General features: G+C 40.1%; 1 protein-coding gene across 1 annotated transcript; it reads right to left on the bottom strand.

Moving 5' to 3' along the window:
* Positions 1 to 9,643: 9,643 nt before the first annotated feature.
* On the bottom strand, positions 9,644 to 99,724 carry LOC124619514 (probable ATP-dependent RNA helicase DDX28). Its single transcript, XM_047145964.1, has 12 exons — positions 99,454 to 99,724; positions 93,164 to 93,250; positions 87,864 to 88,010; positions 69,292 to 69,411; positions 55,004 to 55,213; positions 53,100 to 53,250; positions 52,863 to 52,969; positions 40,918 to 41,028; positions 38,694 to 38,851; positions 38,355 to 38,538; positions 19,567 to 19,719; positions 9,644 to 9,810 (listed from the first exon to the last, which is right to left on the bottom strand). Exons 1-12 carry the CDS (start codon positions 99,589 to 99,591, stop codon positions 9,715 to 9,717), a joined length of 1,662 nt encoding a protein of 553 aa, XP_047001920.1. The 5' UTR covers positions 99,592 to 99,724; the 3' UTR covers positions 9,644 to 9,714.
* Between the last annotated feature and the right edge of the window lie 25,439 nt (positions 99,725 to 125,163).

Genomic DNA, 125,163 nt, shown 5'->3' with positions numbered 1-125,163 from the left:
CCCTTCAATCTTTGGATTATGAACTGACTCAACTAAGCCACAAATGAAAATGGTAAAAATAAATCACATTTTATTTAGTGAAATTGTATTTTGTGTGTGATGTAATAATCTTCATGTGCTAGAGGTCTGTGCAAGTTACAAAATGGCTGTGCAGAGAGGGGTGGAAAATTCTCTGTGACGTTGCCAGATTGTGATCTCTGTCTCTGTGCCACACCACACACTGCACCTGTACTCTCCCCTGGCAACTGGGTTGCTCTACATGGGGGCAGTTGTTTCTACTTCTGAGAATCTTTCTTAAAATTTGTACACTTACTAAACTATAGTTTTGCTCGTTAACATTTGCTTTACATCACCCAGCATGAACCTACAATGTATTACATTCGCCACACTGCATGAAGACAAAAATCTATTCTTAATGTTTCTCATGCATACCAAAGCACACACTACAAACAAATGTGGCAGAATGACACACAATGTGGTACAGTGTCCCAGTACCTGGATTCTTATCTGCACATTATTCTGTGTAAAGTGGGATTTTCTGTATAAACACAAACATCATTTCCATTATAATGACTACTTCTCTTCGTGTCCTCTTCCCAGTTCTTCTTTAATTTCATCAATTTTTCTATTGTTGTGTCTATCTTCTCCCTACAAGACTGAGACAAAGCACTTTTTTTTACCACATTCTTCACTATGAGGAAGTTAGTACCTTGTACAATAAGCAGTATGTCATTGCTGTCCTCATAATATTAAGATATTTAAGACAATTATTTAGTGTCTACTTACCCAAAATGACACCTGGTTCTGTCTGTGCCTTCACCCCTCCTAATTTACAAAAAATGGTTCAAATAGCTCTGAGCACCGTGGGACTTAACATCTGATGTCATCAGTCCCCTAGAACTTAGAACTACTTAAACCTAACTAATCTAATACATCACACACATCCATACCCGAGGCAGGATTCTAACCTGCGACCATAGCAGTCGGGCAGTTCCAGACTGAAGCGCCTAGAACTGCTCGGCCACCACGGCCAGCCCTAATTTACACTGATCAACAAGAACATAAGACAACCTACCTAATAGCCGTTATGTCCAGCTTCGGCACCACATCTGTGCGCACAAGTCACCTAATTTCCATAAATTCCAGGGAGGAGGGCAATGAGCTCTGACACCACATTCAGTCACATCCCAGATGTGTTCATTTAGGTTCAGATCTGGTGAGGGGGGACCGGCACATCAATTGGTATTTGCCACCCCTGTGTTCCTTGAACCACTCCATCACGGTGCCTTGCACGAGCTCCACTGGACCCATGGATGCCCACGTAGATGATCACCAGGGCATAATGGAGCCACCACCAGCTTGTCTCCGTCCCGCAGTCCAGGTGTCGAGGAGCTGTTCCCCTGGAGGACAATGGATTCACACCCTCCCATTGGCATGAACAAATTATAGGGATTTACCAGTCCATGAAATGCTCTGCCAACGTCCAGATGGTCATGTGCTCGTTTCAGTTGTAGTTGCCGATGTTGTGGTGTTAACAATGGCACATACATTGGTTGTCAGCTGAGGAGGCCCATTGTTAGGAGTGTTAAGTACCCTGTGTGTTCACACACACTTGCACTTTGCCCAGTATTAAATTGTGATGTTAATTCCATTACAGTTTGCTGCCTGTCCTGTTTTACCAGTCCGCCCAGCTTATGACATCCAACATCTGTAATGAGGGTCGGCCATCCAACCTCATGACATCTGGAAATGGTTTCACCTTGGTTTCATCACATGTTGAATACACTCTCCACAACATTCCTCAAACACCCGACAAGTCATGCAGTTTCCGAAATGCTTGTGTAGGGCCTCCGGGCCATCACAATGTGCCCTCAGTCAAAACCAAATAGATCACGCACCTTCCCCATTCTACATACAAACAACACACTCACTGATACTACAAGCACCATGCATTTGTGTGGCTAGCAGTCACTCTTTGCCAAGTGATGCTTCTATTGCCAGGACGGGTTTATATTGAAGTAGGTCGGTGGCCATAATGATCTGTCTGATCAATGTATACAGATAAAAGATGTGAAGATCAATAGATGTCCGGCAAACGGAATAATATGTTAAAACTTGTGTATTTCATTTACATCTACAGATATGTTTCAGTGTTGTATGATTACGAGGGGCAGTCAATAAATAATGCTCTGTGGCACTCATTATGAAGAATGTCTGCACAACTGAATTTTTGGTTGTGGAAAAATAAATTGTGGTGAACATCCATAAACATTTCTGTGCAGTGTATAGTAATCACGCAACTGATAGGAGTACTGATGGGCAATGTATAAACAGCGTTAATGTGTAAGTAAGTGCAGAAACTGAACTCCAGAACTGGCCATATTCAGGATATTCTGTTACAGACACTCCTCCAAGCATGATGAATTGCACAAATGCCATTATTCTTCAGACCAGCACATCACAATTAGACAGTTGGCTCCACAGCTGTCAGTGAGGGTTAGAGGCCCGTGCGCACAGATTTGACACTCTTGGATGTTCAAAGGTGTGTCCAAGATGGGTTCTATGAAAGCTCAGAACAGAGCATGAGATTCTAATAAAAGCCATATAGTCAGATCTGTTAGAGCAGTGTGAGGCCAATGGAGGGGCCTTTGTCTTTGGTGTTAGTTTAGCTTCAAATTGCAATTATGATACAACTACTGCTAGGTTGCAGCGGTAATAGGAAAAACAAGGCAGTCAATGCAAATTGTTCCAGACCAAGCCAATACATGATGGAGTGGCCCAGTCACCACCTTTTCTTGTGCCACTTATAACTCAATCTCATCTTTTTGTATGTATTTCTGATGTACTGTATTCAGCAACAATATCAAACATCAACCTTTTGTATTCAAACACTCACTCTTGAAGAATACGCTTGGTCATAATCGAGGAAACGTCACCCAATTCCAGCCAGAGGACTCTTATTGGTTGGTGACTTGTCAAGTCACCCAACAGCCTGTGCAGCCACCACACCACACTAACACACGCAAAATGAGGTCGCCTACTGAATGTGTGGGGAGAGTGGCCCCTCAGCAACAGGAGTGCAGGTAGGGGTGAAAGCCATTTGTGAAGTGATGAAAAATATACTTTTTGTGCAGATGATGTGCTATGACAGAGATGTCACATGGAAATAGAACAAGGGTTTTGTGATAGCACATTTTAAAGACTTTAGTGTTCAAATCTAACATGATAAAGTTGCAACAACTACATACACTACTTATATGTATACTTTGCACTGCACAAACCACACACTGCAGATCGTAAGGATTGGCAGCAGTGATAGAGGGCATGAAGCAAAACTGTAGTGCTTGAGCTTTCTTTCAAATTTGCATTTTACACAGCGTACAGAAAGTAACTAAGCCAACTTCTAATAAGCTTATAATATCAACTGTGGAAGAATCTCATTTTTTCACATCTGTTTCTCTCATCAAACCTAAAATAACACTTTAATGGTGGTAAGCATCTGAAGTGTGTCTCGTAAGAAAAGCATTAAACAGTAACAGCAATGGTGACAAAGTGTCATTATGCAGAAGTCCGCATTTATTCATGTGGTTTTAGCACTTAGCTGTTGTGATGTTTTTGGTTTAATTTAACATGTTCATCAATTTTTGCTTTTTTTCTGTGTGAGCACAAAGGATGAACTCTCAAAAAAAACTTTTGTGTAAATGTAGTATTGTATATTTAATTTCCTTCACATAGACAGATTTTATTCAAAGTATTTGAGAGGACTGCGATTTTTAATCGTATATGCCAATTACGTGTTTTTGCTCATATTTTGTGGGGTTTGAACATTTTCCTCAGTGTTGTGTTTTTTAAGTCCAGGCTGCATGAAAAAGGAAAATAGGGTTTCACTGTACTACTAAAAAGGCCCTATTCATTTTTTCTCTAGCACTAATAGTTTCCTTGTTGCAGGGGATGGAAAAATCGCAGATTATTAAGAATATGGTTTAAATGTTACAGTGTACTGTTAAATGAAGTGGGTTAAGAACAACTATTAAATATGATTGCTGCATATTAAACACAATAGAACCATAATAGGGGATAAATTGTGTTCTGGGGGTGTAATCACAGAGTACAGAAGTAAGTAGAGGGGCCTTTCCTGTTTCAAAGGATGGTGGAAGGCTTGTGTCCAGACTCCCACCCCCACCCCTTTGGTACCTAGAGCACCTAGTGCAGCACTAGTCACACTGCTGTTTTCTCTCTGTGTATGTGTTTACTCACTTTTTCATTTCACCTTTCTACTGAGTTTGCTTTAGGTTTGTTAGTTTTCAAGTTAATTATAACTTGTTCATTTTACAATTGCTGATGGCAGAATGTGGAACTAAACTTTGTTTACATACACATGGGACCAAAGGCATCTGACAATACTCAGAAGTACACAACTGGTGCATGCACCTCGGTATTATACAGTCATTTTATAGTCATACTGCATTACTACTTCTGCGTATTCTTGGCATCTGCTGAAATGGATAGTCATCGCACAAATATGCATTATCTAAGAGTTCGCTCAGGTGGAAAAGTGTTGGTAAATAATGTAGTTCAGTTCTGTCAAGAAGAAAAACCTAAAGGTCTGCAAAATTTTAAAGAATTAAAAGTACGATATTTCTTAGAACAATAAGAGAAAATAGGGTGCGAAAAAACCTAAAACTGTGATCTGAGCCCCAATTCCATTTGTTAGATCATAAAACAACAGTTTTATCTTAATTTCAATGCTTCTTTTAGAAGAATGTAATAGCAGTTGCTTTAGTTATTAGACAGTAACACCAGCTATATTTTATTTATTTTTTCATTTCCTATACTTTCTGTAGAATATATTAAAAAAGAAAGTACTGTTGTCTCATACACGCACAGCTGCATTGTTCAACCATAAAACAAGTTTTATTTTCCTATCATCCATTTCAATTGTTGTTCTGCAAATGTGTTAACAGAATGTACTGTTTGCTGCACTTATGCCAAGTACAGCTCTGGAACCATGTTGCATTTTGACTGAGTGTAGTTATATCCCTTATGTGTCATTCGAAACAACCAATAGCAGACCATGTCAACATTTCACAACATGCTTTGCAGTTGCATTGTTAACAGGTAATACATAAACAAGCGAATAAATTCAATAATATAGGAAGTACTGTTTCCTGAAACTGGGCAGCATAGACTGAAAAAACATACAATCGGCATCATGAGCTGATGACTTCTGGTGTCTTTTCATTTCATTAAGGTTTTCTTTCACTTCCAGCTTCGTTTTGTATTGGCATCATACAAGAAAGAAGAACCTGAGGTAGATCCGCATTTCACACAGCAGGAGACAATAGCTGCGTGTTTGGGACATAACTGCCAACCTCATTGCAGAGAATCTTCAACATATCTCATATTTTCACAAGAACAGAAAGAGGTTTCATTCTCCTCCCACCATTAAAAACAATTTTGATATGTTAGCTACATTTTGTATGCAGCAGCCTATGTCTTAAAACTCACCAAACATAAACTGCCCAGGGACTACATTTTTCATTTCAAACTTTTCAAAATATGTGCGGTGCTGTACTTTGAAGTATCACAATAACTAAGGGGTATAATGAAAGAAAACAACCTCATTATCAAGCTGAAATGTGTGTGACTACAAGATGTGGAAAAAATATATTTTCTTCCCACATAGTTTCCCCAAAATCGAATGAGAAAGGCTGCAAAGCGGAGAACACATGCGTATCCCAAACAGTGGCCTTTTTTTTGGGGGGGGGGGGGGGGGGGGGGCACATAGGATGACCTGTGATTTCACTTCCCCATGCATCGTGCGATACATGTTGCTTGGAGCGACCGGCACCTCAGTTGTTGTGGGTGCCCACTGGCCTCTTTATTTGCTTCTATGCTATGTGGATGTAATAGTGGAGAAGGGAAAGAGGCAAGGAAGATCGGTAGATTGTGGTCATGCAATTCCCTATTTCATAGTTCTGCAAACTGAAGATGAGCAGGTGATTCCCCACTCTATCAATTCCACTCTGTCACAAGAAGCAACTACAGGATGTTTCACAAAGTTATACCGATCCGCCACAGCATGGCTTATGAAACACTGGAGACCCACAGAAATGCCGGGGGGGGGGGGGGGGGTTTATTTTCCACAAAGATGTGAGTTACTAATAATACTAACACAAGAAAAACATGTAGACAGAATATACATAAATCTCTGCACACTTTTCTACCATGCAAGAGAGGAAATTGATTCTAAGTTATCCTGTACGGCAGCTTCCTGCCCAGTCAACTTACGTGAGTGGACAAAATAAGTTCAATGAGCAGCATTTGTTTACACAGTGGAGTTATTTTCAACCTACTAAATGAATACTTACTTGCAAGTCTTAAGAGAACTTTCATATAAAATATGTTTATACACAATGGCTGAGAAATGTAAAATTTGTAAATGTGATGATGATGTCAGTGATCTATGTGGTGTCGGTGGGAAAGGGATTGGATTGGTAAATGTAGCACCTTGCTGCTGTCTTATCATTGACAGCGAATTGTAAATCTGTGTAATTGTGTTGCACTCACTTCATGGTAAATTAATGAGTGACCAGAAAGTTACTGCATTTTATCTTGCCATTGTGTTACTGCAGGAATTGCTGGCATTTGTTGAGTGGGCTTCACTAATGAGCCACTTACTACACATCCACTTTATATCTTTCCAAGATGAGTGTAAATATATCTGGGACTGACCATGTGCAAATTTGGAACAGTAATCTGCTGTAATGCATTGCTTAGTTTATGGTGAAATGTCTTAAGTTCTATAACGTCTAGATGACCTATTTCTGTTGCAACAGGAGATAATTTAAGCCACTGGGCCTCTTCAAATGTGGGGAGAGCTAAGGTTGCAGTGATGTATTTGATACTCCTCACACTGTGAAAAGTATTCCAGCCAGTGAAATTGACAATGTCTAATAATATTGACAGCATGTTAACTCGGGGCAGGCTCTTCAGTGTGGTACACGGGTGACAGCTCCAGCTGTTGAGCTCCTTTATATAACAACTCGTCCAACATCTGCAAATACATACTCACTTAAGAAACTGAAAATAACTCTATGATTTAATTGCAAGCTCAAGTTATTACCTACTCACATAAGTGAACTGGATAGGAAATGATACAGAGGTATAGTCCGTCTACAAAATGAAAACTGAACAGTTCTCTGGTGGAGGAAGTTGCCTTTCCTGGAAGAATGCTACAGCTGCAGTACACAATGACTAAGAATCAATTTGCCCTCTAGCAGTGTATCCCTATGCAATTTTTTGCATAAGTATGCACCATGTGCAAGTCTAGAACAGTAACTCAAACATGTATTTCATGTAGTGTTGATGTGCACTTTGTGAAAAATAATTTGTGCACTGTGTCACTAGTGATTCATACAGCATGCTGTGGAGGGTCAGTAGAACTTGTGAAACGTCATTTAGTTGCTTCTTGTGGCATACTGGTGTATATACAAGTGGTGAATCATCTGCTACAGTTTGCAGACCTACAAAGAAGGGAACTGCATGACCAGTACCTTCCCTCAGACGTCAACCTTCCACCTCCACGTCCATTGCCCTCTTACATCCCCCACAACACGATTTATGCCTTAATAAGCTCTATTGCACTTATATGTGGTACACACATTTAATACAAGTTCTTGACCCACTTCATTTAACAAACTGTAACTTTTTATAATTAAAACACTATTTTTAATAATTTGTGATCACCCCTTGAAAGAAACCATTAACACTAGAGGAAAAAATGAATATGATCTTTTTGGGGGAAATTATTGTATTTTAATTTTGTACTGGGAAACATTTTTGGTAGAACCCACAGTTTTAGATTATTCAAGGAAAACATCAAACATTAACTTTAAACATCCCTATTTCACCTTTTTCGGTCTTCATTGACTGGGCTACGTGTTACATATACGCAGATGTGCAACTGAAATAGAGATGGCTGCCATGTGGGAGAAAGAGTGCTCCTACTGTGTTAGTATGGAATAGCTCATTATAGGATGTGACCACAATTTCACTCATCTTTGACTAATCCATCTTATTAGTACAGAGAATCAAAGACCAAATCTTGATCTTGTGGCAGAACATATGAGAATTGTCTATCATGAACAACTCAGTTCAGGCACTAAACAATAAAAAGTCCAGGTTGGAATTCAAAAATATTATGAAATAGATTGCTATTCACCATAAAGTTGACATGTTGAGTTTCATACAAGCATGACACAAAGTTTCCAGCCAAAGCCTTCTTCAGAAAAAGAAAAAAAAAAAAGAAAAAAAAAGCAAGCAAGCACACCATACGCGTATGTGACCACTATCTCTGGCCAGCTGACTGGAGCAGCCGGAGAGAGTGGTTTTCTTTCTTTCCTTTGTGTGTGTGTGTGTGTGTGTGTGTGTGTGTTGGTCGTTTGTTCGTTTATTTGTTTCCTTTTTCTGAAGAAGGCTTTGGCCAAAAGCTCAATGTATGACAGTCATTCCATTGTGTCTGTCTATAACTCAGTGCATCATCTTTATGGTGACTATTAATCTATTCTTTTCATAACATTATCAGTTCAGGACCTGTGGCTCTGTACACAAACCTTGAGGGTGTGGAGCTAGATGGCACAATTGTTTTCATATTGGAAGGAAGGAGGGCAAGTTACTCAGGTGCAATGTTGAGAAAGGCCCACCTGTGTGTGAATGGGAAAAGAGAGCACATGACTCTGAGAACTTTGGTTGTATTTCTCACAAAGCATGCCTCATGAAACTGCCAACATTGTCAATGCTCTCCTCACATCATCGTTCTGTGAGAGTTATATGGAGGTTGGCCCTCTCTTCACTTTGAATTGCATGCTAGCAATCTGTTAGGCCTGTAATGTCAAACAAAACATGAGGGAAATTCAACCATTTTATTCATTTGGCACAAGTAGAAGAGGATTTTAGTGAATGCAATACTTGCATATATTCATGGCATTAAAGAGTGAATCATAGGCTCAAGAATATTTCAGGAAAATACCACAAGATAAAAATGTGAATGTTTTCTCTGTAGTAACCTTATGTAATTACTTCCTTACCTATGTATTTCAGTTTTGGAATTGTTTAGGAAACAAAGCCTTTCCCACTTACCTCCTCATCTTTACTTTGTCTGTCCTATCACCTCAGACTGGCGGCGGAGCAGTTCTACTGTATTTGACCTCCTAGTCTTTCTGATGTATCATCTTGTCCTCGCAACCTATCCTCTTTTTTTTCTTCCTGAAAAAAGAACTAACACATCTGGAAACTACTTTCATGTACTTCTGTCAGCAAAACCCAGCCCTGAGAGCACAAAGGTGGTGGGGGCTGATTCAATGTTCTTCCTTGGATTTAAGCTTTTGGACAACCTTGTTTATGTGCCTTTCTAAACTTCTGAATGCTTCAGCTATATAGTGAGTGGTTACCTTTACTCCTTCCATATTTACAAAAATTCAGGTCCTGGCTGGGAAAGGAAAGGGGTTAAAACACACACAGGCTGACTTTATCCTTCACCAGCATAAATTTGGCAGTGTAGATGCTTTTTGAAGTGTTTGTCAAAGAAAAATTCATATTTTCTTGTTTCTGAAATTTATTTTATTCAAACATAACTTAAAAAGAAAAAAAAATACACATTTGAGAAACTATCACAGCATTATAAAGTAGTGGAATTTGCTTTCATACAATATATCAACTCTCTCCCAGACCTTTCATCAGTCTGTATGATATGATTTTCTTTATATTAGCATTCACATTTGGTAGGGCAATCATCTTGCGGACAGAATGCTGAAAGAGAAACAACAATTACATTATATTTCTAAATAAGTTGCAGACTGCATAAAGCACAAAAGTGTGTGCGTGCAGGGGCGGCGGCAGAGTTTAACTGTGTTTGCTCTTTTCTTTATATTAGGAATGTAATTTTACCTGCATGCATAATGTCAAAGTAAAATTTTCATATCAAAAGAGAGAATATTTTCTTACACTATATGTTACAAGGTCATGCCGAACAGTAATGCCTCCAAATTTTTTACTTGAAAACTCTTAAAGCTTTTCCAATAAAAATGTTTGTAATATTCTATTTCTTTATTTTTCATGTCTACATATTTGTAGCCCTGTCGCTTGAGAGCTCTGAATTGTTGCATTTAACATGGCAGTTAGTAACATAACTGCTGCTGTGTGTGAGAAAGAATGCGCTGTAATTGAGTTTTGAATCCAAAAAGTTTGCTTACACATGTAGCAACCTCTCCTTCAGCAGGATAATGCAAGACCAGTCATGAGTACTGCAGCAATCCAGCGTCTTTGCCATCAGTCATCCTCTGTACAGTCCTGATTTGGCCCCATTCGATTTTCACCTGTTTCTAAGGATTTCACTTTGATAGTTATGAAGTGGCGCAAGCACAGATGAGAGAGTGACACCATCAATAAAACCAAAATTATACAGCGACAGCACTGGCAAACTGATCTCTCATTGGGACAAGTTTAGAATGTTAGCCATGTGGGGTTGTTAGATCCACAATTGGGCGACTCCTCAAGTGGCAGATAGTGGCAAGGTTCCCAGATATGGGTGGTATTGGGGAAATGAAATACCCAGGGTGGACCAAATACTGCCTTGGTCCTAAACCCATTTTTGACAATTTTCTGGCATGCTGCGGCTAGCAGTCAGCATCTCTTCACCAAGTTGATGCAGCTGCTACAAATAAGCCTTGAGCCTCAACAAACAAGTTTTTAACACTTGTGGTCTCCAACAACATCAACTTGAAAAAAATCTTGATGGGACAACAGGAAAAAATCCACTACCCCAGGTCCCAGTACGTATACTGGACTTTCCTGGTCATCCGATTCTTTGGGATTGGGAACATCATGAGAAGGAGAAGAGTTGGAGCTTCTCAACACCTCTTAGCAATCATTATACTGTCACACACAAATATGTTGGTCAAGGGCAAACTCTAATATGTTACAACTGTTCTGGAAAAACTTCTGCACCCCACCCTACACCCACCCTCCTACCACTACCTACACCAGCCCTGTAACTGTCAAAACATATACTATCAACGGGAGAGCCACCAGTGTCATATTCCAGCTGTTAAGTAAACACTGTTCAGCCTTTTATGTCAGTGTGACTACCACCAAGATATCAGTTAGGATGAATGAGCATAAGCAGAGGGTGTATACTGGCAACACACAATGCCCTATTGCAGAGCATGCTCTACAGCATGACAATCGTGAGCTCGGTGCCTGTTTTACCACATGCACCATCTGGATTCTTCCCCTTTCTCACAACTCTTCAGGAGGGAACTAGCAGTACACGTACTTGGCCTCGATTTACTTTAATTTCTTCCGTCTCAGCATTTCTTCGCAGTAACTATTACTTTCTTCACTCTGTTCTAGTTTTCTATATCTTTCATTGTCTATTTTTCGCTGCCTGCCGCCGCCACTCCCCCCCCCCCCCATCTCTGTTATGTACAATAAACTTTTGTTCACTCTATTAACTTGTACATGATGTTTTAACAGTAACCTCTGTCTTGCATATTACTCTGTCTTCCACCTTTTTCAAATCTCATCCATTGCAGTCCCCAACAATCAGTCTTTCCTTCTCATCCTGTGCGGTAAGTCTCCCCTAACCAGTGGTTCTGGATGACTTTTCCAAAATCTCCTCCTTCAACCCTTCTGCCTGAAAAAGGAGCCACTGGCTGGGAAAGCTTGCCTAATTATAACATTCTTTTATGTATGTGTTATGCCACCACTTGGTGAGTAGATTTTTTTTATCTATCCTATTACACTATACTTGTATCACCAAAAATTTATTGTTACCTTTATTATATTAATATCTTCACAATACAAGAGACACGTTTCACAGATGAAAACCACTCCAACACAGAAAACTACAGGATATACAAAGGAAAACCTGCAGTCAGAAGAGGAACACCAACAATCTTTGGCATATGATTTGCAGTTCAGAAATCAATCAAAGACAAAAGCCTACATTTCAATTCAGTATCAAAGAATTTCTGCAATCATCAATTCACATGCGCCGACAAATGATCAAAATACACTCCTGGAAATGGAAAAAAGAACACATTGACACCGGTGTGTCAGACCCACCATACTTGCTCCGGACACTGCGAGAGGGCTGTACAAGCAATGATCACACGCACGGCACAGCGGACACACCAGGAACCGCGGTGTTGGCCGTCGAATGGCGCCAGCTGCGCAGCATTTGTGCACCGCCGCCGTCAGTGTCAGCCAGTTTGCCGTGGCATACGGAGCTCCATCACAGTCTTTAACACTGGTAGCATGCCGCGACAGCGTGGACGTGAACCGTATGTGCAGTTGACGGACTTTGAGCGAGGGCGTATAGTGGGCATGCGGGAGGCCGGGTGGACGTACCGCTGAATTGCTCAACACGTGGGGCGTGAGGTCTCCACAGTACATCGATGTTGTCGCTAGTGGTCGGCGGAAGGTGCACGTGCCTGTCGACCTGGGACCGGACCGCAGCGACGCACGGATGCACGCCAAGACCGTAGGATCCTACGCAGTGCCGTAGGGGACCGCACCGCCACTTCCCAGCAAATTAGGGACACTGTTGCTCCTGGGGTATCAGCGAGGACCATTCGCAACCGTCTCCATGAAGCTGGGCTACGGTCCCGCACACCGTTAGGCCGTCTTCCGCTCACGCCCCAACATCGTGCAGCCCGCCTCCAGTGGTGTCGCGACAGGCGTGAATGGAGGGACGAATGGAGACGTGTCGTCTTCAGCGATGAGAGTCGCTTCTGCCTTGGTGCCAATGATGGTCGTATGCGTGTTTGGCGCCGTGCAGGTGAGCGCCACAATCAGGACTGCATACGACCGAGGCACACAGGGCCAACACCCGGCATCATGGTGTGGGGAGCGATCTCCTACACTGGCCGTACACCACTGGTGATCGTCGAGGGGACACTGAATAGTGCACGGTACATCCAAACCGTCATCGAACCCATCGTTCTACCATTCCTAGACCGGCAACGGAACTTGCTGTTCCAACAGGACAATGCACGTCCGCATGTATGCCGTGCCACCCAACGTGCTCTAGAAGGTGTAAGTCAACTACCCTGGCCAGCAAGATCTCCGGATCTGTCCCCCATTGAGCATGTTTGGGACTGGATGAAGCGTCGTCTCACGCGGTCTGCACGTCCAGCACGAACGCTGGTCCAACTGAGGCGCCAGGTGGAAATGGCATGGCAAGCCGTTCCACAGGACTACATCCAGCATCTCTACGATCGTCTCCATGGGAGAATAGCAGCCTGCATTGCTGCGAAAGGTGGATATACACTGTACTAGTGCCGACATTGTGCATGCTCTGTTGCCTGTGTCTATGTGCCTGTGGTTCTGTCAGTGTGATCATGTGATGTATCTGACCCCAGGAATGTGTCAATAAAGTTTCCCCTTCCTGGGACAATGAATTCACGGTGTTCTTATTTCAATTTCCAGGAGTGTAGGAAGAAACTACAAGAAGTCGAAGATTTTTGGGAAGACAGAAGAATTGACAAAAAACAGAAAGACATGTTAAAATTGTTATGGGAGACTTCAATGCACAACTAAGCAAAGAGTTGAAGTATAACCAAATCACAGGCCCATAAACAGCAAACAAACACATCAACAAGAATGGGGAACATTCATACCTTACCATCAAAATTATAACTAAACAAAAATCATGTAAATGCAATTTCAAAAGCCAATATGGAAAACGCCCAAAAACATATGGGGAGAATTTCAAATAGACCATGTAGCCAAAACAGACAAAAATACAAGCTAAATTCCCAATGCAAGAATACACAAAGAATTCTTTGAGTCTGGCCATCACTTACTCCAAATACAAATCAGGTCAATCCCAAGAAACAGAAGAAGACAAACACAGAAAAAATTATAAGATCAGACCCAGAATATCTGAAGATAAACAAAGACAAAATTATTGAAGAAATTGATCAATTCAACAGAAAATTGAACAGACCTCACGAACACAATTCAGAATGCAATGTGTTGGGGTCAACCTCCAAGGAAACGAAAACATGGATGGTGGGACGAAACTTGTGATCAGCCCTGGAAGAAGTTTGCAGCAGCAGCAGAACAAAAGATATGTGGCAGGATTTCCACAAAGTCCAGAAACAATCCCTTAAAGATATTAGAAGAGTCAAAAGCACAAAATAGACTAAATGAAATTGAGGAAGACTTCAAGAGAAATAACACAAGAAATTTCTACACAAACACCCATGCCAGAGGGAGGACTCGAACCTCCGCCAGGTGGGGCCATGAAATCCATGACATGCCACCTCAACCCATGTGGCCACTCCGCACAGCACTTGTGAGAAGCCCAAAGAAAAATTACACTTCATGAAAACAGTACCAAACCCAGATTCAAAACCAACTTCAATAACAAAGGAAGATGAGATTATAAAACAACTAAGAAACAACACAGTCTCAGGAGAAGACAGCATTACCTCCAAGATCTGTAAACTCAAAAACTAAACCATCACAAATATGGAATACAGAGAAAATTCCACAGGAATGGAAATGTGCATTGATTCACCCACTCCACGAAAAGAGTGACAAGAGAGACCCTAACAACTACAGAGATATCTCACTGTTACCAGTCTCCACCAAAGTTCTCTCCATGGCATTACTCAACAGACTACAACCACAGGCTGCAGAAAAGGGAGATCCTGTACTGAACAGATTTGGAATCTGTAGGCACTTCTGAAGGTCAGACAGACGACCAACACTGTATTCACGTTCATGGACTTTAAGAAGGCCTATGACACCGTGACACTTTATCCTTGCCACACTAGAAGAACTAGGACACTCCTACAAGACACCACATCCAAAATAAAATTTATGGGAAAAATCTCAGACCCATTCAAGATACATACAGGGGTCATATAAGGAGATGGTCTTACCGCTTTTACTCAATGTGGTCTTGGACAAAATCATCAAAGGATGAGGGGGAAAGGTAAAAGGAATTCACTTAGGAAGAATGTGTGCAAACAAGATGATCTTAACATACCTGGCATTTGCAGATGACTTGGCAATACTTAGTAACAATAGACAAAAGCACTGGAATACTTACATGAAGTCTCTGCCAAAAAAGGTTACACATATCATATAAGAAAACGCAATGTATGCTAAGAAAGAACAACAATCACCAAGCCATGTACACAAAATACAGAAAGGTTAACAGAATGGAAAAATTCAAATATCTTGGAGAATATATACAAATATGACGATCAAACAAGGCAACCAACATAGAGCAGAAAAACTTCAGAAAGTACACAGACTGACATGTTGTTGTTGTTGTTGTTGTTGTTGTGGTCTTCAGTCCTGAGACTGGTTTGATGCAGCTCTCCATGCTACTCTATCCTGTGCAAGCTGCTTCATCTCCCAGTACCTACTGCAACCTACATCCTTCTGAATCTGCTTAGTGTATTCATCTCTTGGTCTCCCCCTACGATTTTTACCCTCCACGCTGCCCTCCAATACTAAATTGGTGATCCCTTGATGCCTCAGAACATGTCCTACCAACCGATCCCTTCTTCTGGTCAAGTTGTGCCACAAACTTCTCTTCTCCCCAATCCTATTCAATACTTCCTCATTAGTTATGTGATCTACTCATCTAATCTTCAGCATTCTTCTGTAGCACCACATTTCGAAAGCTTCTATTCTCTTCTTGTCCAAACTATTTATCCTCCATGTTTCACTTCCATACATGGCTACACTCCATACAAATACTTTCAGAAATGACTTCCTGACACTTAAATCTATACTCGATGTTAACAAATTTCTCTTCTTTAGAAACACTTTCCTTGCCATTGCCAGTCTACATTTTATATCCTTTCTACTTCGACCATCATCAGTTATTTTGCTCCCCAAATAGCAAAATTCATCTACTACTTTAAGTGTCTCATTTCCTAATCTAATACCCTCAACATCACCCGACTTATTTCGACTACATTCCATTATCCTCGTTTTGCTTTTGTTGATGTTCATCTTATTTCCTCCCTTCAAGACACCATCCATTCCGTTCAACTGCTCTCCCAAGTCCTTTGCTGTCTCTTGACAGAATTACAATGTCATCAGCGAACATCAAAGTTTTAATTTCTTCTCCATGGATTTTAATACCTACTCCAAATTTTTCTTTTGTTTCCTTTACTGCTTGCTCAATATACAGATTGAATAACATCGGGGAGAGGCTACAACCCTGTCTTACTCCCTTCCCAACCACTGCTTCCCTTTCATGTCCCTCGACTCTTATAACTGCCATCTGGTTTCTGTACAAATTGTAAATAGCCTTTCGCTCCCTGTATTTTACCCCTGCCACCTTTAGAATTTGAAAGAGAGTATTCCAGTCAACATTGTCAAAAGCTTTCTCTAAGTCTACAAATGCTAGAAACGTAGGTTTGCCTTTCCTTAATCTTTCTTCTAAGATAAGTCGTAAGGTCAGTATTGCCTCACGTGTTCCAGTATTTCTACGGAATGCAAACTGATCTTCCCCGAGGTCGGCTTCTACTAGTTTTTCCATTCGTCTGTAAAGAATTCATGTTAGTATTTTGCAGCTGTGGCTTATTAAACTGATTGTTCGGTAATTTTCACATCTGTCAACACCTGCTTTCTTAGGGATTATTATATTCTTCTTGACGTCTGAGGGTATTTCGCCTGTCTCATACATCTTGCTCACCAGATGGTAGAGTTTTGTCAGGACTGGCTCTCCCGAAGCCGTCAGTAGTTCCAATGGAATGTTGTCTACTCCCGGGGCCTTGTTTCGACTCAGGTCTTTCAGTGCTCTGTCAAACACTTCGCACAATATCATATCTCCCATTTCATCTTCGTCTACCTCCTCTTCCATTTCCATAATACTGTCAAGTACATCGCCCTTGTATAGACCCTCTATATACTCCTTCCACCTTTCTGCTTTCCTTTCTTTGGTTAGAACTGGGTTTCCATCTGAACTCTTGATATTCATACAAGTGGTTCTCTTTCCTCCAAAGGTCTCTTTAATTTTCCTGTAGGCAGTATCTGTGTTACCCCTAGTGAGATAAGCCTCTACATCCTTACATTTGTCCTCTAGCCATCCCTGCTTAGCCATTTTGCACTTCCTGTCGATCTCATTTTTGAGACGTTTGTATTCCTTTTTGCCTGCTTCATTTACTGCATTTTTATATTTTCTCCTTTCATCAATTAAATTCAATATTTCTTCTGTTACCCAAGGATTTCTACTAGCCCTCGTCTTTCTACCTATTTGATCCTCTGCTGCCTTCACTACTTCATCCCTCAAAGCTACCCATTCTTCTTCTACTGTATTTCTGTACCCCATTCCTGTCAATTGTTCCCTTATGCTCTCCCTGAAACTCTGTACAACCTCTGGTACTTTCAGTTTATCTAGGTCCCATCTCCTTAAATTCCCACCTTTTTGCAGTTTCTTCAGTTTTAATCTACAGTTCATAACCAATAGATTGTGGTCAGAGTCCACATCTGCCCCTGGAAATGTCTTACAATTTAAAACCTGGTTCCTAAATCTCTGTCTTACCATTATATAATCTATCTGATACCTTTTAATATCTCCAGGGTTCTTCCATGTATACAACCTTCTATCATGATTCTTAAACCAAGTGTTAGCTATGATTAAGTTGTGCTCTGTGCAAAATTCTACCAGGCGGCTTCCTCTTTCATTTCTTAGCCCCAATCCATATTCACCTACTACGTTTCCTTCTCTCCCTTTTCCTACACTCTAATTCCAGTCACCCATGACTATTAAATTTTCGTCTCCCCTCACTATCTGAATAATTTCTTTTATTTCATCATACACTTCTTCAATTTCTTCATCATCTGCAGAGCTAGTTGGCATATAAACTTGTACTACTGTAGTAGGTGTGGGCTTCTTATCTATCTTGGCCACAATAATGCGTTCACTATGCTGTTTGTAGTAGCTTACCTGCATTCCTATTTTCCTATTCATTATTAAACTTACTCCTGCATTACCCCTATTTGACTTTGTGTTTATAACCCTGTAGTCACCTGACCAGAAGTCTTGTTCCTCCTGCCAGCGAACTTCACTAATTCCTACTACGTCTAACTTTAATTTATACATTTCCATTTTTAAGTTTTCTAACCTACCTGCTCGATTAAAGGATCTGACATTCCACGCTTCAATCAGTATAACGCCAGTTTTCTTTCTCCTGATAACGACGTCCTCCTGAGTAGTCCCCGCCCGGAGATCTGAATGGGGGACTATTTTACCTCCGGAATATTTTACCCAAGAGGACGCCATCATCATTTAATCATACAGTAAAGCTGTATGCCCTCGGGAAAAGTTACGGCCGTAGTTTCCCCTTGCTTTCAGCCGTTCGCAGTACCAGCACAGCAAGGCCGTTTTGGTTATTGTTACAAGGCCAGATCAGTCAATCATCCAGACTGTTGCCCTTGCAACTACTGAAAAGGCTGCTGCCCCTCTTCAGGAACCACACGTTTGTCTGGCCTCTCAACAGATACCCCTCCGTTGTGGTTGTACCTACGGTACGGCTATCTGTATCGCTGAGGCACGCAAGCCTCCCCACCAACGGCAAAGTCCATGGTTCATTGGGGGGAGGCAGACTGACATATACACACTAAAATAAATGAAATATTTCAAGACAGGCTGAACAAAGGCACTACAGTACAGTTGTACTACCAGACACACTCTATGCATCAGAAACAACCACAACCGGAGCATCAGGCCTCATAGGGACAGAAAAAATAGAATGTAAAATGCTCAGAAAAAATTTTTGGCATAGTACATAGAGACCGACCAAAGAATTATATGGACACGCACATAGAATGAACAACAACAGAAACACAAAGAGGATCTTTGATGTAGTAAACAGTTCAATCAAAAAAAATCAATTGGTTTCAAGAAATAAAAAAAGACCTAAAACAAGCAGGGATCAGTATTGAAATCATAAATGAAAGAGAAATTCAGAAACAAATATTGAACACAAAATCTGAAGTGAAAGAAAGGAAACGAATAATGATAATGATCATGATCATCATCATGTAAAATGTCGCTAACCTTTGTTTTATTTAAATAGCTTTAAGAGTTTTCACATAAAAATTGAAAGCATTACTTTTCAGTATGCCGTTGTAGGTTTTGATATTTTTTTTAAAGACCTAATATATTATTTAATCAGCTGATGCAAGATACAAAAAAAAAAGATAGATACTGATTAACATTTGCACTGATACAAAAATTACAGATGCAAAAGAGCAATAATAGGCAGTAAAGACACTAAAATTCTGCAGTTAAAAATAAGTATACATTTTAAAATTGACAATTATAAGACTGAACAATGAAAACTCCATGTAGGAATATCAACACTGTAGGAAAAGACAGATTGCTACTTACCATAAAGGTGACACATTACTTATGTTACACACAGGCACAATTAAAGGACACTTTCACAAGTTGTGTAAGTGTCTTAATTGTCCCTGTCTGCAATTTAATGTGATAATTGTTGATTTATAAGACTGAAGATATTATACCTCTATATCCTGACAGAGCTTGATTTCACGTGGTCCCTCCACAAAATTGGTTATGTGACAACCACTAGAGCTGCCAACACGACCTGTACGACCACATCGGTGGATGTAATCTGCCATGTATACCGGGAAGTCATAGTTCAGAACATGTTTCACCTGGAAAAGAAATTATAATGCTTAGACACAAAATTATTATGTGACAGTACTAGACAGGGAGTTGGTGGTCAGCACATTTCAAATACTTCTGTGAGTATTGAATAAACAGAAACTGACTTAGATTTACAGAACTGGTAAACTGAATTCAGCAATACAGTTACTTGGTCCCATAGTAAACAAACTAAGTGACTTCTTTCTATGCTGTGTCACTTCGAGTTCCCTTCTGTCTCTATTGAGCTAGTGCTTGTGGAACATTAAACTCTGTTTTTGTTTTCAAAGCCCTGTCTGGTCACCCTGATATAAGTTGTCATGGTTTCCCTAAATCGGTTAAGGATTCTTTGAAAAGGACATAGCTGATCTCCCTCTGCACACTTGCCCTAGCTGAGCTCATGTTCCATCTGTAATGATCTTGATGGCAAAGGGAGATTAAATCCCAATATTGTTTCCTTCCTTATTTACTGTAGCTTTGATTCTGTAGCAGCTATGTTTAACAGTGTCAAGCCAGATCAAAATTGCAAAAATGGAATAACTTATAGTTCTATGTGGATAACTTATTACAAATGATGTGTTTCTTTAAGTTCGCCAGTGGGTAAAATATTCAGTCATCTATTTGATTGGGCTGTCCCAGATAAACACATAAAAATGATTTTCTTCACTGACAATAGCACATATTTTAGTTAACTTCACAATTAGAAGTAACATATCCTTACACTATATAAGATCTGAACACAGAACTGGTTCACTGTATATACACCACCCAGACAAAGATGGCATGCAACAATGTCCATGACGTTTGTCTGTAAAACATGATGACAAATACATATGAGGCGCATCTAGAAAGTAAGTTTCCTAATGATGATGCCCATCAGAATTCATTGTCAGGTCTATGGGTAGAACATCATGAGCAAACAGATGGTGCATCGCTGGCGTAGGCTGTTTTCCAAAGGTAATCAAAGTGTCCATGATGAAGAGTGCAGTGTGTGACTGCCCCTCATCAATGATCACCTGACTGAATTGGTGTGGCAGCGCATCCTGGAGAACCACTGCTTCAAGATTATGGAGCTCAGCAACCGGTCAGCATTTTCACAATGACGAAGAGCTGAAGATGACTGTCACATGCAGTTCCATTCACTGGCAGCAGACATGACACAGTAATACAAAAGTTGATCCCACAATATTACAAGTGTGTCAATTCTTTAGGTGACTATGTTGAAAAATAGCTCAACATTGCTGTACATGTTGCCAATAAAGTTTTCCATGTAACTGTTATCTTTGTTTTTAAAAAATAGTGAAACTTACTTTCTTGTATACCATGATAAACTTTATTGATTGCTAGCTGACGAATGGGGCATTGCCCAGGTATTCATTTTGCCAATTTTCTGTAAGCAACAAAAACCTAAGTCAAACACACACAATAAGTGGAAAATGTGGGTTCAAGTCCCTGTCTGGCACAAATGTTCATGTGTCATGAACAGATAGCATATTTACACCTAATACAGCTGACATTAAACAATTCGCAATTAGTGAATAAATAACAAACATTGTCAGATTAAATAAGGAAATCATGAAAACTCTCTTTGTTGGCAGAACAATGCCCAAAAAATGCAAGTCTCCCAAACAACTTGGCTTCCAGCAGATATGATACACTTATACAACCCATTAGGTTTAACACACTAAGAATGAGCCTGTAAGTAGCAGAGAGAGAGAGAGAGAGAGAGAGAGAGAGAGAGAGAGAGAGAGAGGAGGGCGGGGGGGGGGGGGCTGCAAAGGGAAGTAAATTATTTATTGGGGGACAGGGGGCAGGCAAGAAGTAGCAAGTCACATGGAGACTTATGTAATACACTACTTAAGTCACCAAATGTTGTAGGAATCCAGCACAATACCCCTTCACACATTTCTTGTGGAGATAGTGGAGACACCCGCACAATGTGCCAGACCATTGTCATTTCAATGATCACACTACACTAATGTCTTGAGAACCTACCACTGTACTTTGTCTGTAGATTCTGAGTCTGCTACATCTATAATCTGCAAGCCACCTTACAGTGTGTGGTGGAGCATACTCTGGGAATCATTGTCTGTTTCCCACTTTTCTGTTCTAGTCACAAATTGTGCACAGGAAGCATGATGATTTCTAGGTCTCCATAAGAGCTCAAATCTCTCTAGTTGTACCTTCATGGCCTTTTCGCAAGATATATGTAGGAGAAAGCAATATGTTGGTGATTCTTCTAGAAATCTACACTCGCAGAATTTGTGGTGCAAACCACAGTGATGCAAATGCCTCTCTTATAGCAGCCACTACTACAGTTAGATAAACATCTCTATAAAATTATCACACTCACTCAGTAAACAAACCCTTGATTAAACACACTGTTCTTCCTTGGATCTTCTATATCTATCTCAGTTTGGATACTTGCTCATATGAATGCAATGAAATCACAACACTACAAAAACAAATCAATTTTGAGCCTGGTCTGCCAGTTTTGCAATTCATATTCTTTTGGTACACTCTCATTAACAGAGACATGTCATTTGTGTAATATATGGTAATCAGTTAAAAACATTATGGCCACATTCTTAATAGTTTCTTAGCCCACACTGGACTACTAGCTTCAACTTGAAATGACACAGATTCTACAAGTGCTCTGTATCTGACAAAGAAACAGAGGATGCAGGACCTTCAGCTATTATCAAGATGGCTCCACCATCTCTTTCCTAAGAAGGAAGAAATACTGTCTCTATGACTGCTCACCTACTATTTCTGCAACCTGACATACATTCACAACCAGCAGATAACCAGGTTCCAGTCATATGCTGGAACCATCCTACATGGTGACAAGTCAGTACAAGCCAGCGCAAGCACCAGGTGTGAGTAAAGTTTGAGGACAATGAACAAAACATGCTGGCTCATTGTACATGGTGTCTCCTGTGGCAGCCATATATAGTGCCATTCCCACCGCCAGCAGATCTCACCTCAGTGACCGTGGCACTGCAATCGAGTCCCATGCTCCACATGGAATTCCTTTCACCCATCTATTTGAAACCTCACTCAACAACTAGTAGCAGCATTTGCAGGCACTCCAAGCTTTATGCCAGCCGCATCCAGTGGCCCATCCTTCAGAGCAACAGCACTTGCTCAGCGTCCACTCCGGGCTCCATGGCGGCTGCGCCCAGTGGCTCATTAGTCACAGCACATATTCTTCTTTTAAGCTTTCACTCAGCATACACTCCAGATTTTATGCTGGCTGTGTCCACTGGCTCATCTTGTGAAGCACACAATGACCCTCTTCTGTTAGCCATTCCACAGCAAACTGTGTACCAGCCCGGACTTGCAGATTTCAACAGTGTTACTTGTCAAGTTTTCTCTCTCTTTGTGAGTCACTAAAGACCGTGCTTACTTGCCAGGTGTTATCTCTAACTGTGAAGTGTTATTGTTTAGCAAACGTCAGACAGTAGCCCAATTATGACGTCAGACAGTAGCCTAATTATGCTACTCGAAGAGGTACTCTCAATAAAGAATATGTTGTTCTTTGTCTGCTTGAGATCCCATACTTCTTCACGCACCATTCACCATCCACAACAGAATGTTCGCACTCAAAGGAGGTTCCACTTCCCGATTAGGACTGGAGTTATGTCACTTTTGTTGTAATTTCTGGGTACATGGTTATTTGTAGTAAGACTATAGAAACTACAGAGCAACTGATATTCATAAACACACTCTACAATTCTTGAAAGTTTGAAGTCTTTGTTGAAAAGTACAGGATGGAATGTAACAATATTATGAAAAGGAAAGTTGCTACTAACCATATAGTGGAGATGCTGAGTTGCAGATAGGCACTACGAAAAGGCTGTCACAAATAAAGCTTTCAGCCCATAAGGCCTTCGTCAAAAATAGACAACACACACACACTTACTTTTGTATGTATGTGTGTGTGTGTGTGTGTGTGTGTGTGTGTGTGTGTGACAGAGAGAGAGAGAGAGAGAGAGAGAGAGAGAGAGAGAGAGAGATCTATTTTTGACGAAAGCCTTACCGGCCGAGAAAGCTTTATTTGTGACAGTCTTTTTGTCGTACCTATCTGCGATTCAGCATATCCGCTATATAGTGAGTAGCAACTTTCTCTTTCACAATATTGAAAAGTACTGACATATTTCTAGCCATCATACTATAACAATCTGCGCCATAGTCAAAAGGAATGACAAAAGAAGGAAGTAAGATGACACAACAAGATCATTAGAGAGGCAGCACAATCTCAGAAGAGAGAAGGATGGAGAAGGAAATCAGCCATGCCCTTTCAAAGAAACTATCCCAGCATTTACTTTACGTGATTTAGGGAAACCATGGAAAACTTAAATCTTGCTGGCTCAATGAGGATCATGATAAATGAAATTTTCAATGCCATTTACAGTTGAATAGTTTTCTGTACATAACTCAGAAAAAAACAGTTTTGTACAAAGAAGATGTGTCATCACCAGTAACAAGAATGCACAGTAGAAAGAATATCTACAATGTGGGAAAAGATAGATTGCTACTTACCATACAGAAGAAATGTCAAGTTACAGACAGGCACAATTAAAAACACTCACATGTAGCTTTCGGCCACAACCTTCGTCAGTAAACAGGTGGAATATACAGGGACTAAACTCCAATAGGCACAGCGTCCTGGGACCTCTGCTGTTCCTGATCTATATAAATGACCTGGGTGACAATCTGAGCAGTTCTCTTAGGTTGTTCGCAGAAAATATTAGATACAGGCTCCCAGGTAGATGCTATTTTTCTTGACTTCCGGAAGGCGTTCGATACAGTTCCGCACTGTCGCCTGATAAACAAAGTAAGAGCCTACGGAATATCAGACCAGCTGTGTGGCTGGATTGAAGAGTTTTTAGCAAACAGAACACAGCATGTTGTTATCAATGGAGAGACGTCTACAGACGTTAAAGTAACCTCTGGCGTGCCACAGGGGAGTGTTATGGGACCATTGCTTGTCACAATATATATAAATGACTTAGTAGATAGTGTCGGAAGTTCCATGCGGCTTTTCGCGGATGATGCTGTAGTATACAGAGAAGTTGCAGCATTAGAAAATTGTAGCGAAATGCAGGAAGATCTGCAGCGGATAGGCACTTGGTGCAGGGAGTGGCAACTGACCCTTAACATAGACAAATGTAATGTATTGCGAATACATAGAAAGAAGGATCCTTTATTGTATGATTATATGATAGCGGAACAAACACTGGTAGCAGTTACTTCTGTAAAATATCTGGGAGTATGCGTGCGGAACGATTTGAAGTGGAATGATCATATAAAATTAATTGTTGGTAAGGCGGGTACCAGGTTGAGATTCATTGGGAGAGTGCTTAGAAAATGTAGTCCATCAACAAAGGAGGTGGCTTACAAAACACTCGTTCGACCTATACTTGAGTATTGCTCATCAGTGTGGGATCCGTACCAGGTGGGGTTGACGGAAGAGATTGAGAAGATCCAAAGAAGAGCGGCGCGTTTCGTTACCGGGTTATTTGGTAACCGTGATAGCGTTACGGAGATGTTTAATAAACTCAAGTGGCAGACTCTGCAAGAGAGGCGCTCTGCATCGCGGTGTAACTTGCTCGCCAGGTTCCGAGAGGGTGCGTTTCTGGATGAGGTATCGAATATATTGCTTCCCCCTACTTATACCTCCCGAGGAGATCACGAATGTAAAATTAGAGAGATTAGAGCGCACACGGAGGCTTTCAGACAGTCGTTCTTCCCGCGAACCATACGCGATTGGAACAGGAAAGGGAGGTAATGACAGTGGCACGTAAAGTGCCCTCCGCCACACACCGTTGGGTGGCTTGCGGAGTATCAATGTAGATGTAGATGTAGATGATGCTGTAATTTACCGTCTAGTAAGGTCATCCGAAGACCAGTATCAGTTGCAAGGAGATTTAGAAAAGATTTCTGTATGTTGTGGCAGGTGGCAGTTGACGCTAAATAACGAAAAGTGTGAGGTGATCCACATGAGTTCCAAAAGAAATCCGTTGGAATTTGATTACTCGATAAATAGTACAATTTTCAAGGCTGTCAATTCAACTAAGTACCTGGGTGTAAAAATTATGAACAACTTCAGTTGGAAAGACCACATAGATATATTGTGGGGAAGGCGAGCCAAAGGTTGCATTTCATTGGCAGAACACTTAGAAGATGCAACAAGTCCATTAAAGAGACAGCTTACACTACACTCATTCGTCCTCTGTTACAATATTGCTGTGCGGTGTGGGATCCTTACCAGGTGGGATTGACGGAGGACATTGAAAGGGTGCAAAAAAGGGCAGCTCATTTTGTATTATCACGTAATAGGGGAGAGAGTGTAGCAGATATGATATGCGAGTTGGGATGGAAGTCATTAAAGCAAAGACGTTTTTCATCGCGGCGAGATCTATTTATGAAATTTCAGTCACCAGCTTTCTCTTCCGAATGTGAAAATATTTTGTTGAGCCCAACCTACATAGAAAGGAATGATCATCAAATTAAATAAGAGAAATCAGAGCTCGAACAGAAAGGTTTAGGTGTTCATTTTTCCCGCGCGCTGTTCGGGAGGGGAATGGTAGGGAGATAGTATGATTGTGGTTTGATGAACCCTCTGCCAAGCACTTAAATGTGAATTGCAGAGTAATCATGTAGATGTAGGTAGATGTAGATGTCAGGAGGTTGTGGGGCAGGGAGGTGGGGAAAAATGGAACAAAACAAGAGAAGGGAAGGACGGGTGGATGCGTTGGCAGAAGGCTGCAAATAAACGGGGGGGGGGGGGGGGCAGATATGAGAATAGGGAGGAGATGACAGAACATACGGGGTGGAAACTGTTGGGTGAAGGGTATGGAGACAGTATGTTACTGTACGTTGAGGCCAGCATAATTATGGGAGGGGAAAATGTGTTGTAAGGATAACTCCCAGTTCAGAAAAGCTGGTGGTGGAGGGAAGGGCCAGATGGCACAAGTAGCTAAGCAGCCATTGAAAACAAGTGTTTTACCTTCAGCTGCATGTTGTGCCATAGGGTGGTCTACTTTGCTCTTGGCTACAGTTTGGTGTGGCCATTCATCCTGGTGGACAGCTGGTTGGTAGTCATACCAATACAAAAAGCTGTGCAATGATTGCAGCAGAGCTAGTAAATGACATGGCTGCTTTCACAGGTGGACCAGCCCCTGATGGGGTAGGATAAAACTGTGGCAGGAATGGAATACAAATTGCTGGGTGGGTGGATTGGGCAGGTTTTGCACCTGGATCTTCCACAGAGATATGATCCTTGTGGCAAGGCGTTGGTATTGGAAGTGACATAGTGATAGGCTAGAATGATGTGGGCATTGGGTAGATGACGGAACACCACTTGAGAAGGGGTTGGAAGTATCTCGGGTAGGATGTCTCTCATTTCAGGGAACCATAATAGGTAATCAAAGCCCTGGTGAAGGATATAGTTCAGTTGTTCCAATTCGGAGTGGTACTGGGTGACAAAGGTGACACTCCTTTGTGGCTGGCTTTTGGGGCTGGGGGGATTGTTTGAAGGCCTTGGTGAGACCCTCAGCATATTGAGCAAGGGAGTTTTTGTCACTGCAGATACATTAACACTGGGCAGCCAGTCTATATGGGAGGGATTTTTTGGTGTGAGAGGGACGATAGTTGTCAAAATGCATGCACTATTGGTGGTTAGTTGGTTTAACGTGGACAGAGGTTCAGATGGAGACATCAGAGACAAGGTGGTCAACATCTAGGAAGGTGGCACACTTTGTTGAGGAGGACCACGTGAAGCAGATGGGAGAGAAGGTGTTGAGATTGCAAAGGAAGGAAGATAGCTTGTCTTGGACCTGGATCCAGGTCATGAAGATACTATCAATGAACCTGAACCATACCATGGATTCGGTATTTTGGGAGGCCAGAAAGGTCTCCTCCAGTTGGTCCACAAGTAGGTTGGCATAGGCGCATGCCATGTGGGTGCCCATGGTTATGCCAAGGGTTTGCTTATATACCTTCTCTTCAAATGAGTAGTAGTTGTGGTTTACAATAAAGTTAGTAAGGTGTATGAGGTAGTGGGTTTGGAGTCTGAAGGATGTTGAGGAAGGTAGTGTTCAATAGCGGTAAGACCATGGGCATGAAGGATGTTGGTGCATAGGGAGGTGGTGATGAGTAGGGATCCAGGTGGTAAACGGGTGGGGACAGTAGAGAGTCAGTGAGAGAAGTGGATGCTGTCTTTGATGTGGGAGGCTAGAATACGGGCAGTTGGTTGGAGGTGTTGGTCAATGAGTGCCAAAAATCTTTCAGTTGGGGCACAATAACCAGCCACAATAAGGCATCCAGGATTGTTGGGTTTGTAGATTTTGGGAAGCATGTAGAAGGTGGGTGTGCAGGATGTCATAGAGATTAGGAGGGAAATGGATTCACGTAAGTCTTTAAGCAGGGATTAAATTTTGTGTTGGACTTCTGGGATGGGATCACTATGGCAAAGTTTACAGAAGGAGAAGTCAGACAACTGGTGAAAGCCTTTGCCTGGCACCCACAGCAATTCATCACAACAGTGGTGGGGCCTTTGTCTGCTGGTAGGACGATTAGATCAGGATTTGTTTCGAGGTTATGTATGGCTGTTCTTTCTTCCACTGAAAGGTTGGTGTTCTGAGGAAGGGACCTGGGGAAGGATGGTGAGGCTATGTTGGAGGTAAGGAATTCCTGGAAGGTGAGCAGCAGGTGGTTAGGTGGGAGGGATGGGGGGGGGGGGGGGGGGAGGGGGGGGGGCAGGATCATGGTTGGATGGTTGTACAAACTGGAAGAGTCAGGGCTCAGTGTTGGAATTATGATGGTTTTATAAAAACACGGGAGAACTGCCGGATATCAGTAACGTCCTGCCACGATATTTCGGCGCAGAGTCTTCTGGCCATCTTCAGGTGAGTGCCACTGTGGTGTGGAGGCTAGACTCTGCCACTTTTAAACCGACAGTATTTTGGCAGTACGTTGATGACACTTTTATAGTGTGGCCTCATGGTCTGGACCATCTCCAAGAATTTTTACGTCACATGAACTCCATACATGAAAACATAAAGTTTACTATGGAGATAGAGAAAGATGGTTGTCTGCCATTTTTAGACGTCTTGGTGCAACAGAAGAGTGATGGCACACTTGGTCACTCGGTGTACAGAAAGCCCACTCATACAGACCTGTATCTACAAGCTACTAGTTGCCACCATCTAGCACAAACAATGGGCGTTCTCAAAACCTTGATCCACCATGCCCATACTATCTCTGACGCCGACAGTCTTCAAATGGAACTGGAACACAAGCAAAAAGTATTTTTGAAGAACGGCTTTTCACCTAGGCAAGTGAACAGAGTGATGAAGACCTACAAACGACGGAACAAGGAAGAGGAAGAGGCCTTCAGGTCGACTGTTTATCTACCATTTATTCTTACTATTATTCTTCACAGATAGGCAGAATATTGAGAAAGAATCAAGTGAGAGTCATCTTTCGTCCTCCTTCCAAAATTTCATCACTGGTGGGATCAGTTAAAGACGACCTGGGCCTGCGTAAACCAGGTGTTTACAAAATTCCGTGTGAATGTGGCAAATCATATATAGGGCAAACAACATGAACTGTGCAGGAACGCATTGTGAAACACCAACGGCATACTCGCCTTCTCCAACCCACCAAGTCCGCAATCGCCAAACATTGTATTTCTACAGACCATTCCATGAATTACAACGACACAAAAAGTTTGGTCCATACATCAAACTTTTGGAGTTCGATTATCAATGAATCTGTGGAAATAAGATTGTCTGACAACGAGACTCTCATCAATCGAGATAGCGGTTATCAGCTAAACTCTGCTTGGAATCCTGTTATAGAGAAACTTCGTAGTCGACGTAGTTATCTGCATAAAGATGGAAATTGACCTGATACCGATACGCCAGGCTTTCACAGTGGAGGGCGCGAGGCGCAGCGCACGGAGCCATTATGAACGCGCACGGAGCCATTATGAACGCGCACGCTGAGCAGTGCATGTGCAATGTCACCTCAGTAAGGCTTTAAATAGCGGAGCTCAGCGTGTACTCGCCAGTACTACTACAGTGGCACTCACCTCTGTGCCGAAATATCGTGGCAGGACGTTACCGATATCCGACAGTTCTCCCGTGTTTTTATGGAACAATCAGTACGCCAGGAAAGCTTTAAACATCACATGGTGGTTTTGCTTGGAGGGATTGGCAGAAAAAAATGTGCTTCCATTACAGGGATTGGGAGAAGGAGAGCAGATGTATATCTCGTATCTCTGTGTATCTGTGTGTGTTTCCACATGTCTTTACATATTCTTTACGCATCTTTACACATATTTTCAGGTATCCAGCTCTTCTCACACCCATCAATACCTATTTTGCTCAGTTCTGCGCCATTCCCATTTCCTTTGCACCATTCCTGCCACAACAGATATTGCTCCAACTTTCTGCACCAGTTTACAAAAGTATCCCTTTCCCTGGTTAAAACCCAGTCTCTCATCCTGTTTCTCAAATTATGTCTAAACCATGGAATCCCCCAAATGGCCTAACTTTCCTAAGATTCCTTTCTCTGGATCCAACCCCCTCCTTTCACAATGGCCTACACCTTTTCAGATTCCACCAATCCCTAGCCCTCACAAACCTAGTACTGCAAAAACATACCTCTATGGCACAGGAATCCTAGAACTACCACTGCTCCAGGTCACCTCCATAAATTATTCAACCTGCTGACATCCTGCTGCTGCCTCGGGGCACTACTATCCAACCCCTATTGTGCCCACAGTGTTCCTCCTCATCCACCCCTCACAGCAGCAAACCCTGCCTGCATGAGCATCTATAGAAAGGTCCCAGAAATCCTCTCATTAATAAACGGTCACAGTGCTCACATAGTACTAAGGACGAAAAGCTGGCTGAAACCAGATGTAAACTGTAATGAAATTCTAAACTCAGATTGGAATGTATACCGCACAGACAGGCTGGACAGTGAAGGGGGAGGCGTGTTTATAGCGATAAAAAGTGCAATAGTATCAAAGGAAATTGACGGAGATCCAAAATGTGAAATAATTTGGGTGAAGGTCACAGTTAAAGCAGGCTCAAACGTGGTAATTGGATGTCTCTATACGTCCCCTGGCTCAGCAGCTGTTGTGGCAGAACACCTGAAGGAAAATTTGGAAAATATTTTGAGTAGATTTTTCCGACCATGTTATAGTTTTGGGTGGAGATTTTAATTTACCAGATATAGACTGGGAGACTCAAACATTTATAGCGGGTGGCAGGGACAAAAAACCCAGTGAAAATTTTTTAAGTGCATTATCTGAAAACTACCTTGAGCAGTTAAACAGAGAACTGATTCGTGGTGATAACATATGAGACCTTCTGGTGACAAACAGACCTGAACTATTTGAAACAGTTAACGCAGAACAGGGAATCAGCGATCATAAAGTAGTTACAGTATCGGTGATTTCAGCCGTAAATAGAAATATTAAATAAGGTAGGAAGATTTTTCTGTTATAAGCAAAAGTGACAAAAAGCAGATTTCAGAGTTCTTGACAGCTCAACATGAAAGTTTTATCTCAAATACAGATAGTGTTGAGGATCAGTGGTTAAAGTTCAAAACCATCGTACAATATGCATTAGATGAGTATGTGCCAAGCAAGATTGTAAGACGTGAGAAAGAACCACCGTGTTACAACAACCGAGTTAGAAAACTGCTTCGGAAGCAAAGAAAACTTCACAGCAAACGTAAACATAGCCAAAGCCCTGCAGACAAACAAAAATTACACAAAGCGAAATGTAGTGTGAGGAGGGCTATGCGAGAGGCGTTCAACGAATTCGAAAATAAAGTTCTATGTACTGACTTGGCAGAAAATCCTAAGAAATTTTGGTCTGATGTCAAAGCGGCAGGTGGATCAAAACAAAATGTCCAGACACACAATGACCAAAATGGTACTGAAACAGAGGATGACAGACGAAAGTCCGAAATACTAAATGTCTTTTTCCAAAGCTGTTTCACAGAGGAAGACTGCACTGTAGTTCCTTCTATAGATTGTCGCACAGATGTCAAAATGATAGATATTGAAATAGATGACAGAGGGATAGAAAAACAATCAAAATCGCTCAAAAGAGGAAAGGCCGCTGAACCTGATGGGATACCAGTTTGATTTTACACAGAGTACGCGAAGGAACTTGCCCCCCTTTTTGCAGCGGTGTACCGTAGGTCTCTAGAAGAGCACAGCGTTCCAAAAGATTGGAAAAGAGCACAGGTCATCCCCATTTTCAAGAAGGGACGTCGAGCAGATGTGCAGAACTATAGACCTATATCTCTAATGTCAATCAGTTGTAGAATTTTGGAACACGTATTATGTTCGAGTATAGTGACTTTTCTGGAGACCAGAAATCTACTCTGTAGGAATCAACATGGCTTTTGAAAAAGACTATCATGTGAAACCCAGCTCAAGCTATTCGTCCATGAAACTCAGAGGGCCATAGACACGGGTTCCCAGGTATATGCCATGTTTCTTGACTTCCACAAGGCGTTTATTACAGTTCCCCACAGTCGTTTAATGAACGAAGTAAGAGCTTATGGACTATCAGACCAATTGTGTGATTGGATTGAAGAGTTCCTAGATAACAAAACGCAACATGTCATTCTCAATGGAGAGAAGTCTTCCGAAGTAAGAGTGATTTCAGGCATGCCGCAGGGGAGTGTCATAGGACTGTTGCTATTCACAATGTATATAAATGGCCTTGTGGATAACATTGGAAGTCCACTGAGGCTATTTGCGGATGATGCTGTAGTATATCGAGAGGTTGTAACAATGGAAAACTGTACTGAAATGCAGGAGAATCTGCAACGAATTGAGGGATGGTACAGGGAACGGCAACTGAATCTCAATGTAGACAAGTGTAATGTGCTACGAATACAAAGAAAGAAAGAAAGATCCTTTATCATTTAGCTACAATATAGCAGGTCAGGAACTGGAAGCAGTTAATCCCATAAATTATCTGGGAGTAGGCATTAGGAGTGTTTTAAAATGGAATGACCATATAAAATTAATAGTCAGTAAAGCAGATACCAGACTGAGATTCATTGGAAGAATCCTAAGGAAATACAGTCCAAAAACAAAGGAAGTAGGTTACAGTACACTTGTTTGCCCACTGCTTGAATACTGCTCACCAGTGTGGGATCCGTACCAGATAGGGTTGATAGAAGAGATAGGGAAGATCCAACGGAGAGCAGTGCACTTCATTACAGGATCATTTAGTAATCACAAAAGCATTATGGAGATGATAGATAAACTCCAGTGGAAGACTCTGCAAAAGAGACGCTCAGTAGCTTGGTATGGGCTTTTGTTGAAGTTTCGAGAACATACCTTCACCGAGGAGTCAAGCAGTATATTGCTACCTCCTACATATATCTCGCGAAGAGACGAAGAGGATAAAATCAGAGAGATTAGAGCCCACAGAAAGGCATACTGACAATCTTTCTTTCCACGAATAATACGAGACTGGAATAGAAGGGAGAACCAATAGAGGTACTCAGGGTACCCTCCACCACACACCGTCAGGTGGCATGCGGAGTATGGATGTAGATGTAGATGCCTAGCAATAGCAAACCCTGCCTAGCTGACTTTTCCAACTTGCCACATCCTCCAAAACTTCCTACCAACCTCCCACCAGATCCAGAGCCAGAATATTCCCATAACACTGTTGTTAACCTTTCCACCAAAACCCTCAGCTCCACATAAGTTTCTATCCAATACAAAGGCCTCACCTTTAGTCCGACATCCAAATTTAACCACGCTGGACTTGTCAACGACCTACTCTCCTTCTGCCAATCCCGGCAATGGAAGCACTTCCTTGCTGCCAATTCCTCCAACCAAAACCATCCTAATTCCAACACTGAACCCTGCCTCTTCCAGTTAATACCACCATATAACCGTGGCCCTTCCCACTCCCACCTAACCACCCCCTGGTAACCTTCCAGGAATTCCTCACCTCCAACTTATCCTCACCATCTTTCCCCAGGTCCCTTCCTCAGAACACCAACCTTTCAGTACAAGAAATAACAGCCATACAGAACCTCAAAACAAATCCTGACCAAATCATCCTACCTGCAGACAAAGATTCCACAACTGTTGTGATGAATCACAGTGATTACCTGGCAGAAGGCCTCCGCCAATGGTCCGCCTCCTCCACCTTTAAACTTTGCTAGAGTGATCCCATCCCAGAAGTCCACCACAAATTCTAATCCGTACTTAAAGCCTTAGGCCCTTCCCAGACATCTTCCCTGAATCCATTTCCCTCCTCACACTTATGACACCCCGCACACCCACCTTCTACATGCTTCCCAAAATCCACAAACCTAACAATCCTGGATGCCCCACTATGGCTGGTTATTGTGCCACCATCGAAAGAATTTTGGCACTATTTACCAACACCTCCAACTAACTGCCTGTGATCTAGCTTCCCACATCAAAGGTATCAACCACTTGCCTCACTGACTCTCCACCATCCCCACCCCTTTACCTCCTGGATCCCTACTTGTCACTGTTGACAACACCTCCCTGTACGCTAACATCCTTCATGCCCATGGTCTTACTGCTACTGAACACTACCTTCCTCGTCGTCCTTCAGACTCCAAACCCACTACCTCTTTCCTCATACACCTCACTAACTTTATCCTAACCCACAAGTACTTCTCATTTGAAGGAAAGGTATACAAACAAATCCATGGCATGGTCATGGGCACCCACTTTGCACCCTTCTATGCCAACCTATTTATGGACCATCTAGAGGAGACCTTCCTAGCCTCCCAAAACATCAAGCTGATGGTCTGCTTCAGGTTCACTGATAATATCTTCAATAAGACACCCTATCTTCCCTCTATCTGACAGTTCCAACCCCCTATGTCCTGTCATCTCCTCCCCATACTGGTCTCACACTCTGAGTATTTGCAGTACTCTGTAAATGCAACCACCTGTCTTTCCCCGCTCCTCTCCTTTTTCATTCCTTTTTCCCCCCTCCCTGCCCCACAAACTCCAGACACTGCACCTATTGGAGTCTAGTCCCTGCACACTCCACCAGACAGCGTTCATCTCTCTCACCACCCATACCCTTCCATCCCTTCCCCTTCCCCACCCGCTCCAATTGCTGCTTGCATCCCATGTGGTGTAGCATTCCGGCTCGAGATGCTGGAATTGGTGGTCGTGTGTGTGTGTGTGTGAGACTTGCTTGCTTCTTTGTGTGTGTGTATGTGTGTGTGTGTGTGTGTGTGTGTTTACTGATGAATGTTGATACTGATGAATGTTGTGTGCATGTGAGAGGTGAGTGTCTTTTAATCATGCCTGTCTGCAACTTGACGTTTTTTCTTTACGGTAAGTAGCAATCTATCTTTTCCTACATTGTTGATATTCCTACTTGGAGTTTCCATTGTTTGGTCATGGTAGAAAGAAAATATATGAAATCGAATACTCAAAAGTCATAGGTATGCATACAGATTAGAATTTTAATTGGACTTTGCTTTTTTAGACCTTGCCAAATGTTTGTTTTCTTTGCAAGTGATTGTTGATTTTGGAGGCAATATCATAAAAATGTTACGATACTTTGCATATTCCCATACATTAATGGCATACAGAGTCTAGTCCTTTTCTGGGAAAAAGAATATCTTGTGCCAAAATAAGCTTGAGGATAATATATTGTGTACATCCTCAAACCTCAAGTATGAAACTTTTTTAAAAAGTAGGCATTCTAACAATAACTTCACCCCACAATTTCCTTGTTGTGAAGCTTATAGTTGCAGCTGGTCGTAATGGTACATCCTGTCACTAAATTTAAATGTAGATGCTTCTATAGACCACCTGCATCAGCAACCGTAGTAGTTGAGCGCCTCAGAGAGAACCTGCAGAACGTCGTGAAGAAGTTTCGTGATCATACTATTGTAATAGGGGGAGACTTCAATCTACCAGGTATAGAATGGGATAGTCACACAATCAGAACTGGAGCCAGGGACAGAGACTCTTGTGACATTATCCTGACTGCCTTGTCCGAGAATTACTTCGAGCAGATAGTTAGAGAACCAACTCGTGAAGCTAATGTTTTAGACCTCATAGCAACAAATAGACCGGAACTTTTCGACTCCGTGAATGTAGAAGAGGGTATCAGTGATCATAAGTCAGTGGTTGCATCAATGACTACAAGTGTAATAAGAAATGCCAAGAAAGGAAGGAAAATATATTTGCTTAACAAGAGTGATAGGGCACAAATCGCAGAATATCTGAGTGACCACCATCAAACGTTCATTTCTGAGGAAGAGGATGTGGAACAAAAATGGAAAAAATTCAGAAACATCGTCCAGTACGCCTTAGATAAGTTCGTATCGACTAAGGTCCAAAGCGAGGGGAAAGATCCACCGTGGTATAACAATCATGTACGAAAGGTACTACGGAAACAAAGAAAGCTTCATCATAGGTTTAAGAGTAGTCGAATCATAGCTGATAAGGAAAAGCTGAACGAAGCGAAAAAGAGCGTAAAGAGAGCAATGAGAGAAGCATTCAACGAATTCGAACATAAAACATTGGCAAACAATCTAAACAAGAACCCTAAAAAGTTTTGGTCATATGTAAAATCGGTAAGCGGATCTAAATCCCCTATTCAGTCACTCGTTGACCACGATGGCACCGAAACAGAGGACGACCGAAGAAAGGCAGAAATACTGAATTCAGTGTTCCGAAACTGTTTCACTGCGGAAAATCGTAACACGGTCCCTGACTTCAGCCGTCGCACGGACGCCAAAATGGAAAATATTGAAATAAACGATATCGGAATTGAAAAACAACTGCTATCACTTAGTAGCGGAAAAGCATCCGGACCAGACGAGATACCCTTAAGATTCTACAGTGATTATGCTAAAGAACTTGCCCCCTTTCTATCAGCAATTTATCGTAGATCGCTGGAAGAACGTAAAGTACCTAGCGACTGGAAGAAAGCGCAGGTCGTTCCCATTTTCAAGAAGGGTCATAAATCAGATGCGAATAATTATAGGCCTATTTCGCTTACGTCAATCTGTTGTAGAATAATGGAACATGTTTTGTGTTCTCGTATTATGACGTTCTTAGATAATACAAATCTCCTTCATCATAACCAACATGGATTCCGCAAACAGAGATCATGTGAAACTCAGCTCGCCCTATTTGCCCAAGAAATTCACAGTGCCGTAGACACTGGCGAGCAGATTGATGCCGTATTCCTGGACTTCAGGAAGGCATTTGATACGGTTCCGCACTTACGTTTAGTGAAAAAAATACGAGCTTACGGAATATCGGACCAGGTTTGTGATTGGATTCAGGATTTCCTAGAAGAAAGAACACAACATGTCATTCTTAACGGTTCAAAATCTGCAGATGTAGAGGTAATTTCGGGAGTACCGCAGGGAAGCGTGATAGGACCTTTATTGTTTACAATATACATAAATGACTTAGTTGACAACATTGGTAGCTCCGTGAGGCTATTTGCAGATGACACGGTTGTCTACAAGAAAGTAGCAACATCAGAAGACTCGTACGTACTCCAGGAGGACCTGCAGAGGATTAATGCATGGTGTGACAGCTGGCAGCTTTCCCTAAACGTAGATAAATGTAATATAATGCGCATACATAAGGGCAGAAATCCATTCCAGTACGATTATGCCATAGGTGGTAAATCATTGGAAGCGGTAACGACTGTAAAATACTTAGGAGTTACTATCCGGAGCGATCTGAAGTGGAATGATCACATAAAGCAAATAGTGGGAAAAGCAGGCGCCAGGTTGAGATTCATAGGAATAATTCTAAGAAAATGTGACTCATCGACGAAAGAAGTAGCTTACAAAACGCTTGTTCGTCCGATTCTTGAGTATTGATCATCAGTATGGGACCCTTACCAGGTTGGATTAATAGAAGAGATAGACATGATCCAGCGAAAAGCAGCGCGATTCGTCATGGGGACATTTAGTCAGCGCGAGAGCGTTACGGAGATGCTGAACAAGCTCCAGTGGCGGACACTTCAAGAAAGGCGTTACGCAATACGGAGAGGTTTATTATCGAAATTACGAGAGAGCACATTCCGGGAAGAGATGGGCAACGTATTACTACCACCCACATATATCTCGCGTAATGATCACAACGAAAAGATCCGAGAAATTAGAGCAAATACGGAGACTTACAAGCAGTCGTTCTTCCCATGCACAATTCGTGAATGGAACAGGGAAGGGGGGATCAGATAGTGGTACAATAAGTACCCTCCGCCACACACCGTAAGGTGGCTCGCGGAGTATAGATGTAGATGTAGATGTAGATTAAGATTAATGTGAAAGCTAGCTAGTGCGAATAAACAAAACTATAATAGGTCTTAAAAACAAAAATAGAACTATGAAGAGTCTTTGAATCATAAAAAGACTTTTCTTACATCACTTTTGGTACCAGAAAAGTAAATGTTTGGCCTATTATAGAACAAAACTGAAGGTAATCAGATACATGCTTTTCTGTCCTATCCACACTTATGATCCATAACTGACTGAATGATAAACCCTAAGCTGTCTTCCATCTTTTGCTTATTGTAACACCAATCTAAAATGATATGTTAGAAATACAAACCCTCACTGTATCCAGTCCTCTTGATCCAATATCAGTGCAGGAAATTACATTTACTCTCTCTGACTGGAACTGTTTGAACTTCCCAGTTCGTATTGCCTCAGGCATTGCACCGTTGAGATTGATACAGCTAACACCATTCTCATTTAAGAAGAGGGATATCCAGTCACAAGTGGATGATTTATTGCTGTGAAATCATCAAGAAAACTTTAGGCGGAATTTTATACATTGTATGTAACTTTAACATGTTATGATTTTTTTCATTACTACTAAGTGTAAACACTTCATTACCGAAAAGGGAACCAAATGATTTTAGAAACTAGTTGAAAATAATAGTCTCACCTGAATATAAGAAGTGGAATGCCTGATTTTGAATCAGACTTTGCAATTCTAAGCAATTCCTCAGGTTTCTGAGACTTGCCCAAGCGAATAAATTTCTGTGGTATATGAGTCATCACTTGGTGCAGAGAGCCAGTTGTCACCTTCTTTAATGAGTCTACCTAGAATTAATGGCACAATGAAAATGTGCTACAAGCAATTAACCTTTCAACATATTACTATAATCACTTGTTGCTGTTTGTGCAGAAGTATACTATTTCATACCCTTCAAAATTTTTGTTTCACGGGATTTCTTACATTTTCTTGACATGATTGATTTATGGCATGCTTTCAGACATCCAACAGATATGATGATTCCTTTTTGCAAACAATATTTCAACGACTCAGCCACGAATTGCTAGCTGTTGTCTCATGTTGTGATGTAATTGGCCTGATCTGCTAGTTAATCTTATACAGTTAACCAATTATATTTTGTTCCCATACCTGATGTTGGTCCAAACAAATATGTACATTAATGTGGGTATATGATCATACTAAGTAAGCAAATCTCTTCATAAAATTATATTCACAACCATATATTACAATCACATTTTGTTTTTTGAAAATATGTTGTTTAAATGATTAAAAATTGCATATTTTGCATCTCAAAAATGAAATGTCTTGGGGAATAAATTTGTAGTGTTTCGTAATTTAACAGGTTTTGTGGATGACACATGACAGAAGCCAACATAGTTTCACACCTAATGAAGAACATAGCAGAGAACGAATATCAAGGATATCACTACATCAGAGGACTTCATCACTTGGTGCCAACATATTGAGGCAATGCACCTGAAAAAAAGAGTTTGCTAAAACAAGTTTGACAGACTTCTAAATGTTGTAGAGATGGCTGTCATGAAATACCACCAGGACTTCATATTTTTAATGTAGTAAATGGTAAGAGAAGAGATATGTGAGTTTGTGGACTCCGTTAACATCAATCCCAATAAGATGGCAAAACACATCAACATTAATTGTCAAATGCAGCCAGGAGCAAGAATTAGTATAATTAATTTCAGAAGAGGTTCATTAATCACTGGCACTATCTCTACACATCAAACCTACATATAGGAATGGAGTTGGAAACACCACCTTATGCTGCGACCATCAAATGATATCCAAGTTGCTGAAGACACTGGCCCTCCTCCTAATTTGATCAATGTGCAGATAAACAGACACTTGGAGAATACAGGACAACATGCCTGTATGGTTTGATTGTGGGTGCTACTGTAAAGAAGGAAGAAGAGTGTTATGTTACAAGACATTGACAACCAGGCAGTTCTATACACGTAACTGCAAAAGACTACAGCCAACCTGCACGATAGAGCCCATCATCATACCCTGGTCGACATTACTCTCCAGTACACTACATTAGTTCACTATAAAGAAGTTCCAGCAGGCTAAATTAGGCAAACTAAACAAAGCCACCGTCTATGGAGGTCAGCTGCCACAGACTAAAATTCTCAATGAACAACAGTACTCAAGATACTGGGAAATCACACTGGCATTATCACAGACAACCAACCTTTCCTAGAACCAGGAGATTCTGGGGTAACATTTTCAGTAATATTGGATGATTATTGCCATCAGCTGACAAAGATTAAGTTCTGAGATTCAAAGGCTCCTGCGCTGAAGACTGCACATGGGAAGCTTAGTGAGTAGACTTTTTTATGTATCACATACAGGGTGCTCAGAATTTTTTTATGTATCATATACAGGGTTCTCAGAAACAATCTGAAAAACTCATAAGAATATTGCAGGGTAGGTTGTCCTGAGAAATAACTTTTAAGAAAAATATGTTTCCAAGTTAATTAGTGTTGATGTCAGCCAATGACTGTTACACATGGACCTGTGTATAAACACACTTACACGTTTTCTACACAAGGTGGTGGTACACATAAGATTACAGTGTACTGCAAAGCAGAGTATCGAAAATGGTGTTAAATATTCCATATGTCTTGAATTCTGATGAAGACTATGTCATCAGATATTACTATCTATCTCCTCTTTCTCCTCCTCCATGCTCTAAACTTTCTACTTAAGTACGAAAGTACTGAGTCAATAAAAGAAGGAATTCATTTGCTAGTTATATAACACAGCACTGTTAGATGTTTTAAATTTGTTTCACATCAAAGCACTTTCTCAGGAGCCCATAAGCTAACAGACTTTATACTATAATACCACAAACCTCAATCAGCTGTCCTAAAATACTTGGCAGGCTTGTTGGCATTGTAGCACTCACTAATGTCAACTGAGTCCCTTGAGGAAGGTTTGTAGACATGTCTGCATGACCACAAAACTGAAACAATATCATAATTTCATTATTTATTTAGTACTTTGATCGTATGTAGTACACTGTACAAGATGATATTGGACTTAACTCTAGTCACTAAAAAGAACAATTATCACAAGATGTATGATGTAGTTCAACACATTACAAAATTAGAAATGTTGCAGATCTAGACATTTATTGTAATTCAAAAATTTGATTCCTGAATAGAAGCAGTGGTACTGTAGGTATTCTCTAACAGATCTCACGAAATCTTTAATATTTGGTGACATTTTATATCATTTGGGAACTTGCTGAATAGTTTTATTGCCATACAGCATGTACCTTTCCCATACAAACTTTTATTGGCTAGGAGTACACGCAAGTTACTTTTTTGTCTAGTATTGTGATTATGTAAATCAAAATCTTTTCTAATAGTATTATAGTTTCCAATTGCATTTTTTAAAATATACATTTCTGTGTCAAGAATAAACATGCATGGTAGTGGTAGCACTCTCAGTATTTTAAATTTCAGCTTATATGACTGTCTAGCCCTGCCCCTTATAATAATCTGAATGGCTCTTTCTTTGGATTCTGGAGGTTCCCAGAGCTGCTGGTGAATTCTGCTGTCACATGAATCCATATTTAAAATGGGCATTAAAATATGTGTAGTGGACACACATTAGTGTCTGTGGATTTATGCATTTTCCATAGCCCTTAAATGATAACAACCTATACACATTTGGCATTATTGATGTGTTCAATATACTTGTACCATTTTAGGTCACTTTGAATCCAAATCTCAAGAAATTTGTTGCCTCTTTTTTCACAGAGGGTTGCTGGTTGATGGTGATGTCAGGATAATGCAAGGTATTGTTTTGGCTGCTATTTTCATGTTATACTACTATTTTCATGTTATTTATTATAAGCAGATTTATTATTGAAACTTCCTGGCAGATTAAAACTGTGTACTAGACCGAGACTCGAACTTGGGACCTTTGCCTTTCATGGGCAAGTGCTCTACCATCTGAGCTACCAAAGCACGACTCATGCGCCATCCTCACAGCTTTACTTCTGCCAGTAAAGCCATATGATTTATTGTTGACCATTTACTTAGTTGTTTTGTAATGGAGTTTACTTTATGTCGGATGTCTTCATTTTTTGCTAATTTTACAAACACTGCTGTGTCATTAGCAAACAGAATTATTTTGTGTGAAGCAACATGCAAATCCAGATCACCATTCTTCTGACAGATATACTGATACTATATGTGCCTTTTCATGTACATGTCTGATGTATACTTCCTGTATGCTTTCATTGAGAAACGAACGAATCCTTTCATTTGACAGTCCCCTAATGCTGTAGTATTCAAGTGTTCCATGATGTACCACATCAAAAGCTTCAGTTAAGTTTAAAAATATACCTGCTGTTTACTGTTTCTCCATCAGTGGCTTTTAAAACTGTGGTTACACCTTCATAGACTGCTACCTCAGTTTATTTCTTACTTCAGAAACCATGTTGAGAATTGGCTAATACTCTATGTTTGTTCGTAAACTTTAATAATTTATTGTAAATTATTTTTTTCCAATACTTTTAAAAAACAGGATGTTATTGTAATGGATTGATGGTTTATCAATTTATCTTTGTTGCTGGCTTTTGATATAGCAGTAACTTTGTCTGATCAGGAATTATGCCTGATTAATAAGAAGTTACATATGTGAATGAGAGGGTCAATTATATTTTAGAGAAAGAGCTGTAAGATTCTGCTGGGTACACCATCAATTCCTGCTGAATATGTTGTTTTTAGGTCTGTAACAGCCTTGATTGTACCCTCCCTGCTAAAGTGATCCACAAGGATTGATAATTTACAGCTAATGATCTTGATTTCCACTTGCTGCTGATCTGCACTGACATTAGTTTTTATTAACCCTTTCTACTCCAATTTTTCTACTCACAGCATTCTTTGCAACTCTTATTTATTTTATGTGATTAAGGATGTGAGGCATTACAGATTATTACACTACTGTTAAAAAAATAAAAAGAAAATGCAATATGAGGTCACTTGACAACTTTATTATCTTTTACACTAGTTTTGAAACTGTTATGTATGAGGCGGAACTATGGGCCTCATGGAAAAAGAGTGACCCGGGTGAGTCACACAATTTTACACTTAGTCTGATCACGAGGTTTGGCCATTAATTTCATGCATTGATCATGTAGGTTGACGTGAGGATCAATGAACTATACTTGATGGGATGTATCCGGAACATCTTAGATTTTTAGAAAGTTAGTAGACAGGAATACAATTAAATACTTAGTTTTTAATTCAGCTTCAGCGGTGAACGTCGATCTTGACTTTGTACAATAATATTTACAAGTGCATTTTTAGACTGAACTGCGAATACTTCTTTGCAATTCTGATTGCTTCACACATATAGATCAATCGTCAATGCATAAACTGTACGTGGCACCTGGCTAGGACGTAGCTACTGACTTAGCTGAAGCCTATGCTAACTAGTGTCTCTGCAAATGAGATCTCTGAAGCTATAACCAGTGAACCATTCCTGTTAAAGTCAGCTGTAGAACTGGCCAGTGTGCTAGCTTGTCTTGGTCTGCTAGCGTCGACAGTGGCGACTCGCGGGTCCGATGTGTACTGACAGACCGTGGCTGATTTAAAGCCTACAACCTAGCAAGTGTGGTGCCTTGCGGTGACACCACAGAAACTACACTGGTCTTTGTTTATGGTTGTTTATAATTTTTTCTGTATGGTACTTTTTAAAACATTCTCCCGGTAAGTCCAGGCAACTATGTTTTGTAGTAGAAAATGTTTCCCTTCTTCCCCCTTTTCCCAAGCATTTGCTACAAATCTTCCCACTTAGTCTCCCCTCAGTGTCAGACGATAGTGGTCCTCCTCTTTTCTTTGAATTTTATTTCTCATCTGGCCAACTAGCTCTCTGATTAGATACTTTCGTGGGAAAGGTGAGTCTGCAGTTGTTCCCCACATTTGTTGTTGTCTATTGAGTAAAGAATGCAACTGTTCACTACAGTAACTTCAATCAGTTGGAAGAATACTTCTTCCAACCATTTGTAGGGGTGCCTTGTAAAATCACAACAACCATAGTCCTGTCCACTCCTCCTGTAAACTTTGAGTATTCCAAAATAACAGTAGATTTCATGAACTGCACAGGCTCTTTCTGCCTATACCCAGTGACAAACTGGATCTGAGGACAAAAGAATGTACTCAACAGAGTCATTGACCTCTTGTTATAGAATGAAAGACACCGTTTTCATCTCACTTTGATAGGCACACAACTCATATTCAGCAAGTTTTGTCTTCTCCAAATCACATGGAAAATAAGAAATAGATGAAATAAGAAATAGATGAAATTTTGTGCAATTCCCTAACAAAGGGAGGGCTTGGGTAGAACCTGTCAGTAAAAATGTGATAGCCTGAACCACCTGAACAAGCTAGCAATTGCTGTGCCAAATGAACCAAACATAACTGTTTTCTGATTCACACAGACAGAAAATTAGTAAACCACATTTCATAGGCTCCTTTAAACTGTAGCACTTGAACTGAATTCTTCTTTTGACTCCTACTGTGCACACATCTATAAACACATTTCTTTTTGGTGCATCTAGTTTTTTGCATTTACTGTCAATACACCCACTAAGAATCTTCACCTTGCTCCATCTCATACTTTGACACCCCTGAGCTGTGACAGGTGGAACTAAATGCACCATCCAATATATCTGAAAAAGAATAAAAAAGAAAAGGAGACAAGAAAATAATCCTTGAAAAATGGAGTTCATTCCAGTCAGTGTTCTGTAAAATAGTCAACTAATTCTGCCTTCAAATTCTCGGTCATGTTAAATATCACACCAAGAAAAGCTTTCAATTCTTCTAACAGAACATCTCCATGAGAGCCACAGGGGTATTTTGTAAGTGGAGTGATTATCTGTTTCTTGTCTTTAGCATACATATTTGTGGCATTCACAACTTCATTAATAAAATTGCCAGTGAAGAAGAGTTGGAAATATTCAAGTTTGGATATTAGTTGAACACCATGAGGAATGGTAAAACCTTGTTGCATGAAGAAAGAAGAAAGAAAGGACTTTACGAAATCACCATCACCATTATGATAAACTTTCCAGGTATCTGCTAGAAGTTTTATGTTTTCATCACTGTCCACTCCCATCATTAGGTTCAGATTCACAAGAACTTATATCACTGGACATGGCAGAAGTTTCTTTCCATCACTTTCATCACTGAACTCTCTTCCGTCCTCACTGTCTTCGAGAAGCCACCTGGCAATAACATCATCACTTACACATTTTGTAACAGCTTTGAGTAGTCAGATCTTCATACTAATTGCTGCCATGTGTCTAGAAAATCTAAAAATGGAGTGGACAGAAAGCACAATAATGGAAACATGTTGGACATCATCCAATATTGGAGATGTAGCAGAAAATAGTAGTGACGGACATAGTCCAACAGTGGATAGGAACTGGTTAAATTTTCAGCTATTCCATTGAATTAACAGTTGAATATATTTGCTGTTTCACTAGGCTCTGTAATAGTTTTATCATTTTGTGTATAGACAATATTCTCATTGGTTTCATATGTTTGCCCTTTTCCCTTTTTTTATAATTTTCCACATAGCTTTCACTTTACTTGTCCATTGTTATATACCTATCATCGTACATATTTTTGCTTGTTTTATAACATTACGCACAATTTTTATGTATGTTTTATACTGAGTACGCATATCTGCTGTAACATTATTTTCATTGCAGATCTGAAGCAGTTCCCTCATTTTTTGGCAATAAGCTCTAATTTGTTTAGAGATGCATCCATTGCTTTTGTATTACTTCTGATAATTACCACTGTCAAACAGAAGGATGTATCAGAATGTTGTGTTTCATAGACAGGAGACCAATCTTCACTGGAGACACTGGAAGTTTTCAGATAGACTATATAATGGTACGACAGAGATTTAGGGACCAGGTTTCAAAATGTACAACATTTCCAGGGGCAGATGAAGACTCGGAGCACAATTTATTGGTTATGAACTGTAGACTAAAACTGAAGAAACCAAAAATGTAGGAATTTAAGGAGATGGGACCTGGATAAAATGAGAAAAAAAACAGAGGTTATAGAGAGTTTCAGAGGGAGCATTAGGGAACGACTTATCATTTTCCCAATGATAAGGGAGGAAGAACAGATAGTGGGAAGATGGGCAGAGTATTTCAAAGATACACTAAGCACCAGCCTACAGGAGGGAAGAGTGGAGCTGGAAGTAGACAATGAAACAAATGAGGCAAGAAAGCCAACACTACAAGAGGTCTCCCAGGCTGTGCACAAGTCAAAAAACAATCGAGCCCCTGGGGAAGACAGCATAATTGCTGAATTAACCCTTTCAGTGCCAAATACGATCTGATCGTGATCCAGATTTTCGGCAAAAAATGCCAGTAATGATCTGATCGTGATGCATTTCTCATTCATTTTTTCCGCGCTTGAAGGCAAAGTTGTTAGTATTTCCTAGCAAATGAGAAAGGCATCACGATCAGATCGTTACTGGCATTTTTCGCCGAAAATCTGGATCACGATCAGATCGTATTTGGCACTAAAAGGGTTAATAAAAACTGGTGGTGAGGCTGTAATAAAGGAACTGCACACATTAATATCAGATATATGAGAAACAGCAACTATGCCAGATAATTGGAAAATTGGAATAATAGTCCCCATTTATAAGAAAGGGGACATAACAGCATGTGAAAACTATAGAAGTGTAACACTCGTAAGTACAGCTTATAAGATCTTCACAAGTATATTAAACGAAAGGATACGGAAGTGTGCAGAAGGCATACTAGGGGAATATCAGTGTGGCTTTCAACTGGGCAGAGGAACAACTGATCAAATATTTGTGATAAGGCAAATGATGGAAAAGTTCTATGAATATGATATAGATCTGCATTTCTTATTCATCGATTTCAAACTGTGCTAAATTAATAAGACTAATCAGAATGACAATGACAGAGACAAGAGCAAAAGTAAAGGTCCGTAGCAGAACAAGTGAAAGCTTTGACTTTAATAAAAGTGTGAAGCAAGGGGATAGTCTCTCCACTGTCCTATTCAACATAGCCCTGCATAGTGCAGTAAATAAAATCAACGAAAGAGGCACCATATTTATGAAAACTAGCCAGATATGTGCATACGCTGATGACATTGCTATAGTAGGAAGAAATAACAATACGCTCCTAGAAACATACCGGGCAATGGAAACAGAAGCCTTAAAAATTGGCCCTATAGTAAATGAAAACAAAACAAAATATATGGTAATGTCACAATCTGAGGCCAGAAGAACCCCTAAAAACCTAAACATCAATGGGAAATGCTTCAATGGAGTGTCCTCTTTTAACTACTTGGGAGCCCTAATAACAAATGATAACAGTATTGGAAAGGCTATAAGGGAAAGAATACAAACAGGAAACAGAGCTTACTTTGCAAATATGCAGCTTTTCAAAAGTAGCCTTGTTACAAGAAAAACTAAATTGCTAATATATAATTCCCTAGTCCGCCCAGTTATCACATATGGCTCAGAGGTATGGTCGTTGACAGAACACGATAAAAATGCTCTAAGAAGCATTGAGCGGAAAATACTACGCAAAATCTATGGGCCAATAAGGGAGGAAGAAGGCTGGAGAATACGCTACAATGCTGAATAACAAGAGCTAATACAAGGCAGGGACATAGTAAAATTTGTGAAATCACAGCGAATATGATGGCTAGGACACTTGGAGAGAATGGCAGAGGATAGAATTCCAAAGAAAATGATGAAAGGTATGATCCATTCGGTTAGGTGAAAAGGGAGACCTAGAAGAAGATGGATCGATGAGGTAATAATGGATATCAGCAATATGGGAGTCCGGGGGTGGAAAAGAGCAGCAAATAACCGAGAAGTGTGGAGGAAGATTGTTGAAGAAGCCAAGGCTCACCAAGGGCTGTAGAGCTACTGAAGAAGAAGAAGAAGATTAGGGAACGACTGACAAGAACAGGGGAAAGAGATAAAGTAGAAGAAGAATGGATACTGTTGAGAGATGAAATAGTGAAGACAGCAGAGCATCAAGTAGGTGAAAAGATGAGGGCTAGTAGAAATCCATGGGTAACAGAAGAGATACTGAATTTAACTGACAAAAGGAGAAAATATAAAAATGCAGCAAATGAACTGGACGAAAAGGAGTACAAACGTCTCAAAAATGAGATTGACAGGAGTTGCAAAATGGCTAAGCAAGGATAAGTAGATGACAAATGTAAGGATGTAGAAGCACCTCCGCTATATGGTGAGTAGCAACTTTCCTTCACAAGATGTAGAAGCATGTATCACTAGGGATAAGATAGATACTGCCTACAGAAAAATTAGAGAGATCTTTGGAGAAAAGAGAAGCAGCTGTATGAATATCAAGAGCTCAGATGGAACACCAGTCCTAAGCAAAGAAGGGAAAGCAGGAAGGTGGAAGGAGTATATAGAGGGTCTATACAAGGGCGATGTAGTTGAGGGCAATATTATGGAAATGGAAGAGGATGCAGATGAAGATGAAATTTGAGATATGATACTGTGTGAAGAATTTGACAGAGCACTGAAAGACCTAAGTCGAAACAAGGCCGTGGCCACAGATGAATGGAGAAACTGGTAGAAGCTGACTTCGGGGAAGAGCAGTTTGGACTTTGTACAAATGTTGGAACACATGAGGCAATACTGACTCTACGAGTTATCTTAGAAGATAGGTTAAGGAAAGGCAAATTATGTTTCTAGCATTTGTAGACTTTTGACAATACTGACTGGAATACTCTCTTTCGAATTCTGAAGGTGGCAGGGTTAAAACACATGGAGTGAAAGGCTATTTACAATTTGTACAGAAACCAGATGGAAGTTACAAGAATCAAGGGGGCATGAAAAGGAAGCAATGGTTGAGAAAGGAGTAAGACAGGGTTGTAGCCTATCTGCGATGTTATTCAATCTGCATATTGAACAAGCAGTAAAGGAAACAAAAGAAAAATTTTGGAGTAGGAATTACCATCCATGGAGAAGAAATAAAAACTTTGAGGTTTACCGACAACATTGTGATTCTGTCAGAGACGGCAAAGGACCTGGAAGAGCAGCTGAACGGAATGGACAGTGTCTTGAAAGGAGGATGTAAGATGAACATCAACAAAAGTAAAACAAGGATAATGGAATGTAGTCAAATTGAATCAAGCAATGCTGAGGGAATTAGATTAGGAGATGAGACACTTAAAAGTGGTAAATATGTTTTGTTATTTGGAAGCAAAATTAATGATGACTGTTGAACTAGGGAGGCTATAAAATGTAGACTGGCTATAGCAAGGAAAGTGTTTTCTGAAGAAGAGAAATTTGTTAACATCGGGTATAGATTTAAGTGACAGGAAGACGTTTCTGAGGGTATTTGTATGGAGTGTAGCCATGAGTGGAAGAGGAACGTGGACAACAACTAGTTTAGACAGGAAGAGAATAGAAGCATTCAAAACGTGATGCTACAAAAGAATGCTGAAGATTAGATGGATAGATCATGTAACTAATGCGGATGTACTGAATAGAATTGGGAAGAAGAGGAATTTGTGACACAGCTTAACTAGAAGAAGGGATCGGTTGGTAGGACACGTTCCAAGGCATCAAGGGATCACCAATTTAGTACTAAAGGGAACCGTGGAGGGTAAAAATCGTAGAGGGAGACCAAGAGATGAATACACTAAGCAGATTCAGAAGGATGTAGGTTCCAGTAGTTATTCGGAGATGAAGAGGCTTGCACAGAACAGAGTAACATAGAGACTACAAAGCTCACTTAAATTCTATATTCAGAGTACAGATTCCATCAGAACATGAGTCATGTGAGCTCTATGGGACAGAGAAAATTAGCTGTCAGTGAGCACCACCTCTAACATACTAATGAAACTAAATATGATGAGAGCAGTATTGTGAGGCAAATGTCAAGTTTCTAGGTCATCATAATTAAGCAGTCTTACGAAATAAAGATGTCAGAAAATCTGATAAACTGAGATGGAGGTTTCATTTTAAACAAGGCTTGGTGTCCAGCACTCAATTTATTATGATCTTGCTGGCTATCACATCCACCATAGTAGGGAAATGCTGAGAGAACATACATTTCACAGAGTATTAGTGCAACTTCCAAAAAACAAAAGGACATCAAAGTGCGTAGTGGGTGTAGAGTCAAACTCTCGCTATGAATAACAGCATGGGATTGAGGAGACAGTACACAACCTGACATATCTGCATTGAGGCACTTATCATACCGCAGCACAAGTTTTTCAATACCCTCAGTATACAACCTGACATATCCACACTGAGGCACTTATCATACTGTGGCACAAGTTTTTCAGTACCCTCAGTATACAACCTGACATATCCACATTGAGGCACTTATCATACTGTGGCACAAGTTTTTCAGTATCCTCAGTATACAACCTGACATATCCACATTGAGGCACTTATCATACTGTGGCGCAAGTTTTTCAATACCCTCTCTGTATAAATCTGCTGCCTGCAATTGTAACCAATGATTTACACTGGTGAGCAGTTCGGCGTCAGTATCAAAGCATTGTGTAGCCAGCTATGACTTCATTGCTGGGAAGAGAACGTAGTCACTCGGTGCCAAATCCAGGCAGTATGTTGGATGATCAAACCCCTGTAGGAGCTCTTGGGTACAATTGGTCGTGTGCAGATATGCATTATCATGAAAAAACAAAATCTTTGCAGTAAGTTTTCCACCATGCTTGTTTTGTATTGCCCACCTTAACTTTGTCAGACTGTGACAAATTTCAATTGGTTTGCAGTTTTTTGTCAACAAAAACCAAATCACAGACCTCACCTCACAAGTGGCAGGATTTTCTACTGCAGCACGTATTTCAGTATGTCACAGAAAGCAAAGTACCAGAGACACAGACCACATGTTACCACTGCTGGATGTGTACTTAGTGTCAGAATGTTATGGCAGCAAGATGGCGGCTGTTGCCCTGCCCACTGCCGCAACAGGTCAAAAGTCTGTTACTTTCTGCATAGCCCTCGTATGATGAGCACATCCTCGCCCTCTTTCCAGAACTTTCATTACTGAGATCATTTTACTCTTCTGTCCCTTTAATGTCTTTTACAACAAGAGAGGGATAGGTCATGTACACCAGCAGACTGTGAATTATGTAATTCCGATTGCATGTGTTTCAAAATTTAATTACCTGTGTACTGGGACTGTAAGTTAAAAGTGTGGAATGAATCTACGAGGGCCACACAGCAAGTAAAGAATGTTTTGGGATAACTGAATAAAAATGAGAGATATTGACACGAAACTTTATTTACAAAGTTATAGTATGTTACTATATTTTTCAATGTAATTGCCGTAACTGACATGGCACTTACATGGGACCTGTTTTTCAGTTCCCATATTGTACTCTTCTGCCACCAATGATGTGAGCTCAGGAGCCCACACACAACTAAACAAACAGACAATACTAATCTATATGTGCTTTATTATGAAAGGTCCTGTTGGAGGTGGTAGGCCATTGCCTTCCACCGACATCTGAACTGACTTACCAGGCCAGTTATAATGGGGTGTACAGTTAAACACGCATTCCAAACCATGGTACAACTCAGCATATTTCACATCAACAAACATTGTCACAGATGTTTCGTGCACTCACAAATTAACAGAAATCTTTTTTTATATAATTCTTTTCATTTTCCCTCCCCCTTCCCCCCTCCTCCTCCTCCACTTACTGCTGCTGTTGCTACCCACCCCCACCCCTTCCCTCTCTCTGCAAAAAGTGTGTGATTCATCACCTATGAAATGCAACACAGACATGTGTGTATTTGTTACCAGGCAGCTGGCCTACACCTATTCACTCTAGGAGAGTGCTTGTGTTTGGTTTGTTGGTCACGTGAATTTGAATACTGACCAAAACCTGTACACAATGTGACAACTGAGGAAAGGCTCTTTTTGATATGACTTCATCTAGATAACAGTGATGCAGACAAGGAGAAATTTCATGTCACATCAACGCCATGTACCGTATTTTACAGACTATAAGACGCACTTTTTTCTTCGAAAAACTGTCTCCACAATTCAGGTCATCTTATACTCGAGATATAAAAATGTCACATCAGAGCACTGCTGCTGCCAGTTGCATCCAATGTTGCCGCACAGAGATAGGCTTCCAGTGACACTGAACACTTCACAATTGCAACATCCTGATATCTCGATAAATAAAACATTCAAAGTGTATATGAGAGAGGAATGGAACAAATGGCTGATGGATGAAACTCAGCTTGAATTCACACCAAAGGGAGCTTCAAAATGATCTACAATAACAATCAAACAAGTGTGTCAGTGGATAAAGCAGTTGTGGTCTAGAGTGAGAGAAGACGTTATTGTTAAATCTTTCAAGAAGTGCGGCTAAGTAACACTCCAATGGCAGTGAAGACCATCTTACGTATGAAGAGGACAATGATGATGATGAAGAGGAAGAGGAGGAGGAGGAGGAGGAGGAGGAAGAAGAAGAAGAGAGTTCAGATGACAATTTTCAGAAATGTTAAAGGTAAAAATATTGCTTAAAATTACGGTGCGTCTTATAGTCTGTAGTGTCTTATACTCTGTAAAATGCAGTATATGAAGGAGAAGTATTGTTTTGAGTTTAATTTACCAAATTATTAACTGAGCGAGCATTTCACATCCCTAGAAATAAGCTTATATTAAGTTACCTCATATTAACTGGTGGATATCACATATTCTATGTATCACAAATACTTGTAATGGTTTTCAAGCATAAAAATTCTCACCTGAAAACGCTTCAGCAGATGGCACACCTTTTCATTGAAACTGTCATCCAGTAATGTGTCAGCCTCATCCAGAACAACGTGACAGACGTCATTCATCTTGTAAACACCTGTAAGAATTATCAAATTAAAAAATGTTTTATCTACTGTTTCCATACTGCAATTTCCATCATCACAATATGTAAGTCCAAGCAAGTAATAGTAAATCAATCATATGCATGAACAGTAATAACAGTTTACCTGTTGTTGTGAGTTTACTCAGTGCTCCAATGGTGGCAATCAGAAGGTCAACTTCACGAACATCTGGATTCAGCATTTGCTTTTTTGTTCTGCCACCTACAATTACTTTGGACAAAATTCCTAAGGGCTCTTTGAATTGATTCGCAACATCCTGGAATAAGAAGGAAGAGACATAATGAAGGCAAGAATAATTAAATAACTGAAAACAAAATGGTGCAGTCTACGACTCAATAATTTTTATACCTAAACTTTATACTCATCTGTTTGCATCTAAGTATTTTCACATTTATTTATTTTTTAGTCATATGCAAAATGATTTGCTTTTTAATGCTGTATCTAATTTCAGGAGCCATAAATGTTTAAATATCTTCAATGTTGTCTTTTGAAATGCGCTCCTCTTGTAATACTGCTTGACAATATCAGTTGGTACACAAACACTGGCTGACAAAAAAAAGTGATGCACTCAGAAGTGGAAGAGGAAGATGTATGAAAGTACAGGGGTTGCAATAGTATGTCATGTTATTTTAGTGATTACAAAAATAGAATCAAATTTATAATGAAGTTGTCAGTATGAGCCCACTATCTGTATAACATTGCACCCACTTTGGCCTGGATGCACACACTGATTCCATTGTGTAGGGTATCGTAAAGCCGTTGTATCCTCTCCTGAGGCAAGCTGGCCAGTAACTCAACTGTTTTAACTAGTCTGCAACATCCTGGACACTGGCACTAGGATGGAGTTGTCTGAACTGGTTCCACACATGTTCTATCACGAAGAGATCTGGGAACCTTTCTGGGCATGGGAGTACCTCAACATATGCAGACATTTCATAGAGATATATTCCACATGTGGACAAGTACTGTCCTATTGAAAAACTACATGACCATACTGTCAGACTGTAACACATGAGGATACAGGATGTCCATGATGTGTCATTGGGCCATCAGAGTTCCCTCAATCATTTCCATCCAGGGCTTGAAGTCATACCTGACGGCTCCTTGCAGCATGAACCCAGGAGTAACACTGCTGTGCCTCTCCAAAACATCAGAATAATGGGACCTCTTCTCAGTTGCCACCATACTCTCCAACGGTAGTCATCTGGGGCAGTGCAAAACTGTAATTCATCGCTGAACACAATGTGAAGCCATTCATTCATCAGCAGTCTGTGCTTCCTGGTCAACACCTCACTTCAAGCACAGTCTTTTGTGTTGTTGTGTTCATGGCAGTCTAGGTATGGGCAGTCTATGCATGGGTCTGTCTCTGACCAATGATGTGAAATGGCATAGAATATTGCAGGGAGTCCATTACTTGTTCTCCAATGCCAGACACAAATCTGAAGGGGTTACGATGTGCTGGTGCACAATATGGCAATTCTCACTTATGGTGGTCAGACCTGGCTGACTGGAATCTGCTCTCACTTCCCCATGCAGTTCAATATCGGGCCACTGTCACATCCGTATGCCCCACTAATCTGGACACTGTACAATAACCAGCCAGCCAAACGCAGACCCACAATGATGTCCCTTTCAGACTCACTCAGGTGCTGATTATGCTGTATCACATTAGTACAAGCATCTATATGTCCTGCAGAGTGATCACTAAACATCTGACAGTGTTCACATCCTTCATATACTCTACTAGGCCTGGTAACAACCACTAAACATGAACAGTACTAATGTACTCTGGTGGGTATTCTATCTGTCACAGAGAATTCCAATTCTAATTATTCGTACACACACCAATTGCATGTACAAAGTTACATTAACATCTAACATTTTCTTCTGGATGCTTCACTCTTTTGTCAGGCAGAGGTTGGCAACACAACCAACCCCCCCCCCCCTCCCCCCAAACTGCTGACATACCAAAGATAATTACTAGCCAAAACAAAATTGAAAAAACGTACACCAATCTGATGTGCAAGCTCTCTTCCAGGACAGATGACAAGTCCCAAAGGAGTGTTTAGACAACGTTGTACATCTAGACTGGCACTAAACTCTTTCCACAGTAGTATTTGCTGTAACAGTGGCAGCAGATATGCCAGTGTCTTGCCTCCACCTGTTTCACTTGAGAGTAGTGTATGATGTCCAGATAGTACCGCAGGGATGCCTTCTGCCTGCAACAATCATAATACTGCATCACAAATTTCAGTATAATATAAATTCAAAGTGCAACTTGTTTTCATCTCAGATTTCTTGTCAATTAAATAAAAATCAAAACTACACCACTGCAATAGCTCTATGTTGTATAAATTAGGAATTTTTCAGTATTCTTTCCTGAAATTACTCATTGACCACTATCTCATTGAAAAGTGATAGAGGAGGAAAATGTCTTATAAGTAAAACGTGGCATCAGAAACCGAACCTGACACTACACAATATTTCTATGAAAAATAACGGCAAAGAAAGATAATGGCACATATCGAAAAGAGGTGCTATATTACACACGACAATTTCAGAAACAAGGCACAGAAGAGGAAATGATACTAAGAGAAAAGTAATATTAGAACTGCCAGTAAACACCATGAGGCTATCAAGTGTTTGAATGCCAATGTAAAAGGATTTGTCAGCTTGAGACAATACACTTTGGTGTAGCATTCACAACTTATTACTGTTACCCAAGGAGCACTCAGTCTGACATGGCATCTTTGTGGAGAATCACTTCAGACTCATTTCTCAACTATTACCACACATAAGGCCTTTGAGTGAGTGTTACTAGGTATGCTGGAAACACTTATTGAGAAAACACTTCCAATAATGCAAGACAAGTCCAGGAAAAGCAGGACCTGCTGTGACCTTGTCTTGGCACTGACCATTTTTATAGCACTAACAACCCTCCCTGACTTCACACGGGAGCACCAAGTATGAGGTTCGTTCAATAAGTAATGCCCCACATCCCCCCCCCCTCCCCTTGGAACATGTTTACTGTTAAGAGTCAAAATTTGGTTACAATATGCATCAACATGTCTTGTCCATGTCCTATTTTTCTATGTAGTGTCCATCACGTTCTATAGCCATATGCCAACATTGTGGAAGAGCATGTATTCCCTGTTAGTAAAAGCTCTTGACCTGTAGGTGTAGCCATGTTTTCACTGTGTGACTGACACTGTCATCACCTTCAAAGTGTGTTCCCCGTAGAGAATCTTTAAGCAGCCCAAAGAGATGGAAGTTCGAGGGTGCTAGGTCTGAACTGTAGGGTAGATGAGGCTGCGACAGGACGTCCTGAGTGTGACTGATCATAGAGCTCTGGTTCTGCATTTCCTAAGGCTGTAATTTATTTACCCATCACCGAACTGTACTCCTATCAACTGCAGCATTGCCATACACTGCACACCAACATTTATGGTTGTTTACCACAGTTCCTTTTTCTGCACCCAAGAATTCAATAACAGCATGCTGCTTGTAACATGAGTCATATGTAGACGCCATTTTGATGTTGTACTATGGCTCTGCCATCTGCAAGAATAGTTATGAACATTGCGCACAGAACAAACATAAAATGTGAAGCACCAACAAGGATGTTTGTCTATGTATATTACTGGCTTTCTAAAAAAATGTGGGTCATCACTTATGGAATGATCCTCATATAAGTATCTATAGCCGGACAAATGGTTTATAATATGTAGAGATATATGGAAACTTTCCTCTTGAATCAGTCTCTCTATTAGTGAGAACCATTTCAAAATTTCTATAGTATTTACTGAGATTAGCATTAACAAAGAAAATACTGATACTGCAGGCGACTTTACGACTGATCTACTAGAGAGACTGACTACACTAAAATTGTCCATCCTATTCTGGAATATTGCTGCACAGAATAAGATCCCTACAACATAGGATTAACGGATGACATCGAAAAAGGTCAAAGAAGGGCAGCTCATTGCAAAATAGGGGAGACAGCATCACGGATGTGATAGGTAGAGGAGTTAGGGAGTCAATCATTAAAACAAAGGCATTTTCCATTGCACCAAGAACTTTTCATTAAAAATTTCAATCACCAACTTTCTCCTCCAAATGCAAAAATATTTTGTTGATGCACATCTACTTAGAGAGATAAGATCATCATAATAAAGTACAGGAAATCAGTGCTGTTATGGAAAGATTTAAGTGTTTGTTTTTCCCATGCAATGTTTGAGAGTTAAATAGTGGTAAAGCGGTTTAATGAACCCTCTGCCAGGCACTTAACTGTGAATTGCAGAATAGTCAATTAGATGTAGGTGTACATACATTGGACAAGCTTTGTAGCTGCCTGAAGTTGCAGCAGCTGTTTACTTTAATGAATTTCCCACCAGATACCACCTTCTCTCTAGATGACCAACCACGAGATGTCATTCCAGTGTCAAATATGGAATAGATGCCAGTACAAATTATATTGCACATTCAGCATTACTATAACCATTAAATTGTACAAACAAACATTCCACATGAATCTGTCTTCTCAATGATGCAGCCGAATAAGAGAGAAGCAACCCCCACCCCTTAGAATCAGTCACGTTTCAGTTTCAATTTACCTGGGAGTTAACGTAAAGAGTGAAGGCAACAGCTTACTATATAGCTGAGATGTCCAGAAGTCGACAGATCATAAACAAGACTAAAAAATTCCTGAGCTTTTGAATGACATTCTTCTTTAGAGCTCTAAAGGATGTCGTCTGAAAGCTTAGCTCCCCATCCCACCTCACCACTAAAGGACACTGAAAGCACTTGTCTCTGCCATTCTGTTAATCTCCCTAACCAAAAGATTTTGTGTAGAGCATCTTGTCACATTATGCCCAACAATGTGATATGAACTTCAAGATTAAATTCCTGACAGGGAACAAACTTCATAAATTAGTTTTTGGTGTAATGTAAAGAGATGTAAGGGCCCCTAGTAGCTTTCGGAGAGTTTGGGAGTGATTGCATGTGAGGCAAGAGAGAAAAAAAGGAAGAATTATTTTTTGTAAGAACCCCATGAACCATGGACCTTGCCGTTGGTGGGGAGGCTTGCGTGCCTCAGCGATACAGATAACCGTACCGTAGGTGCAACCACAACGGAGGGGTATCTGTTGAGAGGCCAGACAAACGTGTGGTTCCTGAAGAGGGGCAGCAGCCTTTTCAGTAGTTGCAAGGGCAACAGTCTGAATGATTGACTGATCTGGCCTTGTAACCATAACCAAAACGGCCTTGCTGTGCTGGTACTGTGAACGGCTGAAAGCAAGGGGAAACTACAGCCGTAATTTTTCCCGAGGGCATGCAGCTTTACTGTATGATTACATGATGATGGCGTCCTCTTGGGTAAAACATTCCGGAGGTAAAATAGTCCCCCATTCGGATCTCCGGGCGGGGACTACTCAAGAGGATGTCGTTATCAGGAGAAAGAAAACTGGCGTTCTACGGATCGGAGCGTGGAATGTCAGATCCCTTAATCGGGCAGGTAGGTTAGAAAATTTAAAAAGGGAAATGGATAGGTTGAAGTTAGATATAGTGGGAATTAGTGAAGTTCGATGGCAGGAGGAACAAGACTTCTGGTCAGGTGACTACAGGGTTATAAACACAAAATCAAATAGGGGTAATGCAGGAGTAGGTTTAATAATGAATAGGAAAATAGGAATGCGGGTAAGCTACTACAAACAGCATAGTGAACGCATTATTGTGGCCAAGATAGATACGAAGCCCACGCCTACTACAGTAGTACAAGTTTATATGCCAACTAGCTCTGCAGATGACGAAGAAATTGAAGAAATGTATGATGAAATAAAAGAAATTATTCAGATTGTGAAGGGAGACAAAAATTTAATAGTCATGGGTGACTGGAATTCGAGTGTAGGAAAAGGGAGAGAAGGAAACATAGTAGGTGAATATGGATTGGGGGACAGAAATGAAAGAGGAAGCCGCCTGGTCGAATTTTGCACAGAGCACAACATAATCATAACTAACACTTGGTTTAAGAATCATGAAAGAAGGTTGTATACATGGAAGAACCCTGGAGATACTAAAAGGTATCAGATAGATTATATAATGGTAAGACAGAGATTTAGGAACCAGGTTATAAATTGTAAGACATTTCCAGGGGACTCTGACCACAATCTATTGGTTATGACCTGTAGATTAAAACTGAAGAAACTGCAAAAAGGTGGGAATTTAAGGAGATGGGACGTGGATAAACTAAAAGAACCAGAGGTTGTACAGAGATTCAGGGAGAGCATAAGGGAGCAATTGACAGGAATGGGGGAAATAAATACAGTAGAAGAAGAATGGGTAGCTTTGAGGGATGAAGTAGTGAAGGCAGCAGAGGATCAAGTAGGTAAAAAGACGAGGGCTAGTAGAAATCCTTGGGTAACAGAAGAAATATTGAATTTAATTGATGAAAGGAGAAAATATAAAAATGCAGTAAGTGAAACAGGCAAAAAGGAATACAAACGTCTCAAAAATGAGATCGACAGGAAGTGCAAAATGGCTAAGCAGGGATGGCTAGAGGACAAATGTAAGGATGTAGAGGCCTATCTCACTAGGGGTAAGATAGATACCGCCTACAGGAAAATTAAAGAGACCTTTGGAGATAAGAGAACGACTTGTATGAATATCAAGAGCTCAGATGGAAACCCAGTTCTAAGCAAAGAAGGGAAAGCAGAAAGGTGGAAGGAGTATATAGAGGGTCTATACAAGGGCGATGTACTTGAAGACAATATTATGGAAATGGAAGAGGATGTAGATGAAGATGAAATGGGAGATATGATACTGCGTGAAGAGTTTGACAGAGCACTGAAAGACCTGAGTTGAAACAAGGCCCCCGGAGTAGACAATATTCCATTGGAACTACTGACGGCCTTGGGAGAGCCAGTCCTGACAAAACTCTACCATCTGGTGAGCAAGATGTATGAAACAGGCGAAATACCCTCAGACTTCAAGAAGAATATAATAATTCCAATCCCAAAGAAAGCAGGTGTTGACAGATGTGAAAATTACCGAACTATCAGCTTAATAAGTCACAGCTGCAAAATACTAACACGAATTCTTTACAGACGAATGGAAAAACTAGTAGAAGCCAACCTCGGGGAAGATCAGTTTGGATTCCGTAGAAACACTGGAACACGTGAGGCAATACTGACCTTACGACTTATCTTAGAAGAAAGATTAAGGAAAGGCAAACCTACGTTTCTAGCATTTGTAGACTTAGAGAAAGCTTTTGACAATGTTGACTGGAATACTCTCTTTCAAATTCTAAAGGTGGCAGGGGTAAAATACAGGGAGCGAAAGGCTATTTACAATTTGTACAGAAACCAGATGGCAGTTATAAGAGTCGAGGGACATGAAAGGGAAGCAGTGGTTGGGAAGGGAGTAAGACAGGGTTGTAGCCTCTCCCCGATGTTGTTCAATCTGTATATTGAGCAAGCAGTAAAGGAAACAAAAGAAAAATTCGGAGTAGGTATTAAAATTCATGGTGAAGAAGTAAAAACTTTGAGGTTCGCCGATGACATTGTAATTCTGTCAGAGACAGCAAAGGACTTGGAAGAGCAGTTGAATGGAATGGACAGTGTCTTGAAAGGAGGATATAAGATGAACATCAACAAAAGCAAAACAATGATAATGGAATGTAGTCTAATTAAGTCGGGTGATGCTGAGGGAATTAGATTAGTAAATGAGGCACTTAAAGTAGTAAAGGAGTTTTGCTATTTGGGGAGCAAAATAACTGATGATGGTCGAAGTAGAGAGGATATAAAATGTAGGCTGTCAATAGCAAGGAAAGCGTTTCTGAAGAAGAGAAATTTGTTAACATCCAGTATTGATTTAAGTGTCAGGAAGTCATTTCTGAAAGTATTCGTATGGAGTGTAGCCATGTATGGAAGTGAAACATGGACGATAAATAGTTTGGACAAGAAGAGAATAGAAGCTTTCGAAATGTGGTGCTACAGAAGAATGCTGAAGATTAGATGGGTAGATCACATAACTAATGAGGAAGTATTGAATAGGATTGGGGAGAAGAGAAGTTTGTGGCACAACTTGACCAGAAGAAGGGATCGGTTGGTAGGACATGTTCTGAGGCATCAAGGGATCACCAATTTAGTATTGGAGGGCAGCGTGGAGGGTAAAAATCGTAGAGGGAGACCAAGAGATGAATACACTAAGCAGATTCAGAAGGATGTAGGTTGCAGTAAGTACTGGGAGATGAAGAGGCTTGCACAGGATAGAGTAGCATGGAGAGCTGCATCAAACCAGTCTCAGGACTGAAGACCACAACAACAACAACAAGAACTGCTGGCAGCAGCTGGCACAAAAGAGTCACAAATAAAGAGGGGGTGGGGGTGATGATAAAAAGGAAGATTGTAGAAGAGAGTCAAGAAGTGGGAAGGGAGATACCCTACCGTCCATCACAAAGAGGTCAATAACTACAGTCAAAAATGCAACCAACAACCAGTTCCAATAAACAGAGTTTTGAAGCAATAGCAATGGATGGAGAGTTTGAAACAACCTCTGTGAAGAAATATGACAGCCAAGTGAAAAGTTTGCAGCCATGCCTGAAAAGCAATGGTTTTAAGGTTAAATATTCACTTTTTTATGTAGTCCACCTTTAGGTAAATGCAGTTTGTAACACCAAAAATGCTACCGATATATAACTTTTTTTAACTGTATGTAAATATTTGTAATTTAAATGCTTTCTTTTAATAAGTAAGGACATTGCGTCACTGTATGTGTACATTTAGGTAGAAGTCTGTTGACGTTTCATTGTATTTATCTGTATTTTACTGTGAAACTTATTAGCTCTGGGAAAAAAAGCCAAAGGAATTGTTATTTCTGTCGACTAGCAACAATTATAGCAGTGCCTGTGCATTGTAAAATCTTTGGGTAGGGATTTGTTGAGCAGAGTGCGCAGAGAGAGGAGAGACGGGTTCCAGTGCTTGTAGTGTGCGAAAGTGTGGTGTTAACGCTCTCGCAGTAGAGAGTACCATTTTCAGTGGCATCACGTACACGCGCTGGCCACATGTCTAGAGCACGAGTACGGGCAGTGGACGGGCGGAAGAGGCTGTATTAATTACGATTGCCCATTCCTATAATTAGCCTTGGCTCCACAATATGCTACCGTCTTCAACAACAGCAGCAGTTCCAGCAACACAGTTTCGTCGTCGGCTCCGAGTTCCATCATATGCACAGCACTGAAGTAAGACTGTCCATAGGTAGAAAGTATTAACGGCTAACCCAGCAGCACAACTGAATGTGATTTGACTGATAAGATTTATTTAAATAATAATCAGTTAAACTCAGGGCGATTGTGTCCTCATTGCCCCCCAGACATTGTAACAGCTGTTAAATCATCGCAGCAGGATCCTTGTTCCTTTTTTCCCTAATATGCTAACTGAGTGTCATAAGAAATAATTGAATAGTTACAGCCTGTTTATTAATGAATAATTTCTCTTTTAAGAATTTTAGCCTCAGTCTACTTTCAATTAACTGTTGTACAACAGAGGCTTCAATATATGACTAAAGTAAAGCAATTTCATTTTCCAAGTTTGAGAATCAATCACTGGAAAAAATCCAAATCTAAAGAAGTGCACAAATTAAGAGTGCAGAAGTTTTATTTATTTTACATATAGCTTGAAGCACATGGCGGTTTGGTTTGGTACATATTCTAGTATTTAATTCTGTTCAAGTCAGTAAAAAAGGCTCCATTGTTCAGACAATAATATGAAATCCAATTTGCAAAATGAGTAATGGCAAAGTAAAAAGTGCTTGCTTTTTTTCTAAATTTCTTTGATGACATAATGCTGAGGTCAGTGAAAGTCACTGTTCATGTAACCAAGTTCAGTACTAACATACAGTTTAATCGCATATTTTCAAATCATTACTCGATTACCTTTTTCAAAATTTAATGCCAAACATAGCGTAAGAGTGACTTCTCAGTTTTCTTTATCATTACACACTCACTTAAAATTAGTGTCAAACAAACAAAAACGTGGCAACCTTTAGTTGCCGTTTAAAAATACATGTTTTTCTTTCCCATCATCTTGTACAGGATTTAGGATGTAAATTGCCCTAGTGGACTGGCAACCATTAATTACTTCCTTTTCATTCATTAGTGTAACTTTTGAATTCATGATTAGTGGTACCCCTTTCCGTCCAGTGTTGTTCGTTGAGTGAATGCACAAAATAACTTTCATTTTCCAAATTATAGCCCTGTTCAGTTTAATTACTTTTATTTTTAGTAGACTTTCCATCAGAAGGGTCAGTTGTACACTTTCCTCCTACCTATCGGTATCATTTCTTCGGGAAAGATAGCCTTATACAATTAGAAAAAATCCATTAGGCATACACGTGATCCACGGTTATATTTTATATCACAAGCAGATGATGATGGTTAGTGTTTAACGTCCCGTCGACAACGAGGTCATTAGAGACGGAGCGCAAGCTCGGGTTAAGGATTCGGAAGGAAATCGGCCGTGCCCTTTCAAAGGAACCATCCCGGCATTTGCCTGAAGCGATTTAGGGAAATCACGGAAAACCTAGATCAGGATGGCTGGAGACGGGATTGAACCGTCGTCCTCCCGAATGCGAGTCCAGTGTGCTAACCACTGCGCCACCTCGCTCGGTATATCACAAGCAGGATAGGCCGATTAGTAAGAGGGAGGTTACAAGTTGTCCAACATTTTTCCACTGAATGTATTACAACACCCTTATACAACTCTGGGATGCTTCAAAAAATATCTCTTCATTGGACTGCAATGCCCTCAGACAACAAATTTCTTTAGGTGCTGCAATAGTCAAAGTCTGCCAAATCTGATGAGCTGGGTGGGCATCCCAGTTATTCTTATCTCAAATCCATTCATTTTTGCATTTGCAAAGCATCTTTGTGGACAGCCTCAGGTTCTGATTCTTTTCTTTTGTAATCCAGGGTAGTATCTGCAAGTCGTCATGTTACCCTTTGCAAGCTAATCAATAAGAAGAAGCCCTTTGCATCTGAAAAAAACACTGCACACAACCTTTCCAATTGACATAATTGGCTTTGGTTGCTCTTTGCTGATAGTCATATACCACTGTGTGTACTTTCTTGCTGTTATTGTTTGTAGTTGCAGTTTAGAAACATTCCTCTGGAAGAAGTAGGGCCATGTTTGAATCAGTTGCTCATTTCTTAACATTTGAAAATGAAGGATCAATCCTCATCCAAACAATCAATAACTTTCTATGACATTCTGTCAACCAAAACAAAGAATTTTACGTCAACACTAGCTGTACCTGGCCACACTTTGATGTATCTCCATATCCTCTGCCCCCCCCCCCCCCCCTCTGTCCATCACTTCCTGCCCCCTCTCTCTGTCCATCTCCTCCTCCCCATTTTCTATGACCATTTCCTCCCTCTTCTCTGTCCATCTCCTCTTCCCCCTTCCCCACATCTGCCCCTGGAAATGTCTTACAATTTAAAATCTGGTTCCTAAATCTCTGTCCAACTATCATATAAGCAACCTGAAACCTTCTGGTGTCTCCAGGTGTCTTCCAAATGTACAATCTTCTTTTATGATTCTCAAACCAAGTGTTAGTGATGATTAAATTATGCTCTGTGCAAAATTCTACCAGGTAGCTTGCTCTTTTATTCCTTTCCCCCAGTTCATATTCATCTATTTTTCCTTCTCTTCCTTTTCCTGCTATCAAATTCCAATCCCCCATCGCAATTAAATTTTCATCTCCTTCAACCATCTAAACTATTTCTTTTGTCTCATCATAAATGTCTTCAGTATCCTCAACATCTGCGAAGCTTGTTGGCATATAAACTTTTACTGCTGTGGTAAGTGAGAGCTTTGTGTCTATCTTGGCTATGATAATGCGTTCACTAGGCTATTCATAGTAGCTTACCCACATTCCCATTTTCTTACTCACTGTTAAACAGCTCCTGCATTACCCTTATTTAATTTTGAATTTATAACCCCATGTTCACCTAATCAGAAGTCCTGTTCCTCCTGTCTCCAAACTTCACTAATTCCCACTATATTTAACTTCAACCTACCAGTTTCCCTTTTTAAATTTTCTAAAGTAGCTGCCCATTTAATGGATCTAACATTCCACACTCCGATCCGTACAACACAAGTTTTATTTCTCCTTATGACATCCTCCCAAGTAGTCCCCGCTTGGAGATCCCAATGGGGAAATATTTTACCTCTGGAATATTATACCCAAGAGGACACCATCATCATTTAATCATACACTGCAGCTGCATGCCATTGGGAAAAATTATGGCTGTAGTTTCCCCTTGCTTTCAGCTGTTCACAGTACTCACACCATTGCCCCTGCAACTACTGAAAAGGCTGTGGCCCCTCTTCGGGAACCACGCATTTGTCTGGACTCCCAACAGATACCACTACATTCATGCTCATAAATTAAGGATAATGCTGATACATGGTGAAACAATGCTCTGGTGGGCAGTTTGTGGGTTTAAATCACCTCAGGGTATGACCAGGCGGTGCATTTGACCTGTGGTCATCACACAGTGGTGGTTCTGACAGCAGCAGTCCAATACGCAGAGGTGTGCTGGTGCATGTCAGAGAATGGTGCAGCAAGTAAGTGTGCAGACATTTTCAGACATGCTAATGGTGGCTGTGTGTTGAAAATGGCTCAAAGAACACATATTGAGGACATTATGAGGGGTAGAATACTAGGGCGACTGGAGACTGGTCAAACACAGCAGGTCGTAGCAAAGGCCCTCCATGTGCCGCAAAGTTTGATCTCAAGATTATGGCAACAATTCCAGCAGATAGGTAACGTGTGCAGGCGCTACAGTACGGGACGTCCACAGTGAACAACGCCACAAAAAGACTGATATCTCACCATCAGTGCCCGCAGACAGCCACAGAGTACTGCAGGTAGCCTTGCTCGGGACCTTACTGCAGCCACTAGAACAATTGTCTCCAGACACACAGTCTACAGGCGACTGAACAGACATGGTTTATTTGTCTGGAGACCTGCAAGGTGCATTCCACTGACCCCTGGTCACAGGAGAGCCCGTAAAGCCTGGTGTCAAGAACACAGTACATGGTCATTGGAACAGTGGTCCCAGGTTATATTCATGGACAAGTCCAGGTATAGTCTGAACAGTGATTCTCATCGGGTTTTCATCTGGTGTGAACCAGGAACCAGATAGCAACCCTTTAATGTCCTTGAAAGGGACCTGTATGGAGGTCGTGGTTTGATGGTGTGGGTTGGGATTATGATTGGTGCACGTACACCCCTGCATGTCTTTGGCAGAGGGACTGCAATAAGTCAGGTGTATTGGAATGCCATTTTGCACCAGTATGTCCACCTTTTCAGGGGTGCAGTGGGTCCCACATTCCTCCTGATGGATGATAATGCACGGGCCCACCGAGCTGCCATCGTGGAGGAGTATCGTGAAACAGAAGATATCAGGCGAATGGAGTGGCCTGCCTGTTCTCCAGACCTAAACCCCATCGAGCACATCTGGGATGCTCTTGGTCGATGTATCGCTGCACATCTTCAAACCCCTAGGACACTTCAGGAGATCCAACAGGCACTGGTGCAAGAATGGGAGGCTATACTGCAGCTGCTTGACCACCTGAACCAGAGTATGCCAACCCGTTGTGTGGCCTGTGTATGTGTGCATGGTGATCATATCCCATATTGATGTTGGGGTACATGCGCAGAAAACAGTGGCGTTTCATAGCATGTGTGTTTCGGGACGGTTTTCTCAACTTATCACCAATACTGTGGACTTACAGATCTGTGTTGTGTGTGTTCCCTATGTGCCTATGCTATTAACGCTAGTTTTGTGTAGTGCCTCGTTGTGTGGTACCACATTCTGCAATTTTCCTTAATTTATGAGCAAGAGTGTACATACAGTACGGCTATCCGTACCACAGAGGCATGCAACCAACCACACCAACAGCAAGGTCCATGGTTCATGTGGAGTTATTACAGTAACATGTAAAAATTTGAATTATATTGGAACCATACAATTTGGAATTTTTGGTAACAATGTTTTCCCTTTATATATTACATATATATTATATTATTAATATATTAAAAATTAGGCACTTAAAAACATGCCCACATTATAATTCAATGCTGTATCAAAATTTCAAAGCAATTGGTCAAGAACTTTTGGAGATTAACAATATTGAATGAACCAACATTTACATTTTTATAAGGGGTTCCCTTTTATTACATAGAAGGTGAGGCAAATAAAAATGGCCCAGAGAACAGAGTTCCAGGGTACAAAGAAACACAGAAGAGGAAAGGAAATACTGAAAGTGACCAAGTTGCTGAAGATGAATCAATGGTGGACTGATGGAACTGCTGCAGTCTCATTCGAAATGTTCTGCCGCAATTCTTGAAGACTGTGAGAGCTGTTATGATACACCTTAAGACTTGATGGCTCCCCACACAATGTAATCACACACTGGCAGGCCAGGTAGCCTGTGTGGCTAGCTAAGGCTGCGACCAGACTGACCTCTGCTACCAATTCTGTCATGCGTGAAGATAGTGTAAATGTGCTCCCAGCTTCAGCCAGCTGTATGGGCAGTTGGTCCATCCTTTTGGAAATAACTGTTAGTCTTTTCCTCCTCCATTAATGCTGCCACAAATGGTTTCAAAACGTTGGCAATGTAGTGTGCCAAAGTCAGTGTCTGACAAAGGAAGATAGGACCAATAATGCTGAGTGCAGACGCTGCACAGCAAACCCCAACCTACTGATCACGCAAAGGTATTTTGTGGAAGTTATACAGATTCTCTGCTGCCCAGAACCTGTGATTTTATAAGTTGACATAGCAACTCAGGTGAAACAGGCTCTATCAGACACAAAGAACAGATCTATGTCCAAGTCATTCATTGTCATATCACTGAAGAGCCACTCACAAAACTGGAGGCACTGAGGAGCATCTACTGGTTTTAATGTGTGAACAATAGGCACTTATTACGGATGCATGTGCAGGTCCTGTGGAGTATTCGTCCACACAATTGACGTGATATGCTGGTCTCTTGCGACAGGCATCGGGTTGATTTGGTATAACTCTAAGCATTTTCTGGTGCACTGCAGCTGCATTTTCTGGTATGGAGGCACATTTCAGAATGTTTTCTTTGATTTGTTGAAAACAGGTCCTGTCCAACGCCATTTTTGGACTAAGTGTTGCATGGCACTTTTGCCGGCACCTTGACACCATTAAACTTCTCAGCAAACAACTGGAAACACCATTTCCATGACTTTGTTGTCACATAACTTTCTACAATGAGCACCAATTGCTCCACTGTGAGAACCATTGTCCCCTTTGTACTGCTCCACTCACACTGACACAGCCCGCACTACCATCTCTGGACTGGTGTGGATCATGTGATGGGCATACATGTGGTGTGCATATCATGGGGTGTGGTCACATGCATACATTCACATACAATTGTATCCACTTTTTAGCCCCACACTGTATATAGTACATAGTTTATTTATTCATATAAAAATCCGTAATTTGTAACAAGTATAACATTATAGGAAAACAGTCTTAAGAACTGGCAGTCATTAAACATCTTTAGAATATTTTTGGATGTGAGGTCCACCAGTTATGCAAAACACCGTTTTTCTCAGTACCCAAATATGTTTCGGCGTTCCAGTAGGTATATAAAAACCTATGAATATTTGAATGCAATGTTGTATCCAAACTTCAAAGCAATCCATGAAGATTTTCAGAGATTTGAGATTCTGAAGAAACAAACATCTACATTTGTACTGCAAAAGAAACTGTAAATGTTCCTAATTGCAACCTCCAAAAGTTTTTGACTGAATGCTTTGAGATTTTGACACAATGTTGCAATGGAATACATGCTTGTTCTATAAATCTGTTTTTAATATATGTAATACATAACTTTTTTATAAATTTAATACTATGGAAATGTTGTTACAAAAAAATTCAAAAATTTATACATAGATATCTAAACACATGCCTGTATTAGAATGCAATGTTCAAAATTTCAAAGTAATTGGTCAAGAACTTTCGGAACTACTTATTTTCATGAAGCAAACATTTACATTTTTATTTATTCAGATGATATTCCAGTTTCTCATTTGAACAAATAGTCACTACACAAGTGCTTTAAAAAGTTGTATAAACAAAACTATTTTGCAGATTAATTTTATACCTGACAAATTTTTGCACAAAAAATACTGACACAGCAAAAATTTCAAGACCAATAAATTATTTCATTGCAATCATAATCTGGTAAGTTCTATACATACCTGAATCCTAGTTGGTGCAGTAATTCCCTGTTTTTCAAGGGCACTGCATATACTGGAATTTAGACCAAGATCATTGAATGTTACTGGTCCAGTGTCGGAGGAGTAAGCAGTTGCCGGATTCTAAAACAAAATTGTATAAAATGGCATTGCTTTCCTAGACACAAATGTGATGGAGAATAAATAGGCAACACAGTAATGGTCCAAAGCAGTTACCACACACTTTTAATTTTTACAAGTACAAAAATTACTGTTTTATTGAATACACAGTCTTCACTATTGGATAAACAAATAATGATAGTACTGAATGCCCCACTGCATTGCCACAAAGGCTTCAAATCGGCCATTTACATGAACAATGCAAAAAGAAAAAAAAAACAATCCAGTAGTGTACTTAATAGGTACTAAGAGTAAGCACTTAGTCCATAGTAAAGAGATACTGCAGGCAAAGTCACTTGTATACCCCAAAAGAATACCATGAAGTGAAGTGATCCACATGCCCTCCAGGTATTAATGTATCTATTGCGAGGGACATGGCCCAAGTGATATGGCATTGTTAAGATCATTGATAATGAAGTAAGTGTTGTGGTTATATCCTCATTCGCTGAGCAGTTTCCACAGGCATCTATGTTATCATCTAGTTCCAGAGAAATAGCATCCCTATGCATTGAAATTGGCATGTAAGGTCTATGTAACCCCAGTGTGTAGTAAGCATGGGAAGAAGGAATGGGGGACCACAAAGTCACCTAGCTGCTTTGGTATGGTATTACATTGCTACTGCACCACCAAAGTTGATATTGTCCTCAACATTCCTGTACAAACTGGTCGCTGTCAGTGGCACCTCAGACACCTCTATAGGTGTAAGTGGGTAACCCAACTGCAGAACCTGGCCAATTCCCTAGATAGCAGCATTGACAGGGATGGATCATTAAACATTCATTGATGGCGGCAAAGGTGCAGGCTTCAAGGGGTGGCACTGATGGTGCTCCATTGGTGCATAACAGTTGGCAGTAGTGAAGATGGTGGAAGCGATGTCAAATAATGCGACCACAGAGGTTTCAACTGGTTGCTGTGGCACCAAACACTACCCTTTCTGGTGGTCATGGTACACAGTAGGACACCATATGTGACCCCCATCAGCTATTGACTCAGAATCCCCTATAAAGGTCATAGCCCATACTGATGCACCTCATGGAAGTGACAGACACAGCAAAGGTGTTTATGTGATGTCTGTGGTACAAGTACACACTTTGCTGCCTGTGAAGGATGACTGTTTTACTTTTGCCATCTGTCAACACACTTCTGTATGTACTCAGTAATGTGATGAGAACTATCCCTAGAGATGATTTTGTGATAAATCTTGGATATTCAATACATAAATGTCCCAGCCTCAACGATGCTTTTTGGATGGGATGCGGATGACATCAGGCAGCCAATTCCATTTCGTTGAGAAAATATCCAGTGGAGGTAAACTGGGGTATATTATCTGATTATATTAGTTTGTGGTAAGTCTCCAATCATGAAGATTTTAGTTAAAGATTTCTACCTGCCTGCGTGGAAAAATTTCGCTACATGTTGGTGACGAAAAGGAATTGGCTAAAGCACTGACAATGGCTAGAAACACTGACTTTAAGAACAGGCCAACATAGTCAATGTGACTATTCACTTAGCTTGTGGACAGGATCCATGGGCTGAAATCTGAATGTGGCACTAAATGGTTTCTTGTGCAAAACTGGCAAGTGTGCTTCAACTTTACTATGTCATTAGGTGATCCAGGATAATATGAACAATCCTTTTTTGTCCGTTATATCCCCTAGTGCCCTTTGTTCAAGAAGAACAGAATCTAAGGCTGAAGAGTCTGAAGGATCACCAATAAGTTTTTAAATGACTACTTATGACAGCAACAAAAACTCTAAAGGTACCATCTTTCACTGGTATTCATATTGGCTTTGGTCCTGTGTTTGAGGTCAATCACTGCTTAAATTTTGAATAAAAATCATCAGCTTTGGCAGCCGAAAAGTTCTGGCATAAAAAGTCACCCTCATTCTACCAACAGCCTTGTCAAATGAGGGTGGAGGAGCAGACAGAGGGCAGGGCACTCTCTGGCTCTCAGGGTGGAAAACTACCCCAAAAGGCGAAAAAAAAATCCATTTGGATCTCTGGAAGGGACAACCAATGGGGAGGTGACTATGAAAAAAAGATTGAATAACCAATGAAAGAATAAAGCTCTAAAAGTTGGAGTGTGGAATGTCAGAAGTTTGAACATGGCAAGAGCTAGAAAATCTGAAAAGGGAAATGCTAATTCTCAATCTAGATGCAGAGAAGGTGGGGCGGAAAGGGGGGGGGGGCACAGTTTGTGTTACTGGAAACAGGTCAGTGATAGGGTTGGTCTCAGGAGAATTGACAGCGCACCAACACTGACAATTATAGTTCAGGTATACATGCCGATATCACAGGCTGAAGATGAAGATACAGGAAAAAGTATATGAGAATACTGAACAGGTAATTCATTGTGAAAAAGGAGATCGAAATCTAATGGAGGAATCGAATGCAGTTGTAGGGAAGGAATAGAAGAAAGGATTATGGGAGAATATGGGCTTGGTACTAGCAATGAGAGAAGAGAAAGACTAGCTGAGTCGTGCAATAAATTTCAGCTAGAATAGTGAAGACTCTGTTCAAGAACCACAAGAGGAGGAGGTATACTCGGAAAAGGCCAGGTGATAAGGGAAGTTTCCAGTTAGAATACATCGCGCTCTGGAAGAGATTCCGACATAATATTGGACTGTAAGATATACCCAGGAGCAGATATAGACTCACATCACAATTTAGTAGTGGTGAAGAGTACACTGAAGTTTAAGAGACTAGTCAGGAAGAATCAAAGCACGAAGAAGTCGGATATATAACTGCTAAGGAAAGAAGTCATAAGCTTTAAGTTCTCTGAGGCGATAGATACTGTGATAATGAATAGCTCAGTAGGCAGTTCAGTTGTAGAGGCATGGACATCTCTAAATATTTAGGGCAATCACAGAAGTTGGAAAGAAAAACATAGGTACAAAGAAGTTTACTGCGAAGAAACCATGGGTAACAGACAAAATACTTCAACTGATCAATGACAGAAGAAGTACAAAAATGTTCAAGGAAATTCAGGAACACAGAAATACAAGTTGCTCAGGAATGAAATAAACAGGACGTGCAGCTAGGCTACAGTGAAATGGCTCCTTGAAAAATGCGAAGAAACTGAAAAGAAATTACTGTCGCAAGGACACACTCAGCATAGAGAAAAGTCAAAACAACCTTTGGTGAAATTAAGAATGCAATGGGAATTCCACATCTGATGTGACAGCAGAAGAAACAGGAGCTGATAGTGAATAGGTATGGGATCCAGATTAGAATCTGAATTTAAAATAACTTTGGAAGGCTTAAGATCAAATAAGACAGCAGGGATAGATAACATTCCATCAGAATTTCTAAAATCATTGGGGAAAGTGGCAAGAAAACAACTATTCACATTTGTGTGTAGAATGTATGAGTCTGGCAACTAACCATCTGACTTTCGGAAAAATAGCATCCACACAACTCTGAAGACTTCAAGAGCTGACAAGTGTGAGAATTATCGCACAATCAGCTTAACAGCTTATACCTCCAAGTTCCTAACAAGAATACTGTACAGAAGAATGGAACCGAAAATTGAGAATGTGCTACATGGCGATCAGTTTGGCTTTAGAAAAGGTACAGGCACAACACAGGCAATTCTGACATGATAATGGAAGCAAGACTAAAGAAAAATTTGTCAACCTGGATAAAGCATTCAACAATGTAAAATGGTGCAAGGTGTTTGAAATTCTGGAAAAAACAAATAGGGGTAAGCTATAGGGAAAGACGGGTAATATACAATATGTACAAGAGCCAAGAGGGAATAATAAATGTGGACGGCTGAGAACGAAGTGCTTGGATTAAAAAGGGTGTAAGACAGGGATATAGTCTTTCGCCTCTACTGTTCACTCTGTACATTGAAGAAGCAATGATAGAAATAAAAGAAAGGTTCAGGAGTGGAATTAAAATTCAAGGTGAAAGAACATCAATGACACAATTCGCTGATGACATTACTATCCTGAGTGAAAGCAAAGAAGAATTACAGGATCTACTGAATGGAATGAACAATCTAATGAGTACACAATATGGATTGAGGGTAAATCGAAGAAAGATGAAAGTAATGAGAGTTAGAAGAAATGACAACAGGGAGAAACTTAACATCAGGCTTGGTGGTCATGAAGTAGATGAAGTCAAGGAATTCTGCTACCTATGCAGCGAAATAATCCATGACAGATGGAGCAAGGAGGACATCAAAAGCACACTAGCAATGGTGAAAAGTGCATTCCTGGCCAAGAAAAGTCTGCTAATGTCCAAGACAGGTCTTAATTTTGAGGAAGACATTTCTGAGAATGTAAGTTTGAAGCACAGCATTGTATGGTAGTGAAATATGGACCGTGGGAAAACTGCACCAGAAGAGAATCTAAGCATTTGAAATGTGGTGCTACAGACGAATGTTGAAAATTAGGTGGACTGATAAGGTAAGGAATGAAGAGGTTCTGTGCAGAATTAGAGAGGAAAGGAATATATGGAGAACACTGACAAGATAAAGGTTTAGATGATAGGACAATTATTAAGACATTGAGAGATAACTTACATGGTACTGGAGGGAGCTGTAGAGGGTAACAACTGTAGAGAAAGACAGAGATTGAAATAATTGAGGATATAGATTGCAAGAACTACTCTGAGATGAAAATGTATCCTCCTCCTTGCATCTCCCACTCTCGACTGTTGTTTGAGTTCAACACAACAGTAGCAGTCTGGCTAAAGTGGTCGGAGATAGCAGTTGTGTGCATCAAGTGTGCAACACAATGTGTCATCTGTACTGTGAGTAGCAATCTATCCTTTTCATAATTGTTTGTAATCAATCAATGACTCATATTTACAAGCAGGTTAAAGTATGTTGTAGTAACACCTATAAAGCTAGACATAAGCAAGCCACCCAAATCTACAGACCTGTGACACTTCTTACTAAATTTTGGCACAGCTAACAAGAAAAATTATCCTATTAGTATCTCCCGGCCGTATGTCAGTTTATGAGACCAGAGCCACAACTTCTCAGTCAAGTAGCTCCTCAATTTGCCTCACAAGGGCAGAGTGCAGCCTACTTGCCAACAGCCCTTGGCAGACTGGATGGTCACCCATCCTAGTGCTAGGCCAGCCCAACAGAGCTTAACTTCAGTGATCTGACAAACCAGTGTTACCACTGTGGCAAGGCTGTTGGCTCACCATCTTTAAGGTGAGTAGCAATCTATCCTTTTCATAGTATTGTTAAAATTCTACTTAAACTACAAAAAACCAGGACTATCCAGTAAGTATACTACACTTTCACCAGTAGCAATAATGGATGGGGCTAGCGTGGGCATAATGCTGTCTGAGCATTGGTTCATTCAGTCAGCATCCAGCCATGCCAGCATGAAGTTCGTGCCATTTCCTGTTATTTCACAGTAATAGTTTTCAGTGTGTTTCACAACCAAAAAACCCGCATATTGTGAAGTGCAGTCAGTAATAAGAAACCATACACCAACCGAAATTTATCTGCAACTGTGTGAAGTGTACGGAAACAATGTAATGACTGAAGGTGCATTAGGTTTTAAAGTGGTCAAACTAATGTTCACGATGAAGAGCAAGGTGGACAACCAAGCACTGTGACTGATGAACTGGTCACAAAAATCGGGCAGAAGATTCAAGAAAACTGCAGATTCACGAAGACTAAGCTCTCATTTAGTTTTCCACAAATTTCACACAGTTTCTTGCTTAAAATCACTTCATACACACTAGGCCATCACAAATGTTGTGCAAGATGGGTACCAAAATCTTGGCACAAAATCTCAAGAACCAGCGTACGGCTGCATTATTGATATTTATTGAGTCTTATGAAAAAGATGATGACTTGTTGCCTGGTCAAATTGTAACTGGAGGCAAGACTTGGGTCAAACGCATGAACCCCAAGACCAAATTGCAGTCTAAGGGATTGGCAGCACATAAATCCCCCCCCCCCCCCCCAAAAAAAAAAAAAAGAAAAAAACAAGCAAATGTTTGAAATTTTGTCTACAAGAAAAATTATGGTGACTGTTTTTTTAGGACAAGAATCATAAGCTTCTTGTCAATTTTCTTGAGTGTGGCACAACAATAAACTCTGCAAGGCATTGTCATTGGAAAACTTAAGAAGGGCAATTTAGAATAAGCACAGTGGGAAGCAAAGCTCAGAAATTTTGCTCTTGCGTGACAACACTAATGCTCCATCATACAAGGCAAATCACACTCGAGAAGTACTCAATGCCTTAAGTGGGAGGTGTTTCCCCATCCGCCATAAAGTCCACATCTTGCAGCCAGTGACTTCCATCCGTTTCCAGTGATAAGGACCTAGCTTGCATCATGGCATTTTGACAACACTATGAGACTGCAGGGGGCCTGATTAACCAGTTGAAGCCTAAGGCAGCAGAATTTTATGACAATGGAATTTCAAAGCTCATTTTTCGCAATGATATGTGTCTAAATTTATGTGGAGACCATGCTGGAAAATGTATTTAAGTGTCACTTTCAAATAGATGAAACATTTTTCTCTACACTGTTTTTTAATACCAAAACTTAAACTACTTTCTGGCTAGGCCTCATTGATTATCTTCCAGTGACTATAGAGAATGGTTCAAAACTTCTAATGCTGGCTGATGGCAAAAGTATACCAATCAAGGAACGAAACTCAACTATACCAGACATAATTCAGGTAATAGGAGAAGAGCACAACAAGAGATTCATAGCTAACAATTTAGGTCTGCCCACAGCCACAATGTCTGCCTGCACAGTGGACTGCAACACTTTGTCAGCCACCATGGCCAACCAGGAATTCTAGCTGTTTTGGGCCCATATCAAAGGCTTCACATCACAAGCATCTGCACTTCGCATGAAGCCAGTTGGTGTTCCCACACCGCCACACCTTCACCAATGAATCCGTGACCATCAATGTGCCAAAGATCGAGTCACTTTATGTTGGTACCACTGCAAATTTGGCAAGCAAGCTTCCTGTTGCCACCCAACGTGCGACTACCCCAATGCCAGTGGAATCTGCGAGTAAGTGTGCACAGGTGCTATGCTGCCTCACAGCACTTGTTTATATCAGGCAGAAGGTCCGTCCAGCATTTCCTAGTAGGCGCTGGGTCTGGCCTGTGGTGTCTACCTACATACAATGCTCCCTTGGTGTCAACCAACAACACCATTCTGCCAGTCAACTGCCAAAAATTCATCCAGCATAACCTAGAGCGTCCACCCAATGCAATAGGATCTGGGATTGCACATTGCCTTCAGCTGGCAATTCATCATCAGGAACATTACAGAGACAATTATTGGTGCCAATTTCTTAGCACATTTTCCACTCATTCCAAACACTGCTGGCTGCTGTCTCATTGACAAGGGCTCCAGTTGCACAACTGTTGAGTTCTACTGTGCTGCGCAAAACTGGAATATGTCACTCAGTTCAGCACAGACATTTGGCAGTCTCATGAATGGATGATGATGTTGCCAACAGTCTGTCACAAGCTACCAGTGTCACTAGTTCCATCAATTTAGCCACACTTCCTGAGGCCAGGATGTCATTACATTGCCGGGCTTCTATCGTCAAGGCCCAACAACTCGTTTCTGACTGGTCACATTCTGTGACACCTCCACAGGCAAGCCACAACCTTTCCTGCCACCTGCTTTCCATCATCAGGCCTCTGATAGCATCCACAATCTGTGCCATCCTGGTATTAAACCCACAACCAGGCTTGTTACCAATCACTACGTGTGGCCTGACAGCTGCTCAGAATGCCATAGCCGGACCTGCTGCTATGTCGCTTGTCAGCATACAAAGGTCGGTCACCATGTTGGTGATTTTCTTGAAGCTATAGTGAGTAAACCTCACGTCCACATTGATATTGTGAGAACCTTCTCCATCTCTGATGGCCAGTGGTATCTTTTAACCATCCTATCATCAACTGTTTCATTCCCTGGCCAGAGACGAAACAAATCCTGACAACTCAGTTGAATTGATGCAAAGCATTTGTGAGTACAAAGGTAGCTCATTTGGGTACACCCCCAACCCCTTAGCCGTATCACCATGAATTGCAGAAGATACTTTAAATTCCAGCTGTGCAATGAGCTTGCCCAATTCTGTGGGACTCATTGTAACTGCACCACTGCATATCATCCAGCCAGCAATGGTATGGTTGAGCGATAGCATTGCACTTTGAAGGCTGCTTTCCTTTGCCACAACACAACTTGGACTACTGCACTCCCCACTATCCTTCTTGGCCTCTGCACCAGTTTCAAGATGGACCTCTGTGCCTCATTGGCCAAGAAGGTTTACGGTGAACCCCTTCAGGTACCTGAGGAATTTGTCAAGCCCTCTGCTACCATTTCTGCCTCCAACATACTGGCCTTCCTGGATGGGCTGCATTCCCATACTGCAAGCATCTGTCCTCAACCTGGCTCTCGGCATGGCATCCTACATTCATCTATTCACACATATTTGGCCACTGCCACATGGGCTGAGAGGTCAGGTCTGGTCTCCAACCTCCACACTCCAGTCCTCAGAAGACTGGTAGATGAAGTCACCACTCACTGGAGGTTGCTATCATTGGGAACACCCAATGGTGTCTCTGGACTGTGTAAAGCCACCCTACACCTCTCCATCTGAACTTTCCTTATGCACTCCCTGACACCACTGCCGCCGCCGCCACCATCACTACTGCTGCTGCCACCACCGCCGCCGCCGCCACCACCACCACCACCACCACCACCACCACCACCACCATCACCACCTCCCTAGTCAGCGCAGCAACTGACTGAAGACCCTCAGTCCTACTCTGGGCAATGAATCCACTTGCCAGACAAATTTGCCTCCTTCTTCTGCCTCTCCTGGAAAACGGAGGGAGATGGGGTGGGGGTGAAGGCGGGAGCGGGGGTAGGGGGCGGAGGAGTGTCATGCTTCATGGTGTCTAACATCTAAAAATGTCAAGAACGTCCTGCCAAAGTACTGCCATCTTTTGGCCAAGCTATGAATTTACAGTGCAGATTGATAGATAGTGCTGCTAGTAAATTCAGCCAAGCTGCAAGCATACAGCATCAACCATGCCTTGGTGCTGCTAGTGTGCAGATGGGCCACCAGACATAAAAGCAGAAGTACAGGACCCTAATGACAGAGTCTGTGAATGTGGCACCCAATTCCTGTCAACTGTAGTTTCAGCCACTTGACGTAAAGGCTGAAGAACAGGACCCCAAGTTAGTTAGTTACATGTTACATTGATCAATCTCACAATAACCGTTATGATGCAGAACGTGTCAAGTGCATAAGAAATGCACACATAAATGAAGGCTTCTTAAAAAAACACTTACAATTTTTATTACCTACCCCATTCCTCTAAATGGCACAAAATTCATCTGTGGTATAGAAGGAGTTGTCAAGGAGATATGATTTCAAGTTATTTTTAAAACTGTTACTGCTGTCTGCCAGGCATTTTATTTCAGCTGGTAATTTATCAAAAAGTTTTACAGCAGCATATTTTACGCCATTCTGTGCCAAAGATAGGTTAAGCAGAGGATAGTGTAAGTCTTTCTTTCTTCTGGTGTTATAATAATGAATGTCACTGGTTTTTTTAACTGGTCCATGCTGTTGGGAAAGAATTTCATTATTGAGTAAATGTACTGTGAGGCTGTTGTAAGAATTCATAACCTTTTAAAGAGATGCCTACAAGATGTGCAACTATGAGCCCCACACATTATTCTAACCACTTTCTTTTGAGCAATGAATACTTTTTGTGTTGAGTTACCCCTAAATATTATTCCGTATGACATCAGCGAGTGGAAGTATGCAAAGTATGTTAGCTTGCTAATTTCCATATCCTCAAAAACAGAACTTATTCTGATTACAAAAATTGTTGAACCTAGTCGCTTTACGAGATCCAAAATATGAATTTTCCAATTAAGATACTCATCTATATGTACACCCAAAAACTTAGTATGCTCCACCCAGGCTACTGACATCTGTTGATGTGTTGTTGAAGGAACTGTACTCCTTGAAGTAGAAAATTTGATATATTTTGTGTTTTTTCAAAGTTCAGAACAAGCCCATTCACAGAAAACCAATCAATAACTTTTCCAAAGACATTATTTGTATCATTTTCTATTGGAGTTTCTTTCACTGAATTAATAATGATGCTTTTATCACCAGCAGACAGTATCAGTTTAGCTTCTTGTTTCAGATAAGAAGGGAGGTCATTCACATATATCAGGAACAGAGGGAGACCCATGATAAAACACTGTGGAACACCTAGCGTAATTTCACCCCAGTTACATACTCACTGGTCATACCGGACTCGAGAGTCCATTACCGTAGCAACGTATTTTCGCCATCTGTCCCTGTCTTGTGCTGTTTCCTTCTATTCCCCTTCAATACCTAGGCTCCTCAAATCAGCCTTCACATTGTCCTCCCATCTACAACTCGGTCTCCCCACAGGACGTTTTCCCTCTAGGCACCCTACCAGCACTCTGCAAGCTGCCCTGCCCTCATTCATTCAAGCTACATGGCTTGTGTCTGTGTATGTGCGGATGGATATGTGTGTGTGTGTGTGTGTGTGTGTGTGTGTGTGTGTGTGTGTGTGTGTGTGTGTGTGTGTGTGTGCGCGCGAGTGTATACCCGTCCTTTTTTCCCCCAAGGTAAGTCTTTCCGCTCTCGGGATTGGAATGACTCCTTACCCTCTCCCTTAAAACCCACATCCTTTCATCTTTCCCTCTCCTTCCCTCTATCCTGACAAAGCAACCGTTGGTTGCAAAAGCTTGAATTTTGTGTGTATGTTTGTGTTTGTTTGTGTGTCTATCGACCTGCCAGCACTTTCATTTGGTAAGTCACATCGTCTTTGTTTTTAGATATATTTTTCCCAAGTGGAATGTTTCCCTCTATTATAGTCTAATCTTTAAATTCCTAGACAATATCCGTGATGAAAGTAATCTTTCCAGTGAGAAGTAGCACGCATTTCCCGCCCGTAATCTCTTCTTCAGTTCGGATTCAATCTCATTTCTCGAAGTGATGTCCACGCCTAGATTTGTTCACTTTTTCAAACTGCATGTCTCCAACTCTTAACATTTCCTGATCTACTGCTGTTGGCATTCTAGTAGTAACCAGGTATTTAGTTTTGTCTTCACTTATCCTTAGACCTACATCTTCACTAGCCTTGATTAATGCATTCGCATTTGCTGTTACCGATTCTTTCTTATCGCTAATGATGTTTAGATCATCTGCATATCCTAATATCTTAATATTTCCATTTAACTCCACACCCTCTAAATTATCTGCTGCCATTCGTACAATATATTCTAGGACTACGTTAAAAAGTAGCGGAGACAGGGCATCTCCCTGCTTAAGTCCATTCTTTATTACAAATTCTTCTGACTCCAATTTTCCCACGTGTACTCTACCTTTTGTGTTTTTCAAACTCGCTTCAATAAGTCTAACAAACTTCTTTGGTATTCCAAGTTCCAAAAGAATTCTGTACAATTTTGATTGCAATACTGAATCATATGCTTTTGTAAAATCTATGAAAAGATTATGAACTGGTTTATTGTATTCCCATTTCTTTTCCAAAATTTGATGCAGGGTGAATATTTGGTCTATAGTTGATCTGTTCCTCCGAAAGCCGGCTTGGTAATCCCCCACAATTTCATCTACATATGGTGTAAGCCTGCTTAGCAGAATATTCAAGAAAAATTTGGAACATACTGGTAATAGCAATATCCCTCTATAATTACTACAATCCATTTTGTCGCCTTTCTTAAAAATTGGGATCAGAATCGACTCCTGCCTCTCTTCAGGTACTATCTCTGAGTTCCATACTTTAGTTATCACTTTGTGAACTACTTCCACCAATTTCTGTCCCCCATTTTTAACTAATTCTGCAGTTATGCAATCTGATCCTGGTGCTTTATGGTTTTTCAATTTGTTGATTGCATCTCTTACTTCCTTTAACGTTGGCTCAGGAATCTGGGGTTCTGCTGTATGTATGCCTGCTCATTTCCTGCTTCCTGGTGTACATTTAATAGATGCTCAAAACACGCCCTCCATTTACTTAATAATAGCACTGGAGTCTGTCAGTATTCCCCAGCATCCCCTCAAAGTGCATTTGTCCTAGCCTTGAAGCCCTTCCTATACCCATTTATGTCTAGGTAAAGTTCCCTAATGTTTTTTGTTTTACTGTTTGTTTCCATTTTTGTAATTTGATTGTTCAAATAATCCCTCTTCTTTGCCCATAGCCTACGACCAACTTCCCTTCTCAAGTTCAAGAACTCCTCTCATTCTATCCCAATCTAATCGCGCTTTTCTCCTTGCCTCTACCAATTTCTTGCATTCCTCATCAAACCACGGTTTCCTCCATTTCTTCTTAATTGTACCTATTGTGACCTTCGCTGCCTCTTTGATATTATTCCTCACAGTGATCCACTGTTTATTTACATCCTCGTCTTGTTCTTCGTGTGTGCTGAGAGCATCAAACCTATTTGAAATTTCTATCATGTACCTTCTTCTAAAGTTTTCATCATTTAGCTTGTCAGTGTCGAACCTAACAAGTTCTGAATTGTGAAACCTTGATGTTGCTGTAGATAGCCGTTGATGAACTTTGGCAACTACAAGAAAATGATCAGAATCGGAGTCTGTTCCCCTGAAAGTCCTAACATTTTCTATACTAGTGTGCCATCTCCGATCTACAAGAACATGATCAATTTGGTTTCGGGTGTGTCCATCCGGAGAGACCCTAGTTGCTTTATGAATGTCCTTCCTCTTGAAATATGTGCTCTCAACAATCATGTCTTTTGAAACAGCAAAATTAACCACCCTTATGCCATTATCATTCGAAATGTTATGCAAACTTTCTTTCCCAATTGTAGGCCGGAATGCTTCCTCCTTCCCTATCTTCGCATTAAAATCACCTATGATTAATTTTGTATCATACGAGGAGAACTTATCCCACAGTTGATCTAGTTCTTCATAAAAGCCGTCTTTAACAACCTCTTCAGTGTCCTCAGTTGATGCGTGTACATTAATTACTACGTCTATTCCACCTGCAGTTACATGAAGTGGAAAACTTCCTTAAATCACTTAAACCATATAAAGGAACTTTTGCTTCCTGTTCTGTAGGTACAACTTAAACCACTCATACAATGTTCCATTTATACCATAGAATTGTAATTTCTGTAACATAATGTCATGGTTCACACAATCAAATGCTTTGGATAAGAAAATTATTAGTGGTGACATTTTACTATTTAAAGACTCTATTATGTGGGCAGTGACATTGTATATTGCTGTCTCAGTGGAACAGCATTTTTGAAATCCAAACTGTGATTTACTAAGTATCCCATTACTGCTGAGATTGCTAACCACTCGAGTACATCACTTTCTTGACAATTTTTGAAAATGCTGTGAGCATGGATCCTGGTTGGTAATTATTGACATCTGTGGTGTCCCCTTTTTTGTAGAGAGGCTTGACAATGGCATATTTTAACTGGTCTGGGAAAATGCGTTGAGTTAGTGATGCATTACAGATGTGACTCAGAACATCAGCTGTAACTGCTCCACATTTTCTTAACACCTTGTTACAGATGTCATGTACTCCAACAGAACATTTATTTTTCAAAGATTTCATGATTTTCCTAATTTCACAAGAGGTTGTTGGATGAAAACAAACCTGACTAGGATTTCTAAAAACTGACTCTTCCATGTACTACCTGCCTTTTTCTTTTGAACTATTCTCACCAATTTTTTCACCTACACTTAAGAAATGGTTGTTAAATACATTAGTTACTTGTGTACTGTTGGTTTGGATGGTCTCCTTCTCTTGAATAGTGACACTACCTACCCCAGTGGTTACTTTCCTGACTCTCTACTAACAACATTCCATACTTATTTGATTTTATTGTCTAATTTGTTAATTTCATCTCTAACATACATATTTTTTTTAATTTTCTGACAACTTTTCTCGGTATGTTACAATAATTTTAATAGTGTAAAATTACTTCTGGGTCTTTAGTAATTCTTGCTGCCTTAAACAATTTTCTTTTCCTTTCTAAATTCACTTTAATACCTGCAGTGATCCAAGGTTTTCAAAGAAACAGTTTGGTGTTACACTTGGTCATTTTTGGGGGGCAACAGTGTTCAAAAAGAGATATAAATTTATCAAGAAATATGTTGCATTTATCATTGGCATTTGACTAATGATATACATCTCCCCAATTAACATTTCTTAAACTTTCTCTGAAGTGCTCTATAGATATCAGGTTGACCAGCCTTACACTTTTACTTAATGGTTTCTGAACTGTAAGCACTGCTAAGTTTGGTAAGTTAATCAGTTGTGCATCATGGTCTGATAATCCATTTATCACATGGAAGGCATGTGTTAGTTTTACATCCTCTTGCTGCACAGATACATTATCTGTTAGAGTGCTACTGTCTTGATCTATACATGTAGGGAAATTGATTACTGGTTCTAAGTTATATGTCATTAACAACACTTCTAGTTCACTTTTCCCATCAGAATTGCTTGCAAAGTTTACATTGAAATCACCGCGGATTAATAACTTCTTCTTTTCGTCTGACAGACTGCATAATATGGAGTCAAACTTTTTTATGACTAGCTCCCAATCTCCTAATGGGGACCTGTACACTGTTGCTAATATCAACACTGTATTATCTAGCTGTAGTTCACATGCACAAACTTCAAAGTGCTGATCGACACAAAATTTGCTTACTTCTACAGTTTTGTACTTATACCTTTGTTTTGTGTAAATGGCAACTCCTCCTTTATCCATGCTAGATCTGCAAGTGTAAGATGCTAAATTATACCCATTTATGCTGAAACTTTTCATCCTCAGAGTTGTGGTGTTTAGACAGACAAAATATAGAAAACTCATTCTTATTTTTGAAATCATCTAAACACACTAACAGCTCATCTACTTTTTTCTTTATTCCCCTGTTATTTTGATGAAGTAAAGTGATACTACCCTTAGCTTTATCCCTATTTACTGTACATGAAGCTTCTTTTATTATATTTTTCTTGATTATTTTCTGTCTGGACTTTGGCTTTAATCTAAAAAACCTGTCTGCCTGGTCCCATTAACCAGAGGGATCATCCCTTGTGTGACTGTGGCTCCCCTTACATTACCTGCTAATAGACAAGCTAACTTATCTTTCCCCTTCCTATTTAGGTGCAGGCCATGTGTAGTGTATCCCCACCTACCAATAGCATCAACTGGAACAACACTCATCTGAGACTTGTCAGAGTTTGCGAGTGCAGCGCCCAGTTCCTGCCGACTGTAGTTTCATCACACTGTTTGTCCAATCCTGGTAATCCAGCAGGATTTTGATGCAGAGGAATCGGATGTGTTCCCAACCATTGCAAATTCACTGAACCCGCATATAAAACAAACACACACACACACACACACACACACACACACACACACACACCCTGCTGCAAATATATATTGTGACAGTGGTGTGAATTTATATTGTGACAGAGCTATGATTTTGGAGATTGCCTGAGCAACAGGTTGGATAGTGTCATCAGAAGTCACATGTGCAACAGGATATGTTCTGTGCATACAGTGGTTGCCCGAGCAACAGACTGTACACATTGATGTCAATGGTTGCTCTCGCAATGGGCCATGTATATGTCCAGTGACTTCGGCGGTAGCCAAGTGAGAGACTATATACGGACTATGTACAGTGTTTTGAGTAGTCACATATATGACAGGTTATGATCAGTGCGTATAGTGGTCATCTGAGAGACAGATTGTGAGCAGTGATGTTAGTGGTAGCTCCCATGACAGACCATGTATAGTGTTTTAGATGTTGCCCCCGCAATGGATTGTGTTTTGTGACTTTGTGATCATTTTCTTGTAAACAAACAGTGCTTTTAATAAATATTAATGCTCTGAGAAATTTTTATACGCTATAACTAGTCTATTTTACTCCATAAGCAAAATACTCCAAAAGTGAAACTTCCTGGCACATCAAAACTGTGTGCCAGACCAAGAGTCAAACTTGGGACCTTTGCCTTTCATGGACGAGTGCTCTACTGAGCTACCCAAGCATGACTGATGACCCATCCCCACAACTCTAATTCTGCCAGTACCTCTTCTCCTACCTTCCAAACTTCACAGAAGCTCTCCTGCGAACCTTTCAGAACCAGTACTCCTGGAGGAAAGGATACTGCAGAGACATGGCTTAGCCATAGCCTGGCGGATGTTTCCAGAATGAATGTAGGAGACGAGGTACTGGCAGAATTAGAACTGTGAGGACAGGGGTCGTATGTCTTGCTCATGTAGCTCAGTCAGTAGAGCACTTGTCTGCGAAAGGCAAAGGTACCGTGTTTGAGTCTCGCTCCAGCACACGGTTCAGATCTGCAAGGAAGTTTCATATCAGTGCACACTCCGCTGCAGAGTTAAAATTTCATTCTGGAAATACTTAACACCACAAAGACTTATATTATGCCATTTCAAACCAGTGAAGGTGACCAGCTAGCACCAGGAGCAGACATAAACAGTCACATACTGATTGAAGCACAATATATAAAATTCCTTGCATTCTAGCTGGATGAGTTTAAATGGAGTCGACAAAAAGTAAAGAGTCATGACTGAGCCAATAACACTATTCACAACCAAAGTGGTTTATTATCTGATTCTACCATGAAGCTCAGAGCAGATGTCCTTTTAACCAGTACTTGTGCAAAAAGACAAATTAATCAAGACGCTCTGTTCAGCATGTTCTCTTCTTAGAACAATCTCTCACTGTGTTGACCTGAAGACAGCAGTGTTGGCCTATTCTGGACATTTGTATTCCTTGTTGTCTTGTGGAATTATCTTCTGGAGTAGTGCCACTACAGTAATTTAAGTGTTTATTCAGCACAAGAAAGCAGGTTGAATATTTTGACAAGGACATAACTACACTTCTCCCAGAAGCGTTTTTAAGTCTCTTGGAATTCTTAAATTCACTTCCCAATATGTTTACTCTTTAATGGTTTTTGTTGCAGACAAGAAGAACCAGTTTCAGCTGAACTGCGAACTGCAAAATGACAATACAAGGCACATTAAAATTGTGTTCATGTCATCTTGTCTAAGAGTCCAAACAGCAAAGGCATTCCTCAAGTTCCCATCTTGCATAAAGCATGAAATTGGAAATCCCAACCACTTCAAAATAAAATTAAAAATGTACTTCATTACTCACTCTTTCTACAAATTACCTGAATATCTACATTCAAAGATTTATAAGTTGTAGCAAGTAACAGTCTACACTGTAAACCTGCATGACAAGTAGTAACAATGTAAAAGGGCTTTGTAAATACAGACATATGCAACTGATTCCTTTGAGAAATATCAATGTAATCAAAGTAAGTATTAAGCTAGCACTATGAGATAAACAGCAATTATTTAATCCTCAATTGGGTGCACCTATGTATAAAGTGTGTCAACCACAAATAACATTGTCTTATACCATTCCGTTGCTGTTTTACAATTGTGAGTCCATAGCTATTCTTTCATTACTGCTTCAGCTATCACAGTTATAAATTGTGCTGTTGTATGTTCAAGTAAGCAGCAGTAACATAAAATAGACAGCAAGCTATGGTGAGAAAAAATTTACGATGTGTGCAAGAAAATTACCCAGATTCCCAGCTAGCAGCACAATCCCACACTGAGGCTGTTGTCTGCAAAATAATTAGCAAATGAATAAGCAGTTGGGTGGATCTGATGCAGCTGCACTGTTTAATGCTTTGAGTGGGTAATGACCCACTATGGGATAACACATGTTCGCAGCACCGGGGTGATAAAAAAATGGCTTTGAGCACTATGGGACTTAACATCTGAGGTCATCAGTCCCCTAGAACTTAGAACTACTTAAACCTAACTAACCGGAGGACATCACACACACCCATGCCTCAGGCGGGATTCGAACCTACGACCATAGCGGTCGCGCGGTTCCAGACTGAAAAAATTATCAATGATCATCATTTTATACTAGCACGCTAATTACTGATGTACTGGTGATCAGTCCATAGTGTTCCTCTATCATAATAAAGCAGTACTAATCCCATTACTCTTAACTACTATTAACTTTTGCTGTGTTCTAAGGTTATGCAAACGAATCATCATATGACCTGACAACAATCTGAATAAACTTTAACTCTTTAATTATTGTAGTCCTGAAATATCCCACAACCATAACCGGTTTATGAGGTAAATGGTGAGGTAAAATGGCCACCAAGATAAAAACTGATCAAAAACTAATAAAAAATTTCTTTCCTTTCATCAGCATCTGTTCACAACTTTCTGAGTACCCTTTAGCTCTTATAGAAATACAGATTTAAGGAGCAATTTAACATAACACTACCGAGTGCACGCAATGGAACAGTGTCATAATTCAGTTGTAACTCAGTGTACATATGTTAACTGAAAATTTCTCTCACCTCTGTAAAAGCATTGATGATAAAATAATCTCCTTTGGACCTTTTATGATACCATCCTTTTGATGCTAAAGGTACAACTTCAAATTTTCTGTAGGTCTGACTTTTGTAGTGATTAAATTCTTGTCGTTTGCAGGTAATAACAGCTTCCTGAAAAATTTTTAAATGAAAATGTTTTTATTTGGCTGTATGTATCATAGAATATGTCATACACACTCTATCAACCCATGAAGTAAAAATAAAAATTAAAAATAATTTTCAGACGTAGAGAGTAATGTGCTTAATAGACACTATTGGAAGGCATCAATATAAACATCACTCAAAGCCAGCAGACATTCTTGTTAGCTGACCTATAAATTCTTGTTAAAGTCAACAGTCTTTCATTATCTGGCCAGCCTGTTTTGTAAGAAGGATACCAAAAGTGGAGGAGTTTGTATTTTTCTTAAATCTAATGTTGAACACAAAAGAAAGTGTGAGGCAGAAGTGCTGAGTGTTGAATAGCATCTTGAAGCTTCTGGTGTTCAGTTGCATAGAGAGCTGTGTAACATAATAATTATAGCAGTATGTAGATCATCTTGTAATAAATTAAGAGTCTCTGCTGGACATTATGTTTACTAAAAAAGTCATTTTAATTGTCTTCAACAAGTTACCTCTTGTAAACAAGTAGAACAGGAAGTCCTATAGACAACACATTTTCAAATGTGAAACCTCAGACAGAAATTATTAACACTAATTTAGAACTGTCTGATCATAGTGCCATCATTCTCACAATTCCAGCTCTCCCTGTGAAAGGAAGAGATGTATTTCTTGCTTATAGAAGAAATTCTCTGCAGAAAGCTGCTAGTTTTGTAGGTAGTCTAATTAATGAATCCAGGTTAGAAGTGCTTCCACAGTCAGGTACTGACAATGCTTGTAATGTTCTCTCATAAGTGTTCATGATTAATTTTGAAACGTATTTTCCAAAGAAACTGACCAGAGCCCATTCAAATGGGATCATTAAATCTAGTACCTAGATTAAATCAGGCATTAAGATTTCCTGTAGGACTCTAAAAATACTCAGTAATCAAACGAGCAGTTGCACAGATTCACAATTTTTTACAACATATAAAGACTTACAACAAAATATATCGACAGATAATTGCACAGGCAAATTTGCTTAGAGATGATGGCATAGTAAGACAGTCAGACAACGAATCAAAATCTATGTGGGAAACCGTACAAAATAAGACAGGGAAGAGATATATCTAGCAGGAAATCACACTTACAAATGCTGACAACATCAATATTGGCAAAAAATACCAGTCAAATTACATAAATGATTACTTTATCAATACTTCCCAAACATTTATCAATGCTTCCCAAACATTAAATTTCACAAATCAGGATAAACTTATGAATTGTACATCAGCATACAGCATAACTTTAGCTCCAATTAGTGGACATGAAGTAGTAAGGGTGATTAAAAGTCTCAACTGTAAAATGTCAGCAGGTGTAGATGGAGTACCATTGTCACTCATAATTCTTTCTGCTTCACAAATTGCAAAGTCCTTCGTATACATTGCTAATTTATCACTCACTGAGAGTGTGTTCCCACACAGACTATAAATTTTGAAAGTGATACCTTTATTCAAGAATCAATAGGCATAAAGTTGAAAATTATTGACCTATATCTCACTGTTCAGCATTCTCTAAAGTATTTGAGAGGTTAATGGAATAACAAATCATCATGCACTTAAATTACCATGAAATCAACATAGCTTTCCAGCAGGTAGAAGTACAGAAACAGCTATAATGCATTACACTGTTGAAATAATTGGAAACCCAGATAACAACACTATTCTACGAGTTAATTTAGATCATTCTAAAGCTTGAAGTACTGTTAGTCATGAAACTCTTTTAGATAAGTTGGAAGCAATGGCAATAAGTGGAAAAATGAAAAATGGCTTCAATTTTATTTGCAAAATAGGTCACAGGTTGAGGAACTCATTTCAGCTCATCTTAATCATAAAGTCAGATTAGTATCTGGAGCAAAAAGAATTGAAATAGGTGTACCACAAGGTAGTGTGTTAGTCATGGCTCAGTATCAACAGGCTGACCCTTAGTGTGAACAAAACAAATTTTGTTCAGTCTGGGAAAATGAATCAAAAACAAGATTGTTAATTGGAATATCCTTGGCAGAAATGAATTAAAAAGGGTGCAGTGCACAAAAAAATTAGAAATGTATGTTGATAAAGACTTAAAACTGGAAAGACGATGTAGCAAAATTCTCCAAGAGACTCAGTTCTGCTTGTTTTGCTCTAAGAATCATTTCTTGAGTATACCCCTCAGAAGGCAATTGAATGGCTTACTCTGGTTACTTTAAGTACCTTGTAGATTAGGGAATTTTTTTTAGGGTAAAAGTAGTTGTCAGTTGAATAAAATTTTACATTACACAAAAGGACTATTCACATCCCATCACACAGATTTACAAAGGTGCACTGCAAATCCCTGTTTAAAAAGTTCTATTTGCTTATATAAACACAAATGTATATTTATGAGCTAATCTCAGAGACCTACAAACTACTAGCAATTATAGCTATAACACTCATAGCTGTGGATCCCTCGATGAAGAGCGAGCAAGAACAACTCACACTCAAAGACATAGAGCTGTTCTTCATAATGCACTGCCAACATATGTAAAGAGGGTGGAGAAGGAAACACCGATTAGAGTAGAGTTAAAATCATTTATTGTACACATGTGTTACTATAGTGTAAATGAATGTGTTGGCTTACAGAAACACAGGGTAATTCTAAAGATGGGCCTAATTTCAGCTGGCTATATTTCCTGGACTATATCCCGTATTCTGTCCATCACACCTGATTAACACACATGAAAATTTACAGATTTTCAATATGCCCTCCTCTGGCTGCAAGTGTAACATCTTGACACTAGCTGAATTTACACCACATGCAATAATGAACATCTTGAGTCACTGAGTTCATCACAGCTGTTGGAATTTAATTTTCACTACTACTGTCCCAGTTTCTTGTATAGAAAATTTAGTTCTGTCTAAATCAAATGACGGAAACTCCAAGTTGGAATATCCTTGGTTGACGGCAGGATAATTTTGATGAACAGAGAATGTGTTGTAAGGATAACTCCCATCTGCACAGTTTAGAAAAGATGGAGACAGAAATCTAGCCTCTCATGTCAAAGATAACAATCACTTGCTTGACCAACTCTCGACCACCCCCACCCCTTTACCATCTGGCTTCCAACATCCCTCATGTCCATTGCCTTGCTGCTATTGAACACTACCTCTCCCAAAGTCCTTTAGACTACAAACCCATTACCTCATTCCTCATACACCTTACTATCTTTATCCTAAAACACACTACTTCTCCTATGAAGAGACAATATACAAACGAATCTGTGGCACTGCAGCATGAGCAACTGCTTGGCACCCTCCTATGCCAACCAGTTTATTGGCCATCTAGAGGAAATCTTCCTAACCTCCCAAAATCCTAAACCCCTAGCCTGGTTCAGGTTCAATGATATCTTCATGATCTGGGCCAAGACACCCTATTCTCATTCCTTCACAAACTCAACATCTTCTCTTCCATTTGCTTCACAGGGTCCTCCTCAACTCGGGGTGCCATATTCCTGGACATTGACCAGCTCCTTTCTGAAGGCTCCACCCACACCTCTATCTTCATCAAATCAACCAACCACCAACAGTACCTGCATGTCAACAGCTGCCATCCCTTCCACACCAAAATATCCCTCCCATACAGACTGTCCAGCTGGGCTAGTATATCTGCACTGACAAGAACTTCCTTGCCCAGTATGCTGAAGGTCGCACAAAGAGTTTCACAGACAGACACTATCCACACACACACACACACACACACACACACACACACAAACTGAACTACATCCTTTATCAGGGCTTTGATTACCTATCGTAATGCCCTGAAATGAGGGACGTTGTACTCAAGATCCTTCCCACACCTCCTAAAGTGGTGCTCTGTCTTCCACCCAACCTCTACAACATCCTCGTCCAACCCCACGCCAGTACCAATCCCAGCCCCTTGCCACAGAGACCGTATGCATACACCTGTGGGAGACTTGGGTGCAAGACCTGGCCAATACACCCACCTAACACATCCTATTCAAGGCCTGTCACAGGCTTATCCTACCTGATCTGAGGCTGGGACACCTGTGAAAGCAACTATGTCATATAGGTATTAGCTCTGCTGTAATCATTGCACAGCTTTTTTTATATTGGTATGACTACCAACAATCTGCCTATCAGAATGAATAACCACTGCCAAACTGTGGCCAAGAGCAAAGTGTACCACTCTGTGGCACAACATGCAGCTGACCATAACATGCTATTTCACAACTTGGGCCATCTTGATCCTCATTCCATCAGCAGTTTCCTGAACTGTGCACATGTGACTTATCCTTACAATACATTCTTCATTCCCAAAATTATCCTGGCCTCAACCTATGATAACATAATGTCCCCACACCCTCCGCCCTACAGTTTCTACCCCTCCCGTCCTAACATCTCATCCCAATTCAGGCCCTATCACCCTCAATGTATGACACCCTCTGCTAATGCAGACACCCTTTTTTCGTCTTCCCTCTCCTCTCCTTTCCTGCTCCCCCCCCCCCCTCCTCCACCACCCTCTCCCACAGCCTTCCAATGCTCCGACAGGCAGCCTTGTAGCCCCTGGTCCCTCTCCGAGGCAGCACTCCTCTCTGCCCCCCACCCATATCCTGCATCCCTCCCCCCTACCTGTCCCAATCCCAATTGCTGCTATCATTCAAAGTAACAGTTGCAGTCTGGCATGCCAGAGATTAGCGGTCATGTGTTTTTGAGGTCGGTCTGCTTTTTTTTTGTGTGTGTGTGTGTGTGTGTGTGTGTGTGTGTGTGTGTTTTTTTCCTCTCTTTCCTGAAGAAGGCTTTTGCTGAAATCTCAGCATGTCACAATCTTTTTGTTTTGACTGTCTGCAACTCAATGTGTCTTTTTTAAAGTGAGTAGCAGTCTACCCTTTCCATAATTGTCAGTTCTGTCTAATGAATACGTACCATTGTTCAAAATCCATGTTCAACTGTAGGTCCACCTACTTCAGACCAAGGAGGTCAGTTCAGTGTTTGGAAGAAGGAAGGTCATACCACCTCTAACCAGGCCATCTCTAGCAGTGGTGTTCAAATCACCCTTCAGGCTGATGACAGCCTTTTCTTAACGAATGTCTTACTTTATTGATCACTAATAACATTGAAAATTTTCATATTTGCTTAAACATATACTACCTTTTCATATTTTGTTGGATATGATTCCAAATCCTGATGAAAAGCTTGCTTCTCCTTGGTTTTATAACGATGCCTTGCAGCAGCTGTCTGAAAAATAATCAGAATACAAAATCTATTTTAGAAGAAGTAACATTACAGGGGGGGAAAGTACAGATTTCCAAATTATTTTCAAACCATAAGCCACACAAATGATTAAGTCATTCTGGTATTAGATAAAACTATTACACTTATAAAATATGATTGTCAAACCACTGCACAATGTTACACTGGAAGTTACATCAAACCTAACGCCACAAAGTTTATACGAACATCCAGATGCGACGCAATCCTGCTTCCATCCAAACACCCCCAACAAACTGAAAGAATATTTGCATGACAAAACTTTTGAATCCGCAGAAATTTTGAATGTGCAGGTTGTCCATATACTTAAAGCTCAAGTTTCAAAACAGGTATAGAATGAGAACTACTTCTCAGAATGACATTAAATTTCAACAACATATTACTGACACGAGGGGAAAGAAATACACACCAACAAATGTGCGACATACTGCTGTTCCTCAGTTTGTGTACGAGATGCCCAACATGCCTGTCTCTGAGAAGGATCATGCGCTGCTCATAAAGTTCTTTAATGGTATGCAGGCAACTGCATGCTTACCGATATGTTACAAAACATCGCACATAAAAACTGGATTTTTCCAGTGCTTATACTTCAGGTACTATTGGTGACAAAAAGGTGGGCTACAGAAGGATTGTCTTAGTGTCACTATCCTACAGTACAGGGTCAAAGTATGAATATTAGTCTCCTGCTTAGGTAAATGGAGAAAATCAGTTAGTTCTTTTTCATTTGATGTGGTCTACAGTGGGTTTGATGGAACTTATGGAGGCACCATTAGTTCGTGGGCAGTTCCTCAGAAAACTAAAAAAAAGGGGTTTTTTTAATGTATTTTCGCTGTCACCATTGGATCAAACCCCATTTTCGGATTCCAAGATGGATATGCACAGCAAATGGCTGTAATTTTTATGATATATTCCTAAGATCTTGGTATCAAACAACCATGAAAATTTTCTAGATTTCTTTATGTTTCCTACATACACAGGTTCAAAGTTACTCTACTTATGCACATGAAATGTGGTGTGAGGCAGAAACGTAGTTCATTAAGTGACATAGTACGGGGAATTTGAGGTGGATTGTTTCTGGTATCAGCAGGGGTCTGCTGCAGTACTGAAGCAAAAGTAAAATGTTTGTGCCTGTAAAATTTAATTCAGGCATAAAATTAGTTTTGCATTACTTCAATTTCACATCAGCAAACTATAGAAATTTTACTGTCCCATCATGTTCTCTTCACATGAGTGACATGTCCTGCTGCGGCAGGGAAAACGATAGAACCACCAGAAAAATGCTCCTATTGGAACACAAAAAAGGGATATGCTCCTCTTTATTAAAAAACTGACTGAAAAGTGTTGAACCAACTGCCTTACTCTACCTTCCTCAGCACCTCTAGAAATTTTCATATAGATATGTACATGCGAACACATTCACACTTTTTTATGCTGAGAGAGGAGGAGACAATGGCAGTGGGAATGAGCCAGAGAAGTAATAAATAAAAGAACATAGTAGACAGTGGTTGTGGTATAGAAAAATCAAAGGAGACAACAGCAGCGCAAGAGAGAGGGACACAGCGACAGTGAAACATAATTGACTTCCAGAGAAAGGTGTTAGGAAATGAGTGGAGGAGGAAAAAGTGCCAGTGGGAGAGAATAAGGAGAAGGAGACTGCAAGTGGACAGTAGTGAGTGATAATGACAATGACATTAAGAAAAATATAGTGACAGTAAGAAGACACAGCAGCAGTGGGAAGGAACAAATGAGATTGTAGCAGTAAGAGAGAACAAGATGAAGACAGCGACAGTGAGAGAAAGCAGTAGTAGTAGGACAGAACGAAGGCAGCTGTGGCTGTGAGACCAAAGACAGTGACAGTTGGAGAGCCACAAAGGGATAATGACAATGAGTTGGGCCAAATAAGTGTGTGAGAATGAGCAATTGGGAGTAGGTGGGCATGACAGACTTACAGTGATGGACTAGTGGGTGTAAGCGAGTTACAGTTTTGACAGCTTGTAGGAGTCAGAGGTGAGCTGCATGTTAAAAAAAGAACAAATGTGTGTGCATGCCAATATTTTTAGGAAAAAAGGTGCTGAGGAATGTCAGAGACTTTCTTAATACAGAGGAGCATATTCACCTTTTTAGTGCTATGATAGGAGCATTTTTCCACTGTTAAACATATACTTGAAAAGAGATAAACACGATGTGAAGTTAAAAATTTCTTTGATTATATGCAGTATTAGTTACTAATGGTACAATTCTCCATACAGCCAACTTTTTTAACTGAGTCACATCACAATTGCAGTTACATTTTTTGGCCCTGTCAGATATGCAGCATGGAAAGACAAAGGTCACTTCCTTGTTAGGAATTGCATCAGCTATAACACAAAAACTAGAGTTATATATAAAAACAAAGATGAGGTGACTTACCGAACGAAAGCGCTGGCAGGTCGATAGACACACAAACAAACACAAACATACACACAAAATTCAAGCTTTCGCAACAAACTGTTGCCTCATCAGGAAAGAGTCATTGATAAATCCAAAGGAACTTTAGTTACCTCTATTGTTTCTTTATTGCTAGATCATTTTTTAATGAAGAAACGTTATTGCAGCTGGCATAAAAAAAGGGACTGTAGGCAACCACATGCAGACTGGGCTGCCAACCTATAGGGGTTAAGTAGGATTTGCAATTTTAAATGTTCATGTGGGCATTACTATGTGGTCCCCCTTATCAGGGTTGTTGCAGTTTAGCTAATGCTGACTATGAAGTAAGGAACCAAACATTGAAGAAATCAGATCTGTCTCTGACAGAAGTTATGAGACTACAAAACTGCCCACACTGCTCAGAGTTCGTTTCTGATGGGAAAAAACATCGCAGCAGTCAACTCTCTAGTACTGGTTACATGGGATGTCACACCACCTCTTGTGGGGTGCACACCTGCTCCACAGTTTGGATGACCTTGTAAGCAACCACATCTTTATCAGCAGCAGCACTGTTGCACAGCTGCACACAGTGTTTCCTTCACCACACAGGCAGCATATGCCCTCAGGAGCAGCAGAAAAAGGACATTGCACGAGGTATGTTAGATCAGTTTCAGTGCAGATACTCCCAAGATTTTACTGAAAGTGAGTTAAAAGCTTTCACAAAAAATCATTAACCATTGTGAAGTGGTAACTCAAGTGCAAAAACAATTCCTGCATGCATCACATTGTACCAATGATCTCACCAAGATTGAAGCAAAAAGGCTGAGCTGTGATATGGACTTTAGTATCATGCATGATTTCTCAGATGCACTTTCACCACTAATGCCAGAAGGCACTGTGCACCCAAGTTGCTATGTTGAAGTGTGTATGACTCTTATTGGTATATGGGAATTGCTGAGAAGGTGAATTGTGAAGGAGGAGATGTAACAGTAAGGTTTATGCATCCTAATGGGCCAAAGAAATTTGCTGCCTAGCTTTACTGAAAATAAGGGGTCATTTGTTAGAACACATTTGAGAGAACAAGGAAACATAACCGTAAATTCAGTATTGGAGGGGGAAATGGTTCAAATGGCTCTGAGCGCTATGGGACTTAACACCTCAGGTCATCAATTCCCTAGAACTTAGAACTACTTAAACCTAACTAACCTAAGGACATCACACACATCCATGCCCGAGGCAGGATTCGAACCAGCAACTGTAGCGGTCACGCGGTTCCAGACTGAAGCGCCTAGAACTGCTCAGCCACACAAGCCGGCTATTGGAGGGAAGCGTGTGAGTGTGTGTTTGTGTGTGTGTGTATGTGTGTGGCGAGAAGGGATCAGGTGGGAGGATTGTAGAGGGAAACCACGAGATGAATACGGTAAGCAAGTAGTCCCAGTAGTTATTAGGAGATGGAGGGACTTGCACAGGATAGAGTTATGCGAGAACTGCCTCAAACCATGACAGTGGTGGATTTTGTCCCTCCTAGTCATGGCCTTTCTTTTCTAGAGGCACCCCATTTCTGCTGCTTGCATCTGACTTTGTTTGCAGATCGAAGGGGAAGACAGACAAACAAATCTGTCTGAAAATAATTCATGATATAAAAATGACATGTTGCTTACAAGTTGTTATTAATCCCACAGACAAGCATAGTAAATACTGTTTTAGCTACTGATATTAAATGAGATTGATGGTCTGATACATTTAGTTCCTTAATGATATTTCATGAACTAAGTTTAATCGTTTCATTCCCACATCATTTGAATATCCTTTGCCGTTCATATATTATAAAATCATTCCATTGATCACAATTTAAGATCAGTACTTAGCCTATTTAAAGTTACAATAAACTATTCACATATATTCACAGTTTAATACTTTGTATAACATTCTGCTGCTTGTCTTGGTAGCTAAGTATCAGACCACAAATCCAAAGGTCTGGAGTTCAGTCCTCAGTAAGCCTTGTTTTTTATCCTGTCACCTTCCATTTCTTTCACCTCTGTCAATGATTTCAAAAAGTGAAAAATGCCATGTTACATTATGGTTTGGAGTCCACATTAAGATGTAAGCTCTCCTATAGCTAGCTGACTAAATTCACATGTTGGACAAAAGTAAGGGCACCTCAATGCAATGTTTAGACCAACATCTGGATTGAGAATAACTTTACCTTTTTTTTCAAACAGTGGAAAATCCAATGTAACAATATAATGAATAGTTTCTTAACTTTCTGTTATTCTTCCTGTGGTTTCAAATGGCTCTAAGCACTATGGGACTTAACATATGTGGTCATCAGTCCCCTGGACTTAGAACTACTTAAACATCACACACATCCATGCCCAAGGCAGGATTCAAACCTGCAACTGTAGCAGCTGCGTGGTTCTGGACTGAAGCACCTAGAACAGCGGCCGGCTCCCGTGGTTTAATACAGCACTTTGGTTTCAGTTACTTAAATGGAAGACATCATATAATATGATATTTTAATTCATGAAAGTTTATTAGACACCAGAAGTACATAATTTCTGATGGAGAAACTCAGCATAGAATTAGAGGACATGACTGAACTGAATAAATTTCTATCTCAAATTTAGTGCAAAATATTGTGGTATTTACCAATCGGTTAACTTTTTTGCCAGATAAAACTGGATAAATTCTCTTTCTAAAACTCAATATAAGCCCACATTTGTATACCCAGGAATTATTTTAGAAAAAATACCACTTGGTGGATCATTAACTGTTTTAGAAATTACACCTGTATCATAAACAGAGCACTAATTATACATTTTATGTCCAGGATGGTCAGAAACGGTCTGAAAAGCTTGTAAGAGGGTTCCACAATAGGTTGTGCAGAGAAAGAATTGCTAAGAATAAAAATTTGATGTGTTGCACTATTTACAAGTTACTTAGCATTGAGTCCACCAATCAGGTCACTGCACTGTGCAAATTCATGTGGCCCATCAGATAAAATCAGTGCCACTTCTTTTCATAGAGGAAGTGACAGTACAAAGATTGTTGAGCCTTTCGTTCAGGTTTGATTCTTACTACTGACCCAAGTCCAATTTTTGTATCTCTCTCTAGTGTGGTTTTAGGGAACCAAATGAAGGTCATGTTTGGAGATAGTGCCTCTGGTTTGAATTTGCATGCACAACTATTTGCAAAAAAGAACAACACTAAAAATAACAGATAGAAGACCACACATCAATGGTTCAATTTGGTTTAATAAACTATCAACTTCTCCAAGAACATATATAAGAAATTATTTTCAAACAAAACTGAAGTCTTTTCTGATACAAAAATGATTATATTCATTCAACAAATTTGAAGACACTGACTAACATGAACCAGTAGCATATCAGCTGTAAAGTATTAAATGCATAAAATAGATATACAATAGCTACAGTACATAATATATTTTGTAGGTGTAATTACAGTCATACTATTCCTTCTAAAGTTAGGAATAGGCACCACTGTGATGACTCCAGGCAAAAAAATGTAAAGAAATAAAATCATACAGATGACAGTTCATTAAAATGTGGAAAGTTTTGTTGGTTACAAAGTAAAATAAATGTAATCTTTCAACTCACACATGAAAACTAGGGAAGCTTAGCAAGATGTAAAGTAGTAATAATTATTTGCTAATTTGTCAAGTAGAATGGGACTGGTTTCATTCCTATTGTGAAATATGATCCGTAATACCCAAACCCATTTGTTAACAGTAACAAACTTACTTTCGTAATACCAACACTTCTCCTCGCCGGCAGGTAAACACGAGGTACATGCAAAAGTTCCTCGAAAACACTGGCAAATATGATTTGCCTCATACCTGCTGGGCAGTGAAAGTTTCGAAACAGCTTAACAATTCCCATAGATTTTCACATAAATCTCCCTAGCAAATAACATCAGTAAAAAACTGTCACGCTCTTCGTCTTCCATAACCCATAGTGTTAGTAGCTATGTGTTTATAAACAGAAATCAGTAAACACTAGCACAGATGTTAATTGTGTCAAAGTCATTCGTAAAGGTATAGACAAACCGCAACGCCTATAGAATGGCGCCACTAAATCGGATTAAATTAAAGTAAAATAAATATCTTTGGTGCCAATGATTCAGATGTCGGCAAACATTTTATCAGTAGTCATGCTACCTTGCGGCGATTTCCTGTTGATAAATGTAAATTGTTTTATACATATGCAATGATTTATTTTATTCTGAATAAAGTATTATTATTTTAACATTAATACTTACCATAGTTCTTGATCTAGCTATTGAAGGAAGGAGATTACTCTAAAAGCGCAAAAAATGATTGACAGTTTCACTAGTGTTCAAGGGGTGAGAACCAGCTACAATTATAAAAAATCTTTCTGATCATGTGCTGAGCCTTGCTATTTACAAAGTATTAAAAGAAAAAGTAATCCTTCCTGCCTCTTTATTCTTCCACACTATCATTGCCACAGACTGCATATATATATATATATATATATATATATATATATATATATATATATATATAATCTTGTGTTGCAGCTGTTTTCTCCTGCACGTATGGAAAATATATATCGGCTTTTGCAAGGACAATGGAAGAAATGGAGTTATTATTTATTCATATATTACTTATTCATTCATCTGTAGACGATTTCTATTGTGTACATGTAGTCAGAGACTCAATTAATATTTCCGACGACTGTGCCTTACCAAAATCAAAACAAGCCTCCAACAGACATAATGCAGTCTACACAAGAAAAAGAACTAGAGTCAGAAACAACTGATTCATAAGTGGAATAGTTATTTCTGAAGGAAAAAAATATGTGTGACAATCTGTGTGATAGCTGAAATCTGTTAACCCTTACTACACAAATCAATATCAATTTTAGAGCCTGCAGGCTCTCTAGACCCAACCCTCCAACTCCACAACATCAAGATCAATGACATGTGGTCAAAGTGTGAAAAGTCAAAGTGAAAGTGTGTCAGTGTCACTGTCCAAAAATGTACTTCACATGTGCAAACCTAATTCCACAGTGTTCTTTTTCTTGTGCCCAAATAAATCACTTCACTGGATTCTAATTTGGGAGGACAACAGTTCAAAACTGAGTCCAGCCATCCTGACTTAGGTTTTCCACGATTTCACTAAATCACTTCAGGGAGGTTACTGGATGGATTCTTTGAAAAAGCACTGCCAACTACCTCCATTATCCTTCCCTAATCCAATGAGACCAATCACCTCAGTGTTTGGTTCCCTCCCCCAAACCAACCAACCAACCAAGTAAATCAGGCAACAAAATGATCTGCCATAACACACTCTAATAATGTATATAACATGTGTCTCAATGTAACAATATAATGCACATAATGGCTTTTAAAAAATAAATGTGCTCTCTCTCTCTCTCTCTCTCTCTCTCTCTCTCTCTCTCTCTCTTTCCTCTCTCTCTCTGCCTCTCACTCTACAGCAACACTTCCTCTCTCTTTTCCCCCTCTCGGACTTTTGATACATCGCCCCATTCCTATAGCTAAAAGGTTATTCTCTTGTAACCCAATACATCATTATGCTCTATTGATATATGTGTAAATTTATTTTCATCATGCGCCTAAATGTACTGTGTTTCATCATCAGTTTAGTATTCATATTTATGTTTCAAGTTATATACCATTTGCCTCATTAAATTGACTGTCAGTTGGTTTCATCGATCTAAATGAGGTATATTTGGATCTTATTATTATTCAGATGTATGTTTTTGTCTTTCTATGCCATTATCGTGCCTCTAAATTTACATGTTTTCATATCCTTAATCCAATGCAGCTGTGCATTTTGTCTGGTCCTGCAGCATATAACAAATGTTACTATCATAGAAACAATCAAAACTGACAAACATGTGAAATATAAACACATAAAATTTCAGATTACATCAAACTAAAGTAATTCAGCTGGTTTCACAAAATTCATATACATCCTAAGCAAAAATCATTTGAAGGACAATAAAAAAAATAAAAATCTTCTTACTTAACAAAAGACATTATAAAACCACAAACAAAAAAAAAACAAGAAAAATTTCTGTTCCTTTAAAAATATAGTAGTACATTTCTTGTAAAAATCAGCAATTGTTAAAAATTTGTAAATAAATGATTATATGTGTTACAAAAGAACATCTTGTCAGAGAGAGTAAAAGTTCTTTATTATTAAATCTTTATTAAAATGATTTTGATCACTATTTTTATCTAATTAACTGGCTTACACTCAGTTTCTTTTATTGTATTCCTTTCTCACATCATTTTAATCAATGCTTTAACTTTTTCAGCTGTATTTATGGTTTTCTCCTAGCATTCTTTTTCTACTCAGAATCTTTGTGCATGAGAATTTAATTGTGGTTTATCTATCTATCATAAAGTTTAAACATTTGAAAATTTCGAACATCAGTTAAAAAACAAAAGACGAAATAATCTATTTATTTTCCGTTACAAAATGTGCATCTGGAATCAATCTCCCAGGGTGTTGACTACAAGGAGTTAGCTGCTGCGGAAGAGACAGACCAACAACTCGCGGAACTCTTTTGTGACAGTATATCTGGCTCACATCTGTGGCAAATACAGCCTGCTGATGAATGTTTGAGAGTTTGGTTGCGAACTATCATAGGGAAACCGAGACCTTTTGTAGTTCAGAAATTGCCACACCAATTATTTGACAGCATCCGTGGGCTGGTTCATCTGGGAAAAAATGCCAGTGTCAAACTGATGATGGATAGATTCGTGTGGTCCAATATAAAGAAGGAATACCGTAGTTGGGCAAAAACGTGCTTAGTCTGCCACAGGGCCCAAGATGTACGAGACGTGCATAAAGCGGTAGGAGACTTTCCACTTACGACGCAACATTTCACACATGTGCCCCTGGGCATCGTGGGACCTCTGTTGCCATCAGAAGGATACCGTTACTTCTGCACTGCAGTGGACCGCTTCACCAGATGGGAGGTAGCAATTCCATTATCGGACATTTCAGCGGAAACGGTGGCAAGGGTATTTCATTCGTTGTGTATCGCACGTTTCGACTACCCTATACATGTCACCACAGACCAGGAATGTCAATTCGAATTAACGCTGATCTCAGAATTGGCCAACCTCTGCGGTTTCCACCATCGTAATACCCTGGCTTACCACCCAACAAGCAATGGAATGGTGGAACGGAGGCACAGAAAGTTAAAAGCCGCGTTAATGCGCCAAGCGCAGTCTTTGTCATCGGCTTTGCCACTGATTTTGCTGGGCATTCGTACAACATTAACAGCAGGCTTAGAAGCATGCAGTGCAGAATTTATTTGCAGTGAACCTTTAAGACTGCCCACAGAATTCTTCGCTGATCAAACCAGGGCACGACAGACCGAATTGTCTTATGTACTGTAAATAGTGCCCAAGCATATGGCCAGACTTCACTCATCTGCTGACGCGAGACATGGGGCAGGAACTACGTTTGTGCACAAAGATCTATGGTCTTGTACAGATGTGATGCTTTGTACAGACGCTGTCAAGTCACTTCAGCAGCCCCAATATTCTGGGCCTTACATAGCTCTTCCCTGGGAGGAACATAACAAGCATGTAGATGAAAATGGGAACACCCAGGTGGTATCACTGGAATGGGTCAAACCTGCACATATGTTACTGACCAAAGAGAATGCACACGCCTAACATGAAGTCTCACCTCCCACACTACTGGACCCACACGACACAAGAGGAAGTACTAACATCACTGCCAGCACCGGAGTCTGAAGAAGTGCAAGTAATGCCTTCAGTACATGTGAGGCCTAGAAGTTGGGTGAAATATAAATACCCCTCTCTGGAGCTCAGCCCTACCAGAGGGGGCTGTGTTAGAGTCGCCAGAAGAACATCCGTGAATGCATGGTGAAATGCAGGATATTTCTGTGATGAGGAGCGCACAGACAATCTAGTTTACTCTTTGATTTTTATTAGTATTATTTGTATTGACTTAGATTTTTCATTTGACTGGCGTTTGAGCTTAAGCGAATGAAAAGTTATCGCCTGACTACTTCGCTGTATCTTTTTAGCAGACAGAGATAACCTGTATTTGCTAACATGTATTTCAAATGATGACTAGTATGGCATGACAGAAGAATAGAAAAAATACATTTAATCCATCTAACTGAACAAAAATAATTATCAAAGTAACTTCCATAAAGATTTAAAAACAAAAAATTTCAAAGCACATGACAAGATTCGAACCCACATCTTTTCCACATGAGGCCAGTATCTTAACCATTACACCATGCAACCTAGCAGCACTAGCACTCCGTCTTCAGGCCACAATTGGCCCATCGGGACCATCCGACCGCCGTGTCATCCTCAGATGAGGATTCGGATAGGAGGGGCGTGTGGTCAGCACACCGCTCTCCCGGTCGTTATGATGGTTTTCTTTGACCGGAGCCGCTACTGTTCGGTCGAGTAGCTCCTCAATTGGCATCACGAGGTTGAGTGCACCCCGAAAAATGGCAACAGCACATGGCGGCTGGATGGTCACCCATTCAAGTGCCGGCAGCGCTGTCAGGCGTGGCCGGCACTTGGATGGGTGATCATCCAGCCGCCATGTGCTGTAGCCATTTTTTGGGGTGCACTCAGCATCGTGATGCCAATTGAGGAGCTACCTTCGATTTTTTATATTCTCTTTTCTTGGTGACTGACTTAGTATTGCTCTGCCAAGCCTGGTCTGCCTATCTCTTTTTGTTTAGAGGTGCCTGAAAATGACAAAGAAATTCAGGCACTATTAAAAACACTCGTGTGTGTGAGAGGCTCGCTTGCTTGTGTGAAGGAAAGCTTTTACCAAAAGCTGTTGTGGAAGTCTTTTTATTGTGTCAGTGTGGAACTTAATGTGTTTTCTTTACAGTAAGTAGCAATCTATCTTTTCCTTGTATTATTTATGATTATTATTTTCAGTATTTTATGAACAAACAACACACAGCTCTGAACCGAGTGTCCAGCGATTTCAGTCAGTTAGTTATTCTCTAGTCTTGGTTGTAACTGACATGGCACTTGTATTTTCCACCTGTTAAAAATCCCTGCAGGAGACAGGCAGTATTGCTTACATAGTTACTGTAACATTATTCATGTCTTACCATTTGTGCATTTCAGTTACGAATATGACACTTCTCACTTGCTTTTGCAACTTAGTATAAATGCAAATAGTGATCATAGTATTTATGTCAGCTATGGTGTCAGGATAATGGAATGTAGTCGAATTAAGTCGGGTGATGCTGAGGGAATTAGATTAGGAAATGAGTAAAGGAGGTTTGCTATTTGGGGAGCAAAATAACTGATGATGGTCGAAGACGAGAGGATATAAAATGTAGACTGGCAATGGCAAGGAAAGCGTTTCTGAAGAAGAGAAATTTGTTAACATCAAGTATTGATTTAAGTGTCAGGAAGTCGTTTCTGAAAGTATTTGTATGGAGTGTAGCCATGTATGGAAGTGAAACATGGACGATAAATAGTTTAGACAAGAAGAGAATAGAAGCTTTCGAAATGTGGTGCTACAGAAGAATGCTGAAGATTAGATGGGTAGATCACATAACTAATGACGAGGTATTGAATAGAACTGGGGAGATGAGGAGTTTGTGGCACAACTTGACTAGAAGAAGGGATCGGTTGGTAGGACATGTTCTGAGGCATCAAGGGATCACCACTTCAGTACTGGAGGACAGCATGGAGGGTAAAAATGGTAGAGGGAGACCAAGACATGAATACACTAAGCAGATTCAGAAGGATGTAGGCTGCAGTAGGTACTGGGAGATGAAGAAGCTTGCACAGGATAGAGTAGCATGGAGAGCTGCATCAAACCAGTCTCAGGGCTGAAGACCACAACAAGAACATGGTGTTTATTACCTTATGGTAAATAATTACTGCAAGATAGACATAGAGGCTAAGTTACTCCACCGATTTCTAATTCCCAGATATATGGGTATTTAATTTATTTGACTGTTAAATAAGGGAAGCCTGTGTGCCCTCTAAAAAAATTATCAGGTCTGGCCTAGAGCGCCATGATTACATGTAGTAAAAATTGGGTGACTGCAACGTTCCCATTCAATGATAAGTAAGACCTGCCCATTATTTGTATATGGTCTGGCAACAAAAAGCGTACTAGATAGAAACCTTAACTATGTTTCTGTTCAAGTGTCAGCAGCTCATATATTATTATGTAACTGTTGGGTATAGGATGGTCGAAGAAATTATAGTCATAAAGAAGATGTAAGTAAAAAATATAGAGACTGCTATATGCAAACATTTTTAGGAAATAGTATACAGATAACTGCGTGCCTTGTGGACATTGCTATGCATAGTTCATAGCAAACATGGACTCAACTGAGGAAAATCGCACATAACATTCATTCCTGTGTTACCAGGGCATCAAAGAGAGTACACAAGGTGCTAGCCTTGATATCACTAATCGCCCCAAATACCTCTGTTTGCTTAATATTAACACAAGACTTCCTACAATCAACTTCAAATCTAAAATTTTCTTTTCATTTTCCCAAAAATTCAAAAATCACTTCACTGACATAAGGTGAAATTCAAACAAAAATGTACAACTACAACTCCCTCTGTACTTTTCATAAGCAATTAGTACACTGGAAAATAATACTAAGTAATTTGTGTTTAATCTCATGAAAATACCGCACAGGTCATATAAATTAACATCTGATGGTAACAGAGGTAACAGACACCTTAAATCCATGCAGTTATTGCGAAATTGTTAACAAAATTCCAGTTCCTATATTGAGCAGGGCTGCCCAATGACACAGAGAGGTTATTATGCTGTGGGTGCTTTCATGCCAAAATAATTGCTTTGCAGTCAGGTTTCGCACCAACACAACCTTGCAAGTGATTCCATGTGGACTATACCAGTACTTTGAGATTCGATACTTGTATTAGCAATACTTAATATAGCCCACAGCTCGTCACCTTGAGCTTTAATACTCTTGCTAGAGTATATAATCTACTGTTAAATTCAAATTTCAAATCTGCCATAACCTCAATGTACCTCTTCCATCTTGCATGTTACTATCGGCATAAAGTAGAAACAATAACGGGTTTGCACCTAATTTTCTATTTCTACCAACTGTCACAACCTGTATAGCTCTGTGTACCAACCTATAAAACTCCGATTATCAACCCCACTCCTAACTACTCCCACAATACATTCACCACCACAACCACAATAAACAAAATCAGCTTGGATTAAAAACAGTTCACCAAACAGTGCTAGCATAATTGCCATATCGTGATGCTGATGGGAAGCTGGACTGACATGATTGGTGAACAGTATTGCTTTAGGTAGGTGCGCAGGTGAAGCTGCTGTTGTTGTAGGCTGATGAACTGCAGATGTCATTACTGTCAGTTACTGGGGTGTCACTGTACATTTGATGAAGAAAGATAGCCCTTAGAGCCCCCAATCGATCTTACAACTTGTGGACTTGTTAAATTTTTCATCGAGTAGTTTTAACCTCCAGATCTGTGGTGCCTATCGACCTCTATTACAACATCACTGACCAGCGAGAGCGTACACTGTCTTCAACAAAGTGGTATTTCTCTACATACAGATCATTTATTCGATATTCTACATCCATCTGTATCCCAAGTTGCCATACCGGTGACTCGCGACGACCGCGTATGAGGTAAAATTCACGCCAATACAGTTACAACAACGCGATCCACATGTAACTGCCGACCGCTGCCATTCGCACGCCATGCCGATGGCCTCCCTTCTGGACAGTGCAGTGCTTCTCAACTGACTCTTCCACCGTCTTTAGACATCAATTGTGCAAGTGAAGTGCCTAGATACTGTGGTTCAAACTAGTACGAAACAACTGAAAGCAAGAAACGATCTACTATGGAACCTTATCGCCATATCCTACTTGCAGAAATACTATGCGAAGACTAGACTACAACACTCTGGCTGTACGGATTTCCTTTCGATCGCAACAGACAGCACATTTTCCGCGCCACGTGTTAATTCCTTCGAACCACCCTTGTTGCCGCCAGTTGCTTGGATTTCGAATACGAACGTGGAACATATCCACTTTCGACAAGAACATACAACATTTTCCCATTGTTGATGACAAAGGTGACAGCCATGTGCCACAGAATCAGCCTCGTCTTCCTTCCATCCACACAGCTACTGAGCCAACCTTTGGCCAACGTCACCTCACCTGGCTGAATAGACGATCTTAGGACATAAACAAACCCACACCTCCCCCCAACCCTCTCTGCTTTCACACCTGCACTGAACATCACTATCTGCATCCACTCAGGCCTGTGCAGGGTTCCACTGAACACACTGCTCCCACGCCTTCACTGCCCATCCCCACACATGTCACGCCCTGACCTATGCAGAACGCCTCCGAGCATGCTGCGGCCGCAACTGTGCAGATCATACCTATCCTCATCGCACTCGGCCCTTCGAAGAACGCCGTCGAGTATGCTGCAGTCTCACCTTCATGGAAGATAGTGAAGTGCAATGTGCCTGTGCAGCTATTCCATGTGGTCGACTGTGGCACATCCAGGCAAAACTACTACAGCTGGCACCTGGTATCTTAAATCCTCTCTGTAGCCTGGTACAGTGATCTTTCGATCTGTGAAAACAAAAACAACTTCGTGCTGTGCAACCACGTCTCACGCACAGCTCGTTCAAGTGGGAGCCGTTTACCAACACTGCACACAACTGCCGCCCATCTCATGACTACTCCATAGTGCTCACAATAATTTCATTCATTCCTGGTTGCCTCTACATGCCGCAAGGCAATGAATCTTCTCTCACCCCAGTGACAATGGCTGCTACCAGATATCACATCTCTGACTGCAAACTGAACATGATCTTTTCACTGACTCGTATTCTAACGAATGTTCTGTGGTGCTTCCAACTGCGATTTGAAATCAACTCGTTACCACTTAATGGTTAATGAACAATGGACGAATCTACAGCACTATACAAAGCTGCCAGCTCATCGGACACAGTTCATTGATCTATGATCGGGAATCTACAAGTGTGTACAGTAAGTGGCGTAATACCATTGATAAATACAGACTATGAATAGAAGTATGTTGCTAAGACAGAATATTCGAAATTTCTGTGTACGTTGATGAGAAATTGAACTTGAAGAAACACATCGATGATCTGCTAAAACACTTAGGTTCAGCTTCTTATGCTATTAGGGTTATTGCAAATTTTGGTGATAAACATATCAGTAAATTAGCCTACTATGCCTATTGTCATTCACTGCTTTCATATGGCATCAATTTTGCGGCAATTCGTCATTAAGAGAGAAAGTAATCACTGCACAAATGTGTGTAATCAGAATAATAGCTGGAGCCCACTCAAGATCACATTGCAGACATTTATATAAGGAACTAGGGATATTCACAGTACCTTCATAATACATACATCCACTTATGAAATTTGTCATTATTAACCCATCCCAATTCAAAAATAACAGTGAAGTGCATAGCTACAACACTAGAAAAACGGATGATCTTCATTATTCTGGATTAAATCTCACTTTGCCTAATGGCATTAAAAGTCTGACAGATAGCTAACCAACATTTAAAAATAAATTAAAAGAATTTCTGAATAACAACTTCTTCTACTCATTAGATGAATTTCTAGATATGAAGTAGTAACTGTAAAAAAAAAATTAACTAACTATTTTGTGTAAAGAAAGCTTACATTAAAATGTCACATTCAACATCATTATGAAACGTCGTATTCAAGATCTATGGAACAAGTATTAATGTATGCATGTATGTATGTATGTATGTAAGTGGTGCTTGTGGTGTTCCTATTGCTACTACTGCTGCTACTTCAGATGTATCTGCTTCCACTGGTGTTTGTGATGTTACGGGTACTGATACTGTTGCTGGTAGTACAGATGCTTCTTCCACTAATTTCTGCATCACAATTTATTCCCTCATGAAGTTTGTTGTAAATAATCCACTACAGTTCAAAAGGAACAATGAGGTACATAATTACAATACTAGATCAAGAATGACATTCATTACTCTACTTTAATGTTGTCTTTAGCACAAAAAAAGAATGCATAATCTTGCAACAAAAATTTTTGATCACTTACCCGGTGATATAAAGTGTCTAACAGACAGTAGAGTAAAATTTGAAAACAAACTGAGGAGGATTCTCCTTAACAACTCCTTCTATCTCTAGAAAAATTTCTACTGCTGCATTACTGTAATGTGTAAAAGATGGTGGGCAGCAATTACAACTCACGTCTATACATATTTTTTCGTTTTGTAAAAAAAATTATAAATGTTCAGAATGTAACCATATGTACAAATTAATTTGCGATGTGAGTGTAAAATGACTAGTTCCACTGAATTACGATCTATTGTACACGATGATTCAATGAACATGTAACTAACCAACCAACCACCCAATCTCGCCACCTCACATCGACATTCTCTTATAAGAACATCACAAAACCAGACCTAGCGATGGACCTCTTATGCCAGTTCCACCTTCCCTTGTTTGTACATTACACTGCGCTCCTGCACTTCGACGTGGGCCACTGCATCCTGGAACCTTTTGCCCTGGCGCCTCTGACGCGACCTGATACATCGACTATGCAAGACAATCAACAGGAAGACAATCGTACATTCACAGACATAGCGAAGCAGTGTGCTTCCTCAGCTGACGAGTTCTTGATGATTCGCGACACTGCACTGACTGCCATGCATCATCAGATGCACTTTGTGTAGAGACAGCATTGCTCCCGCAATGCAATAATGTCACATCTACCTCCCTCATCATGATGTACGAGTAGCTCATGGTTTCGGCACACGGCCATCTTGACGACGAGTGTGGCAGCACACGTCTATCCTGGGTGCCACTGACCAGTCACACAAACCCAACGCCTGCCAACGTCCATTCTCCGCTCTACTGGCTCCAGTATGTGCACCGTCGCCGATCCTGGACATGCAACAAAACACACATGGCTGCACACTGTGTTTCTCCTCCACTCCTGGCTCTTCTGTCGTTGGCATCTTAAGGCACGCCTCTCTGGCTGGAGAGCACAAATTGTTTCCCATTTCTATTCTGCATGACTCACTGAAATTCATCTCGATCACTGTCTGCTGTCGATCTTCACACGGCATCACCGATTCCAATGACTACATTCACCTGATTCTACATTGGATTATTGCCCACCCACCACAGTTTGACGACCACAGGACACCAGTGCCACCAATGTCAGTTACACTATTCATCTCCAGCTGTCACCGACAACTTCAGTTTTCCTTCCCGACACGATTTCAACACTACAAAGTCGGACTCTATAATTGCATCTCCACCTAAACCGGTTTTACTGGAGCTCGAAATTTAGCGCGGACTTCAATGCGAGATACCTATAACAGTTTCCACAAAGAAACTTTGTTTCGAAATCTCGCTGAAAATCCAAAGAGATTCTGGTCATATGTGAAGTATGTTAATGGCAAGAAACAATGAATGCCTTCTCTGGGCGATAGAAATGGAGAAAAAACAGAAGACGGTGCTGCCAAAGCAGAGTTACTAAACACAGCCTTCCGAAATGCCTTCGCAAAAGAAGACGAAATAAATATTGCAGAATTCGAATCGAGAACAGCCAACACGAATAACGTAGAAGTAAATATCCTCAGAGTAGTGAAGCAACTTACATCACTTAATAAAAGCAAGACTTCTGGTCCAGACTGTATACCAATTCGGTTCCTTACGGAATATGCTGATGCATTAGCTCCATACTTAACAATCATATACAACCGTTCGCTCGACGAAAGATCCGTACCCAAAGACTGGAAAGTTGCACAGGTTACACCAATATTCAGGAAAGATAGTAGGAGTAATCCATTAAATTGCAGGCCCATATCGTTAACGTCGATATGCAGCAGGATTTTAGCACATATATTGTGTTCGAACATTATGAATTACCTCGAAGAAAACGGTCTATTGACACACAGTCAATATAGTTTTAGAAAACATCGTGTCTGTGAAACACAACTAGCTCTTTATTCACTTGAAATGTTGAGTGCTATTGACAAGGGATTTCAGATCGATTACGTATTTCTGGATTTTCGGAAGGCTTTTGACACTGTACCTCACAAGCGGCTCATAGTGAAATCACATGCTTATGGAATATCGTCTCAGTTATGTGACTGGATTTGTGATTTCATGTCAGTGGTCACAGAATTGATGGAAAGTCATGGGGTAAAACAGAAGTGATTTCTGGCGTTCCCCAAGTTCGTGTCGATAGACCCTTTGTTGTTTCTTATCTATATAAACGATTTGGGAGACGATCTGAGCAGCCGTCTCGGTTGTTTGCAGATGACGCTGTCGTTTATCGACTAATAAAGCCGTCAGAAGATCAAAACAAACTGCAAAACGATTTAGAAATAATATCTGAATGGTGCGAAGTGGCAGTTGACCATAAATAACGAAAAGTGTGAGGTCATCCACATGAGTGCTAAAAGGAACTCGGTGAACTTCGGTTACACGATTAATCAGTCTAATCTAAAAGCCATAAATTCAACCAAATACCTAGGTATTACAATTACGAACAACTTAAATTGGAAGGAACACATAGAAAATGTTGTGGTGAAGGCTAACCAAAGACTGTTTTATTGGCAGGACACTTAGAAAATGTAACAGACCTACTACGGAGACTGCCTACACTACGCTTGTCTGTCCTCTTTTAGAATACTGCTGCGTGGTGCGGGGTCCTTACCAGATAGGACTGATGGAGTTCATCGAAAAAGTTCAAAGAAAGGCAGCACGTTTTGTATTATCGCGAAATATGGGAGAGAGTGTCACACAAATGGTACAGAGTATGGGCTGTAATTATTAAAAGAAAGGAGTTTTTCGTTGCAACAGAATCTTCTCACAGGAATTCCAGTCACCGACTATCTCCTCTGAATGCTAAAATATTTTGTTGACACCTACCTACATAAGGAGGAACGATCACCACGATAAAATAAGGGAAATCAGAGCTCGTACAGAAAGATATAGGTGTTCATTCTTTCCACGCGCTATACGAGATTGGAATAATAGAGAATTGTGAAAGTGGTTCAATGAACCCTCTGCCAGGCACTTGAATGTGATTTGCAGGTATCCATGTCGATGTAGATGTATAATTTGTTTTTAAATGCAGTTTGGCTGTCTGTCGGACTTTTATGCTATTTAGTTAATGACCAAGGATATTTGTGTAAGCATAATTCAGCACTTTCTGTCCCAAATTCAGATTTAACCCGGAATAGTGAAAATCAGCCTTTCCTCTAGTGTTGTAGCTATGCACTTTGCTATTGTCACTTCTCCACTGTCACTGTATCTGTGCGAAAACTTGAAAGTGCTTATCAATGTCTTCAGCTTCTACCAGTTAATGCAAAGCACTTCTTTTCATGTAAGACTGATCCATAAATTACAGTATTCAAACATCTCATTTAGTTACATGTGCTTGGAACAAGTTGGGTGACAGTTCTTTTTAGAATGGCAACTCAGCTTCATCTCTTCTTCCCATGATACAATATCGATCGTCAAAGTACTTCCTGCCTTATGGAGCAGAGCATCTGGGACTGACGTGCATGGAATAAACGGCCCAACTAGTAGGCAGTGCAACGTGTAATGAAAACTGCTCTCATCATCCCATCTTGAAGATATGCAGTGTGCTCCCACACAAGAATACAAGTTGAAAAACAATCTCCCAAAAAGCATGCCCCTCTAAATCACTTAACTAAGAGAGTTGTGATCAACATTCTCAATACTGTAAATGTCGTGCAGCTCATCACTTTACCAAAGTGTTATGTGACACCAAAACCAATACTTCTACGCTAATATCTAATACTGTAGCAACAGTAGGAAAATGTTTGGTGAAAGATAAATTTTTGGCTGTTTCATCACAAGTGGACATAGTCCAAGTTTGTTGTTGTTGTTGTGGTCTTCAGTCCTGAGACTGGTTTGATGCAGCTCTCCATGTTACTCTATCCGGTGCAAGCTCCTTCATCTCCCAGTGCCTACTGCAACCTACATCCTTCTGAATCTGCTTTGTGTATTCATCTCTTGGTCTCCCTCTACGATTTGTACCCTCCGCACTGCCCTCCAATGCTAAATTTGTGATCCCTTGATGCCTCAGGACATGTCCCACCAACCGATCCCCTTCTTTTAATCAAGTTGTGCCACAAACGTCTCTTCTCCCCAATCCTATTCAATACCTCGTCAATAGTTATGTGATTTGCCCACCTAATCTTCAACATTCTTCTGTAGCACCACATTTCGAAAGCATCTACTCTCTTCTTGTCCAAACTATTTATTGTCCATGTTTCACTTCCATACATGGCTACACTCCATAGAAATACAAAACTCATTTACCACTTAAAGTGTCTCATTTCCTAATCTAGTTCCCTCAGCATCACCCGACTTAATTCTACTACATTCCATTATCCTTGTTTTGCTTTTGTTGATGTTCATCTTATATCCTCTTTTCAAGACACTGTCCATTCCATTCAACTGCTCTTCCAAGTCCTTTGCTGTCTCTGACAGAATTACAATGTCATCAGTGAACCTCAAAGTTTTTATTTCTTCTCCCTGGATTTTAGTACCTACTCCAAATTTTTCTTTTGTTTCCTTTACTGCTTGCTCAATATACAGATTGAATAACATCGGGGCGAGGCTACGACCCTGTCTCACTCCCTTCCGAACCACTGCTTCCCTCTGATGTCCCTCGACTCTTATAACTGCCATCTGGTTTCTGTACAAAATGTAAATAGCCTTGAAAGGTGGCTACACTGTGCCACTGCGCCAGAGAGTGCGCCAAAGAGTACTATTAAGCCGCCTCCACAGTGAGTGCTAGTAGAGAGATCGTAGAAGTCAGTGCGTGTTGAGAGTTCATAGCAGTCAGTGCTTAGAGAGAGCTCGTGGATGTCAGTGCTTGTTATGAGATCGTAGAGGACAGTGTGTGTTAAGAGCTCGTAGCAGTCAGTGGTTGTTGAGAGTTCATAGCAGTCAGTGCTAGTAGAGAGCTCGTAGAGGACAGTATGTGTTAAGAGTTCGTGCCGAGATGTGCTAGTGGGCACTGCTTGTCGTGAAGTCGGAGTGAGATGTGGTAGTAAAGAGTGTTGTTCCATGTTTTATGCAGTTATTTGATGGGAGAGATAGCAGATGTTATTGTAATGAGTGCATTTCGTCAATATATATGAAGGTAAAAACTACAATGTTCTTTTATTAATTGTGTATCTGAAATAATGCGTCACTACAGGTTCAGTCAACAAAGCATCTGGCTTGTGTTCTTGTATTAGAGTGAATTCTGGTTTTCTTGCGTAATTATAGTTTTCTAATTTTCTTTTGTCACGTCAGTATAAATGTTAATAAAAAAATTCTTGTGTTATTGAAGAAGAACCGTGCCAGATGCGTACGTTGAGTCACACTCCCACATACAGAACAGTTACTTTTCTGCTTATTGGTTTCGTAGATTTTATAGTTGCTGGGGACTTAATTAATTAACTGTGTTCACGAAAATTTTCGTACATTGTTTGTTGCAGTCAGATAGCGTAATAATACTAGTCAGGGCCAACCGATTAAGAGACACAGCGTAATCGGACATACAGCTACCAAAAACAAAAATTTAAAAAGTATTTTCAATAATATTTAATTAAGCCCCCATGCACGTGGCGACCGCTGCTTCGGATCGTCCCTTGGATTCTTCTGATTGTGAAAATTGTAGACTGTAGTATTGTTGTAGTAATTTGTAGTTAGTAATTGTAGTCTATTTTGTATGTGTAGATTTGGTAATTGTCATTCTTCTAATGGTATTTTTTTCTCAGAATTAAATTTGTTGTCTTGTCAACGGGTTTGGCAATTTAGTGCAATTATTTCAATTTTTCGATTGATCGTGTTTGAGGGAGTCATTGCATTTGAATGGTATTGTTGAGATAAAGAGTCATTGTGTGTGATTTTAGTACAGTGACGAATCTTTTGTATATTTTGTAAATGATTACGCGATCAATGAAAAAGGCAAAAATGATGAATAGTGAGGACGAAATTGTTGACATGGCGAACTCGCCAACAGAGGAAAACAGTATGATGGATAATGAAGTGGAAAACAATGTAATAAGTCGGGAAGACAGTCCGGAACCATTTCAAAATTTTTCTCAATCGGAAAATTCACAGAATCTGAGATTAACGACAGAAGATTCTGAAATAGTATCGAACACAGATAGCCTTACAGCTGTGACGAAGGAAGTTAGTTTTGCGGGAGATGTTAGGGGCGAAAAGAATTCTGAACAATTTAATATGGAGCAGTTGATGGGTGCAATATTAAATCTGGGATCACAAATGGAAACAATTAAAACTGAGATGGGAACAATTAAAACACAGATGGGAACAATGGAAACACGGTTTGGATCTGAATTAAAAACAGAGATGGGAACTTCACGGGCTGAATTAAAAACTGATATGGGAACTTTGGAAACACGGATAGATTCACGAATAGGGACATGTTTCAAAAATATGAAAGATGAATTAAAGAAAGAAATCAGGGAAGAAGTACAACCGATTCTGAATTCTCACAATAATAGATTAATTGCAGTAGAAATCAGACAAAGGGAACAGGATAGAGAACAGGAAGAAAGAGATCGCGTGATAGTACAGAATTTTTCAGAGTTAAATTTACAACGTGCAAAGGATAAGGAAGAAATATTTGAAAGAATCGAGGAATCCGTACCAAATGACAGAATAAATAATCTAACACGACAATATGAACAGTTAACTACCAAATGTGTCAATACTGAAACCCGAGTCGCGACACTTACGGTAGATGTAAACAAACAGAAAGAAAAAATAGGTGACTTATCGGAAAGAGTTGAGGAAATTTCAGATAAATTGACAAATCTTAGTTTACATGGGGACAGAGATTCGGATGATACAGCCCCATTACCATTTGCAGAAACCGAAGAGTATCAGAACATAAATAAGCATGTTGAGAATCAGGGAAAATTTAATGAACGCGTGAAAAGGGAATTTGAGGCATTACGGAAGCAAGTCAAGCAGATCGAAGGCGAAATTGTAGGAAAAGATAGCAGAAGAAATTTAGAATCACAGGTAGCAGAGGGGTTTGAAGAAAATAATTTGTTTCATTTACGGGATGCAACAAGAGAGCGCCAGGCGCGCGAACTTTACAATAATCGACATTCGGACCGGGACAGACTCGGTAGGTCTTTGTCGCCACGAGGCGAAAACTTTGATTATAAACACTTTTTGACTGTCCGGAAATTTAAGATCTTCCGCAATTCTAAGAATGACATACATCCATGTGCATGGCTAGATCAATTTATGTACGCACTTCCACCAAATTGGCCACTAAGTCACAAACTAGAATTCATGGGTGGATATTTAGAAAACGAACCGGCGACGCGGATGCGCGCACTCATTAGAGATTGCAATAATTTAAATGATTTTTATCATGCATTTCTATCGGCATATTGGTCCGAAAACACACAAGACAGAGTCAAACATAGTCTGATTATGCAGCGTAATTTTAAACAGTCTGAGTTCCGCACGCCGGCAGAGTACTTTGAAGACATGATTCGAAAGAATCAGTTCCTGTCCAACCCTTATAGCCCGACTGAATTAATTCGCATTTGTTTAACTAAGTTGCCACAATCCATAAGACAAATTGCTTTAGCTGGAAGATGTAAGGACGACATCGAGACTTTTAAGACTTTGTTGCAAGAACTTGAGTATGACAACGACGACGGGACTTCTTGTAACTTTTTCAGTAACAGTATTTATAATAGACTTTCAGAGAAAAGAGATAGTGATCGGAACGGGCGTTATATGGGTAATTTTGAGAATGACAGACGTAACAGACACGACAATAGATACCAGCCCTATGACAATAACAGACGTTCTAACAGAAATTACACAGACAACTATAACAACGGTAATTCGTATCGGAATGATCAATCATACGGAAACAGTAATCGGTATTATCAAGACAGAAATTATTCAAACAGTAATAGAAATTCTTACTACAGAAACAATCAGGGTAGTAGATACAACAATAATTTCAGAAGTGACAGTCGAAATTACACAAGGAGTAGTTATGCAGACAGACAGGAAAACAGAAATTTTAATAACAGACACAACCAAGAATTTGTATCTAACAGACAAGAGGGACCTAATTGGCATCCTCCACGTGACAGAACTTCTGAGAGACAAGTGCAAATCGTTGAAATTGATCCGCGAAATGACGCGAATAATCAAAGACGTGACGCAAACAATCGACAATGACTTGTAGCTTCGGCTTCTGGCAGCAATATAGACGGCTCAGAAAGTAATGACACTACGACTTTACACTACGTACGCCTGGAAGACATGAGAGACATTTTGTTAGATGAAAAGGAAAATAATGTAGACGCATTTTTACATCCTGTTATTGAAGTATGTGTGGGTAAGAATAAGTTCACTGCAGTTTTAGATTCTGGGAGCCCATTGAATGTCATTAGTGAATCAGTTTTTCGTATATGTGAAAGAACTATTGCCTGTCCTGTGTTACCTATTTCTAAAACTACAATTCGAGGTGCGATTTCTGGAAAAAGTGTGGAGGTCAAACAACAGACCAATTTAAATTTCATTTGTCAAGGATACGAATTTTCTGCTAATTTTGTTATTGTTCCATTACTCAGTACACAAATTATATTAGGTATGGAGTTTCTTAACGCACATAAGGCAATTTTGAACTTTAAAGAAGGAAGTGTAAATTTGACTGTTGCTGGAATGCCGAAATGTTTAAAATTTTTCGAGTGTTTAACAAGATCTGAGTCAGATACAAAATGTTTAAGGTTTCTTACTTCTGATGTTTTCGTTGAGCATTATGACGACAATGTGTTTATTCATGATAATGACAATAGATACAGAGACGCGATGGATGATATAATTAATAGCGAAGAATTAATTAATGAAAAGGTTAAGAAAGCTGAAGTGCCAGATGACGTTGCAAGAGAAGAGCTGCACCACATTTTGACTTCACATGCTACAGTGTTTAGTCATCACACAGGAACTATACAAGGCTTACAATATTTATTTAAAGTGAAAGAACACACACCATTTCGCGGGAAAACGTACGCTATTCCTTTGGCTTACAGAGACAAGGTTAAGAATGAACTTCAGTACATGTTAGATCAGGGCATTATTGAGCCTGCAGTCAGTCCTTATACTAGCCCATTACACGTTGTTCTTAAAAAGGATGGATCAATTTGTCTGGTTCTGGATTCCAGACAGATAAATAACATCATCATTCCTGAAACTGACCGCCCACAAAATTTAGATGAACTTCTTCAACATTTCCGTGGAATTAAAGTTTTATCCACGATTGATATGCGCGCAAGTTTTTGGCAAATAGAACTCCACCCTGACTGTAGAAAATACACCGCCTTTTTAGCCTTTGGTAACTGTTACCAATTTCGGAAATTACCGTTTGGACTTACTGTATCTTCAGCAGCATTCATTCGTAGCTTAAATGAAATTTTACCTGTTTATCTTCGTGACAACATTACTTCTTATGTTGACGATATTCTTATTGCGAAACGTTCTTGGAGTGAGCACAACAAAATTTTGGATTCATTATTACGTATTTTTGCACGAGTTGGCATGACTGTGAATTTGGAAAAATCTGAATTTGGTCGTTCTCAGGTGAAATTTCTCGGTCATATTATTTCTACAGAAGGTATTCTCCCTGATCCAGAGAAACTAGACGCTATTCGTAATTATGCTGTTCCTACCACAAAACGTGATGTTCGTAGTTTCCTTGGTGTTTGTAATTTTCTTAGACGTTCTGTTAGATTAGACGATTTGGCCACACCTCGTTTATGTGAACTATCTGGAAAGAAATCTAATTGGTGTTGGGATGAGGAAGCTCAGTCAGAATTTGAACAGCTTCGTGATGCTTTAGTTGCTGCTCCACTTCTTTCACATCCGGATTTATCTAAAGAATTTTGTTTGGCGACGGACTCATCATACAAAGGCCTAGGTGCACATTTATTTCAAGAGATAGAAGAAAACGGCGTTGTAGTACAGAAGACTATTGCATTTGGAAGTCGCGTTCTCTCTAAATCCGAAAAGAATTATTCGATTACGGAACTTGAAGCTTTGGCTGTTGTTTGGGCTTTCACAAAATTTCGCACATTTTTGTTTGGCAGACATACTAAGGTTTACACCGATCATCGAGCTCTGGAATTTCTTATGTCAACAAAATTAACTCACGGCAGATTGTCACGATGGGCGTTGTACCTACAGGAATTTGACTTTAGTATTGTTTACATACAGGGTTCTTCAAATATTGTTGCCGATGCTTTATCACGTGCACCTATGGGTTTGAAACAAAGTGCTGAAGAGGACTACAAGGAAAACAATTATTGTTTGATGTATATTCAAGGTGTTGCGTTTGAGAACTTTATTTCGTCTTCGCTCCAGGACATCGCTAAGGAGCAAAATAAGGATCCAATCTGGAAGGACATTAAGGAGAAGTGGAGGAGAAAGGAAAGCGTAGCGATTAGACAGCATTATTTAGTTCGCAATGACATTCTTTTTAAACGAAAATCGGTCGACAGCTTCGTTTGGTTAGTTTGTATTCCTGATGAGTGGGTCAATAAATTGATTTGGTATACGCATTTCAGTTATGCACACTTTGGTCCCAGAAAATGCTTTCATAAATTACTAGAAAATTGTTACTTCAGTAATATGGAAAAACGTATTCGATCTGTTCTTGCCAAATGCAAATTATGTCAAATGGCTAAGCCTCCAACGATTTCTCACAGAGCACCGTTGTTTCCCATCATTCCAGCGAAATTAAAGGAGATGGCTGCAGTCGATTTGTTCGGTCCAGTGGTTCGATCTACTAATGGTTTTGCGTACATTTTCGTAGCAGTGGAACTGACATCAAAATATGTGTGTTTTACACCTTTACGCAAAGCAACAGCTCGTTCAGTATCTAACGCTTTCATCAAACATTTTCTTAAAGAAGTTGGTCATGTTGACAAGGTTATATCAGATAATGGATCACAGTTTCGCTCTAAAATTTGGCTTCGTACTCTACAGCGTCGTAAAATTAAACCAATTTTCATTTCACTTTTTCACCCTCAATCTAACGCTTCAGAGAGATGGATGAAGGAAATCAATAAATTGTGCCGTCTTTATTGTCATCAGAATCACAGAACTTGGGATCAGTATCTTCATATTTTTCAAAACATTCTGAATGATCTCCCTAATGACTCAACTTCTTTACCACCTCTATTGATATTAAACAATAAGGTACCAACAAATCGCATATCTGAAATCATTCCTTTTCCGCCTTCACGGAAACTGCGGCATTCTGAAGTTGTCAACCTGGCTCTACGAAATATTGCCTCTGCGGCTGCTAGAAGAGAGAAATCAGCTAGACGTCCTGGTCGTTCAAAATTCTTGTCAGTTGGTCAGAAGGTATTAATTAAGTCCCACCGTTTGTCTCACAAAGGAAAAGGCTTGTGTCGCAAATTTTTTCTGCTTTATAACGGTCCATACAGAATTCGCAAAATTATTCATGATAACACTGTTGAAGTAGAAACTCTTAAATCACGACGCTCTAAGGGAATACATCATATATCTAATGTAAAAATTTTTGTAGAATGACATACTTGTGAGAAATCAACAGCTACATGTAAACATGCGGAGAGTACAAGGATACCGCGCTGTGTTTTGGCGGCGGCACATACTCAAAGCAACAGTCAAGTCTGCGCGCCGCACAAGGCAGTCGTTGACCGAACAATTGCTTCCTACGTCACGCGCCCACAGCTGATCGAGAGCTCAGTGCGAATGCACTGACAGCCGTAAACAAACACACAGTCTAATTTCTCCGACTAAATTCAGTATAAAGCTATAGTGACTTGATGAATTCTGTTATTAACATTCAGTATTTTTCAGGATACGGTTGTATAAAATATTTAAGAACTTCAGGTAAATTCTGTGCGTGTCCGACGTTAAGACGACTTGCTATCGAGAAAATTTCAGGAAGAATGTAATTTCGAAGAAGAAACTAATAAACTAAAAAGGTAACTATTAATGGAGTTTATTTTTCAGGTAACATATTTCCACTTAGGTACGTACTTTAGACGTAATTTGCTGCTCGCGATTACGTGATGTGCTACTTTCATGTTCTATGAATTTACTTGTGAAGCGACGTGCTTGTGTACATTTACTGATTTTGACAATTATTGATTAATGAACAGGGTTGTTATTTGTATATATTATGCATCGCTTGGCTGCACTGCTTTTTCACTGATGTCATATTTTTTTTTAATTATGTGCCTGCTGTGCTTATTTATTTAAATTATAATTGTCATCTGATTAATTGTGCTGACTGTGATTATGTATGTAAGTTGTACTTTGTGATTTATCTGCTTGCGCCTCCATGTTTACTTGCTAAGATGACATATGAACATTTATTTGCTTATGCTGATATGTTGCTAATGACCTGTTTATTACGTAAGATATATGTTTACTGCTATGCTTATGGATTGCATATTTACACATTTCTGTTGTTGTCATAACTACTCTTCAATTTAGAATATAGCAATGCTGATGTACAGTGTACAAACATAGAGTTTAGGTCACACTATGGTATTAATTATAGATTATTCGCTTGGCAGAGCCTCGTTGTGGGAATTGTGCTGCATCCACTTGTTGACATTCTGTTCTCTACTGGTATATTTACTCGCTATTGCAAGTTTTGCTTACGCTCAGTGCCATATTTTTAAGATAAGAAAATGAATTGCTATAATTCGACGAACGACATTAGTACAAGAAAGTCATTGAAGTCACATGAGCTGAGGTTTTATGGAAGCTGTATAAATTTATGCTAATAGGAAGGAGGCTAACGACATGACATACCAATACTAGGTGTAGACCATTGACAGTATCACACTGCATTTTCGTGAGCAATTGAAATAGGAAGTGACACTTGACACAAGAAATACTCCACATGTTTGCTTCTGTCTGCCATAATTTTTGAAGTGGTGTACACACTGTGAAACATTATGATTATTCACACTCCGTAATCGTACTTAATTACTGAGAGTTATTCGAACTAAGTCTGTTAGAGGTCAGGTATGCATTCCTTTTATTTAATGATGGACAAGGAACCAAAATGTATCTTATAATTTATAATGAGTAGAAAATTTGGGTCAGATGGATTACACAGAGGTTGTGTGTGGACACTGTGTCTTCGGATTGTATGGGATGCTGAATTGAAGTTGCATTAGGATTTTATCTGTACTTGTTCGAGGAGACTGACTAGAGGAAAGAGTTGTTATGGAAGTGAAATGATATTGGTGCTGAGGTTTATATTTATCGACGTATTATTATAGGTATTGAGAGTATATGAAGTTGATGATTATTGGAGTTTTTGTGGACAAGAGGTAAGGTAAATGATATTGATGATAAGAGTTATATGTATCGACGTATTGAAGAAGTATTAGTGACGTATTGAGATTAAGTTGATGATTATTGGAGTTTTGGTGTATAAGAGGTAAAGTAAGTGAGGAGCATATTTTTTTGTTGGTCTTATGGAACAAGGAGGATGAAGAGAGCAGACTAGAACACTAAAATAGAAGGAAGATAGTCTATACACACACTTTGTTAAATAACTAAGCAGTATATACTTTTTTTTTGGAGAGAGGAAGTAATTGCATATCTTGGCTCACTGACAGTTGTTCAACAACAGTACATTTTGATCTGGCTTGGCAAACATTGGTCTTGACATGATGACTATGACGTTGACTAACTATTATTGACTGTTATACATTGCTGCCAGTACTACTTGATACACATGATGAACATCAGATTTTGACAGAATTACATTTACACAGTTAACACTATTCAGTTACACAGTAGTACTTAATGTGGATGAGAGATGAGTGAGTGTGTTTTGTGTGTTTTCCTTTACTAATCCTACCCACCTATCTCCTAAATATTATTTTATTTATTTGTAGTGGCTTGCACTGACACCCATAAATATTATAGGTTTACTGGTATTGTGTATTGTAATAGTTAATAGGACAATTATCTGACATCATTTGTGTGTTTGTTATGATTTGTATGTTACTGTAAAAGCATTTGTATGTGCATTCAAACTATTGTTCATGCTTGAACTGTGTGATTAGTGATGGTGCTGCACTTTTCAACATGATGTGTGACATTTGATCGTGTTTAATTTCTGCTGATGAACAGTGTGATCAGTGCTAGTGAATTTGATGGAACTGCTTCTGCTGAGAGATGTGACTTTTTGCTGTCTGCACCTACTCAATATTGCTGGGTGCCACTGATGGACTGCTTCTACTGAAAAGATGTCCCCTGTTGCTGTGTGCACCTGATCAACATTGCTGATGCCACTAATGAACTGTTTTTACTGAAATGATGTCACTTGTTGGTGTCTGCACCTGCTCTCAACATTGCTGGGTGCAACTGATGGACTGCTTCTACTGAAATGGTGTCACTTGTTGGTGTCTGCACCTGCTCAACATTGCTGAGTGCAACTGATGGACTGCTTCTACTGAAATGGTGTCACTTGTTGGTGTCTGCACCTGCTCTCAACATTGCTGGGTGCAACTGATGGACTGCTTCTACTGAAATGATGTCACTTGTTGCTGTCTGCACCTACTCAACATTACTGGGTGCAACTGATGGACTGTTTCTGCTGAAATGATGTTGCTTGCTGTGTGTACCTCTTGAACTTTACTGGGTGCAACAGATGGAAATGCTTCTACTGAAATAATATCACTTGTTGCTGTCTGCACCTGCTCAACATTGCTGGGTGCAACTGATGGACTGGTTCTACTGAAATGGTGTCACTTGTTGGTGTCTGCACCTGCTTAACATTGCTGGGTGCAACTGATGGATTGCTTCTACTGAACTAATGTGACTTGTTGCTGTGTGTACCTCTTGAACTTTACTGGGTGCCACAGATGGAACTGCTTCTACTGAAATAATGTCACTTGTTGCTGTCTGCACCTGCTCTCAACATTGATGGGTGCAACTGATGAACTGTTTCTACTGAAATGAAGTCACTTGTTGCTGTCTGCACCTACTCAACATTGCTGGGTGCCACTGATGAACTGCTTCTACTGAATTAATATGACTTGTTGCTGGGTGTACCTGCTAAACTTTACTGGGTGCAACTGATGGACTGCTTCTACTGAAAAGATGTCACCTGTTAGTATCTTTTTTTTTTTTGTATAAACTAATCATTGAAAGCATTTTATGTGAACATTTGTATAAACTGATTTTTTGTATATTGTGTAAACTATTATGTAAAGCCACATGCATGAAAAGAAGTTGTATTGCTTACTGTATTTCATATATTAGGTTAGTAAAAGGTCAGTGCAAAGCCAAAATT

This window comes from Schistocerca americana, chromosome 1 (assembly GCF_021461395.2).
Source record: "Schistocerca americana isolate TAMUIC-IGC-003095 chromosome 1, iqSchAmer2.1, whole genome shotgun sequence".
In the NCBI taxonomy this organism is placed as follows: domain Eukaryota; kingdom Metazoa; phylum Arthropoda; class Insecta; order Orthoptera; family Acrididae; genus Schistocerca; species Schistocerca americana.
This window is presented reverse-complemented; position numbering and strand designations above follow the sequence as displayed.

Bases quoted from the DNA above. Each gene is read 5' to 3' on its own strand.
- LOC124619514 (XM_047145964.1), bottom strand. From the start codon at position 99,591: ATGGGAATTGTTAAGCTGTTTCGAAACTTTCACTGCCCAGCAGGTATG. The intron at 69,412-87,863 runs GTGAGAGAAATT...ATTTTGTTTTAG, and splicing joins TCATCAATGCTTTTACAGAG to AATCCGGCAACTGCTTACTC. The intron at 9,811-19,566 runs GTATAATATCTT...TTTCTCTTTCAG, and splicing joins AGCTCTGTCAGGATATAGAG to CATTCTGTCCGCAAGATGAT.